The 144,179-nt window shown below is 44.7% G+C and overlaps 1 protein-coding gene and 1 pseudogene across 1 annotated transcript; one reads left to right on the forward strand and one right to left on the reverse strand.

Moving 5' to 3' along the window:
* The first annotated feature begins 29,417 nt into the window (after positions 1 to 29,417).
* On the forward strand, positions 29,418 to 110,373 carry POMGNT2 (protein O-linked mannose N-acetylglucosaminyltransferase 2 (beta 1,4-)). Its single transcript, XM_066630973.1, has 5 exons — positions 29,418 to 29,618; positions 41,220 to 41,296; positions 41,449 to 41,573; positions 87,552 to 88,053; positions 107,049 to 110,373. The coding sequence occupies exon 5, from the start codon at positions 107,141 to 107,143 to the stop codon at positions 108,875 to 108,877; it is 1,737 nt and encodes a 578-aa protein (XP_066487070.1). The 5' UTR covers positions 29,418 to 29,618; positions 41,220 to 41,296; positions 41,449 to 41,573; positions 87,552 to 88,053; positions 107,049 to 107,140; the 3' UTR covers positions 108,878 to 110,373.
* A 31,597-nt stretch (positions 110,374 to 141,970) lies between these two features.
* LOC136655080 (5S ribosomal RNA) lies at positions 141,971 to 142,087 on the reverse strand (annotated as a pseudogene).
* Between the last annotated feature and the right edge of the window lie 2,092 nt (positions 142,088 to 144,179).

A 144,179-nucleotide genomic window follows, 5' to 3' on the forward strand; every position in this document is an offset into this window, starting at 1 on the left:
GCGAGGATGGTGGAGGTGTTTCTGGGTGGGGGGAACAAGATATGGATTATACCCAGGAGAGGGGCGGGATGGATTGAGGCCTCCTCTGCCATATCCTTACACCCTTCCCAGGCCAGGCAGCATTACATGGGGCTTCCCGGATTTGTGCCAGTTAAATAGCTGGCACAGATCCAAGAAGCCCCATAGGAGTAGCTGGGGCATTACTCAGGGTAAGGGGGAATATATCCCTTTGCCCCAAGGAGACCTCCAGCCATCCCCTAACCCAGTTATTTTCAACCTTTTTCAACTCATGGCACACTGGCAAGGCACTAAAAAGGTTAAGGCACACCATCAGCTTTTTGACAATTGACAAGGCACACTGTGCTGTCAATGGGGGCTCACATCCCCCAATGGGGATAATGGGGTCATTGATAAATGACCCTCCCCCAAATTCCTGCAGCACACCTGGGGACCATACGTGGCACACCAGTGTGCCACGGCACAGTGGTTGAAAATGGCTGCCCTAACCTGTGCTGGACACAGCACAGGCCATGTAGACTGGCTGTGCCAGAGCAGGTTAGGATTGAGCTGTCAAAGAGTTTTGCTAGTATGTAACTGTTTTCCTGTATGTTATGAACCTATGGGCAGAGCAGCCCATGGACAAATTAAATCAACATGTTTGTGTGTGTGTGTGTGTGTGTGTGTGTGTGTGTGTGTGGCTCAAACGTATAAGAGGGGCCACCTGACAATGATGGCCCTGAAATTTCAGTACTAGTGGTAGTGCCCAATACATCATCACGGGGCAGGAGAGAGTACCCGGGGGGGGGCAGGTAGGCCAGTAGGGGCTCTGCCCCAGGTTCCCTAGCAAGCTGGCACCAGCACCGAGTCTATGTATAATAAGCCATTTTGAATGCCTGAGAGGCAGATAAAGTGGGGTATAAATTTGTAAACAAATATGATGAATGTAATATATTAACCCAACCAGTCTCAACAGAAGCCATATGTCATTCGTCCCGTCCCCCCCGGGGAGCCCTAACATATTTGAAGGGGGTCACAGACTGAGAACTGTGAGAAGAGGATTTACTTTTTATCTGTTTGTGTTGTATCATTGTTTGACAGGGGGGGGGGCCCCCACTGGAAACTGAGACAAGCTCCTAAGGGTTCATAGCCCCAGAAAGGTTGAGAATGGCTGTTCTAACCCGTCTACACAATATTGCAGGGCCAAACTTGTATTAATGCATGTACTGATTTTGTTTTTTGTTTAGTATGCAGCTGTGGGGGAGGCAATTTGTATTGAGCCTTGTCTGCAGCCCTGATACTAATCAGCTTCTTGGAACCCAATCCTATGGGCCTGCTGTGCAGCCTGCTTTATGGTGGTTATAAAAGGCCTCACACCATTCTACTCATCCAAGTCACCGCTGCAAGGGGTGAATGACCACGGGCACGTTCCCAAGGACTCTGAAGACACCCTGGTGCCAGTAGGTCAGTGCAGAGAGTGGGCCAAACAGGGCAGGGAAGGGGAAGACCAGTGAGGAGACTGGGGAGGGGGGTATGTGTCAAGAATGGGATGATACAGCTGATATCCTATTGTTACGTGAAAATCTCCTTTTCCCTTCCAAGTTGTGATTTTGTATGTATTATGGACTAAAACTCATGCAGGTCAAACCTCAGAATACAGGACACCCTTCCCCCAGTCCAAGGCCCTGGTAGAAGTCACAAGTTTGCACAACCTCTAGCAATGCAGGGATGCCTCCTGATTCAATCACTGTTATGCAAAACAAGCATGCACCTCCGAGGAAGAAGTCTATTGTTCTATTGTTGTAGCTTTATCACTCTTAAGCTCCTTATGCAAAATGCCTCCCCCCCCCCAGGTCAGTCACGGCTTATACCCAGTCATCCTTTTTTTTTTTACATACTCCACGTGTACCATTGTGTGTATACTGAGCATGTGCACAGCTCTGGGATACATCCGGTCATTCCAAATCAGCTTCCAGGTCAGCCAAGCCCCTTTTAAGAGAGAACTCCGCCACATGGCTCTCTCTCTGGCTGCCCCCTCCAAGGCAAAGGTCCTCCATGGGACTCTCCCCTCCCCAACTGCTCCCCAGGACAGGTAATTATCCTGCGTTTCTGAAATTCTTTCCCTTCTTCCCCATCTATTCCTCCCTACTTCCCCCATCTTTAGTTAGCAAACTGGGTTTAGCAGGTTAAGGGACCCCTAAAATCCTTCCCTACAACCTATCCGTTTCTGATTCCTTCTCGGATGCACCAAATACATAGCACATGCAACCACCATAAAAACTAGGCACATTTTTCAAGTACTAGAACCAAGAAATGTGTATTATGTTTACCTTTGTGTGTTTTGTAATAAAAATATAATCTTTGATTGAAAGTTATCTTTCTCCCCGTCTCCTCTTTAAGCTATACAAGGGAATTTCTCTGCATTACGCTGTTTTGTTATCCAGCCTGCGATCCTAAAAGTTTCCAAAAGGGTAATAATATAATTCCCCTAAATAAAACAGCCCTTTTTGGTAACACTATCTCCTATCGGCCTCAATCCACCTTCTCAGGTCCACTCGACCCTGAGCCAGTAAAATTGCTAGCACAGGTCTGAGTAGACTCAGTGAGGCAGTTAAGCCTTATCCCCAGGTAAGGAAACAAATGTTCCCTTACTCAGAGGAAACCACTGGGACCCCCCCCCCCCCGCAGCCCACAGGATGCAGCATGCTCTCTGGTGGTGCAGTTGTGTCTATAGGGGAGAAGTTAGGTACAATTAGGCTGTTGGAATTGCTATGGAGAGAAAAATATATAGGCTGTCATGTGGCTAATTGTAGTTGAGAGGGCAGATTTGCCTTTGAGTCATGGGGTAGGAATAAAGGCTTTGATCCCTCCTTTCCTAGAGCCATGGGTTGAATCCAACTCAGCCCCCCCCCCCGCTTGTATCACTGTAGCCATGCTGGACCACAGCAGCTGGCTGATCCAGCCATGGAGGCTGACACAGTCAGCTGGATTGTCAGGATGCCCTAGCCCTCAGGAGAGTTTGAGGTTCCCGAGGCAGATGGAGAAACTACAGCAGCAGCAACATGACAGTCGCAAAAGAAAAAAACATTGTGAAAAGTATCCATTAACCTCCTGTATCATGGGTAGTTTGGCTCTTAAGCACACTTATAGAAGTGCTGTGAAAATGCTCAACAGGGTAGAAATGAGCTGAGGGTGAGGCAGCAAACATTGACAGTTGCTAACTATATTCAATGAATATGCACGTCTTATTTTTCTCACTTCACTGTTATCCTGGCCACAATTGGAGGGGGGGGGGGGAATTAAACATTGGATGAAGTTTATATTCTATAAAGAAAATGTATGCAACATTGCTGGATCTATTTATTTCAAGGGTTGCATTCTTTCATTAAAAAAAAAAAAGTCTGGAGCGGATTACACTGCTTCGCTTCAAGTGTGCCCAGTATTTGGAGTAGGGGGATATGGACGCGGCAGATCTGGAGAAATGGGGTTTTAACATAATTAAATATCCCAGGACTTGATGGGAGGGAGTGACAGATGTGTGGCTTGACTCTCAGATCTGCTGAGGCAGCATGTCCACAGGCCCAAATGAAAATCATCTGTCAAATTCATCAGCCACTTTTTCACTAGGTACAGCAGAAAAATAACTTGAAAACAGGATCAATTTTTTAATGCAGTGGTAAGCGTTTGCTTAGTGAGGCTCTCTCATTTTAAAAATATCCTCATGCTCTCCAAGGCGGAGAGATGCCCCTTATTCCATGGGCAATGCGAAATAGGTTACGCAAGGTACTGTAACAGCTTTGTCATTTGTAATGAAGAATCGATAGCATCAGGGTAATATTTGTGTTCCGTAGCAGCTCTGAGCACTGCCTCAAAGTCTCAGGCCAAGACGCTACTCTGATCCACAAGATAAATCTTGCCTCCGATAATGTCATCCCTGTGGGCCCACCGAAAAGCATCCACCGACTTCAGTGGCTTTAGATCATGGCTTAAATGCATTATCTTTCATTGACATAAGGCAGGCTATTACGGATGAGAGGTGTAATCTTCTGGGAACATGAGCCCAATTTAAATGAATGGAACTCGCCTAAGAGCAGCGGGAGTTCTCTGAAGCCTAGGAGACGGTACTGGAGGCTGCAGATGTGTTTCCGAAAACAGTATCTTGCCCTTTGAAAAAGGTAGCAAACATGTTCGGCAATTACATCATCCCAATATTTTTAGGATGGCGTTAAAGGTTGTCCGATTTGTTCTTCCTGGTCACAGCTTTAGAGGGAAAGTTGGGAGGGCTGGAGTGGTCTGTGCAAAATTCGTACCCTTGCCCTGGGTATACCCTTGCCCATACCTACTGCCCTGGGTGATCAGAAGTCCAGGGGTACAGCATTCTCTGAGTTCTTGGACAAGAACCTGTGGAAGACTCTGTAATATTTGCTTTGTGGACAGATATGCACATTTGCATGGTGTTATGTGCTACACTCCTGCAAGTTGCATGAAATCAGGTCCCTTGCTGGCAGCTTTGCACCTCCACAAGGGCCTCAACTCTTGGTGGCTCTCCCCCCTTAGCCTCCAATGCACTCTCTTCCAGATCAAATCCTAACTTTCTCTGCTAGCATACACTGCCTTTTTTGCACTCACTCAGGCTACAATCCTGTCCACACTTACCTGGGAGTAAGCTCCATTGACTATAATGTGATTTACTTCTGAATGTAAGGATTGGGCTCTCAAATAGGGGGGAAGGAGGGGAGGGAACATCATATACCTTAGTGCAGAGATTTTTAACCAGTGTGCCACAGGAGTTTGGGGGAGGGTCATTTATTAGTAGTGCCATTGGGGGATGTGAGCCCCCCCCCCACTACCAACATGGTGTGCCTTGTCAACTGTCAAAAAATGGATGGTGTGCCTTGACACTTTTAGCGCCTTGTCAGTGTGCCATGAGATGAAAAATCATTGCCTTAGCCCGTCCTCCCAGGAACTTAGAAGGGCTTTAGTACTTACCCCATTATGATTCTGATCCAGATTGCAGCCCCCCACCACACTATTTTTAACAGAGAAAAGGCTTCAACTGAAACTGTGGGGATAGAAGCTGTTACTGGGATTGGAACTACGGTAGGGGCAAGTATTAAGCCCTCCTACCTCCATACTGAAGTTTCAACCCATTTCATCCACTATTTGCTAAGACAAGCAAACCCAGAAGCATAACATGCATATTTAGGGGCATGCCTAGTTTGACCCTAACTGAGGTTACTTCTTGGGGCCTTAAATCCCTCTGTTCAGGCCTCTTCGTTCTATTTTGTTTCTTGGTAGAGAATAGACTTTGGCCTTGGTTTACTGATAAAAGCACTTTATAGATTACAGGAGCATATTGCATAAATGCCATTATTAACTGACTAAATTACAGCTGCTAACACACCTCTGTACAATCAGTAAAATGCTACAGGCAAATCCTGTTGGTCCAAATCTATTTGCTACAACAAACTATTTGCTAAAATGAGTTTTATCAGTCTATGACAGGGGCATCCAAAGTTTTTGTTAGGAGGGCCACATCAGCTCTCTGACACTATGTCGGGGGCCGGGGGAAAAAAGAATTAATTTACATTTAAAATTTGAATAAATTTACATAAGTTTACATACATGAATATATTAAAGACTAACTTATATGAATGAATGAAGCTCTTGCAAAGCAAGGCTGGCCTTTCCTTTGCTGCCGCTACTGCATCACAGATGTGAAACAGCAAGAAGTGGAGGGAGCCCTCATCTCACAGCTCATGTGAGAGGTCAAACAGTCGCCCTCACGCTGTGAGCAGTTGTGTTGGGCCAGTGCGGGCTCCAACAAATCTCTGGAGGGCCAGAGGCTCATTGAAGACTGCGGGCTTCCTGAGGGCTGGATTGAGAGGCCTTGAGGGCTGCATGTGGCCCCAGGGCCGGGGTTTGGGCACCCCTGGTCTATGAGGAAATGTCAGGAGTCCCTCTCCACTCTCCATGGTTAGGGCTGGGAGCCCTCAACCTGATGTGTGGCCAGCTGACCTGGGTGCAGAGCAGTCTGTTGGGTAGGGCAACTGGGGTGGCTGCCCTGGGCCCTGTACTTTCATGACCAATATATGTCCATAATGGCGGGAATTGAGTTGCCCTGGTCCACACTTTGCTCACACCCTTCTAGGGATGACTCTGCTTTGTGGTGAGTTACCAGGCTTCCATCTGGAGGGTCTTTTGCAGCAATAAGAGGTCACATATTTTAGGCTGACCATTTGGCTCTCTTAAACATGATGACCCATTAAGGGCTCCTGTTTGAACCAAGTGGTCTAGGACCTTGCCTGCGAAAAAGTTTGTTCCTGATTTGTCTTCTGGCTCCATCCTGACTGCTTCCCACAACTCCACAGGAGGACAGTCTGGAAATGTTGAGGATTATGGTTTTGAGGCAGCACTCTCAAAGCCTGAGGCATATTTAAGGAGGAGTTAATTTACGAAGAACTGCTCGGTTAAGTGTGCATTGGCAGAAGCTCAAGGGGAGACTACAGGCTTGCATGTACGATGATCCAGATTGAATCCATGGCCTCTCCCCTTAAAGGGTCTCAGGTAGCAAGTGCTCGCAAAAAGCACCCTGCAGAACTTGGAGACTACTCTGCTGCTAGTCAGAGAATAATAAGAAAATAGATAAACCCATGCCTGGTTTATTGTACCTGCTGTTTAGTTTATTATATTCCTTTACTTTTTCACTGTATTAATTGGTGCTAAAGTTTTCTTAGCCACCTTAGAGCCCAAACCTATGCATGTCTACTCAGAAGTAAATTCCTTTCTAGTCAGTAGGGCTTACTTCCAAGTAAGTGTGGATAGGATTGCAGCCTGCATCAGCTCTTCAGTAGATTAAAGAGGCGGGATATATATATTTATATTTAAAATGTAATCCAAAATTGCTTGTGATGTTGGAATATCAAATGGGCTGCCGTCCAACTGTGGGATAAATGTGGCTTGAGCTTCAAAGTCTTTTATGGATTTCCCTGTTTTCTAACATTCACTTTAGACAAAATGCTGGTAAGTCATAAACTTTTGTTTTGGAATCACCTAATAAGAAATAGCTCTACTTATCCACATTAACAAAACTGTTGCCTTCTTAACAAAACTACAATGAATTATCCGTGTAATTTCTATAAATATTAACTGTTACCAACTTGTAAATCTATTAAATTATAATACTTACACATATCTTCTCTTTCCTCTGCGAGGAAAAGTCATCCAATGGTGAGGAGCGATTGCATCCACTGAAGAGATTATAGCCACTGCTCAATAAGATCCGCTGGGAAATTGCCATCTCCACTGTAAATTCCTCAGAGGAAGACCGTGACAAAAATGTAACATTCCTTTTGTTTGCAGAAAGCCAGGAGAGATATAAACTTCTTCCACAGACACGATCCTTCTCAGTGTTTAATATATTCCATGAACCTGGGCCTCAAATTTGGGGGACTATTTTGGGGGACAAAGACTTGATATGATTTTTGGTTAGCTTTGGTTGCCTAGAGATGGCAAATTGGTGATAGCCTTACATATCTCCAATATGTAATACTGGAGTAAATACTGGAGTAAATACTATTACAGACAAGCAAATAGGCCTGTGTGTGATGTATGCATGTCAAATGCACAAATTCCTTTGCTTGAAAAATCTGTGACCAGTGCCGATAATATAAATGACCACAATAATTGCTCATAAAAATATTAGATTTTTGTCTGTTTGCTTGCTTTGTTTTTGGTCTTTGTTTTGATTTGCCATTTAATCTGGAATATATCCAAGGGTGGACCTTTTAAACCTTGCTGACAGTCTTGCCCTTCCCTACTGAAATCTCCCAATGAAATCTGAAATGGTCACACTGCTCTCAGCTCCAGAAAACAATGCTGAACAACTAGAATTCTATGAAGATATTTCTGTGATTCCCAGAATCTTGGCTAGGTCTCAATTTGCAGATTATAACCAGCCCATCATAGGCGATGATGATGATGATGATGATGATAATGACTTTCATTGTACATAGCCCACATACAATGAGAGGACAGGTCCCTGCCTTGAGGAGCATACAGTCTAGATATTGACGCAACAGAGGAAAAGGAAGGGAATGGAGGAAAGTCAGCGGTAAGCAGAGGAAAAATGTATGTGATCATTTAAATTACATTTTCTTATGCTTCGTTGCAGAAGGGAATGAAGACGAAAGTGTTAGTTGTATTACTTCCATTTATTGGTATCTACATGTCCATTAATCCTGGATGAATGTGGTTGCTATCTGTATTGTTTGCCCTAACTTTGCTTTGCCTTAAAGCCTTGAAATTTTCTTCCTAATTTCAGGAGGCACACTGGGACCACATTTGCAAACCACTTCTGCAAACCACTGATGTGCAGTTTCTAATTTTGCCTTGATAATACGAGTGGGACTTATTTGTATGACTCCTGTAAGCAGAAGGGTGGCCGCAGACCAAGAGACATGGAACATCTGCTTCTTTAAAAGGGCTTTGGGGCTGGGCAAAGTTCAGCAGGTGCCGTTCCTTCCATTGTGGCCACATGGTGATAAGAGAAGTTCCATCTATGGAATGGCGGTCTTCTTGGGAGTTTTCCTAGAGGGAGAAGCAACAAAAAGAATGGCCAAAAAGATCAAAAATAACTGAAGGTCAAGGCAGAGTAAAGATGGGTGAGTTAACTGGTGTGCAATTATGCTCATTCAAGATTAATAGGGATGCAAATAAAAGTAAATGGGCTACATGACCTTGTAGCATTAAAGCCTTTCCTTTTTCAGAAGGCTTCTTATCATGCCAGGACCTTATTTTATACCTCTGGTTGTTTTACTTGCTACTGCCGCTGTTTTATCTTGTTGCTACATTTCATTATTTTTTAAATAACATTATCATTTTCATAACAGTGCCCAGCTTTCGTGTAGCATGTTCTGAGTGTGCAAGGTGTTTTGCTTGGATTATCTTGACGTCATGCTTGTCAGAACCCTGTAAGGTAAGTAGTACCCCCATGTTGCAGTTGGGCTAAGTGGCCTGCTTCAGGCCCACCTAATGAGTTTGTGGCAGAGGTGAGATTGAACCTGGCGAGTCCTGATTCAGAGCTCGGTTTCTTGGGACCCAATCCTATCCTCTATACACACGCCTGCTGCTAATGCAGCCACCTCAAAAAGTCTTGCGCTGCATCCTGTGCAGTGAGGGTAGGGAGGAGACTCACAGCCCAATCCTAAACTGCCTGTTGCGCCCGGACTGCCACAGCACCGAAACAGATGCCGCAGCATCCTACACACAACAGGACAGCTGCCAGCAGCCCGACACAGGGGCTCTGGATGAAGAGGATCACCTCTCCCAGCATGCCTCCTCCCCTCCCTCTCCCTGCCTCCCCCTACCCTGGAACGCCTCCTCCCCCCACACCTCCACCTACCTCTCTGCCTCCCTTCGGTTCGGGTGACTGCCAAGCAGCAGAGTGAGCTAGCACTGGCACTGACTTGTGCTGAGGGCCGCGAATGTGCTTTATGGCACATTTGTGACACTCACCGCCAGTGGAGCGCCAGCAGTGCGAGCTCAGGATTGGGCTCTCAAAGGCTTACAGGCTTACTCACCTCCCAGTAAGCCCTGGGGCTCCCTATTGGCATACACCACCACTTTAGGTGGCGTATATCTGCAATGAGAAAAGGGGTTGGGAGCTCCTCAACTGAGGGGATACGATCTGGTGGTACCACGGCAGCCAGATCCACCCTTCCTGCCATTTCCCCATACCTGGTACAGCAGGCACAGTGGAGTCTGGCAGTGGAGCTACTGTACTGCCACCTCTTTGGGCAGCCACTGCTCCACATGACAGCCCAATCCTGCACAGGATGGAGCTGTTCGGCACTGTGCTACACCAGCCCTCTTGTTTACCACTTTGTGGTTAAAAAATGAAAAAGAGAGCTATGCATTTATAAAATAAATATTAGGATTAGCTTCATCATACAGTCTGTTCAATAAATATTACTAGTGAATAAGACAATGCATATTATCACCGATCATCTAATCCAAGATCAGAAATTTGCGTTGAGTAAAGAATGGAGAGAGAAAAAGCAACCTCCAGGTTTTTTTTTCTTCCCATGAATACATTCAGCAGGAAAAAATGGAAAAGAAAAATGGAAAAACAAGCCCTCTCCATTATGCCAATATCTGCAGGCTGCATTGTTCTGTTTGCCTACAGGATATAATCCTCCTCTAATTTCATTATTCGGCTTTCAATTATTCAGGGTTGTGCTATGAGCTCAGGACTTAGCTTTAGGTTGCCTTTCAGACTGCTGCCACTTTCTGCAGTGTCAGACTAGAATCTCGTTCTCCAAGAGGGAATGGCTGTTTGCATTGAAGCCACATGTGCATTCATGTAATTCCGTTTTGTGGGGCATTCATGTGCAGGGCTTACAGTGTGCTGGAACAGGACCATCTGCTTCTCGCAATCTCTTCCGCCCATGTTAGAAGCACACCATGTGTCTGCCTGGTGTGGTTTGCCATGGAGCAAGCAACTGAAGTTGCCTGTCCGCACATGTGATTCCCAGTTGCCATGGTTTTTCTAGTTAGTCTACCTTCTTTGCTGTTTGTAAATCTCTAGTGAGAAATTGTGTGGCTAGCAATCACGTCTTCTGGTTAAAGCATTTGTCCTGTTTGTCATTTGACACCATTTGAACAAGGATGGTGTATTGGGGAGTGGGAAGGGAAATAATAAGGAGACTAAGGACACAATAGCCTCTAACCACAGGTATGTATTATCATTTTTAAGGCTGAGTAGGTGAGAGGGCTCCTCCACCCTTCCTTCCAAGTTCCTTCCAAGCTGAAGGAGTAAACAGTTGTTCTGCTCTGAAGAGGTGTAGAACAGATCGCTGTTGTTGTCCCATCCATCTCAAGGTCCATAGTTTGCCAAAGAACAGGCCAGTGGCCAACATCTGGTCTCGTCACTCTCTTCAGTTGGCTTATTCCTCCACCCTCTACATGACATCATATTCACAGCATAATGGTCACAGGCACTAAAGTCTTTGCCAAATTTGCTGTAAAAGCCAGGGTTGTGATTATCAACATGAAAATGACTGTGATTCCTCAATGTGAAATGAGAGCGCATCTGTGAAGACTGCCTTCTTCACAGGTGAAATTCCAAGTCTCTTCATGGGTGAAATTCCATGTCTGGGGGGACGTGAGAAGTCCATGCAGATGGGTAGGAAGACTGCCAAGTGGAAGTTGGCTTTCAGACACACTACTTAGTCTTTTGACACATGCCAAAAGACTCAATGCCTATACAAGGCCCCATCCAACAAAAATCAGGCCCCAGGAATTGCTGAGCAAGTTGCAGATTTTTATTTATTTACTATATTTCTATCCTGCCTTTCTTCCTGAAGGGACCCAAGGCTGTTTACAACATAGCTTGGAATACAAAAACATAAATCACAATCAAAACAAATTAAAGCACTAAAACCATCACAATTGGTTGGATAAAAAAGATGTTTTTATCTTAAAAACAGCTACCAGACATTGATACAATAAAAAAGACCATCAGCAGCAATTTTATAAAACCCCAAGCCTGTCAAAACCAGATGTTGAAAAGATGTTAAGAGATGTTAAAAAGGCCGAGAACTCAGAAGGCTATCTAAAAAGAAATGTTTTTAGGCCCCACTGGAACATTTCCAGGGAGGGAGAGGTTTATAGCTCAATGGAGAGGAAGTTTCATAATATTGGGGCCACTACTGAGAAGGCCCTCTTTCTTGCTGCTGCCCCTCATACCTCCCTGAGCGGCAGCACTTGTAAGAGGGCCTTCTCTGATGACTTGAGGGGCAAGCCGGACTATATGGAAATAGGCAGTCTCTTAGATACTCTGACCCCAAGCCATAAAAGGCTTTACAGGTCAAAGCCAGCACCTTGAAAATGAAAAGATTAAAACAAAAACGGAGTTGCATGGTAACTCTGTTTTCATATCTCCATATGCAACTACAGTCCCTGCGCAACTCAATATTTTCTTATATGCAGCTTGTGCAGTAGCTTCTTGATTTGTTCGCCCCACCTGCCAATGAGCTTTCATTCAGACACCTGCCGTAATGCCTGTGCCTTTGGGAGAAAATTATTGGCTGTTGGGAGTGGGAGGAAGAAGAGGGGGAACTGTCTGCCGTGTATATCGCTTTCGGCACTGCAGTGAGCCATGGGAGTGAGAACCATGAGGGTTCCTTGGGCCTACATGCCCTGATGAGCTTCAGCTCATGGTGTTGCAAGGTCTAGAACAGGGGTGTCAAACTCATTTCATACAGAGGGCCAAAGTCAGCATTCAGGGCACCTGCTGAGGGCAGGAAGTGATGTCATTAACCAGAAAGTGACATCATTAAGCAGCTGATAGCCAGAAATCAGCACTTAGTTCTCATTAACTGCAAATGACAGAAGAGAAAAAAAGCAAATCTTGATCATATTTCAAGATATGGGAGAGCCCAGTTTTCATGTGGGCTGCTGTTTCAGCAGTAACACCTCAGTGCTGCTCAGCAGCTGAGAGCCCAAGGGCCTAATAAAAAGCTTCCAGAGGCCGCATCCGGCCCCCAGGCCTTATGTTTGACACCCCTGGTCTAGAAAAACCTGATTGGATAATATGATAAGATGGTAGCCAAACCATTGTACTGTATTATATCAAGGGAGTATTATTGATCCATTTCTTTTGGGGGGTAGCACATTGTTACATAAACAATGGGTAATGCTACAAACCAGCATGGTTTTCAGAATGGGAACATTTAATGTTTCACTACAGATAACCCTGGGCAGATGTGTACATTATATGAGCCTAAAATCACCTCTGAGGCACGTTGAACTATGACTGCTATCAAGCTCCTAGTAGTATATTAGTTTCCATTAGATGAGTCACAGTGGGCTTCCCTCATAAGGCAGCCTTTGAGGTGTTTCCGTCCTCTTACCACTTACTACCGTCAACTCTCCAAGGTCCTCCAACATCATTAGGAACTCTCTAAGGTCCTGATTTTATTCTCATCAATGACAACAGCAGGGCTCCCTGTGACTTCAGGCGGAGCAAGATCTGGCTGGAGATGAGGAGGGCTGGCGACAGCACCATCTGGAGTCTGTCAGCGTTGCTCCTTTCATCAACCAAACGGGCTCATTAGAGAGCAATGTGGAAGGTTGCTCCACAGCTAGGGGGCTGAACAAGCTGTTTTTTATATTGCATCATGCAGGCTGTGAAGAAGCTGTACCTCCAAAGAAATTCCACTCAGGACAGCTGTCTTGCTTCCATTTCCTTGAGTCTTTTTGAGGTGGAAATGCTTACCTGTCATGTGGTGAGTGGCAGTCACTGAAGGATTTGGGGACAGGCCACTTCTGCTTCTGTCGTGGACCATTTGTCATACACAGATAAGTGAGGCAAATGTACTTCCCCTTAAACACGTTTATTTGGAAATCAGTCCTATTGATTTGAACCAGAGCCAATCTCCACATAGATAATGCAGTTCAACTCATTTCCAGGTGACGGTGCTTAGGCTCATATCTGAAGTATGTGGGCCACACATAGTAAACAAGTGAGTAAATGCTTCAAACACACCACATGCATAACCATTCAAGTCTTACCTGTGACCTGTTTCAAGTACCCTCACTGGTATGCAGGTGGCATAGTGAGTCCATGAGAGTCCTGAGAATCAGGTCTTCCAACACTTTATAGGAAGGCCAATCACACAGAGGCTCTGGTCCACAGGTAGCTCCAAGGCTAGACCAGACACAGCAAATAAGGCAGGTGAAGAACTGCTGTCACATGCATGGGGACTCTGGCCATTTGTGCTGTTGGCCCTGAAGTGCACAATGGTGGCAACACTGCATTGCATAGACTGGCAGGGCATAGGATTGTGCTGTAACTTTTATAATTGATTTCAATGATAAATGGGACATATGATTTCAGTGGGGCATGTGAATGTGGATCTGACCCATGCTTTTTCCCTTGATTTCCACTAAGCTCTTGTATCTTTCTTTCTATTCATTAATATTTTACAACAATAGACTGGCTGCTGATTTGTTTTGGGGTACAATTAAGGGGCTAGTTTTGACTTTTAAGGCCCTCTACAGTTTGAGACTGGGGTACTTCCATAAAATCCATATAATCCGTCTGTTGATATCTTCAGAGGAGGGCTTTTTTCAGCAATTTTGCCATTGAAGGATGTGAGGAGGATGGCAGTGAGGAACATGACCTTCTCTGTGATACCACCTCTGCTATGGAACTCCCTCCCCTTGGAGTTAAGAACTTCTCCCTCTTTGGAGACCTTTCGATAGGGCCTTGGGGACATTTTTATTTAGGATACCCTTTGATGGCAAATGCTGACTTTCAGGCATGACTTTCAGACTCTTGGACACAGTCTGATTGAGAATTTAACTACTTGGCTAGTGCTGATCTATTGGGTGTTTTTTTTTTAAACTGTTTTTATTGATTTATTATTGTTGTTTTATCACTTTCTCACATATAAGACTTTGGTACCCCTTAGTGGAATAGATGCTAGCCCCAAATTACCAAGTTGGCTAAGCCTACATGGCATTACTGGTTACAGATTGTGGTAATTCAACCAGACATTTCCAGCAGAGACTTATGAGACCTTCTTTTTCAATTGTGTTTCAAATTTTTGGGAGGAGAGGGGATCTTAATTTTAGAGCATTTTTACCTAGAAAACATTAGCAAGCAGGATTCTGCCTTGAGGGATTTTCACCCTGGGACTTCAATTTGAGTGTGCACACAGAGCTTCTTCTGTCCCTTTATGCAGATGCATAAAAATACAATACTAAAAATACAGATGACACCGGTATGTGTTGATAATGGTAAATGATTTATGCTCGCAGGGGTGTACATTTACAGGAGGAGGCCTTTCGGAATCTCACGTTGGAAATTTACTCCTGCTGAATGAAAAATGCTGCTATTAAAGAAAGCTATTTTCTTTCAGCTGCAGGCGACTTAATTAAACAATAAGATTTGACAGATACATATGTGGTCTGTTTGCATCAGCACATATAGGCAGAGATTAACACTCCCAAATGTATGCATTAGCTCTCATTTCAGCGACTCAGTACTACATGTTACTGGAGGGCTGTGTGTGTGTATGAGAGAGTGAGAGTGGAAAGCTCCATGAGCTTATTTTAGTTTCCTAAACGAATACCCCCAAAGTCAACAATCACTCCACATGGCTCTAATTTTCAAAATTGTACTGTTTTGTTTTAAAGATGATGAATCTGAAATCATTGAAACGCTTCCCCTCCCCCATCTTTGGTTTCAAGAATCAAGCCAGAAATCAGGATAAAAAAGAAGAGCAACAAGACAGAACTTCATATTCTCAAAGCAGCAGAAGATGTTACCAATATCTTCTGCTAGGCTGACTGTCAACTGAAGTCATTTCAGAGCTTTTTACCTCTCAAAAGAAGAGTTCCATTGTCCGGAGGCTGAAACCTCCTCCTCTGCTCAAACGTTTCTCTCCTAGGTGGCTATATGCTGCCTTCTCCCAATCAGAAAATCATAGGTGGTCATCTCTGCCTTGGACCTGTGTGTTCCAAGATTGTGCTGGACACTGGATCAACATAATCTACACACCTTAGATTTCCAAAATGTTGAAATACCTTGTACGTGAACTGAATCAGTTACACACCTTGTAGGGGCTGATTCAAGTCTGCTTGAAAAGCTTCCAGAACTCTGCCTTTTAACTTTTACAAGCAGTAGGCTATTGGGGAGCCTGCAACATGCCACCATTGGTTTCCCGTCCTTCTTTGCTTACTATGTACCCTAATGAAGAATCCTGTAGGATTCCAAAACTTGCTGCACCTCAGCACTTTCAGGGTTGGTCCTAATCAAGGAATTCCCCTATTAAGGATTGTAGCTTTTTCTTCTAAGGGAACAACTTGGCTACTTATGCTTTTATCTTTATTTTCAGTAGAAGAAAGGGAAGAATTGAAAAACATAAAAGATGTCATTCAGACAAAAAAAATGATCACGAAGAATAAAGGATTTGGTTATTCCTGTGCTTCTTTTTATATACCACTGTATATTCACTGCACATTATTTATAAGTTCTTCTGTTTCAGATAATGGAAGATCTGAGGTCTTTTGTTAAGGCAATTTTTCTTTGGACTCCAGATGCTAGGAACAGACTCCATCCTGTTATATTCGGAAATGTAAATCCTCTAAAATCTGTGCGCCATAAGGATGAATAATTTAGTCGGAGATGAGGAAAGTCTGTCTGGTTGTTTGAACAGTTGTTATTATTACCAACATATCTACGTTCACAGACATTTATTGTAGCACCCATTGTTTTGCTCCATGGTGAGCAGTTAACCACTGGAAGTCAGGTCTTTCTGACTAAGGACCTCATAATTTATAGACAAAGACAGCTGATCCACTCTTGAGTCACTGGAAATCACCTGTGTTGCGTTGGTTTCCGCTAAAGTCTTGTACCTTTCGATTCATTAATATTTTGGAATAGCATTATGCTGGCTGTCGGTTTGTTTCTAGTGCTAGTTTTGACTTGGAAAGCCCTCCACAGTTTGGGACCAGGGTACTTGAGGGACCACCTTCTTCCACATAATGCATCCCATTCTCTGACATAATCAAATGGGGCTCTTTTAGCAATGCCACCATTGATTGAGGTGGGGGGGGGGGTGGCAGTGAGGAATAGTGCCTTTTCTGGCACATCTGTTATGGAACTCCCTCTCCTTAGAGTTAAGAACTGCTCCCTCTTTAAAGACCTTTTGGTTGGCCCTTGGGACATTTTGGATGTCTTTTGGCAGCAAATGCTGACTTTTGAACATGACTCTCAGACTCCTGGACTTGATCTAACTGGAATGTTTGAATGCATGAAGGAACTGATCAGAATGGTAGATCAACCAAGTAGTAGAGCACATGCTTTGCATGCAGAATGTCCTGGGTTCAATCCCTGGTATCTCCAGGTAGAGTAAGAGGAAATCCTTGTCTGAAATACTGGAGAACGGCTGCTGTCAATCAGTATTGGCAATACTAAACTATATGGATCAATGAACTGATTCAGTAAAAGGCAGCTTCTTATGTCCTAGCCTTTACAGGATAAGGGCATTCTTGGTGTCTTGAAGATATCCACATCAATGGCAACATGTGCCTGTGAAGCAGTTGGCTTGCTTGACTTGGTCAAATTTTAATATGCTCGCTTGTGAACTATCTGTCTTCTCTGCTTTCTATTAACTTAAATGTTGAACAGTTTCCAACAAGTGAGACTTTGCAGAAGGCTTCTGGAAACATCTGGAGATGGTATAGAATCATACAGAAGCGCAATGGTGCTTTGGTGGTTGAGGGGTGCCCTGTGCTGGCCCCCCTGATGGTTCGCTGGGTCACCATCCCAGTGGATGGGTTATAGTGGTCCGAAGCACTTGGTGGTGGCTACATTCATCTGGACTGCTGAGGGGGCAGGACAGCAATGGTGTGGAATGCTTTGTGGCCCACACTGCACTGTTTGCAGCACTAGCCCATGATATTTTGCTACCTTAAACAGAGGATTATATAGTGGCCTTTCCCCTACTTCTCTTGAATGAAGGAACTTTGAATCATTTTTCCATTAAAATCCACATCCCCAATTCCTTTCTTTCTAATCACTTCTCTTACCTTCTTTATCAGTACAGAAAAAGGAAAAGGAGTTTGGTGGCAGGCCTGCCAAGGGTGGACTACCATGTCGTCACTGAGAACTGGTCCATAATCTGCTGCTTGAAACAGCTCGCTCAACCTGTCTCATGATAGGGCCAGCCTTGCCACATCTTAATGACTGGGCAATATGCCTATCCCATCACTGCCTCACAACCATATAGCAAGGGGATAAGCACACTGCACTGTTATTAAAAAAAGAAAATGATGGTGGCCACAACCACCACCACCACAAAGCACTCAGAATCACACTTTGGATTGCTACCACTGTCTAAGTTTTTAACCAAGTTAAGCACTGGACAGGGTCTCAGGGCTGGACCCTGTGCCTTCCCGATGTTCCCGACTCGGCTGATGCCCCTCAATTTACATCTTTTGAAATTACATTTCTACAGCCTGTGTTTATTTTGACTTTTGGTTCAACCATGGACAAATCTTCCATTGCTACAATCTTTTAAAAATGCCTATCTGTTGATATTAGGATCTCTTCTTTACGTATGTCCAAAGTACACAATTGTAATGTCTAAAATATTAGTATGCCATGACTTGCAAAATAAGATGAAATAGAAAACACCAAAAGCTTTTCCCTCAGTGGTAACACTGAAGGCAGGACTGAATGAAGAAGAAGCTCATGAGATGCTCTATTGATAGTCTATTGAAGAAACGTTCTTGAATACAGATATTTTTTTGTAAGACAGTAACTTGGTTAGTAAGAAAGGTCTGGTCAATGATAACACAGTACAGTACTATATATGGTCAATGATGTTGCCTTAGGCAGTACTCTTCTTCAGAAATAGTACTGTGTTATGATAAAATAGCTCAGAATAGAATCACCAGCCATGGTTACATGTAGGAACCTTCTAATTAGTAGACGCTGAAAACAAGCCACAGGAGTTGCAATCTCCATTAAGCCCTGCCAATGGACTTTGTAGGCATGTTTGGCTGACCACAATTGGAGACAGAATGCTAGACCAGTGGTCCTCAACCTTTTTTCATGCCAAATAAATAAATAAATAAATAAATAAATAAGAGTGGGGACCCACAGTCAATCCTGACCCCCTCCTGGAGCTCTATCCGTCCTCCCCGCCCCTGTTGCTACCCCCACTCCCTGCCCCCTTTCCACCCTCCCAGCACTGTTCACTGTAGCCAAACAGTCTTGTTAGAGAGAGCAGAAAATGTTACCTTGGAGCCTGGCACTAGTGAAAGCTATTTTATCACTATTGCTAAGACCCTGAGCAGGACTGGGACACAATCTCCTGGTACCCAAAGAGGGAGACCAGATGTCTCCCTCTTTACCTTGCGGTGTTGTAGTCCAGTGCTCTTCAACCTTTTTTCATTCTCACAACCCCACAACTGAGACTTTATGACCCTATTGGGGTCTTGACCCCAAGGCTGAAGAATACTGTGCTAGACTAAACAAATATTTGAACAGTCCTAGAAAGTCAACAGTTACATTTGTATGTATCATACAAATACATACATTTAGTTGTAGTTGATCAGCCTGTCGGTTGAGACCTGCAGTTTTTATTCAGCTCTTACATAGAGGAAAGCAGTCATTAGAAACAAAACAAAACCATAAGTTGTCCCTTAAAGAGAAAGAAACTCTTATATGATGTGCAGAGTAAACCATTTCCAAGTCTGTTTAACTACCACAGCTCTTACTCAAAGAATCTATAAATCTATGCAGTGGCTTGCCATCTCTAATAAAGAAGTGCCAATATTGTCACAAAATTATAATTCCCAAAGTTCTTTGGATAAAGCCATTGCAGTAAAAAGTTGTACAATTTTATTGTAGATATGTCCCAGATTTCTCCGGATAATACTTGGCCATTGCCCAGTGTTCACCATCTTGGTGAGTGTTGACAGAATACGTCCCATGGAAGTTCATTAGTTCTGGACCAACCTAGTATTCATTACTGAATCACTGAACATAGGCTGGTCAGCAAGCTCCACCCCTACTATGAATATGTATCTCTCACTGGGCAACATACAGTGTGTCTAGATGTGTCCATGCATAGGCTCAAATTGTGGTTTGGGATTGTGCTTGTGCCCCTGATCACAAGTACAAGCCTGTGCATTTACATTTTGCATGTGCATAGTCAGACTATGGCAGACTATTGAATGAGCATAGGTTGGGGCTTGCCAGCACATTCCCATTTTCCCCTATTCACAGTAGGCACAATGAACATATGAAATGTATTGTCATCTTAATCAAAATGTGAATAAATTTCTAGTTCTAATGGAAGTTATCAACTCCACATTAATATTGAAAACTATTGGTGCTGGTGACAAAACTCCCATCAGTTTTAATGCAACTGGGATTTCTGTGCTCAAGGCTTATGCGGAAACATTTTTTGTGGGTTTTTTATTTTATTTTTTCACCCTGGCTCACACACGCTATTAATCACAGTCTGATCCGACTAAGAGACATTGCTGCCTGTCTAGTCCGAATGACTTAGTGTCACTCACCACCACCACGAATGGGAAGATTTAGCAACAGGGCATGTAAGACACATATTCACATTTCAAAAAGAATAATTCCACGAGGGAAGCCGCCGAAGCTTCTTTAATGCTGCCAAGTTCATCTGTGGCCTTGGTGCTTAAAATTGTTTGCGCATCTTCCACTTTACATTCTGAATCAAAGATATTCTTGGCAGAAACATAGGCTTTCAGGGTAAATTTAGGAGATAGAAACAGGAGAATGTGGTATTTTCCTGATGAAATGTCACAAACGTTTTGCATTCAACTTCTCACAAAATAAGGATCAGCCAGCAAATGTCAGCACAATATATATGTAATACACTTTTCTTTACTGCAGCCTGTTGTTTTTGTCAGTTTTTGTCCATCTCCCTGTCAATTGAATGTAAAGAAATGACATTCCGCTGATCGCAGGAGGCAGGAAGATTATAAGGATTGAGAATGTATGGCAGCAAACGAAGATTGAGTGGGAACAGTTGGAGGATTCTGTATGAATTGCTTACTGGGAGCCTTCCACTCATGCAGCCCCAGTAGTTTAAGAGTAGGAGACAATGCCTAGCTCATAAAGAATTACTATCTTATTAGGGAACTATTCCTTAAGGCAGGGGTGTCCAAAGTTTTTGGCAGGAGGGCCACATCGTCTCTCTGACACTGTGTCGGGGGCCAGGGGAAAAAAGAATTAATTTACATTTAAAATTTGAATACATTTACATACACTAGTTGGCAACCTTCAGTCTCGAAAGACTATGGTATCGCGCTCTGAAAGGTGGTTCTGGAACAGCGTCTAGTGTGGCTGAAAAGGCCGATTTGGGAGTGACAATCCCTTCCACACTGGGAGCAAGTGCAGTCTGTCCCTGGCCTGTCTCCCTGGCTATGGGCCTTCCTTCTTTGCCTCTTAGCCTCAGACTGTTGGCCAAGTGTCTCTTCAAACTGGGAAAGGCCATGTTGCACAGCCTGCCTCCAAGCGGGCCGCTCAGAGGCCAGGGTTTCCCACTTGTTGAGGTCCACTCCTAAGGCCTTCAGATCCCTCTTGCAGATGTCCTTGTATCGCAGCTGTGGTCTACCTGTAGGGCGCTTTCCTTGCACGAGTTCTCCATATAGGAGATCCTTTGGGATCCGGCCATCATCCATTCTCACAACATGACCGAGCCAACGCAGGCGTCTCTGTTTCAGTAGTGCATACATGCTAGGGATTCCAGCACGTTCCAGGACTGTGTTGTTTGAAACTTTGTCCTGCCAGGTGATGCCGAGAATACGTCGGAGGCAGCGCATGTGGAAAGCATTCAGTTTCCTCTCCTGTTGTGAGTGAAGAGTCCATGACTCGCTGCAGTACAGAAGTGTACTCAGGACGCAAGCTCTGTAGACCTGGATCTTGGTATGTTCCGTCAGCTTCTTGTTGGACCAGACTACATAAGTTTACATAAATGAATATATTAAAGATGAACTTATATGAATGAATGAAGGTCTTGCAATAGCTCAAGGCCCATAAAAGGCCTTGCACAAAGCAAGGCTGGCCTTTCCTTTGCTGCTGCTGCTGCATCACAGACGTGAAACAACAAGCAGTGGAGGGAGCCCTCATCCCACAGCTCACTTGAGAGGTCAAACAGTTGCCCTCATGCTGAGAGCAGTTGCGTCGGGCCAGTGTGGGCTCCAACAAATCTCCGGAGGGCCAGAGACTCATTCAGAGGCAAATCTCCAGAGGGCCGGAGGGCCAGAGGTGCAAGTGGCCCTAGGGCCGGGGTTTGGGCACCCCTACCCTAAGGTATAAATTGGGATTTAAAATAACTCAGGGCGCAACCCTAAGCCCTTATGTCAGTGCTGGAAAGCACTGACATAAGGGCAATTCTGCTCTGAGGTAAGGGAACAAACACTCCCTTACTTTGAGGAGATCTCCATGAGTGACACCCAACTGCAGGATGCAGCACATGTCCCATTGGCACTGCAATGCCAGTGCTGAAAAACACTGACATAAGGGGTTAGGACTGCACCCTCAGTGGGATTTGGCAATATTCCCTTCCTAGTGGTATGAGACAGGATTAAAGCATTACTCCCTTGGATTGCACTGGTGAACTTGTTTACGCTGCTACACTTTTAATTAACCTATGGTTTTCTTCCCCTGCTGAGAGTTTGCAATGGTCAGACCACCCATGGCTTACCTAATGTTGCATGGAACCAGTCTTAACTACCAGACGGGAGGGACAGAGGCTCTCTGCAAGCTGAGCTGGGTTGTTGACGTAAGCTTGGAGGACTTCTTTTCAATTGCCTTTATGTAGCAAGAGATGCATGGGGAGATTGATGACTGGTTTCATGACTCTAGAAGGCATTCCACCTATGTTCATTCCCATGAACTGTCCAAGTGGTGTATACTAGGGCAATGTGGGGGTGACACATGTTATAGTGCAGACAAGGTGGGTGTCCCTTAAAGATGTGCCACATTGCCACTGGATTGGGATGAACATCTAATGCAGATTTGAGCAATTATTCTAATTTCTGGTAGCACTGCATCTCTTAAAGTCCCACAGTGTCCTGAGCTGGATTTTCAGATGGGTGACAATGACAGGGTCCATGCAATCACAGACAATTTCAGTGGTTTTGTGCCATAGGGACACTACAATCACTGCTCAGCTGGAACACAAACAGTCATTTTCTGAGAATCAGACTTGGTGGAAACCTATTCTTGTTTACAGTAGAAAGTGGATTTTTACAGTGTTGATTGGTCAGTCATCACTCATACCAGTCATGGATGGTCAATCACCACTCGTACCAGTTATTGATAGAACTGGTGCTTTATTTTTTTTTTAAAGTAATAACACATAACACTGCTTTCTACACTTCTTATTTTTGCTTTTTAAAAAATCTGCAAAAAAAAACACACCCTTTCTCTAACCCCTCTATGTATTCTCTAACACCTCCAGATGAATGTGGCTGCATCTACTGACACTATACCACCTACCTAGTACACCTTTAAAGTGATTATAATTTTTAATTTATAAAATAATTTATAAATGCGCATTTTGGTTTGGTGCACAGAAAATGTATTCTATTAGTAGGTCTCTTTGCTTAATAGGTTATTCAAGTGAAATGTGCTCCCCCTGAAAGCAGCCATTATGAAGCAGAAATATTTCCTATTATCTCATTACTCTTGAGTTCGCTGTACATTTTCCTCGTGGCTGCCTTGAAAACATACCTCGGCTTGTCCAATTTTTGAAGGTTAGCTACCATAAAAATGCTGAATGGTTAAACAGAAGCAAGCAACTTATCTCTGTGTTTCCTTTTTTGTAGATCTGGATATGAATGGCTTTTAGAAGAAAGGTATTCTTCTCAGTTGGTTCTTTAATGACCCAATCCTGTCCTCCATCATGCTATCACATGCAGCCGTGCCAAACAGCATGCACTCTGGATGATATGCATTGGGGTGACAAGAAGGCCAATGAAGGTAGGTTTGCTGCTCTATGCTCTTTTTACCTATTTTTTATCTGACTACTGTTTTTATGATATGTGTTAATATGTTTTTATTTGTTTTAAATTATGTTTTTAATCTGTTTTAACCTGTTGTAAGCCGCCTGGAGTCCCTTTGGGGAGAAAGGCGGGGTAAAAATAAAGTTATTATTATTATTATTATTATTAGGTTGGCCAGCCTAAATGTGCATAAATTATAAATTTATAATTTATAAAAATGTGCCCTTGGAATCAAAGCCACATAAAACTGCTTTCAGCACTTCTAACTATGGAAAACACTGAAATCCGTGATAAAGTGAAACTGTTTTCACCCATCTCTTGCTGTGAAGCAGTGTCTCTGTTGCCTACAAAGCAACCCTATGCATTTTCACTTGGAAGTAAATCTGATTGAGGGCCCAATCCTGAGCTACTTGTGCCAGCTCACTGCCGGCGCGCACTGTCACAAACGTGCTGTAAGGCACGTTTGTGAGCTCTAACGCCAGGTGAGCGCCCATGCTAGCCCAGCGCTCTTCGGCAGTGGGCTGCTACCAGGCAGGCACCCGGCCTCCGGTGCTCGGCGGTCACACAGACCACCGAGCAATGGAGAGGAAAGCGGGGGTGGGGGAAGGCGGGGAGGAGGTATTCCGGGGAGGGGGGAGGCAGGCAGACGGCGGGGAGAGGGAGTGGGGGAAGCATATCAGGGAGGTGGGAGGCAGGGAGAGGGTGGGGGGAGGTGTGATGGGCGAGCAGGGAGGGAGGGAGGCAGGACCAGCGGAGCGACGCTCGACCGGATCCAGAGCCTTTGCATCAGGCTCAGTGCCTGGCATGAAGGCTCTTACCTCACCGATGACTTCGGCAGTGAATCAAGTAGCCCCATTGTGGGCCTACTCCCTTTACCTGGAGGAAGGGGACAAAAGTCCCCTTCTTCTGAAGTGCCACTCCCAGCTGCTGTGAGAGTGCAGGATGTGGCGGCAACAGTTTTCGGTGCTGCTGCAGCCGCGTGCCATGGGAGCTCAGGATTGAACTCTGATTTCAGTGGGACTTACTCCCAGGCAAGTGTGCATAGGACTGCAGCGTTAAGAACTTGAAAGCTTGCTTAAGACTGCTATCAGTATTGGTCTTATTTAAATGCGTTACCAGAATGTGGCGTTGGGATTCGTTTTTCCTCTCATGGAACAATGAGACTGCCCACCATTTTTTTCAAGAGCAATAAACCTGTATGCTGGGTATGACTCTCTTTCAATTCATAGCTGCACAAATTCACTGTTTCAGTTAAGACAGATTCTCTTAGACTTTTGCACAAGAGCCAGTGAACTTGCAAGAGTGATACTCTTGGAAGAACGAAATTTTTTCGACATCTGATGACACCGGAGTCATCGTTTTCCATGCCTGTACGAACCTTTTCCTCCATCTCCCTCATCTTGTCCAACGTATGTCTGTGGATGTCCTACAGTTTCCTTGGGTGTCCCACACTTATCCTGATGTCCCACATGTGCCTCGGTAGTGTGAACTTTTCTCGACATCTGATGACTCTGGTGTCGTTTTCCACGCCTGTACAACATTTTCCCTCGATCTCCCTCATCTTTTCCCACGTATGTCTGTGGATATCCTACAGTTTCCTTTGGTATCCCGCACATCTCCTGCATGTCCCACATGTGCCTTGGGAGAACAATTTTTTTTTGACATCTGATGACCCCAGGGTCATCATTTTCCACCCCTGTATAACATTATTCCTCGATCACCCTCAAATTGTCCAAAGTATCTCTGTGGATGTCCTACAGTTTCCTTGGGTGTCCTGCACTTCTGCATGCAGAAGCACAATATATTCATATAGCATTGCCACACCCAGGTTTCTACTCTTATGGGGAGTCTGCTCTGCAGGTAACTGTATTTTCTCCTTGGGAGAGTGATACTCAGTAGTAAACTCTATGTTATGTTGCAGCATAAAATGCCCTCAGGACAGGAGCAATTTGCATTGAAAAAAATATTGTAGCGTTTAACCTGTCCCTTACCAGTCATTCTGACCCTAAAATTGGCCTCCCACCCCCCACTCCCAGTGTTCCTGATCCATGTTATACAGCCTAATCCTTTCCTTCTTCCCTCCTCTGGTGCAGCTGCACCAAAAAGGCATGCACTGTAATTAAATCCTCTTACACCTCTGTAAACCTTCTACCCTGCAATGGGTCCCCTTGGACCTATGCCAGAAATTTTGCTGGTGCAATTCTGAGGTGAGAAAGAGGGCAGGGAGACTGCTGATGGAGAGGATAGGATCTGGCACATACCATTGCCACTCCATTCACCCCTCTCCTATTGCATCTCCTCCCTGCTCCTGTTCTGTCCTCCACCCCTCTCGCCTCTCTTATCTGCTCCAGTGGTGGCCTTTCCACCTTATCTGCCTTCTGGTTAGTAGTCTGAGAACTGCCAGGATCCCAAGAGCAGCTTGTATCAGGATTCTATCTCTGATTTTTCAGACTTCCCCTTCCTCTCCTCAGACCAACTACAGAGCTGGTGTAGGTCCAAAGAGAGCCATAGACTACTAGAAGGCTTACCAACCTACCCTCATTGGCCTTCTTGTCACCCCTCTGCATATCATTCAGAGCGCATGCTGTTTGGCATGGCTGCATGTGATAGCATGGTGGAGAATAGGATCGGGTCGTTAAAGACTTAACTAAGAAGAATACTTTTCTTTCAAAAACCACTCATACCCAGATCTACAAAAAAAGGAAACACAGAGATAAGTTGCTTGCTTCTGTTTAACCATTCAGCATTTTTATGGTTGCTAACCTTCAAAAATTGGACAAGCCGAGGTATGTTTTCAAGGCAGCCACGAGGAAAATGTACAGCGAACTCAAGAGTAATGAGATAATAGGAAATATTTCTGCTTCATAATGGCTGCTTTCAGGGGGAGCACATTTCACTTGAATAACCTATTAAGCAAAGAGACCTACTAATAGAATACATTTTCTGTGCACTAAACCAAAACGCGCATTGTACAAAAATTCATTAAGCCCTTTCTGGTAGTCGACTGATAAAATTAATTCCTGTGTTGGCCAGCTGCTGCTTCCATTGATGACTCCAAATCACATAACAATGATAAAACCATCAGAATTGCCTTGCAGGATCAACCTAGAGATTTATATATTTATACAAGTTATACATTTTATTTCCAAAAGCGACCAGCCAGAAGCATAATGAAGGTGATTGCTAATATTGCTCCTGCTAACTGGGCCAAGAGGGTTCTTTTAGTAGCCATAGAGGTCCTCTTATGTTTAGTAGGGAGAGACCAGTGGTCATCATTACTTCCCTCCTGGTGGCTGTTTGCTGTTGTCTTTTGTTAGATTATGGGCCCTTTTGGGAAGGGAATCAACTTTTCATTTATTTGGTTATGTAAACCACTCTCTGAACTTTTCTTGGAAAGCAATATAGAAATATTTTATTAACATTAACAATAATAATATTCTTGCCTTATTGGAGTCTTATAATCAGATGACTATTTCATATTTGCTTTTTTCCCTTTCCCCCCATGAGACTATAAACGCAGGCCTCCTTACCCACCAGATGTATCCCAGGGCCTCAACAGGGCTCAAGGAAAGCAAGGTGTTGGTAGCCTACCACTTAAAAGCTCAGGCTGGAAGCCATGCAAGATAAGTTGGAGCCCACATAATGGATGTGCTTCACCACCCGGGCACCCACCTTTTGTATGTCTAGTGAGAAACACTGATGGCATGACACAAAAAGAGGGGGAAGAAATCACACCAGCTATTCCACAAAGCTGCTCTCTAACCATCTAGGCATAGCAGGCAAAAAGGACCTCATTCAGCATTTAATATCTTGCTCCACAACAAACAGGCACACCGGGCTGGGGGGGCTGTAGTACATCAACCTGTCAGTTGGAGCATTGCATGGACCAATCACTGGGCCAGTACATGACTCAAGGTGGCTACTATAGCAGCCCACCCAGATCGCCACATCCACACACATTCCATGCCCTTTGCTTCATTGCTGACACCTGCCAGCAATCAGTATGCTGCCTCTCCCAAGGAGAGGATAAGGTAATGTTCCAGGCCACCATGATCTTGCCCTCTCCATGGCACAACCGTATTTAGCAATATCTCCACAAACATGGCACCACTCTCTCCACAAATCCTCAAGTATGCATCTCAAGCCAGAGAACAGGTATAGCTGATGCTGTTGTCTATGCCTTGTTATGCTATCTGTGATTCTTCTTGCTCTTCACAGGTAGCCGTCCCACAGGTGAGGACCCTAAGGGTTGCCTACAGCCTGCCTGCTTGCTTGCTTGCTTGCAGTGACTGTGAGTCCAGCTGCTGCTTGTCAAGGCTGCTGATCTACTCCTTCCAGTCAGGTCCCTGGGGTTTTGCAGATTCCATTGCAGACAGTGAACCAACTCGTGCAGCCAGACCAGGCCTGGGGGTTGAAAGCAGCTCCCAGAAGCAATTGATCTGGCCCTGGTGATAATTGGGCTTTCCCAGCTTGATAATTGGGCCCTCTCATATCTTGAAACTATGAATTAGATTTGCACGTTTTCTCTTCTGTCATTCGCAGCTAATAAGTTTCTATCTGAGAACAGAGTGCTTATTTCTGGCCATCATTTGCTTAATGATATCACTTGCTGCTTGATGATGTCACTCCAACCGTCAGCAGGCGCCATGAATGAGAACTTCGGCTCTCTGTATGAAACGGGTTTGACAGCCCTGAGCTAGACTCTACTGGCACCTATGACTGGCTGTCTGTTAGACAACTTGCAATGGCACAGCAGGTCTGCCGGGAGGAAATGGTTGGCCAACCCACTTGTGCGTTTTCTCTTTCTGATGCGGGTCTATCACTGATACAGTTCAATAAAAACCTGGACCCGACTTCTTGTTACTTCATTAGCCAAAAAGCACACCTTCTTCTCCTCTTGTTGTTTCTGACCTCAGCCGGACTCAGGGTGGGACTCTGCAGGAGGAGCCCCTGCACTCCCAGAGTCCACAGTATCTTCCATTCATGATTTTTTGGGGCAACAAGGGGGCTGCTCCTCAGTGATCATGAGCCTGTTTTCTACTGCCATGGTATATGTGGGCAGTGGCAGAGGGTCAGGAGGGGCAACATACTGTTATGCTGGGGGAGGAGGGATGTCAGAAGTTGGATGTGTGGGCCCTCAGCATGGACCCACTCCTAGTGACCGTAGCATAGCAAGTGAGGGGCAGTTCGAGTCAGGTGATGTGACCTGGGGGGTGACAGGCACAACACCCAAGCCCATTTGGTGTTTCGTGGCGGGTGGGTCTTCCTGCCCCCAAGGCTACAAATGGCCAGAAATGGCCATCCTGGAAGCAATTTGGCAGTGCAATGACATGATGATGTCATTGCATCACCACTGAACCACTTCTGGGCGCTGTGCATTGCTCCAGGTGAGTACAGGTGCTGTTGCACAGCACAGAGGAGGGGGTAACATCTGCCCTGGGCAGTGCCTCACTGGTGACGCCTCTAGCCAGTGCTTGTCATGGTTGACCTCTAATGTCACCCATACATATGAGAAAGTCCAGGTCAGCACCAAAAGCAAAATTTAACATTAACCCCTTCCTTTTTAGATTTCTGTAAACTATGTGATTCAATTGTCCAAGAAAAAAAGCTTGTAGTTTGGTGAGTATCTTCTCTGTTTGGGACTGTGGTTTGTTTTTTGAACATGTTTTCATTGTGATATTTGTCTCCCATCCAGATGTAAAACTCATTCTTGTCCCCCGGGTGTCATTGTATAGAGTGGGGTGGGGACAGTGCATTTCCAAGCCATTCTTTGGCATGGTAAGGACTGAGGGGTGGGTGCTGTACAGCTTAAACCAAACTATTGAAGGGGGGGTGGAGAAATACTATAATGTGCATTTCAACCCCATCCACATGTATATGTTAACAGTACAAGCCAAGAGGGAACTTGCAGAAAACAGATGAGTTTGTCCTGAACGCTTGCCGACAAATGTCATAAATTCCAAGGTAATTCCAAGCTCAGTTGAGAGGAGTTCACTCTGTTTGTGCTAAGTGGAGGACAAAGCTGAGGAGCCTTGCAACCAGCAGAGCAGGTGAGACTTGATTTGTTCCGGGGCTGCCAATTGCTGATCGTTGAAAGTCTGAGTCCTTCCATGGCTGAAGTGGTGGAAAATGTTAAGAGCCGCAGATATGCAGCTGAATGGAACAGCTGCCGGCTTTATGCACGGAGAGGTTTTAACGTTCCCCTATAAAAAGGTGAAACGCAGACCCCCTTTGAAGTTGGGGCACTTTGGCAACTGGCCTCTGTGGAATTAACGCAACCGCTTTGCAAAGGGAGCCGAAACCTTGAAACGCTGGGGTTGCTCAATGCTTTCCTTCTCGATGAAGGAAATTCAGAGCTGTCAGTTGCCTGAGAATGGAACTGTTGATTCTGTATGTGTGCCAAGAAAGCAGCGGATAATTTATTCAATCTTCAGAGAACCCAGAGCATTCCAAGATAAAAATATCTTGAACCGGGCCTTTCGGTTGCAGGGAACAATTTATTTTCCAGTCTTGTATTAAGGTTCGGGTGAACATGGTTGCATTTAGGCAGAGAGGAGGGGGCACTGATAGAATTAAAGTCTAGCTGAGGAGGCTATACCAATTTGCTACAATTTTGTGAAAAGACCAGAATGTTATACTCTTGCTTCTTCTTCTTCTTCTTCTTTTGCTATGATACACTATCATAAAAGCATTGAACAAGCAAAAAACAAGCAAAACCAGACCCCTAGTTGAAAAAGTCCACATTTTTCAAATATAAGGACTGGAGTTTCAGCAGAATTGAAACTGAGCAACAATGTATACATTTAAACTCTGATATAAGAATGCTTTCCCTGGACTGGAACATCTCAGACCAGTGGTTCTCACACATTTAGCACTGTGACCCACTTTTTAGAATAAAAATCTTGTCAGGACCCACTGGAAGTGATGTCATGACCGGAAGTGACATAATCAAGCAGGAAAATTTTTAACGATCCTAGGCTGCAATTCTACCTACACTTACCCAGGAGTAAGCCCCATTAACTATCACGTTAAAAGCATATACATAGTAGCCTGTTAAAAGTACAGATCTCCCCAAATGCAGTCACATCCCATGGTAGCATCAAGTCTGCAATATTAAAAATAAAATATTGAAATGAATGGGGACCCACCTGAAATTGGCTCACAACCCACCTAGTGGGTCCCGACCCACAGTTTGAGAAACACTGTCTCAGACTGTACTCCTCTGTGGATAAAACTCTATCCATATAGAAAGCAATCTTGTCATGAAGGCGAAGGTGACCTCTTCTCCTTAGGCAGTGCTGGATTTAGGCATGAGCTAAACAAGCTTTAGCTAGGGCCTCACAATCTGCAGGAGCCTCAAAAGAATTTCAGAATGGGAGGGGCTTTTAAAATTTTATGCATGCTGAACACACACACTGTGTGCATGCTTGCGTGTGTATTTAAGCATCCCTCCATATCCATGAGGGTTCTATTCTTGGCCTCAATCCATGGTTAAAGAAACCATGGTTAAAGAAACCATGGATATGGGGGAACCCTTAATACAGGAAGAGTTTCTCGCTTAACACAGGAATTTTGACATGCAGGTAAGAAGCCTGCACATTAGAGGGAGACTAACCAAACATTAACAGGAAGCAGGACATATATTAAAATTAATTTCAGGCCATTTGCGAACTGGTGCTGGTTTTACTTCTTTACCACTTGGCTTCACACCCTCCTTCCGATGAGGCTCTGCCCTGGAACTCATTTTTTCAAGCCTTGTTGATCTTGTGACATCACCAGACCGCACCTCCTAACTTTCAGGTTTCGGGATGCATCCGACCTGGCAAAGTTTTCTCCTTGATATGCTAGTTTTCTGTGTGCAGGTGTGTTGTTGTTGGAGCGCTCAGACCTATGACTTGAAGTACAGAACTGTTTGCATTGGGTTAGTTACTGCTTTTAACAGAATCTGGCTTTGGTTTATTTTTTGGTGATTTATTAGCTCTATTTATTGGCGTTATTCTTGTTTTGTTTAGATTTGGGATTTTGTTATATTTTGTCAGATTATTTTATGATGTTGTTAGCCACAGTGAATACCTCCCTACTGGGAGAGGAAAGGCAGGATATAAATACTTTAAAGAAATAGGAAGTCAAAGGTACCCCTCTGTTGACCATGAAAGGCCACAAGGACAACTTCATAACATTTATAAAAGGCTGCACAAGTTCAAAGGCCTGACAACAGCAGAGGATGATGATACATGCCCCAGTTCCCTTCTCCTCCTGAAGAGTGCTCTGGAGCCTGTAACATACAGTTCAAAGCAGCTCACACTGGACTTGATCCCAGCCTCAAGCTCCAGAGTCTCTGGGAATCATGTAAGATTTGTTTGATACTATTTCCATTGTTATTAGGACTATACCATAAAGGCAGTGGTTCCCAAATGTACCTTTGTCATAGTCGCCTCCTTCCCCAATGCCCTGTTGTGTTGGCGTCTTGCTGCAGATCTTGCCAATCTCGGCAATCCCAGTCTGCAAAGATGGCAGCATCTGGGGCAGCCAGGAGGAAAGGGCTGTGAGTGACATCCTGTAGTACCCCTGTGAGTGTGTCATAGTGCCCTAGGGTCCTGCAGCGTGCAGTTTGGGAACCACTACCTTAAAGGGGACACTGTGCGCTGGTTACTGCCAGTGATTCTTGAGTAGAGGTTCACTTGAAGTGATTTCTTTAGTATTTCATGAAGATTTGGACCACAATCTAACATGGCATTTACAACATGGCAGCCCCCTGATTTCAGTAGACTGGCAGTGCAATTCTATGCATATCTACTCAGAAGTAAGCCTCAATGAGTTTAATGAAACTCATTCCAATCTAAGTGTGTATAGGATTGCAGCCTTTGTTTCATTAACTTTTGGTGCATTGTGCCCTTGATCTACTCTAACCAGTTCTTTGCCATTCCTTCTGTACTATCCATCTCAGTGAATAGTGGACCATTTCTTCATATTTCTTTTTGGTGTGTGGTTGAAATTAAAAATAGCATATTAATCTTAGCATCATTCTGATGGCAATATTCAGGAAACCTTTTCAATATTTGCCATCAACATTTTTTTCAGAGCAGAAGTTCTGAGTGCTGGCCAAGTCAGGTTCGAGAAGACAGTGTTCTATAGGATTTTTAAAAACTCCTTCGGCACGGTCATTTAATAATGAAGCTAGATTTAATATCCTGGTAATCCAAAAATGATATTGCGAGAAAATGAGATAGATTCTTAAAAAAGCGAAATAACAAATGATCTCTTATGTCTTATTCAGAAGTACAGCCTATATTTAACACTTTGAATGAAGGATCATTAGCTCAGTTCAGTCATTCATTAATGTGAATGCATGGGTAAGGTATGGGAATTGGGGATGTACTGCCCCCCTAACCTTCATTCATTCACAGTATTTTTGGCACAGTGACCCTCCCATGTTCACCAGGAAATGCATAGGCTTCCCATGAGCAATATATAACCTAGACAAATTGAGGTTATGGACTGCATGTAGAGAGCCCAAGACCCCAATCCTATTCAACTGGTGTGCTGGCAGAGCATGCGTTCTCCCAGCGCACCAGGACTTCGTGCTGTTGCAAAAGCACTGTAAAGTGCTTTGTGATGGTGCAAAGAATAGATGTGCTGGAGGGAAGGCCAGAGTCTGCCTGTCTGTGCCAGCAGCCAGTGCAATGCCCACGGTAGCAAGTGAATCTTTTGCAGAGGCGGGGAAGGGCAGGGGAGAGGGTAGAACAGTGCAGGGGGAGAGCTGCAATGCGGGTGGGGTGAGCAGTTCCCATATTCATTTCTACTAAAAAGTAATGTTTGCACACAGCTAAAATGAGCTTTCAACCAAGTATGATATTGACCCTAAAAAGGATTTTCTGTGGAGCTCTGTTCTTCAGTGCTGGAGAGACAATCCTGGATGGGGAATTCTTACTGACCCTCTGAAACAGTTTACAGTGATGAAGTCTCACTGCTTGTGAGAATGGAAGCGCGCTTTCAACCCACAGGGACTTTCAAAGCTGGAACATGCCAAGCTGTTTTGTGAGGTCAGGGCAGGGTGGCAGAACAGCATGGTCAGCAGAGGCTGGTGGTGTTGGCAATCGAAAGCAGATCATGGATTAGGTCTGGTTGGTGCTTTAGGTGCTGCATTCCTTGAGGACATTTGTTCCAGGTTCATGCTGATTGCAGAAAGAGGCAGGCGGATAAGAGGCTGAACTTGGCACCTGTCAGCCCTTGCAACAGAGAGAGCCAGTGTCTCATAGGCCGTGGTGCTGGTAAAGCTTATATCTAATCCCGCACTGAGTAGAGCTGGTCCTGATTCAAGAATTCCTAGGTGTCTAATTTCAGTTGTTGTTTGCAATCTTTGACCTGCTGATAGTTCTTGAGAGGGTACAGGACCTTTGACAATTCATACCAGAAGCAGTTCTTATCAGGATCTTTGCACAATAGCCAGTAGATGCCCTTTGCACCACCCTCTGGATAAATCTCAAGCCACTTGATGCCTGTCTACTTGAACAAAACACAACACAAAACAGAAGCACAAGAGTTTGCCCCACAGTTCAGGCAGTCATAAGGATTGATGTATCTTTTTCCCATAAAAGAGAAAGGCTGAGGTTTCTGGCTCAGCAGCATTTTATCCCTTATGCAGCGGTTCCCAAAGTTTGTTAGCATCAGGACCCACCTAAAAAAAAGTTTCACTTTACCAGCCTCTCAAGCCTCGGCGGCGATAATGGTGATTGAGCAGCAGTGCTTCCCACCAGCAGCAGGTTGCTTAACTCTTGATGCACGTAGTCTAATCTACCCTGTCAGTTTCACGAACAACCAAAACTGGGGTCATGACCCACTGGTGGGCCACGGACCCACAGTTTGGGAACTTCTGCACTGGTGCATATAAACTTTAGCCTTATTCCAGATCATGCTGGGTAGCCCTTATTTTTCCACCTTGCAGCTTTGCCGAACTTCACAGGATTTCGCCGAACTTGACGGTCAACGCTGAAAATATGATTCACATGTTTACAGCGGCATGAGATGTTGGTGGGGTAATACCTGGATCCATGGCATTTTTGGAATGAAACATGGGCCGGCTTCAGACATGATGGAAAACCATGGTTTCCCATTGCAAGATTGAGCCCAGGCTGGCACACATCCCCTCCCCCCTCTCCTTCCTTTGCATGTAGGAGGAGGAAAGTAAAAGCATGTGCTTCTTTCACTTTGAGAACAAGGCACAGTTCTGTACAACCAAAGAACTGCAGTTTGTTAGCTTGGATCCACAAACCAGGGTAGGTTTGATATTCTGATTTGTTATAACTCTGGTTAGTTAACAAACTGCAGGTTCCCACATTCTCCAGGGACAATTTCCAGCAAGATCCGCTTTTGAATGTACAGCGGATGTATTGCACATTAATCTGGGTATTCCAAATTATTTTAGGACTGGATTTTGAGGAGCTTTGCTGTCTCCAGCCTACACACTGCTATTCATATTGTCTTTCCAGCAGATGACGAAGCCAAATGAAAGATCTGAAACTGAGGCCCTCGAGTTGATTTGTCCATGAGTGGCAAAATGACATGGGAAATGGCAGAGGATAAACTGTTTCCTGCCTGGGTTTCTTGCAGTGCCGTTGTAGTCTGTCAAATTAGTCCTTGTTCAGTCTCCAGCTCTATATTTATCATCAGCAAAGATTAAGTCCTCAGCTACTTGCGAGTTATGCCTTCTGGTCCTTAGCTACCACCCGCCAACAAGACTTAGAATGTTTGTTTTGGAATAAAAAAAATATTTAGAGCAGAATGTCAAGAGACAAAAATGTTGATAGACAATATTCTGCATTCCTGTTTGGATAATGAAAAACACGACAGTGTCCCTATTTCCCAGGATGTTCTCTTTATCATAAAGTTGGTCTGATTGTCAGGGCTGCATTATTTGACTCTTTATGCTTTGCTGGTTGGCAACCTTCAGTCTCGAAAGACTATGGTATAAGCCTACAGGACCCGGTATTCCCAGGCAGTCTCCCATCCAAGTACTAACCAGGCCTGACCTTGCTTAGCTTCCAAGATCAGACAAGATCAGGCATATGCAAGGTAACAGTTGCTTATGCTTTGCTATAATGATGATGTTGTTGATGAAGATGATGGAGCCAGAGCATCATCTATATGGCAAAGGAGGCAGGATTGGCCCTGGCAAAGGAGGCAGTTGCCACAGGTGATGGATTGGCAGGGGGTACTCACCACCTCCTTCTGCCAGTTCTCTTCCTCCCATCCCCTGGACTCTAAAGAAAGAGGGGAGCAGAGCATAAGAGGAAGTGTAGAAAACAAGAGGTAGGGGCAGGAGGTGTGATCCTGAGGTTGAGCCATTGCCTTTCCCGAAAAAGCTAAGTAGGATCAGCCCAGGGTTTCATCTTGGGTGAGAGTCTACAAGCAAGGGGCAACATCTTGGGAACTCGCCTGGGGTATGTTTTGCAGTTGCCTGTGGAAGCTAGGAAAACACAAAATTATACATTCTTGAATCTGGCACAATGCAGGCCCCTGGACTTGGCTCCACTCCACCTGAGCCCTTTGACGGGGGCCGGAGCTGCACTGCAGTCCCCTTCAGGGGGCTTTCTGTAGCCTGGAGAGGCAGCACATGTTCACTCGCTGCTTCTGCAGGCTTCAGAATGGCCCGGAGAGACCAAAAAACTCCACTTCCATTTTCCCTTAGAGTAGTTTAGAACATTAGAGCAGTGGTTCTGAAAGTGGTGGGTCGTGACCCAGCATTGGTACCAAAATGGGTCACTTTACCCTTAAGGGAAGTGACCCATAAATGGGTGTCCCAACTGCACCACAGCGATCGTGGTGCTGTGGGCACCCAGGCACATTTCAACATACCTGGTGGGACTACGAAGCCTCCTGGAGGCTTGCAGACCCCTCCACAAGCCTTACTTCTGCTGCAGTGGGCTCTGATCTGCAACCAGAGCCCACTTCCAGTTTCAGAAACTCCACGCTCCCGAGCTCCAACCACAAATGGAAGTGGGCTCCGAATGCAGATTGGAGCCCACTACAGTGGAGGGGAGGCCCGTGGAGGGAGCTGCGAACCTCCTGGACCATCTGGGAGGTTGCACAGTTCCCCAAGGTATGATGAAATGCACCTGGGTGCCTGTGGAGCAGCAATCACTATGGCGCCATTGGGACATTCCCCCCCATCCCAGTTCCCGCCCCCATCAAGACTTACCAGTTGTTCTCAGACTCCTGGAGAGTTTGAGAACCACTGCATTAGAGCATTGAAGATACTAAAGTTCATTCCTCTGTACTTCTGACACAAGTGCCAGGAGCAGGATCAGTCCACCCTTGTGACAAGGTGAAATGGGTGCTGCAAGCAACAGATGGATACAGACAGCCCCCTGTGCCCACTGGCCATCTATTCAGCTTCCTCACTGTGTCCCCCTCATTCCTCATGTGTCTCCACCATCCTCATTCTGCTGCTTTGTTTTGAAACAGAGTGGCAGAGCAGGACTCGGAACAAAAAAGCCGGGAGGAGCACCATTTTCAGAAGAAGATGTGACCTCTGTAGGCCACCAGTCTACCATTTCCAAAGGGGGGGGACCCTTTTTTAAAAGTGGTGTGCTGTTTCTCCTATTAACTGTCTTCATGTCCTATTCTGCCTAATAAAGTTTTTAAACAGAGCAGCAGAACAAGACAGAGGAACATGGTATGGAAGGGATGGTGGGTATGGAAGGGCAAGCAGGGTGACTAGGATCCAGTGCCACTGCAAAAACAGTGGCAGGAGAGCTGAAGGAGGAGAGAGGAGAAGGTGATCATCTTCAACGTCAGCTGTTCCCACCACCATTGCCTCTCTATCCTTCTTCTCTGCCTTCAGTTGCAGGATGGTGTAGTGGTTCAGGAATTGAAGATTGAGGTTCAAATCCCTACTCAGCCATGAATCTTCCTGGGTGATTTTAGGCCAGTCCCTATCTCTGGGCCTCTCCTACCTTGCAGGGTTGTTGTGAGGACAGAAAGAGGGAGAGGAACTATTGAACACCACTCTGAGCTCCTTGAAGGAAGGGTAGTATAAAAATGTGGAAAATAAATAAATAGCTTATTCTTAAGCAATGGTGAAGGAGGCAGCAGCTGGGAGGGTCAGAGATTGCACACAATAGTATACACCAAGAAAAAACTGGGATGTGGAATCTGAGGACTGGCGCAGGTGCTGGTCTGGCTTAGACTGAACCTGGCAAAGGAGCTCTTGAGCCAGCTCTGAAAGAAGGCCATTTCATGCCACAAAGTCCTTTTAGTCTGGAATTGCTTGTGACTGTGGTTAACATGTGACAGAGTAAGATGGTTTGTTTTAAAGTGCATTTGTGCATTCAACAAGTGTGAAGTCTTACATTTTAATTACTAGTTCAGGAAAGATAAAAACCAAGTGAAGCATCGCTCGTGAACATGACCTTAGAAAATCCTTTGAGAGGTTCTTCCCAGCAAGCTGGGTTTCTTAATTAAGGTGGTTTTGCCGGAATTTCAACCTAAGCCTGAAACCTTTCATTGGACTTAGGATATCAATTCAGGCAACTAAATAAACAAGTGAAACACACACTTTGATTGAATGAAAATGATTTTGTGTTCTCTTAGGACATGTCAAGAATATCAATTTAAATCCATTTCATTTAACTACGTTGGTTCCAAAGAATGACATGATGGGATTGTTCTCAGAGGGATTATGGATCTTTAAAAAGAAATTCACACAGCCTCACAAAATTAAAAGTGCTAGTTTTGGGGAGAAGCCATGACAGTTTAAGCAGTTTCACATTCCAGGTATAGGTATAGGGTTGACATATCACCTATACAAAGGTAAGTTCTGAACTGGAGTCAGTACCATACAGTACAAATTTTGCCATTAGATTGCTCCATCAATCAAGCGAGACTAGAGATCTCTTTTTTCCCCCTCTAATTTTCTTTGGTAGTGATTTTCTCTGACTTATTTGTAACAACATTGAAGGGAAAAAAAAAATTTTTTAATTGTGATCATCCTGTAATTCACTCCCCATAATTGTATCAAATTGTGGGAAATATAGTTAGGTGGCATTGTTTGTGTGTTACATTTAAAAAAAACACATGCAATTCATTCATCATCCATCAGGAGTGACTCTATAGGAGTAAATAAATACATACAAGAATTATTGATTCCTAACCATTATAATTATACTTAGTAGTCACTCAATTAATGTCTCAACATCTAAAACAGGGATGGCCACCCTGCAGCATGCATGCCACCAGTGGCGTAGCGTGGTGGGTCCACAGGGGTAGTTGTCCTGGGTGCAAAATTCTTAGAAGCGCAAAATTTCAAAAGGAAAAAAGTAGTAATACTTTTAGGTGAGTCCTGATAAGCTGGTGGCAGCCATCTTGGAAGATGGTACATTCACTGGGCAGTGCCATCTTGGAAGCTGGCAAAAGACCAGTTTTCACATTACAGTAATGTTAGAAGCTTCTTGAAAACTTCGCTCTGCCCAGGAATAAAAGAATGGAAGGAAGTAAACAACACAGACCTGCTGTACCAAGTCTATTCCCCCCAAGCTCCAAACAAACACCAGAGCCTGAATGTTTGCTCTCTGGCCACACAGTTCCCCTTGCTTGCACTGCAGCTGCCCATATGAAGTTATACTAGCATTAAATTCATTTTATGTTTCATCAGTTTTCAGTCTCTTGAGTTTTGCCTTCCTCCAATGTTCCGGTGTTCAAGCCTAGCTTCAGACATTTATAACTTTGAAACTTATTGTCCTTCATTTAAAGGTATCACCCATTTCACCCCAAACTCTTGGAGGGGGGCTGCAATCTTTCAAAATAAATGTATAAAAAATGAACAAAGGAATAAGAAATATACCAAACAAATATATGGTACACAGCATAGTAGAGTGCATGTTTATTCAAACGCAAGTCCTGCCGTATACAATAGGACACATTCCCAGGTAAATTTGTATAGGAACATAGCCTGAGAGTTCAATCCTATCCAACTTTCCTGCACCAAAGCAGCCATAAAGCAGCCCTGAGATAAGTGCTTTCCTTGAGGAGGCTTTGTGACTGCCCCCCCCCACAGTACACTCCCCTATTTTTCTGGGGCTCCTGCATATTGTGAAGACCTAAGCTGTAGCTTGTTTCGCTTATGTCTACATCCAGCATCAGTTTCCAGTCTCCCTGAGTTGGCCTGCAGACTCCAGGAATAAGCATCTGCCTCCAGGAGACTACTGAGAGTAATCCTGGAGATTTTACCAGGACCCCAGTGGCTAAACGGCATCACAGTACACGATGTTGGGAATATCCAGGAATAGCTTCAGTCAGAGTTGGCAAGCCTAGTGTAGTCTCCCTGGCGTCGCACTGCAGGTACGGAAAAAGACAGACAGACGCTTTGAAGTGTGTGCCTGCAGCTCCTTTTGAGACATTTAATTTCAAGGCAGAAGAAGGTCTTTCAAACCACTTCCACCACACTCAAAATGTTGGCCTGTTTTCACTTGAAAGTCCGGGAGTCTAGGCGCATACGAGAAAGAGACTCTATTTTTAATGCATTTGGGCCTATATAGCCCAGCGGCAAATTAAATGCTGATTTAGACTATAGACAGCAGCAATGCTATTGTCTGCTATTCGACAGCATGGCCACAAAGTCCCTAGGCAGGCTTAAATGGCTCCAAACCCAAATCCGCACAATGTCATGCATAGAGATTTGTGGTGGTACCTTTTCCTTCTGTTGGGGAATGAAGCACCTCACAACCCTGAGACAGGCTATTTCTATGTCAGGAATTCAAGAGCAGCAGGAGAAATGGCAGCAAGAGAACAAGTACAGAGGCATCGCTAAGGGGTGTGGGGGGAAGGGCCACACCAGCTGACGCGCATGGGAGAGGGTGACGCCACTACTAGCTAAAAATTTTAAATCTTGGTATTTTCGAATAACACCATCAATCAATGTGTAGTTTCCTGAAGAATGCAATTAAACAAACTGTGTTGAAATATTTCTATTTTATCAAAAGTTATAGCCCAAAAACCAGGGGGCGGAGAGATGGTGCATCACTATACCCACAGCATAGGATGTTGCCTTGCCCACTGCATGGAAAGAGTTTCAGTTCAGTTCAGTTCAGTAAGACCTTTATTGGCATAAAATACAGAGAAAGAATAGAACAAGACAGGAATGTACAAAGACAACACAACATAAGCAAAAACATCAGTCACTGCCCAGAGTCCCAGGGCTCTGCCTGGCTATTACCCCAGATAAAAAGGAAGCAACATTATCCAGAGTCTCAGGATCAGGAGTGGAAAGGAGAGACTGAAGCATGGTTGAATCCTCCCAGCCCTGCATCCTAGCTAGCAATGGACCTAGAAATTTCTTGCGTGACACAATATGTAGCGGGCAATAAAAAAAGGTATGCATTAAAGTCTCAACGCAATCCCTTCCACACTTGCATTTCCTCTCTAAGTAGGGGATACCGCTGAACCTGCCCGTTAACAAGGCTGATGAAAGAGCGTTACACCTTGCCAGTGTAAACGCTCTCCGGGCCTGTGGGCACACCAGGTGGTAAAAGAAGGAGGCCGGTTTCCCAAAACTGACTGGAATATGAAGATGGAGTGGAGAACATGTGGTTCTGGTGGCACTAAACAGCTCTTGTTGTTCAATATCTAGAATTCTTCCTTTGACAATTCTGTAGGAAAGAGTTTCATCATATATGTGATGCACTGGGCCTCCCGCACTGGTGATGCAAACTGTAGTGATGACACTGGACAGGTGAGTGAGCTTCACCCTTAAACACTTCCCACCTTTCTCTCAGGGACAGAGTAGCAAATATTGCTTCACCCCTCCACTCCCCTTTCTCTTTCCCATTCCTTCCCCTTTCCTTTCTGGGCTGTGCCTTCCTTCCTTCCTTCCTTCCACTCCAGAAGGAGCAGAGTGGAGTTAATGATCTGCAGATGAGATGAAAAAAGGAAGTTGTGTACCTGGGATTGGGAGAAGAGAGGAAGAAGTATGTGCCAGGGAAAGGAGAGACAGAGGTGGTGATGGACAGGTGAGCAGAGAGGCCAGCTGGATGAGGCCTGTGGTGGCTGCTGGGGGGGGGCATCCATCTCCGGTCATGTCCACTTCTTGAGGTGACCACCAGGCCTCATTCTCCCCTTGCAAGAAGGGAACCCACCTCTGTGATCCGTCACTACCAGTGCCGCTTTCTGTGCCTGTCTCAAGAAACTGGCTGCAGAGTTCCATAGCATTCAAAGCGCCTTGAAAAAGTGAGCATGAAAGGTATAGATGGCCTGATCCTATCCAGTAGTTATACTGCCAGAACCTGTGTTCTGGTGGCATAACATGCTTTCGGGCTGTTGCAAATGCGACAGTACTGGAGAGCGCAGCCTGGCCACTGCCAGAAGTGGCAAGTGGCCGGGTCTGCATGATGATGGACCAGCGATGCTTGCCTCCGCAGGTATGTCATGTAGAGGGTTGGAGGGAGGCAAGAGGGGGTGAAATGGGGCAAGGGGTGGGTGGAACAAACAGGGGCTAGGGCAGGGAGGAGGGTGGAATGGGTCCACGAAGGAGCTGTGTTTGTCAGCAGGGTGCCCACCAACTCTTAGCCCCTTTCCCAGGCCTGATCCACCTTCATGGGTGTTGCACCAGTGATATTGCTGGCATTGGTCTGAGTTGACCCACTGGGCCAGCAGGAACTTACCCGTGGGAAGTAAGGGTAATGTTCCCTTACCTTGAGGAGGCCTCCGGAGTCAGAAACTGCCCCCCCCCAGGATTCAGCAGACGCCATGCTGGCGCCACTGCACCGCTGTGTGGGAAGCTAGGTAGGATTGGGCTGAGAGATACTGTGCATCAGTACCTGCCCTTGGACAGCCTAGTGTGTGACCTTGACTGCTGTGTAAAGCTCTTTTGCTATAACAGAATTAAGAAACAAATCTATTTAAGAATGCTTCTGTCCTGAATCCTGTGGCAGCAGAAGGTCAAGCCCTTTGCCTTATACTTCCACATTCAATCAAATGTTGTGACCAGGCGACCTGATTGCAGCGATAGCTATTCCCAGCTCAGGGAATGCTGGCCTGCCTCATTCACATGGCTCTCTGGAGCCGCTCCATCCATGACTTGCATATCTCCCGAGCTGAGCATACTTGTCTATCGAGAGTTCCTGGAAGGCTTCTGCAGCTCTGGAACACGTCCTCGTAACATTTGTTTTCTCTGTGGGCTAATATTTTCCATGAAGTGCATCCAGTGAATCTCTAGACCAGGAGAGACTTAGCTGCTGACTAGTTTAATGTCTTGGAGCAACTGCAATTTGCACTCGCCTCCCATCTGTGAAGGGGGGTGGGACCCAAGCTCCCCTGTTCAAGCAGGACTTTTCTGCATCTCCCAGAACAATATCATAAAACTGAAAGGTTTTTCTTGCCTGTTTCAAAATGACTTGGTTCATTTGGGGGCAGATGATGCTGATATCTACTTCCTTTCCTCTTGCAGGGTACAATTTTAGCTCCACAGCCTCAGAACATTAAAAACTAGTGTCACTCCTTCGGCTTCCATAGAACATAGCAATTTGCACCTTCTGAGAATTGAGCGCTTAATCATCTGTACAGGCTTTAATAGTGTGAATAGCAAAGTATCCATCATTATGACAGGCACGGTGGCGAGAAGGACTGCTGCGAAAAATAAAAATGTGATTAGTCCTCATGAGTGCGCTATTTTATTTCTGGCTGACTCGCTAGTTTGACACCCAGTGTTGTTATAAACAATGAAATGGGCCTGGGTGCTAGATAAGCAGGTCAAAGGCACAAATCCCTTTGCTTAAAAAAATGAGTGGCATTGTGACTAACTCTACTTCAGTTATTGAGAGCTTTATGACCCAATCCTATCCTTCCCCCCCACACACACACAGGTGCAGCCAAACTAAAAAGGCCCCCACTTTATCCAGCATGGGGTTGGAGCAGGAGGCTTCAGCAGCCTCTGTAAGACCCTTGCCCTGCAATGGGTCTCCTCAGACCTGCACCAGCAATTTCCCCGGAGCAAGTCCAAGGAGAGGAAGAGGGCAGGAATATTTTGTGTAGTTTCTTTCAATCTGATATTTTTCATGCTGAATTGTGGTAGTATCTTTGAATATCCACATTTAGGGCAAAGACCAAGGAAGCAGGAGAAAGTATTGAGTGCAAATGAAGATGTGTAGGGGGAGTTTTTTTTTCCAGCGGCACCTTTTGCAGGTACCACTTTTGCAACCAGAGACGGCAGCTGTGCACAAGAGCCAGTGGCTTGCCTCACAGTTCTGGTTTCATTTTGCACCCTCCCTCCCCAAACCATTCCTCTATCAAAGTGCAAAGCAACTACACAATCATATCTAGCCCATCAGGGCATTAGTGCCCCAACCATTTTCATTTCCAGCAGGGTCAAGCCTGCCAGAGGAGTGATCACCAGTGGTAATCATCATCCTGGCAGTGAGGCCACAGACCACCTGCCACACTGTCAAGTACCACTAGTTTAAAAACACTGTTCGATTGTATGTACGTGAGATGAACACTTTCCAGTGGTAAGCTAAAGAGAGAGTAAATGTCACATGCAATTGTGGACAGCGTATCATTCTGGACTTAGCAGCAAATTGCTGAAAGACGGATTTGGATCTGTGCCACCCAATCATCCTTTCCGCTCATTGCTGGAAAGGCAGCTTGGAAAATTCCACTCTTCTAAAGCAGCCCCTTCCAAAAGTACACAATAATGTTGGGGTGGTGGGGTGGTGGTGAGAACCTATTAGGAGCATTCAGTAATCTCAGATCTTCATTCTGCCTGTGACTTTGGGGGCTTTTACAGTAGGACGGCCCTTTTAGATTTCATTGAAGAAGCAAAGAGATGGGGGCAGGAGTGATCTAGCAAGGTTCAAAACTCCATTTAGGGATACATTCCACATTAAGGGCCCAATCCTGTCTAGTGCTGGTGCAGCTGTGCCAGTGGGGTGTGTGCTGCATACTGCAGTGAAGGGGCAGTCACTGAGGCATCCTCAGGGTATGGGAACATTTGTTCTCTTGACTTGGGGCTGTATTGCAGCTGCACCAGTGCGGAGAACCAGCAGCATGATGTAGTAGTTATAGTGTCAGAGCAGGATCAAGAAGACCCGAGTTCGAATCTCAATTCAGCCATGAAGCTCATCCTGGGCCTGTCATTCACTGTCAGCCAAGCATACATTGTAGTCAGCTGTGAGGGTAAAATGGAGAGGGGAGGTCAATGTTAGCCGCTCTACTAGCCGTTGCGCAGACTTTGGGAATCATTGTGTGGTGAGGGAATAGCACTCTGCACGTGCTCCTTTGTATATTATTATTATTACACCACATGCTCTAGCCCTAGAGAGGTGAGGCACAAACGAATATCTTCAGATGAAAGGGTGTTTCGATCAGGGCCCATCTACCTGTGCTTCAGCAAGGCTGTGTGCGTCATGCACCTGTCATTATGAGAATGGGAAAGCAGTCAATGAAGCCAAAAGGCACAAGTCAGCTTTTTCCAAACTGATTACGGAAATGCTGCTTTGCGCAACTTGCCAGAAAATATCAATGAGGTGAAGAGCTTAGCAGGATTCAATAAAGGATTGGACATTTGCATGGATATTAACTACAATCAGCATTACAATATTAGGTTTTTTTTTAAGGAAGTAAGGCTGCAGGAATATAAATCTTCATGTTTCAAACTGTGCAACGTGATCTAATTAATAAGGACTTATAGCTGCCTCGGGAAAAAATTGATCCCTTCACTGCCTGAAGTGTTTTTCTGGATTTTGTTTTCTTCTAGTCTAGACAGCCCTGCACAGAAAAAAGAACTGACCTTGACCTTAAACTCTGGAGCTAGACCATTCATGAGGCTGGTTGATGCAGTCCCTGGTGGAGAAGGGTCCTAGATAGGTGGCAGTCTCAGGCAGAGGCATACTAGGGTTAGTGTCATCCAGTGCGGTAACTCATGGTGTCACCCCCTGGATCTCCTTCCGAACCAGCCTGTTTCAGTCCAAGCCCCACTGTGTGCAGGAGCCCTTTGAGGTGAGGAAGGGTGCTATACACCCTCCACTTGCATGCTGTTCTTGGCTTTCATGGTTTTATCTCCCTCCTGATGGTGTCACCCAATGTGGTCCATTCCCCTTGCACCTCCCTCATAATGCCACTGATCTCAGGCCATTTTTGAACCACCACTAGGCTTCACTCCTCTGGAGGGAGGGTCCCACTCATTTATTAATCAGCATCACCTTGATACCAGACTCCACCTTCCACCCCCACTTCAAGGGTTCGAAGTCCTGTGATATCATCATGCCCAACCTCAGAAAACTCAGGTTTTTGGATACATCCAGCCTGGCAACCTAGATCATGTTAATTGTGTTTTTCACATTTGTTGGGGGGGGGGGCGAGAGAAAGGAGGGATAAAAACATTTTAAAATAAAATAAATAATAGTTGTTTCTTTTTAAAGTATGAACAGATGACAAAGCATTTGAAGACAGCTGAGGCTTCAGTAGCCTCATTAGTTAGCCTGATTCTTGAGACAGCATCTCAGCAGACTTGCATTGATGGAACAAGGTCTTATATTTTTACACTGAGCCCATGAACATGTGTGTTCTGGATACACTTGATACACTTGCAAAGCCCTTGCTATGCTTCTCCTGGCTGCTGGCTGCAGGAAAATAGAGGAGTAATTTGAAGATGGTGTTCTGAGATGACACCTTTCCAAAATAATACTTCTGGCTACCAGATACTGTACTTTCCGTTTCATTTATATTTGCCCTTGTAATAATCATAATAACCACCGAAAATATTGATTATATGACCCTGCCTGATGCTCAACCATTTAGCCAAGTATTGTCAGCTCTGACCCGCTAGGGTAGCCAGGTCAGATGTATCTAAGGGATGTGGTTTGGGAGCTGATCGAAGACCTGGAAGGTCTTCATTTCATGCTCAGCCATGAAACTGCTTAGGTGACCTTGGGCCAATCACTATTTCTCAGCCTCACCTACCTCACAGGATTGTTGTGAGAACAAAAGGAGGGGAGGAACTATGTACACCATCCCGAGCTCCTTGGAGGAAGGGCGGTCTTTAAAAAACGTGAAAAACAAATAAATAAAATCCTAACATTTTTGAGGCTGGGAGTCAAGGTAGGGTCTGATGATGTCATAAGACTGCCAACCTTTGAAAAATGAGGGGGAAAAATAGCACTAGGGTCTGATGATGGCCCTCAAATGCCCTGAGATTCACCTTTGCTGCCTGACCTGCAAGGAGGGAAAAAAACTGGAGAAACATTTTTGGCAAACTAGCAACCTCATGATGACAGCAGCTTTCCAAGGTTTCAGGTAAAGCATTTCTTGGCCCAGCCGTCTGATAGCCTTTTACACTGGAGAAGTCAGGGATTTAGAGCCCCAATCCTGAGCTTGGTATGGTGGCTCACCACCAGCATACGCTGTTGCAAATGTGCCATAAGCTAAGCTCTACCTAATCGAGAGCCTCCATGTCGGGCTTGCCACTGACACGGAGGCTCTTGATTCTTCATTGAGCTTTGGGTTGGCATAGATTCAAGTAGCTCCAATGCAGGGCTATTCACTTTACCCAGGGGAAGGGGATGAAAGCCCCCTTCTCCCAAGGAGCTGCTGGTGGCTGCCTGTAGTGTGCTGGATGCAGCGGCAGCCATTTTGGCACCCCGTGCGCTGCAGCCCTGTGCGCTGGGCAGCTCAGGATTGGGCTGTTAGCCTGGGATCCTAATGATCCACTTCATCATACAGGAAAGGCTAATGTGATCAAATCTTTTAACGCATTCTGAGTCTACACTGCCCTTGGTTCTTTGTTGTATGAAATCTAAAGGAGAGCTGAATGGAATTTCCGGTGGTTTCAGTCCCCCTACCTCCCCCCACCCCGGAATGCCTCCTCCCCACCTCCCCCCACACCCTCACTCGCTTCTCCACTGCCAGGCAGTCCGGCAGCAAGCGTGGGCTTGCACTGGGCTAGCTCCAGTGCTGGGGCCAGGGTAAGGGCTCACAAACATGCCTTAGGGCACGTTTATAACAGTATGTGCCGGCCATGAGCTGGTGCGCACTGTTCGGGATGGGGCCGTCACATCCCTGAAGGAGCAATTGGGAAGGAATTCTGCAAGCAGATCTTCAGTGGATTTTCTCAACTTCCTGTTTCTCTTGTGAATATGATCACTTGCTTGCTTGCAGGTGTTATCTGTGAGTGACTTAGAATAGCTCAACCAGGCAAGGTTCAGAATGTCCTGCATCTGCTGCTGACCCGTGATGGATTGCACAGTGGAAAAAGAACAGTGTTATGCCTGTTGTCAAAGAAAGTTCAAGGGGGCTCTTGTTCTTCCGCTGATTTTGTTCTTAATCCAGTGCCACTGCCACTGTTCCCTAATAATGAATCCAAAGCTTTTCATTCACCAACAGCAGAGGGTGAACTCACATAGATTTTTGGGTTATACATGAGGAACTGCATCTTGTGCAGAGATGCATATATTGCCACTTGGGGCATCCAAAGTGTGTGTATATAGAAACAGAGAATAAGTGCAGGTGAACCATGACTGTGAATAGAGGGTGAATGTAAATTAATGGAGCCAGGATCCTTCCAATCACAGCACTCCAGCCTGGTTTTCTTGTACTTTCTTCCTTCAGAAACACACTCATTTACTTCTCAATCTGTAATTAAAAAGAGGAGAAAAATGACTGCAGAACTAAAGCCAGACCAGAGGAAGACATTTAACACAAACTACCCCTGGGCTGAAGGGATGACAGGAGATTAAAGAATCCTACTTTATGTATTGAACTCTGTGGGTTGGTACAAAAGTAATGCCTCCTATACATTTTTTTTTTTTAATTTCAAATTTGTTGACGCATAATGTTATAATTTTGACTGGATGGTCACTAGAGGTGTTTAGTTTCACCGTACGGAGTAGTACTGTGATGTGTCATGTGAATGCAGCGCATGAGTAGTTCAAAACGGTGGATGTTATAGTTGGGGGGGGCCCTATTTGTGGATCCTATATCTGTGGATTCACTTATCCGCGGGTGTGGGAGGGCCCCGGGCCCCCACCCTCCACCCTCCAGGGATGAGGGGAGCTGTGCTCCCCTTGCCCCCAGAGGGTCTTTTGAACCCAGCAGAGGTCACGCAGGTCTGCCCATGGTCTCTACTGGGTTTGGAATGACTGAAAACCGGAAAAATGCTACTTCTGGTTTCTCCATGAAAACCAGAAGTAATGTTTTTAATGTCTCTTATAAGGCATAGGGAAGCCTGAGGAAGCCCCAGAAGGCCAGCCCATCAGAAGAACCAGGCTCAGGTTTCTACAGGGGAGTCCACCTCAGGGACTCATGAGGCTCAGGCCTGGCCAGTGTCCTCTGCAGTTGCTTCTCCTGAACTTCCTAACCATGTTAGCTCCTCCTCCTTGTGTTCTTGCCATAAAAATAAGCACCATAAAGAATAATCCTGTGCATACTGTTTTGTCTCCTAGGCTGAGGCAATGTGAAGGTGTGGTCCCAAGGACCTGGAGGTAACTGAAGTATCTTGTTTTTTTCCCTTTCCCAGCCCCAACCACCAGTGAGGATGAAAGTATCTTCCTTTCGTCTTCCATCACAGAGAAATCCTGATGATGGCCTTTGAAGCTCAGCTCCTCATATTGCAGCTGGCACTGCAGGGCAGCCATCTCTTATGAGTGGATAGAAATTGCTTCTCACTACATACATTGCTTACATCACAGTAGAGTAAAAAAAAAATACTTTATGAGTTCAAACCCAGGCCTGGGCTCAATCTTTTCACCTGGAGCACTATTCTGATAGGCCCAGCAAAGTGGAAAAGCAATGCCTTGAGGTCACTCTGCAGGGCAGCATAAATCTTCCTAACTTGACAGCTCATAATACTGCTAAAGACATGGAGAGTCTATTTTGTTCTCTGTCCAGGGAGAAAGTGGCTGCATGGGAGCCCTCTCTGGCTACTGGGGTGCTTTATAGATGATTACCAAGTCAATCCATTCAGTGCTGTGTGCCAAGTACACCATCTTAATAATTAGAAAAAAGTACCATGCGGCTAGTGGTTTTGCCAGAACAATCAGAATTTCTTTGTAGTAGTTGCTATTCTATCCCTTTTGCTGCGTATACAGATTTTCTGCCCTGTCACACTGCAAACAGGATTGTGTTCCTCATCTGCTAAACAGTTATTATTATTTTTAATATTTATATACCGCTTTTAGGTGACCCTAGTGGCATAGCTAAAGCATCTGGGACTTGGGGGCACAAAATTTTTTTAACATGTCCCCCATACTCCCATAACAGCCTTTCATATATACGATGTCTTGAGGTGGTGCCTTAGAGGCCTCTGAAAGGCACTTCTAGTTTTCACCGAAATGTTTTTCAGAGACCTCTAAGATGCCCTCTTAAGGGGTGGTACGTGGGGCAGTGTACCCCCTCCCCTCCCCTTTAGCTTTGCCACTGGGTGACCATTATAGATGTAGAGTACCATAAGGCAAGCTATTTTTGCAATGCAGCCTGAGATCTCTCTTAGCAAACAAGCCAATTTATTAAGGCCAATTTAGTAACAATTGCAACACTGCTTCTTTAAACAAAACAAAAATGGCGCATGACTGCATGTATTTTGTTGTCTTTTGTGTTGTTCTTTGCAACATAGATGCAGTGGAATCTGGTCTGTTTAGACCGGGGGTCGGCAACCTGCGGCTCCTGAGCTGCAAGCGGCTCTTTCACCCATCTGCTGCGGCTCCGTGCAGGGCCAACCCGCCCCGGCAGCCTCAGCACCCGCGGGGAGCGACCCCCTTTCCCCCTGGGACGGGTTGGCCCCACGCCCGCAATGCGGCTGCTGCTTACCAGCCTGAGCGCGCACACGAGCAGCTCGGACACCTCCTGCCTGCCCCACGCCTCGCCTCCCCTCCCCGGCCAAGATGGACAGGATACACTGCTCAACCTCTTTTCCCCTCAGAGTCGTGTCCCGCCCGTGGCATGTGCTGCACAGTAAAGCCTTTGAAGCCCCCTCCACACCGCAGGGGCGAGAGGGGAACGCCTCCTGACGAGGCAGCGCGAGGGAAGGTGGCACTGCATGAACTGCCATGGCTGCCTTCCCACACACCCTGGCTGACCACCCTTTCTCGCTCCCTCCACGGCTCTTCCCAGCATGCCTTGGACGGGAGCTGCAGCGTTGGCTGCTGCGTGCTGTGTGTTGGCAGCGCCACGCTTGACAGCTCCTCATAAAACGGCTCCTTCAGGAGCCTCCCCCCACCATTTGCTTTGGCGCAGGGCTCAGTCTCCCCTCTGCCTTCAGACGTCTCACATGCGCCCCTCCCTGCCTTTCCCCTTCCAACGTCTCCCTCCCCCCGCCTGTCTACAGAGAGGGACGGCGTGGGCGGGATGAAGAGGAGGGTGCTGGAGCAGCTCCCGCCCAAAGAGCCCCAGCCGCCCCCGAGGGCGAGCCCCCTCGCCGCTGTGTGTCCCCTCCCACCCGAGCCGCAGCGCCAGCCGCCTGCCCGTGTGGCAGAGTTTTACACCCTGACCCCCCTTCCCACAAGCAGCCTTGACCCCCAAGCAGCCCTGACCCCTTCCCACAAGCAGCCCGACCCCTTCCCACAAGCAGCCCTGACCCCAAGCAGCCCTGACCCCTTCCCACAAGCAGCCCTGACCCCCTCTCCCATGCAACCCTGACCCCCCTCCCCTAAGCAGTCCTGACCCTGTCCCATGTGCACCCATGGGTGTCTGGATAATTGATGGGAATACTGGGGGGGGGGGCTACTGGACATGCAAGTGCAAATGAGGACACCAATCAAACAGCATTATGGAAATATCTTCAATAACGCTTTGTCAGGTATTTAATATTTTTTCATTAATATTTTAAAACTCTTTCTTAAAAAGTTTTTTTATACATAGCATAAAGGTAAAAAAAAAACTATATATGCAGTGTTATCTTAATTTTAGATGTCAAAAGGGTTTTGTGGCTCCCGAGGTTTTCTTTGCTCCGGAAAATGGGTCCAAATGGCTCTTTGAGTGTTTAAGGTTGCCGACCCCTCGTTTAGACAGTCACTGTTGCACAATGACTAGGGCTACTTGATCATTCCTGCATCTGGCAACGTGGCGGTCCTCCTTGAGGAAGGATTAAAAAGGATAAAAGCACTGTAGCTCTTTATTATTGTGTTTGCTGAATGTCTAATCTATGAATAGCATCTCTGAATACCATGCTTCACTCTGAGAAACCCCGTTGTTTTGTTCTCCGTTTATTTGCATTATGACACAATGTCTCTGCTATTTGTCTTAGCCAAGCACCTGTAAAAGTCAGTTATTAAAATGAGTAAACCTGGGATCCGACAGCTCGTATGCTGGAATTCATTAGGTGAGGAGAGGACAGGCGAGGACGCTGGCAAAAAAGCATGAAAATATTTTGTAAAAGGATTCCTTTTGTGCCACAGACATGATTTATGAGAAAACAACGCCCAGGACATGCCCAGAGCCTTGATAACATCAGTGAAGAGTTTTATTGGGGGTTTGTTGTCATCTTCTTTTGGGAACACACATTCTGTCCTTCTTAATATATTGTAACCGAGCACAGCAAATAGCTTTGAGCCCTTGATGACCAATCAGGGTCTGAACTAGAAAAAGACAGAAGAGAACTGGGGTTGGGGGGGGGGGATAGATGTAATATTTTAATAAAGGTGGGGCATGGAAGAGTCCTCATGTGTTCCGTATGAACTTGCAGTTGTCCCAGGGTGAACAACCTTTTGTTGTCCCAGGGTGAACTCTGGAAAAAAAAAACACCAAAGTTTTGCACATTTCAGCACAGTTCAGTTTGAACCAGATCAAAGACGACTCTGAAGAGCACTGATTGGCTGATGCCAGTCATGTCACCTGCACGCTTCCCCTCATTCTGTGTTCACATATTTCTTTCACAACATACATGGTAGAAACATACATATATATGCCACTGACTGATGGCAGAAACATGGCTTAATTTTGGTAGGTTTGTGGGCATAAGGAAAGTAACAAAGCCGAGGTTATGCTACAAGTGGTGGAACCCCAACTTGGGAAATACTTATGCTTCTCTTTTATTTACTTACTTACTTACAATCTTATCCACACTTTCCTGGGAATAAGTTCCATTGACTATAATGGGATTTACTTCTGAGTAGACATGCATAGGATTGGGCACTTACATACGTAAAGATTTTTACCAGGGGTCTCCAAACTTTTTGGCCAGAGGGCCGCATCAGATATCTAGCATGGTGTTGAGGGCCAGAAAAAAAATTTAAATATAAAATTTATTTAAATAAATTAGAGATGGAACTTAGATGAGTGAATAAATGAATGAATGGGCTCATTCATTCAACCTCTCTGGCCCTCAGAACACCCTCCAGGCACAATCAGAACACAGTTCTGGTCATGTTCAGTTGAGTGGCCAGAGGCTTTCAGGGGACATGAGGTTGGCTGCGGGCCGGAAAGAGGCTTGCTATGGGCTGCATCTGGCCCCCGGTCTGGGGTTTGAAGACCCCTGATTTATACCATGGCTTTCCAACATTACTCAATGTAGCTTACAAAACCAGGCATAAAATAGATAAAACTGGCAACAAAATCTACAGTAAAAAACAGTAACAAACCCAATAAAACCATCCAAAAAAATACACAGCTTATCATAAAAGGTTTTCCCAGCAAATATAAAACTAGAAACAAGCAACCACATAAAACCTCCAATAAGTAAATAGCAGCATAAAAGTCAAAATAGCGTATCCAAGAGGCCAGTAAAGCTGTCAATAAATCAATACCCAACACCACCTACTTACCTTAACCCTAATCCACGCAGCCACCCAAAAAACCTCCTAAGATAAAGAAGTCTTTAACCCTTGCCTGAATGTCTCTAAAGAGGGTTAGTTCTTAAGTCATAAGGGAAGGGTTCCTGTGCCACCACAGAGAAGGCCCTACTTCTTGCCACACTTGCTAACTTCCATCAATTGTGTCACTTATAGCAGAGCCACTTAGACACCAGTTACTTCTGGTGATACTGGTTATGATGTCATCACGAGTTACTTTCCAATTGGGAGGCCAGGTGCAACATGACAAGCATGGAGCAGACGGCAGGGCTTTTAAGAGCACAAAAAAAGCACATGCTGGAGATCTACCCACCGAACCAAACTTCCTACCACTGCTTGTTGCATTGTGTTGCAAGTCTTGCTGCCAACTGGCAGGGGTCTGGGGGTACCATGCGTAGCATTGGACACCACCTCAAGTACCACTGGTGGTACAAGTATCACTGGTTGAGAAACACTGGCTTAGAGGTTGGGCTGAAATATATGGAAAACCCTGAAGTACGTTTGTCCAGGTTCTAAAGAGCTTTTCAAATTGAATTGTGCATGGAAATGAACTGGCAGTCAGTGCAGCTAATGGGACAACAACCCAATAGACTCAAAGCACTAAACCCATTGATCACATGGGTTGCCTCATTCTGCACTAATTGCAGTTCAAGGGAAGCCCCATGGAAGGTATATTATAGTAATCTGTTACCAAGGCATGGACCACTATGGTCAGGTCTGAGTGACACAGGTACAGCCACAGCAAGTGCACCCACTGAAGCTGGGCAAACGCACCCTGGCTACCACCACCACCTGGTGATGCAGGAGCAGCTGTGGATCCAGGAGGACTCCCACACTGTGCACCTCTTTCTGCAGAGGGAGTGCAACCCCATTCAGAACAGATTGATAGTCTAGCACTACTTCCTGGATTTCCAGAGCAGGAGGATCTCTGTTTTGTCTGGATTTAATTCCAGCTTATTAACCCACATTCAGTTCCCAGTCACCTCCAGGCAGTGCTCCAAAACAACCTCCTCAGCATTTGGTGAAAAGGAGAGAGAGCTGAGTGTCATCAGCATACTGATGGCAGCCCACTCCAAATCCCCAGATGACCTCTCTCAGTTTCGTGTAGATCTTAACCAGCATGTGGGACAGGATAGACCCCTGCAGTCCCCCACTGACAAAAGATCAGGGTGCTGAAGAGGCACAACCTCTTGGACTTGTTAGCAAAGAAGGCTGAACCACTGCAAAACAGTGTTTCCAAGCACCTACTTAGCCAACCAATCCAGAGGGACACCATGGTCGATGGCATCTAAAACTGCTGAAGAGTCCAGCAGGACCCCCCAGGATGTCCCCCTGCATCCAGCAGGACAGGGATGCACCCTCTCATCCAGTCCCTGGCGCAGGTAATCCACTAGAGCAATGTTTCTCAAACTGTGGGTCGGAACCCACTAGGTGGGTTGCAAGCCAATTTCAGGTGGGTCCCCATTCATTTCAATATTTTATTTTTAATATATTAGACTTGAGGCTACCATGCTATGTGTCTGCATTTGGGGAAATGTTACAGATCTGTACTTTTAACAAGCTACTATGTATAATCTTTTAACAATGTTAGTCAATGGGACTTACTCTTGGGTAAGTGTGGGTAGGATCGCAGTCTAGGATTGTTCCTGCTTGGTGATGGAATGTTCCTGCTTGATGATGTCACTTCTGGTCATGACATCACTTCCGGTAGGTCCTGACAGATTCTCATCCTAAAAAGTGGGTCCCGGTGCTAAATGTGTGAGAACCACTGCACTAGAGTGACCAAGGCTGTCTCTATCCCAAAGCCTGACTTGAAGCTGGACTGAAAGGAATCCAGTTAATCCCCATCATTCAGGACTCTATTCACCCTGTATTTTCTTCATGTCTTGGCAAATATAAATTGACTTAATTCCATTGCATAAAGAGTTCATCTTCTAAAGCCTAAAGGGGTATGAACTTTTCCTCAATGCATCCATCAGAAGATGCTAAGCCAGGCTGATCACTCTGGGGGGAAATAAAACCCTTCCACCTGATTGGCTCAATTCAGTGTTGTATACATTCCTAGGCAAAGCTCACCAAAGCTGTTCTTTTGGATCAGGGGCTTGCCAGATGCTTGCCTGAATGAGGAAATTTTACCTTGATCCACATCCTGCCCCAAACCTCACCCCTCCAAATCTTTACTTCCAGATGCTTCCTTAGAAATGACTGTTAGATAAAATGTCAGCAGAACAAAACATCTCCTGCTGCTCTCTCTGCAGATGCTCAGAGACCATAGATGGTGCAGATGAGATTGACTGGAGAAGAAGTGAAGCAGAAAGTACCATGATGATGGGCTGAGTAGTTCATGGGAAAGGCCTTTTTTCTGAGAACTACATGCTGGGGACAGAATGCAGGGGAGAGCTGTTACTCTTGGGACAGAAGTGCCTGGGAATTCTGGACTGGATGAATGTTTGGTCCCTACAGGGCAGTTCTTGGGCATTGAGGGAATGGAGGGTTGGTAAAGCTGATCTGTATTAATGATACTGCAAACTGTAAGGTTTGAGTATTTTGAAAATGGAAAAGAAATTATATGACATAGACCAGGGGTCTCCAAACCCCAACCCAGGGGCCAGATGTGGCCCACGGCAAGCCTCTACCTGACCCGCAGCCAGCCTCTTGTCCCCTGAAAGCCTCTGGCGCACTTGGCCAAACATAACTGGAACTATGTTCAGATTGCGTCTGGAGAGTGTTCAAGATCTCGGTTCTAGAACCCTAAAGCCCTCAAGGCCTCTCTGCTTAGTAGTACTGCCACCACCCTGTATGTGCCAGTGCCTCAGTCCAGGGACACTGAGATCCTCTAGGCTTAATTCTATTCCTTGCAGGCACTGAGCTCTTTCTCCAATTAAAGCTTCAGTCCTCAAGTTGCTAGACCTCAATGAGCACTTGGCAGCTTGCTGAACGGCTAGGCAGGATTCTGAACCTTTGTCCCCAACAGGCAATGAAACAACTTAGTAAAAGAGATTTTAGTTTATTAAGTACATAAGGTTACATAAAGTTACAGTAAGGCAGCAAATGCTAGCAACATAAACATCTAGGAAACATATCACCAATAAAAAACTAAAGCCAGCTGGCTATCTCTATTAATCCCTATCTCTCACCTGGGTCAGCTTCTCTTGTAGATCTTTTAGCTCCAGTGAGGCCAGGTGCCCATAGTGGACAATTGGAGCTCACAAGCGTGCAGGATGTTGCAACCAAAAAACGCTGTCCAAGAAGGAACACAACCACACTCCCTGGGCACTCATTCTTATACTTCTTATGCTAATAGTCCTGAGGTCTATTCATATGTACTATTTAGACTGTCCAATCAGAAATTTTGAGGACAGAACCTTCCCGAAGTTGGCCTGGTTGCTAGCCCTCCTAGTTCTTACCCCTCCCAGCTGTGGATCCATAGCTGCACTCCATCACGTTTGATCAGGCGCCTCTCTGTCTACTAAGGTGTTAAACATTCCAATGGGTTGTAATTCTTGTCTGTCCTTTCTGGCCAGCAAAGGAAGACAACAATCTTTTTGTTTATTTACTCACATTCTTGCAGCTAGGAACTGCTAGCAATTTCTCATTTACACTGCCTTAGCGTGGTTCAGGCTTCTACTGCCAACCTAGGCCTAACATGTACATATTCATGACACCCCCCCACCCCCACTGATCTGCTGCCTGAAGCTACTGTCTTAATCAATCTCATGGATGGGTCAGCTCTGAAGGCACAGGAACTGGGAATTTGAGGGAGAGCTGCTCAGTGGTGTGATTTGGTGCCTGAAGGGGATCCAAACTGGGGTGCCATTCCCTAAAATTGCACTCCCATCCTTTCAAACCTTTCCTTCGTCTTTATTTTCTTTATCTAGGACAGGAAGGGGAAAAGCAAAGTGTGTCTTCCTTTGTCTGCAAGCCATTAGTTACTGTGTGGGTGCACATGCACATGTACGTATGTGCATGGATTTATGTGCTTCCCATTAGAACTGGCTCACAGTCTGATGTGGTCTGCTCCACGTTGGTGCTGGTTCTTCTGCTGCTCAGGATGAGGCACAAGACATAATGTGCATAAAAATATGTGTTATATCATGTTTTTGGCGCATGAATATTACTCCCATGTATAATTTTGATGTTGTCCGTACAACGATCGTGTAAGCCTGTAAGGTAAGAATTATTATCCCCATAATGCAGTTGTGAGACGGGCAGCCCAATTCTAACTGGCGCTGGAACAGGGAAGCCAACTGGCCTGCCCACATGCAATGCAAGGTTGGTGCTGTCCGCAATTCCGCCCGGGGAAAGGGGAATTCATTCTCCTTAGCCTGGGTAATACCGCAGCAATTCCAATGAGGCTACTAAAGAGGTGGCGCAGATCTGAGCAGCCCAGGGCTGCTCAAGGTCACCCAGGACCTGGGTTAGGATCCAGGACTGGTGCCGAATCCTGGCCCCATCCCCCTCTCTGCCTTGGTCTTCCCACAAACCCGCCTGTCACCCACCTTCCCCCCCTACACCAGAATACCTCCTTCCCACCCTCCCCAAGCCCCTGAACCGGTCTGCCTTGGCCAGTGTGGCCTTACCCTTCTGCTGGATGAGCTGGGCTCATGTCAGCCTCCAAAAGAAGCCACACGACACTGTGCTGGCCTCCCTCCTCACACAGTGGCGCAAAAGTGCCTTATGGTGCTTTTACAACACCTATGGGCTGGCACAAGGAACTTGTGCTGGCCCATCTAGGGGTTGGGATTGTGCCCTGAAGCAGAATGGCTTGTCTACAGCCACCTAGGATTTCATGACACAGCTAAGATTCAAATCAGCATGTACACCATCGCTGAGCTACAGCTGCAACTTATTAAAGCTATCCAATTAGAACAATCAATACAAATCATGCAATTAAACCCATTAGAATCACCTATGCTCTATGAGTTAGACCATCATTCACTTTAAAGGGGTAGGGGACTGCAAAAGACCTTTCATCTTTGCGTATAATATTCACTGAAACCTGAAGGAAGTGAGTGCGTGGATCATCATATTGTAAAGATCCATTTTCCTTGAAAATTCTAAACCAATTTGAGTCCTGGTTCATGGCACATCTGTGAAGCTTATGAAGCACCATATTTCTTCACAGTCAAAACAGTGGTTCCCAACATGTGGGCCACAACCTCATTTTTGATGGTTGTCAAAGGGTAATGGAAAGATCAGATAACGAATTGCCTCCAGCCCTGAGGCTATTGAAAAATCAGATACTGTACCAGATAATTATCCTGCAAAGAGCTCAGCTCCTGCAGTTTGCAAGATAGTTGCTAACTGCCCTGCAAGGAGCTAAGCTCCTGAGGTTTGCAAGCATGTGTAAATATAGAGAGATAGTTTGAGGGTCTCTTTTGAATCATTAGAATGAATGAATGAATGAATTTTTTCTAGACCTCCTTTTTTAAAAGTCTGATAAACCTAGGTGGGTCCCAAAAGAGTGTTGTTTTAAAAAGTGGGTCCTGGTGCTAAAAAGTTTGGGAACCACTGATCTAAAATCATGGGAGTGTCTGTTTCAGACAGTGTGCTAGGAGAAACTAGAAAGAATTTTCATCCGAACCTGTTTCATCCGGCCTGCCTTTGAAGACTGCACTTTACAGGGCAAAGAATCCTTAAAACATCTTTCAAAGCTTAACCAGGAGGAATATATGCACTGAAATATATTTCACTAGTTAGAAAATAAAACACAACATACAAAGCCTGTCAAAAACACAGACATAATGTCAGAGATCAATCTGATAATGTTGTTTACTTTGAAGCTGTCAGGTATCTTTTCCCCCTATCTGAAGTTTTGGCAGGACTGTCTTCCGTCCGGACTCATTAAAGAGCCTGAAGGGCAGTGCGGTGTCAGATTATAGATGCACTTTACAATATTTTCCCCAAACATTTCTTCCAGTTAAGCAACTACAGTAAAGCAGATTACTGTGGTCAGGGGCTAACTGAACTGTTCAACCCGTGCAGTGTTCCTATCACCAGTAACAGTTTAAAAGCAATTGTTCTCCACTCCTGTTGCCTTACCTGCTGCTATGTAGTTCATTCAAGTGTATTCCAAGCTGCAATCCTATCCACACTTACATGGGAGAAAGCCCCATTGGCTATAATGGGCCAAATTTACTTCTGAGTAGACATGCATAGGATTGCACTCCTGTAAGATTAAGTAGGCTAGACTATACATAGCTTTAGTGAAATCATGTAGTAGTCTATGTCATTTATTGGTAACATTTTAAACCATTTATTAATAACTTAATCCCCCTTCCCCCCTTGGTCAATGCAGCTGCTCCAATGGAATGTGCTCGGTATCCTGCGAGGGGGAAGTCCAAGATAGGATTGGGCCTATTTGACAGCAAAAGACAAAGCCAAAAGAGCTTCTGCTTGGGCTTCTTCCAAAGTTGCGGTGCTACAGCAGGAAAGGTCCTGTCTTTATGTTTTGGGATAAATGCAGCCATTAGTCCAATGATTGAAATGAGGTGAGCAACTGGAATGTTCTGAAGAGCATTGCAGGTGGAATCCACACTTTGCTGCAAGCAAGAGCGCCAGAACCAAATCGAATACCAAGACTAGAGCTGGTTATTTCAAAATTTGGGGTCAGGGAGTTCATATTTGCTGCGGAGCCCATAAATCCTCTTAGCGGCCTTGCCAGTAGAATAAGAAGGAGGGATTTGCTCATAACCATTTATGGAAACTCCCATTTCATTTCATGAGTATTACACCAAAGGGTGAATACTTTCAGGATTTTCAGTGCTATGGGAAATCAGGGAGAGGTTTTCTTTTCAAAGGTGCAACTGACAACCCACTGATTTTTCCATTGACTTCTGCTAGAGCTTAGATATTGACTAACCATCTCTGTGTGGTGGTTGCTGTTGTTTTAAATATCGCCTCCAAGCATTGAAATTGGAAGGCATCATGCAACATTATCAGCGATGGCAAGTGGCTTGGGCACATGCTGCTGTCTAGTTTTACCTCTCTTGAAAGAAAGAATTCATTAAGGTTAATATTCTGTCTAGTCTCTATCCTGCAATACAGCTCAACCAAAATACTCTCATTGCATATAGTCTCCCCCCCCCCCACCACCACCTCTGCCCCATTTTTCTTTTATTCTTGGCTTTGTCCCTTCAGATCTTTATGGTACATCAATTTTTCCATTGCTCTGATTATGTAATGCCGGATCGAGTAACCTCGAGAGGCCATCAGTTATGTTTCCGAAATGACTAGGGGGAGTATTGCTTTCAGAATGATGCAAAAAGCTCTATATCCCTCCAGCGACCTCGTCCCCACTCTTTGGTATCTCACAGCTGGGGAATAAAGGATTCTGTTTGAGTGTCCTATGTAGATTTAATATCAACACCTGACCAAACAAGATCACATAAAAATAAGTTCTTTTAGGCATCCTAGTTTACTTATTCACAGTTTGGCATGGCCTACTTGACTTTTTTTTTTCTTCAGAACCTGAGAATGGAATATTTAAATGTTCATTCAGTGTTAAGTGGCTATGTAAATAGCTCCCTGGCACAGATCTAGATTTAGGAGAGCATGGGGAAAGCATGATCAAGGGTTGATCTTTGCATCTTTTCTCTTTTAGTTAACTTCTAAAATAGCTCCCATCCTTTGAAATACAGGATTAAACATTATAGTTATAGCCTTGCCTCTCCAGGCTAGCTTGCCTGCAATTGTTGCTGCCATCACTGTTATCCCTTGATGCTTTCAGTAGGATGACCAATCAAGCTGGATTTGGGGAGATGGCATAGTTCAGTGGTAGTGCACCTGCTTTGCAGTATCCTCCCTGGTCAAATCCCTGGCATCTCTACCCCAAAGGAACTCAGTTGCAGGTGCTGGTACAGACCTCCACCTTGGAAAAATGCAGGGACAGCTGCTCTCTCCCTCCTAAATATGACACCACTTTAAGTTACCCCTTATCCCTCAGTTAGCAGGGATAATGATAATCCCTGCTAACTGACCAGGGATGATAATTGGGCAGAATAACAAGAGGATGTGGAAGACAGACCTTGAGACCAGCTTTGCTTGTACACAGACGGCCACTGTGCACATTACTTTTGATGACTTTCTTTACTGTTGAGAGTCATCTATTTGCATGAGAGGTGCCAATGTATGTACTGAGAACTCATGGATCTCAGCCTTGCGTTTTCTAATGTATCCAGATTAGAGTTCTGCACTCTTAGTTTACACATGACACAACTCCTGCAAGTAGATTATTCCTAAGAGAGAAGAAAGTGGCCCAGAGCTAGCCCGAGGACCAAACTAGATGTGACCCTAAATGCATGCATAGATGCTATCAAAAAAAGGCAGCCATCTGCTTAGCTCCTCCAGTTTAACATATGTTAGATCATATCCCTATCCTAAGTTGCATCATGATGTTCCGTTTTTCCCTGCCTCCTGCCAGTGGCACTACTGATGACAATCAGGGAGATCTTATACACGGTGAAATCAGGACATGGAACTTTCTATAAGGTGTTATGTGGGGGAAGCTAGACATCCGGTTCTGGATCAGATCATGTCTAATTGGGCCCATGTTCCAACAAACCGCTATAATCGCTATGAAGGAAGACACTGTTCTCAGGGTAGAGGAGCTATAGTCCAGCGGTGCTATTAATTATCATGCATGATCTCTGTCCTCTTGTTGGGAAGACTGGGGACAGGTCCCTTCTCTTCCTGATGTGCAGCATCCTCTGGGTATGCAGTGTGCTTTCTTATATTAATGGGAAAAGAAAGAGTTTGTGCCAAATGGGCCCATGGGAAGTTTATGCTTTAGCTACAGCTTGACAAGGTGTCACTTATGCTGCTACAGTGTGAGCCCGTCCCTATGAATGAAATGTGGGATTTATTCTATGCCCTTTTAAGGCCAAACCTCATTGACGAAACTGTAACAGGGTCAAGCTCCCTGGATGTTGCCATTTAAATAGAAATAAAATTTTTACAGCAGCGTAATGAGTTCTGTGTACAACAACCAACCTTTCTCTGGAACTACCTTCTGTGTTTCCACAGGAATGCGTGGCCTTCTGAGTGGCTAGGACTTCTTGGACACGGTGACTGATGAATTAATTAATGGCTCACATTAGAAAGGCTGATCCTCTTTGATTTAAAAAAAATACAAAAAACCTGCATCAATTTTCTCTGTTAGTTAAGAGTCCAGGAATATTCCTGTTGGGAAAATAAATGATATACTGCCCTCTGCCAGAACCTGGGTGGAACTACCCTGGTGAAGATTTTCTCTTTGTTTATAACCTGCTTGAATCTGTTTAATGACTAATCTTTTTTACAAAAAATAATCCATCTGTCAACACCCACTGATCACTCATATATTAATGAACATTGAATTGATGAGATGTCAGACTGATCTGTTTGCCAGATCGCAGTTGAGCTTCAATATAATCTAATCTCAAGAAAAAACAAAAATTTTAAGAACTAGGGTGCCAATCAGGTTCAGTCCAAAATTCACCAGGGTCATGGTGACCTGGGCAGAAACTTTTCATCTATCTAGTGGCAAGTGTTATACTAAATTAATATGCATTGCATTAAGCATCTTTGATTTATAGCTTCATGTCTTACTTCCAGTGGCTTGATCCCAGTTTATAGTTCCATAGCGTTTGGCTCATTTAAATAAACTACCCAGTGGGGGATATTAGAGACTCCATCAAGCAAGTCTCAGATATAGATATGTGTTTCAGATTTCCATACTCAGTATTTGACAACCACTTGCTGACTTTGGATCCATTCCTGATCTTGACACCCCAAATGTAGAGATAATAATCAAACTCCATAATTATCTCATCTGGCAATATAGGAACAAGATTAGGTTTAAGAGATGTTATGCACTTATCAATAAGTTGATCTAGTCCCGATTACATACTAAGGGCCCAATCCTGAGCTCTGCATGCTGGCTTACTGCTGGTGTGCACTGTTGCAAATGTGTCATAAGGCATGTTTGCGAGGTTTCACTCTGGCCCAGCATCAGAGCTAGCCCAGTGCTAGTCTGCACTGGGCTAGCACCAGTGGAAAGCTGGCACTCCACAGTTACCCAAACTGCTGGGTGGCAGAAAGGTAGGTGGGAGAATGGGGGGAGGTGGGGAGGAGGTGTTCCAGGGCAGGGGGAGATGGGGCGAGGGTGGGGAAAGGAGGTGTGCCAGGGGAGGGAGCGACCCAACACATAACTCTTTTATTCTGCGGCAGCTCCAGAGCTGCCATAGAATCAAGTAGCCCCATTGCACGGCTACTTCCTTTACTTGGGGGAAGGGAACAAACAATCCCACCCCCTCTTTGGCCAAATTTTCCCACTCCTGCCCTTGTCACCAATCATATAGAGGCCCTATGGCAGCCGACCTCCTGATCCACTACCACAAGTCTTCAGCCATGCTGATGGTCAAATGGCCTCTGGAGAGGAAAGTAAAAAATATTTTCACTTATGCCTCCCAGCCACTTGACCATCATTTCTCTCCTCCCCCCCCCCCACCCAACAGCACGCAGCACACACTCCATCAGCATGGCTGCATAGCCTAAAATGGAGGGGGATAGGATTAGGTCGTTAATGTCATCAGTATTATCAAATTCATTCAACGGTGTTTTAAAATGTGACTTGGTCATTTCTTGGTTATATTATTTGTCCAGTTTGTTCAATGACACTGCAAATAATTCCAGGAATTATAAACTTCCCTCTCTTTTATTCTGTCACTGTTGGAAGTCACAGATTGCTGGTGCTCTACTTTGGACTTCACATTGAACATCACAGTCATGGTTCACACTAGTAGCTAATGACTTCCTCTTTTTAAGGAATAATTGAAGCCTATCTCTGATCATTCTTCCACTTCATCTCTTACATTCCTATATTTTGGCCATGAGAAATTAAGCTGAAGAGTAACTGTACCCTCCTTGTGTTTAGCTTTCTGTCCGCCACTCTTTTTGCCCAAAGCGCCTGCAGTTCAAGAAGTGAAAAATCTCATGCTGTTTCAGTTCAGAATCCAGTGTTGGATTATAAAACTGGAGTACTTTATTCTTCCGTACCCCATCTGCCTTAGAATGACAAAATAACTAGTGATGGGCAGAAGGTCTGGTCTAGAGGGTAGAGCCTCCGTCTGCCTGAAGATAACATCCACAAGGTCGCCAGTTCGAGGCCACCGGCACCATGCGACCTTGAAGCAGCTGACAAGCTGAAGCCGAGCTATTCCATCTGCTCTGAGCGTGGGAGGATGGAGGCCAGAATGTGAAGCCAGATCGGAACGAAACACCTTGAATGTAGTGGTTCTTGAAAGAAAGAAAGAACCTTCTTTCAAATTGTAAAAATTCCTATTTAATAAGGGATTAAATAAAAGCCTACCTATGTAAACCGCCTTGAATAAAGTCTTGAATAAATACCAAGAAAGGCGGTGTATAAATACGTGTTGTTGTTGTTGTTGTTGTTGTTGTTGTTGTTGTTGTTATTATTATTATTATTATTATTATTGAGCGAAGCCTCCTATCCCCAACCTAGAAAAAAGCTTGCAGCCCAATCTTTCCTGCCACTGATGTAGCTGGTCCAAAAGGGCTTGCATGGCATCCTGCGGGGGAAGGGGGGGAGGGCAGATTGGGAGAGGTAAAGGAAAATATTCCCTGCCCATAAATCTCCTGTTCACCAGTGGGTCTTTTTGGACCTGTGCCAGCTCTTTAACTGGCACAAGTCTGCGGAGAGAAAGGGGGCGTTTCTGGAAGCAAGGAAGGGGATAGCATTTAGTGCAAGTCAGCCTGCCTTGGAGATCTTAACTGGGCCCCATGCTTGGAATTCCAGTCAAGACCCCAAACAGACTGATTAGCCTTACCTACCTGTGTTAACATCCAGCTCTACAGTAGCCAAGTGAAGGCCAGACCAGCCAAATTTCTATTCGGAAGAAACCAGGCTGATAGCTTCCAGATGATCGTTTGAATGGATGATCATCTATTTTGTGGTTGTGTGCTACTACATAATCCTTGTGCTGATTGCTTCTACATCTACTACTAACTTGTGTGGTGCTGAATCTAGCAGTGGTGGCAACCTTCAAAAGTCTCTCAGTGGTGGCAGAAACCTGAAATTACTCTGCTCCAGAGCACACCACATGAAGGCCTTGGGAAACATAGTTTTCCAAAAACGTAGTTTTCCCAAGGGCTAGTGCTGATGCTACAGACAACTCCTGTCCTCTTATGCTACAGTCACTCAGGAGGATGGGACACCTCCTGTTACCATCACCATTGGTGGAGATAGCAGCCAAGCTGAGTAAGCATGGAAGAGAGAAGGAATTGAATATTTTTCTGGCTTGGATTAAAATCCAAGCTGCAGATCAGCAGGGCTGTCATGCTCACCTTGTATTTGAGATGAGCTTTATAATCCCTAAAGATCTGTGTTCCTAAAGATTTGTGTTCCAGAAAATACAAGCTTCAGCAACTTCATTAAAAATAACCAAGAAGAGACAGTGAAATGGAACCTGTTTCTTCTCAACCAGCACCAAGAGAATTGCTTATGACGTTTGCACCAATCATTCTTATATAAACTAATCAGATTATATGAGCGCAGTAAAAATTCAGTGCAACAATTGAGGGTAGAGAGCTTGCCAGACAGATTTGTCATGGTCTCAATACAGTATTTAGTGATGATGGATGAGGGAGAATTCAGTTTTCATGCTGGTCTGGCAAAGTGGACCGTAGATGAGGGGAGAGTGGGCAATAAAGCAAATTTGTTGGATATGTAGTCACAGAAGGGACAACACTCACAAAGGTTTAGCAATTTTGCTTTTCAGGGTATAACTGCCAAGTAAATGGTGTCGAAAGCTATACACCAATCCCCAAATGAGTTTAATTTTTGCCATTAAGAATAAATGCAGCTAAAGAAGCAACTGATTTATCTCAATGTCCAATGAGCCACTCAAATTACAGGAACGCAAATTGCCAGAGAAAATCTGCAGTAGTAATGAAGTGAACGCAGTAATTAAAAATGTGTCCCAAGATATCCAAGACGTGACATCCCCACCAGGCAGAGGAGCGGGCTTTGTGCTGTATTTAATTTTACCACCATCTCCCCCATTCCAAGTAAATGGCATCTCCAGAGTTGCCATGGTTACAGATGCACTGAAAAGGAAAGCTGTGATGAGTCTCATTGTATGTTGACCTTGTGGTGTTTGGAGAACAATTATTTAGTAAATTTTGTAATCAAAAGGGTGTAAAATGCCTTTTTTTAATGTACCAAAAAAGAAATGTGTTAGAAAAGGTTGTGTACACAGTAATTAATTTCTAAAATGGTATGCTATGACTTAAGTTTTAATAGATACCTTACCCTGAGCTCTAGAAGTCCCAATCCTTATTCTCTGTTGTGCCAAGAATAAAAGGCTTATTACATATGCTGAAGCATATAGAGGACAGATATACAGTGTAGCTAACAATGAGCTTCAATATACAGAGACACTATACCTTGGATTGCCAAATGCAGCCATCTCCATTATGCTGTACATTATGATGTCCTCTCTGGGGACATCTGGCTGGCCATTATTGGAAGAAGAGTACTGGGCTAGAAACGCCTTTGTTATGATCCAGTGAAGTAATTCTTACATTTAAGAATAACTATTATTACGTTTGAACTAGGATCACAAATAGTGACCTATTATGTTGTTACAGGGTCATCTCCATTTTTTGAATAGGATCCAGCTGTGGTTAGCCAGATAACCACAATTGGCTAACCTGGAAACAAAATTGGCTGACTAGAACCCAATCTAGAAAGAACACGGCCGTTTGCCTTCCCCACCCCAGTTTGTTCGCCTTCCCCACCCCAGTCATGTCATATTGTCTGTCAGTCATTGTCATCAACGGACTAGTAGATCCTTATCTCTAACTCAGGGGTGTCAAACATAAGGCCCACAGGCTGGATGTGGCCCTTGGAAGCAATTTCTCTGGACCCCATTATAATTGGCTCCCTTATATCTTGAAATTATGAACAAGATTTGCACATTTTCTCTTCTGTCATTTGCAGCCATTGAGTTTCTATGTGAGAACAAAGTGCTCATTTCTGGCTATCATCAGCTTAATGATGTCATTTCCTGCTTAATGATGTCACTTTTGGCCCTCAGCAGCACCTTGAATGATATTTGGCCCACTATATGAAATGAGTGATACTCCTGCTCTAACTTGTATCCTGAGAAAGGAAGGCAACCATATTTCATTTAAACCAGAAGAAATCAGCACAAGGATTATGCAGTAGCACACAACCACAAAACAGGTGATCATCCATTCAAATGATCATCTAGAAGCTATCAGCCTGGTTCCTTCCAAAGAGAAATTTGGCTGGTCTGGCCTTCACTTGGCTATTGTAGAGTTGGAGGTTAACATAGGTGGGTAAGGTTAATCAGTCTGTTTGAGGTCTTGACTGGAATTCCAAGCATGGGGCCCAGTTAAGATCTCCAAGTCAGGGTGACTTGAGAGAACAGTGATGTAATAGTTGTTGGACCACCACTGTGAAGCTTGTTGTGGAACATATGGCCAATTCAGACACAAAGTGAGCAACCAATTGTGAAATAAAAAGCATGGAACATGAATGTCCCTACTGGGAGCAGCCACGATCTTTTGAGAAAGGGGGATTTCAGAGGTGTATCTTATGAGCTACAGTATATACATATGTTCTAGCTAGAGAGATGTCTGCTCAGTGGGTGAACTGATTAGTGCTGAATTTTCCTCTGCTATTACTGAAAAGTTCACCTGCATTTGTCTTCTTGTTTTGCCTCTCTTTATGCAATGATCCATTGGCTGATCTGTTTTGATGTCAAAATGGGCTGCTGTTACTCTTGGAAATGAGTCAGCTGTCTGGCAGGTGGATGGTCCCAGTTATCCTTGCCCTTTTGACTGTCGTTGGTTTGGCTGCTTTGATGTCACAGATGATCTTTAATATCTTTGATCAGGCCTACCTCTGCTTGTGAGCAATGGGAAATCATTTGATTCTGAGTTCAAAAAGCAGTGGACAACAGTGAGCTAAATTTGAAAGTCCATAAGCCATTGCCTTTCAAATGTCTCCTTGAGGGGAAAGATCAGCTGATTGGTCTGAGACCTTTAACTGGAAACAGGCAGGCAATGCCAGCTAAGACTTCATCTGATAGCAGCCTCACCCTCTGATGGCAGGGGTTGCAGTGGGCACTGGGAAAAGCACACAATAGAAGAGGAAGAGCCCAATCCTACCTAACACCCTGTGTGGCAATCCAGTGGTGCCAATGTAGTGTCCACTGCATCCCACTGAGGTATTTTGGTCTCTGGAGGCCTTCTTGAGGTAAGGGGACATTTGTTCCCTTCCCCTGGCATAAGCCCTCACTGCCCCATGGGTCAACTTGGACTTGTGCCAGTGTTATCACTGCTGCAAGTCCACACGGACCCGTGAAACCAGATGGGCCCAGGAAGGGGGTTTTGATTCAGTGTGTTTCACTGCCACCGAACCTTCCCCCTTCCTGGGCCTTATCTGCCCTCTTTCTCACCCCTGTCACTCCCCCACCTCACCTCCCTTCAACCCTGTATGCAGTCTTACCTATGGTGCAGGCATCTTTGGTTTGTCACCCTGGGGACCCGGCCACTCACAGTTAGCCCGTGCCCTCTGGAACATCACTTTTGTGACAGCCAGAAAAGCATGTGATGTGTGGGGATTGGATCAGGCCATAACTAATGTGGAGGTTTCATGCTATTGTCTCTGTTTTTGTGCTGTTGGGTGCTATGCCACCAGTGCTGTTTTGGCTAATTGTTTGGACTAGCAGTAACTGATACATTCCATGTGGATCAGATGGAACAATCAGTAGCAGCACCAAAATGGTAATCCATTTATTTGATAATCCAAATAAATGAAGCATCAGCGAGTAGGGTGTGATTTTCATGATTGGGGATGTTACACTGTGGCAGCAGGAAGGAGCATAGTGGGGGTTAAGAGACTCTGCATCCTGGGCAGGAGGTCTGGTCTAGAGGGTAGAGCCTCCGTCTGCCTGAAGATAACATCCACAAGGTCGCCAGTTCGAGGCCACCGGCACCGTGCGACCTTGAAGCAGCTGACAAGCTGAAGCCGAGCTATTCCATCTGCTCTGAGTGTGGGAGGATGGAGGCCAGAACGTGAAGCCAGATCAGAATGAAACACCTGAATGTAGTGGTTCTTGAAAAAAAGAACCTTCTTTCAATTGTAAAAATCCCTATTTAATAGGGATTTAATAAAGCCTGCCTATGTAAACCGCCTTGAATAAAGTCTTGAATAAAGACCAAGAAAGGCGGTATATAAATACCTGTTGTTGTTGTTGCAAGGAACAGTTCATGACATAGGGACTGTGCTAATAACACATTTTTGCCAGACAAACAAAAATGTATAACCACAGCCTTCCTTAAATTGGCTAAAATATGGAGCATGTCACCAGTCCCAATATAAAAAATGGACACATTAGCTTACTGCAATTTGTGTGTGTGTGTGCGGGCAAAGATCAGTGCTAGCTAATGAACGCCATTGCTAGCTGATACCACTGCGACACTGTCGAGCGTTGCTCAGCATTGCTGCCTGCACTATCAAAATCTAATGCACTCTTATTTTTGTAGCCGTGGAAATCAAGATGCTGTTATCTGTTTGTGAAAGTGATCTCATCTGCTTAGGGCGTGATTTTCTGGAAACTGCCTGTTCTATTAATTATGTGTAACTGCACTCTTCGAGTTGATGCTTCTTCGTAGCGTTCTGACTAACGGCTTTCCAAGTGCTATTCGGTTTCTCGTGAGCTGTGTTTGAATCACGGATTTACATGGGAACTGTGCAGGTAACAGTAGGGGGCATCATTGCCTATAATAATTTGGCTTTTTCAGTGCTTTGTAGTTCTGGCATTAACAAAAGCATGCAAGACGCATGCATAGGGCCTGATTCTGAAATCCCTGTACATGTAACTAACTTAAGTGCTGTAAATGGAATGTTGATTGCTTGCATGAGGAAGGACTTAAAAAACTGAGGATCTGTTGTTGAACCATGATGGATGAATGAACCTATGCAATGTTATGTGATATTTGATATAAAAAAAAAATTTTATCTTATAAATGAGACGTTTCCTCTTAAAATTAGAGGACTCCTGAAGGCATCTTGCCTCAGTGACATAGCTAGAGGGGGTGCAAAGCACTAACTTTTGCAGAGAGCTTCACTGCAGCGTGCAAGCAGCTCCTCCCCCTCCCCTTTGGAGGCATTCCAGGTGGGGGGGAGCAAAACGGAGGCATATGCCCAGAATGGCTCCAAAGGGGAGAAGGAGGGGCCACTTTCATGCTGCGGTGAGGCTCCCTCCAAGACTTAGTACTTTGCACCCCCTCTAGCTATGCCACTGTCTTGCCTGCTAACATTTTGCCTCTGTATTTTGAAAACTAAAAATTATTTTTAAGATCAAAGACTTATATCCTCATTTGATATGACCAGTGCCACTCTGAGTGTGACACCAGGGATGGAGTACTCATGCACTTCTATCTGAGCTCTCTCATTGTGGAAAATGCGCTGCCAGCTCACAGCTCATATATCCAGCGTTGAGTGACCCTTTTGTGTTGTGAGGTCTCGGTTCATATTTGAAAGTAAATGCCGTTGAAATGAATATGATTTGCTTTGCATACGATATCTAGGAGGAAAGAGGTCTTTTGAATTATCTTAAAGGGGAGTCCAATAAAAGAAAAATGGACCTTGGCTTTGTTTCAAAAGTAGAGTAACTTTGGAACAGGACAGACACGGTTACATGGAAGAAGGTGGATCAGGTCCAGGAGGGCAGGCATGATTGGCAGCAGCACATACTGAATCCAAACCGCCTTACCAGACCTGATCTGCCTGCATGGATTAACACAGACTTGTGCCAGCTATAGAGTTGGCGCAGATCCGAGTTGACCTATAGCAGCTGCTGGAGCTTACCCTGCATTAAGGGGCAAGTGCCTCTTTAACCCAAGGAAACCTCCAGCAGCCAAAACTCCCACACAGGATACAGCGGAGGCTGCACTGCCACCATTGCATCTCCAAGCAGGGAGTTTGGTAGAATTGGACTGGAAGCATCCTTTAATGCAAACTTAGAGGCTAAAAATATAAATCACAAACAGGCACAATATACCACAATGTAATATTACATTGTGTAGTATGGAAGAAAAATCATATTAAAAAGACCTTCATAAAACTCCAGATTTCATAAATTCCTATCAGATCCTTCTGTATGCTCATAGCCCTTGAACAAACAAAAAGTCTCACTCTGCCATGTATTTAACCACCAAACCAGGGCCTGGCTTGGGCTCTAATAGTGCAATCCTAGGCTTGTCTACTCAAAAGTAAGTCAAACTGAGTTCAATAGGACTTACTCCTAGGTAAGTGTGTATTGGAGTGCTACCTTACAGAGCAATTAATCATGAAGACTGAAAAGCCCTTTCAAGCATCTTTTGTGTTTGTCTTTTTATAGCCTACAATTATTCAGGATGTAGCAATATTTTATTTTTCCATGGTGTTTGGCTGCCCACTTACCTGCGCTGATGCACTGAAATCTGTCACAAGGAATCCAGAGCCAACTGTTAAAAAATGGGCATCAGGAGCCCTTCATTCTTTTCAAATGTGGAATGCAGACTGCCAATTAGGAACTCCTTCATCCAATTGTTTACCCACATTTTCAAGTCTGATGTTGCACATCTAATACCAAGTTGATTTGTCTATCACGAAAGCCAGCCAGATCTCCCAAGGCCCAGCATAGCTTTGAAAACAATGGCATCTTTTTCAGTTTCCTGAATAAGGACAGACAACAGTTTCCTACTGGTGGCCACATAAATACCGTAACTTTGACATAACTTTGTCTTTAGGGTTTTGCAATTTATCAAAAACAAAAAAGGAATGAAAATAATGTCAGGAAATTCAAAGACATGAACACCTCCCCCACTTAATTTATCACATGACATAATGGTGTCAACACTTCTACTAGTAGATGTAGCCATCAGAGGTGGCTACGTTGTTTACAATTACAATTGATGTTGAATGCACTTGTCAATCAGCCAGAGCTCCGCCAGCATATTATCAAGTTGAGTGTCCATAATTTTTTTCTTTTTTGCAATTCACCTAATATTTTACTGTCTCAGAGGAAATGGACAGCACAATCCTATGCATGTTTACTCAAAGTAAATCTCACTGGATTCTGTGGGACTTACTCCGTATGTAGGTATAGGATTGCAACCTAAGGTATTTTGATATGAAATTCCTGAAATATGAAATATTGCTTGGCCTTATGGTGGTTGAAGGGGGGGGGGTCCCTGGACCTAGTACTCTGTTTTCTTCCCCCAACTCACCCTTATTCCAGAATGAAACAATAGTAAACACTATCACCATGAAGCCTAAAATCATATGGGGGGGGGGATTGCCTTGGAGATCCTCCTTTTCAGTTGTATCATTGAAGTCTCAGATTTCCAGAGGTTTCCCCAGGAATTAGTGCAGTAGCATAGGGCTAGCAGTCATAAGGATGAGACAAGATGGTGTCCACTGAGTCAAACAGACCAGGCAGGTTAAATATGAGGTCAAATATTGAAACAGAGGTCATAGACGCAAAAGGGACAATACGCAGGCATATGCAAAAAAAGGCACAATTCTTACAATGTAATGGTAAATAGGTAAAAAGGCAAGCCTTGTTAATAAATAGACATGATTTCCTAGACAAATAGCCCAGTCCTATCCTGGGCTGGCCCACCCTCCGCTGCATGCTATGGGCTGGCTGGGGGACCAGCAATGATGGAGCAGTAGGTAAAAAACTTCTTCACTCACCTACTCTGCCATGGCCCAATCTCCAGTTGCCCTACTTGGAGTTTTTTGGCTGATATCTGCCCCAGCCTGTCCTCAACATGTCCCTGACCAGGTCCCACCCCTGCCAATACTCCCCTGGAATGCCCCCTTTGCCAACCAACCTGCTCCAGCACGGGACTTGGCACTCTGCTGGCATGCATGTGGGGCTGCCAGCCATTTCCACTGGTGGACCCGGCCATGCACTGCCACAGTGGGCTGGTGTGCTGAAGGAATGCAAGTTCCATCAGTGCAAGGCCCAGATAGGATTGGGCCATCAGTCCTTGATTTTTCTTACTCCATTCTAAGCATCCTGTCCATCATGGCAGCTCCTCCACAGAAAGGTGGGCTGGATTCCAACAATGCACTGGTCACTTGATCAGAGTCAAGACAATCTTTTGGCTACCCTTGTCTTGTCTGTCCTTGTTGGATGATGTCGCCATTCTGTCTCACTGGTTAAATCATAGTCACTTGGACATCCTTATTATACTTATAACCCTTGTCCAATAGGTAGGAGTACTCAGACTTCTTCCAGCTCTGGCAGAAGGGACATGCTAAACCGATGCTTTCTGAGATGAAGAAGCATAACCCTAGAGAACAGACCATGGGCTAGCCCCTAATGTTGACAATCATTAGCCCATTTGGAGACAGAGCTGTGCCCCCCTCTTTTGAAGCTGTATTTGGAATGTCATGCCACTTCAATATCGTTTAGATGTTGTAAGATTCACCTTTATATATGACCTTTTTAATTGATTTATTTACTTTGCACATATGCATAAGAGGAAACTTGTTTTTTGACTGGAGACTTATCTATGCACCACTTCTATACCACTCTGCAGGTGTTCCTTTGATACAATCTTTTTTTAATAACACAGAGCGGGAGACTGTGGAGATCTGTGAAAAGACAGGAGGAGACTCAGTTGGAGCTTGAAACATTGTGCGTGTGTGATACCGTCTTCCTCTCGTGTTATAAGAGATGAATCATTATTTTTAAAGAAAACCAGGGTGCAGTTATCAGAATTTGCTAGCAGTCATTGTCTGGAGACCAGACAAGATGACATTTATATCTGACAGTGCAATCCTGTCACCTACCAAGATCAGGGACAGGACTGCATGTAAAGTCTCTTGCACTGGTGTACTAAGATTGGCATTGCATTGTTCTTATGCAGTTCAGAGACAGTCTTTAATCTGGAGCCCCCATCCCCTCTTAATCAACAGGCTATTCAAAGTTGGGTATTCTGACAGACAGATCTTACCCCATCTATTTTTGTTGTTTCCTCTGTATTATCCTTCTCACTTTGTCCATTCATCAACCACTGATTGCATTAAACTACCAGTCCCTGTCCCCCTCATCTTTGTGTTTCCTAACCCTGTGTTCCTTATGGGTGGAACTTTCTCCTGTTAAATCTTCAGCTGGTCTTTGTCTCTCTCTAAGACATTAACAACTCATCATTTCTCTCTTCCATTTCCCTCTTGTTGTACTCTTTGAGTTCTTCTTATTCCTATTTTTGTACACTTTGACTATTTTTTAATTCATTGTTTTTAAGCTTGTGCAGTTTTTTCTTTCCTTCCAACTCCCCCCTCTCTACTTGTGTGTGTGTGTGTGTGTGTGTGTGTGTGTGTGTGAGAGAGAGAGAGAGAGAGAGAGAGAGAGAGAGAGAGAGAGAGAGAGAGAGACATTGTGAGGCTGAGCACAGGGATGATTACTATTTTTGTATAGCGCCAAGTACACATTAGGTGGTTTTATAAATAATGATGATCCAGTAGAAAAGGAGTAGAGTCCTTATCTTCCATTATGATTCCACATTAGCCAGTAAAATCCAGATGTTGAAGGACGTTCATATTGTATAATTATTGTCCTCAGTGATGAGGACAAAATTCTGTTTGGATTGCATCTCATATAGCCAGATTTTTGAGGTAGCGGATGAGAGGAATTATTGCCACAGGAAAAGATGATGATGGTGATTTATATATTGCTTTTCAACAAAACAAAATAAAACTTACAAGAACATTGACACAGCAGAATAAATAACTAAACAGTTTCTCAATTCATAAAGGCCCACAGTGCAATCCTAGCTAAAAGGTCCGCTGGTGTGGCAGTTCCTGCACCAGGCTAGAGTTTCGCAAATGTGCTGTAAAGCATATTTGCAAAGACTCTAGAGCAGGGGTCTCCAAACCCCGGCCCGGGGGCCAGATGCGGCCCGCAGCCAACCTCTTGTCTCCTGAAAGCCTCTGGCCCACTCAGGTGAACATGACCAGAACTGTGCTCTGATTGTATCTGGAGGGTGTTCTGAAGGCCAGAGAGGTTGAATGAATGAGTCCATTCATTCATTTATTCACTTATCTAAGTTCCATCTCTAATTTATTTATTTAAATTTTATATTAAATTTTTTTTTCTGGCCCTCCACACCATGCCAGATATTTGATGCGGCCCTCTGGCCAAAAACTTTGGAAACCCCTGGACTAGAGTAAGCAGTGCCAGCAAGAAAGCCTGCACCATCCTGCTGATGCTGCATCCAAGCCCTTGGCTGACAGTGGAGGTAAGAGAAACCCCAAGCAGTGCAGTAGCTTGGGGAGGGTGGGAGGAGAGTGGAATGGAAGCAGGGAGAAGGCATTTCTGGGTGGGGGAAGGTGGAACAGGGGTGGGATGGGCCCAGGAAGGGGTGTGATCAGTGAAGGAGGCCTTCATCATAGCCTAACCCCCTTCCCGGGCCTGAAAGACGTACACGGAACTGCCCAGATTTGTGCCAGCAATTTAGCTGGCACAGATTCAAGCAGTCCCATTGGGTAGACTGGAGTATTACTCAGGATAAGGGAAAAAATGTCCACTTCCCCAAGGAGACCTCCAGCCTCCTCCTAACCGGCACTGGATACAGCGCAGGCCATGTTCCCCAACTGTGCCAGCACAGGTTAGGGTTGGGCTGCCCCACTCTGAAAAAGATTTTTCTTTTTCAGAACCTTTACAACCACAGCATCAGCCACTGAAAAAGATGTTATACTTGAGTGAAGGGGGACATTTACTTTCCCCTGCAAAATAGAGCAGCAAGTGGGCTAGACTCCTGAATGGATGTAGTACTTTAACCCACCAGCACCACAGGTGCATACATTTCATCTTTGTTGTGTATATGCAATGTTGGGCAGAAATGGCTTAAGTTAAAAGTCTGACTGATCAATGGAGATGGAGAGGCAATTCAGCAACTACTTTTGAGGCCTCTGTTTACAGAAGAAAACCTGAGAAAGGTTCATGGTGTCAGATGACGCTGCAGCTATTCATGTTAGACGAAGGTAAAGGAGGGGAGAATACATTCAAATTTAGGTGGGGATAAAATGTTTGGGTTCCAAATGTAAAAGGTTCATCCCATTCACCATATATGAATATTAAGGAAAACCACTATAAAATTTTGGATCAGTCGTATTTGACATAGTCTAAGCCAAATTCTGTATGTGAAGATATGGATGGCAGGTGTAGGAGATTAAGGACCAAATCCTATCCAATTTTCCAGGGCCGGTGCAGCATTGCCAATGGGGCATGTGCTACATCCTTTGGTGGGGAGGCAGTCCCAGAGGCCTCCTCAAGGTAAGGGAACATTTGTTTCCTTACCTTGGGACTGCATTGCGGCTACACCGGTGCTGGAAAGTTGGATAGGATTGGGCCCTTAAATAGCATACAGAAAGTCTAACTGATTTTCTTCACAGGTGTTGGAAATGTAACTTTATTTTGAAAGAAGTCGCATTACGCTCTTTCATTGATGATCCTGCCGTATTTACCTCTAGATCTAGTGATAGTGGTTGGGTCATGTAAATGAACAAATTAGAAAAAAGAGAATTAGTGTGGGTATTTTTGACAGCTTCAATTTTTGGTGGCTAAATATAGAGGGACACAGCTGCTTCAATGCTTGTGGATTTGTTAACTAAAGTGTGGGAAACAGTACAGATGATAAAATTGCAGAATACATGCAAAGGAGATAATTTTTTAAGTAGAAAGATGATTTTTTTTTAAAAAACTGGTTTTTCATTACTTTCATGAAAGAGAGATACAATTTAGATATGAATGTATATAAGTTTTTCTATGAATATTTGATGGTCTTTATTTTTCTGTCTTAGATGATTGGTGGATTCTTAAATCAAAACTATAAAATAAGCTTTGTTAATCCTTTCTCTAAATAACTAGTTTGTGGTTTTATCTTAATGCACTTTTGCATTAAATGCATGATATTTGATATACTGTATTTTTCCCCTTTTTAGTATTCTTTTTAATGTATTGTTATTTAACACACAGGCAGTCCAATCTTATTGAGGAATTTATGGTGTCGTTAATATCATATGCTGTGGGGCCACTGGCACAAATGACTGGAGGACCCACGCGTGTGCTAGAATTGGGGCATTAATGTATTTGTTTTCATTTTTATAATAATTAAAATAATAATAATTAGGCTGCTGAAATGAAGAAAGCATGAGGGAAAACCTGGAATGGATTCTTGTGTGAGAGGATTATGAGTTCATTTGTGCTATTGGAAACATGCTAGAATCTCTGATCTGTAGTAGATGCAGATTTGAACTCTTATATGCAGGGCATCCCAGTCTATGGCTCATGAGACACTGTATGTAATTGGCTCTATTCCCTGAGCTACCCTTTTGCATCTGCTTTGCTCTCCTTCAGCTATGATTTGACACCTGGCTCTGGTTCTAGAGAAGAAGAAGAAAAAACCAACATTAAAGTCTGTCCAATGCCAATTTCATTTTTAAGATATATTTCTTCATAGGCCCTTGTAATTATTTCATATTAGATCTAGTCCTCCTGAGCTTTTTCAAAGTACTTTGCAGCTGTCTGTCTTTTCTCTCTCACATGACACCAGAACCAGGGGACATCAAATAAAATTGAGTGTTGGGAGAGTTAGGACAGACAAACGAAGTTATTTCTCTACCCAGCATGTAATTGGTCTGTGGAACCCCCTGCCACAGGAAGTGGTGATGGTATCTCGCCTAGATGCCTTTAAGAGGGAATCTGACAAATTTCGGGAGGAAAAGTCCATCATGGGTTACAAGTCGTACAAGTTCCTGATTTTAGAAGTAGGCTACCTCAGATTGCCAGATGCAGAGGAGGGCACCAGGCCGCAGGTTGTGTCTTGTTGTCTTGTGTTCTCCCTGAAGCACTTGGTGCGCCACTGTGAGATACAGGAAGTTGGACTAGATGGGCCTTTGGCCTGATCCAGTGGGGCTCTTCTTATGCCATGTTCTTATGAAAGGTAGCATATAAACACTTTAAATAAAATACATAATAATAATGTGAGACAGGGTCCTGAGAGTAAAAACAAAAACAAAAATGTTGTTATTTTTGTAAATAAGCAGATTGATGGCAAAACCACCAGAAATCTCTCCAGTGCTCTCTCCTTTGAAGGAAACAGACCATGAAAATGCTACCTGATTTCTCACCTCTCAGGACTGAGAAAAGAGTGAGAGACAGAAGATGGGAAGATGTATCATTACTACGAAAATACCTTCATTTAATAGTGTGCTTTGGGAGGTAGAAAGTCTTGGCACTCAGCAAGTTTTATCCTGATACTGCTGTAGTAAGTCATTCTCAGTTCAGGGTAGAATTCCTACAAAAACTCCCAAGCCAGAAGAGGTCAAAATCATCTTTGTGAGCTGAGAGCCCAATCCTGTGGTTGTCAGTACAGAGCCATGCCACCAACCACAGTCGCAAACGTGCCATAAAGCACATCTGCAGGGCTCACCACCGGGCTCCCGCCGGTGCTGGGCTAGCACGGGGCGGTTGCCTGGCTACCGTGGCTTGGCGGTCTCCTGCACTGCCGAGCTGCAGAATGGGAGACGGGGGCGTGGACAGGGCGGGGAGGAGGTGTTCCGGGGAGGGGGGAGGCCAGTGGGGGCAGAGAGAGGGCAGAGGGAGGCGTACCAGGTGACGGGTGGGAGGCGTGGCGAGGGAGGGAGCTGTGCTCTGCAGGATCCAAGGCGCTCGTGCAGGGCTGCGCGCCCTACACGAGCACCTTTTCCTTACCTAAAGTGAGTAGCCCCATTGTGGGGCTGCTTACCTTACTCAGGGGAAGGGGATGAACCTCCCCTTCTCCCGAGGTGCAGGATTCGGCGGCAGCCCTCCTTGGTGCCGCTGAGCCCGGGCACCCCACGCGGCTCAGGATTGGGCTGTCAGTTTCCATAAATGCAATCTGGCTCCTAGCAGTTCATCTCTGAGGAATTCAGCTGGGTAGTAGCTAGAAACTTCAATATGGGTGAGGAAAAAAAAAATTTAATGGTGAGAAGTTGGCAGACAATCCGTGCTAAAATCCTGCTGTGTCTGAGAAGCCTATGAAGCGAATAAATGAACTTTCAACCAAGCTTAGAGTGTCTGGAAAGAACACAGCACAGGCAGGTTGGTGTATATAATTTCTAACGCAGAAGGGAGGTCTTCTGGAGATCCATCATCTCACTCCACAGAGCTGCAAATATATTACAGAAGTAAAGGCAAATCCATCCTGCACATAATCCTATCTATATATAGATAGCAGGTTTATTCTGATATAATAGCACAGTGTTTCTCAAACTGTGGGTCGGACCCACTAGCTGGGTCACAAGCCAATTTCAGGTGGGTCTCCATTCATTTCAGCGTGTATTTTATTTTTAATATATTAGAGTTGATGCTACCATTGTATGTAACTGCATTTGGGGAAAAGTTACAGATCTGTACTTTTAACAGGCAAATATGCTTATGCTTTTAACAATGATAGTCAAAAGGGCTTACTCCTGGGTAAGTGTGGATAGGATTGCAGACTTTTAGATGTTTGGGGAATTTTTTTCTAAACAGAGCAACAGCTGCTTGGGAGTGTAGGAGGTTCTTTATTTTAATTTTTAAAAAACTTTTACTTATGGTAAACTTTTAATTTTCTTACTTAATTTTTGTCATAAAGGAGTGTTAAAAATTTTTCCTGCTTGATGACATCACTTCCAGTCATGACATCACTTCCAGATTAATGACATCACTTCCGAAAAATAATCTACAGCGTGGCCACAGGCAGCCCAATCCTGAAGCTCACGGCTCTGCTGGGTGCAGCAGAGCCAAAACTGCTACCGCTGCATCCAGGGGCACTGGCGAGGCCACAAGAGGTCTCCTGGGAGGAAGTGGTCTTTTCCCCGCAATGGGGCATCTCAAGTCAGCACAGAGCTCTGCTCTGCTGGTCTTTCCTCCCTTCTGCCTCAGTTCCTCCCCCCACTCTGCCCTCCCCCATCCCATTCCACCCACTTCCGGTCTCTCCCTACCCCGAAGCTACTCACTGCCAGCCGGCACTGCTGGAGTGCCAGCTGGCTCTCCACGTGGCACTGAGTCTCAGTGCAGACTGGCATTGTCCCAGCATCAGCAGCCCCTCTTCTCCAGGTGCTGTAGATGTGCCTTATGGCATGTTTAAGACACCCAGCTCTGGCACTGGAGCTCAGCGCTGGTGCTGAGGAGTTCAGGACTGGGCCCTAAGTACCCATGCAGGAGATTGTGTGGATTTGAGATTGAAGTCATTTCAGCCTGCATAGGAAAGTTGTGGCCACCCTGTAGAAAGTCACTTAGAAGATGATCTGACAAACAGACTGCACCTAGATGACTGTACATCTTGTGATCAATAGCAACAGATGAACAAAGTGGCGTTGCTTGGCTGTCTTTTGAAATATTAGCAAGTATGAAAAATCAGGAAAGTGTGAAAATCTGGCCACTACATAAATTATCAGAAGCATTTGTGTCAATTATAGACCATGCTGTAAGGAGGAGATGGGGGATAATCAAGAGACTATATTAGCAATGAGACGATATTAGCATTATGTGCATATTCATACCAATCATTTCTGTTCTGGGTAAGAGAGAATTAGTGTCATTATTCATCATTTGCAGAATTTTAAGTCATCAAGTGATTTAGATTATGTGGCTTTGATAGCACTTTCCCCCCCCCCCCTTTTGCAATCTGTTAATTTAGCAAGATGAGAACCATGACAGATTTGGTGAAAGGAGTGAGCTTTGCAATTGCATTTCAGCTGCTAAATGGTCTCTGAATTGACCCACAAGTAGAGATGACCTGCACTATTTGAATGGCCTGTCAAATATTGGATCTCAGCAAGTTACCCAGACACTCTTCTTGAAAATGATTCAGGGTGCAATCCTAACCGGCAGTTATGCCGGCATAGGTGGCCCTGGAGGGTCGCAAATGTGCCATAAAGCACATTTGTGCCTCCGTAAGCAGGAGCCGTGTCGGTGCATTCAGATGCGCTGATGTGCGGAGGGTCGCAGAAGCCTCTGCTGCGGCTCCCACACTGCCGCTTGTGTTGGCACGAGCGCACCAACATAAGCAGCAAAGGTAGGCGTGGAGGGGCGTGGGGAGGGGGCAGGAGGAGGCGTTACTGGGTGGGGGGAGGGCAGGGAAGGGCAGGCCTGGGTTGGCCGTGCGGGCAGCCGGGGGCGGGGCTGGGACCCGGTGGTTATGCCAGATCCCAACCCCCATCTCTGGGGCGAGCAGAGTGGCTTCTAGCCGCTCCGCTCTCCTCGGACTTGCGCTACCTCCGGAGGTGGTGCAGGTCTGAGGAGACTCATAAGGGCGTGCAGCCCTTACCCAGGGGTAAGGGGAAGAGCGTCCCCTTGCCCCTGGCTGAGCCGCTGCTCACTGCAAACCCGCATTGGATGCAGCGCAAGCCTCCTGGCTTGCCTGCTCCAGTGCAGGTTTGGATTGCGCCCTCAGTTACTCAACTGTTCAGCCCAATACTATGGTGGCCTTAGACGGGATACTCACAGTCCAAGGATGCTGCCTGACATCTGAGCAGTGAGAGGTTCTGGGATGCATCCAACCTGATGACCTTACTAGGTAGGACTGGGAAAGACCCCTGCCTGAAACCCTGGAAAGCTGATGCCAATCAGCACAGAAAATACTGAGCTAAATGGACCAATGGTCTGTAAAAAGCAGCTTCATCTGCTCATCAAAACAGCTGTCCAACTGAAATGGTGGTCATTCCTTAGATCAATGGACTCTTAGTCTTCAGGCCTTTAGCAAACATCTGCCTTCTGCCATACAGTAATCTGTCAATGCGGTTTCATTTGGAAGGGTCATCTTTCAAACTTGTTCTCTATTAGAAGACTAGAGAATTATGCCCATATATAGTATCTAAACATACAAGCTGAGGGGATGGGTGGGGAGGGAATGCTCAGCTATTAAAAACTTAGTTTTCCCCAGACGAGCAGCAACTTATCAGGGCCAAACACTTCAGCAGTTAAAGCCTTACATTAATTTACTGGAAAGATGTTTAACAATCTTGTCACCCTGGGAATATCTAATTATGCATACAAATACTAGCTTAATATGAAAGAAGGTTCCAAGCCTTTGATTGTTATTCTTTTATGGGGGCAAAAGACACTGGATACCCTTTGATTTAATGATGCCATAAATCCCTCCCTGTTATGAAGCCAATACTGTCCACTAAGATGTGCCAAGAGACTGTGAAATGTGAAATTTAACACAAGGATATTTGAAGAGGTTGTGTGCTTGGGCAGGAGATGATATGTGGGGCCTGATTATTTGTGCTGGGGGTAGGCAGGAAGGCAGAAGAGACAAGAGGATTCACCCCATTTTTTGACCTGCTTCCCTCCCCCTCATGGAGGGACGTTAAGTTCGTACTTGAAACACTTGGCTTTGTGTGCACCTGCTTCCCAGTTTCCATCTTTATGTCAGGATGGGAAAGACCCTAGTTTGAAAACTTGGGAGACTTGCTACTGGTTTGTGCAATTTATTATTATAGATTACGGCCCATTGATCTGACTGGGTATAAGATAAAGTTATAGCACCAATGTGTGAATCACGATGCTGTGTCAAAGGCATAAGGCAGTGCTTCTTAAACTGTGGGTTGGGACCCACTGGATGGGTCACAAGCCTATTTCAGGTGGGTCCCCATTCATTTCAATATTTTATTTTTGATATATTAGACTTGATGCTACCATGGTATGTGACTGTATTTGGGGAAATGTTCCAGACCTGACTTTTAACAAGCTACTATGTATATTCTTTTAACAATGATAGTAAATGGGACTTACTCCTGGGTAAGTGTGGGTAGGATTGTAGCCTAGGATTGTTAAAACAATTCCTGCTTGATTATGTCACTTCTGGTCATGACATCACTTCTGGTGGGTCCTGACAGATTCTCTTTCTGAAAAGTGGGACTCTGTGCTAAACATGTGAGAGCCACTGGCATAGGGTGTATTGTGTATTTCAGGTTACTTCAGCTTCTTGGCCCAGTCCTATGGTGGCATAAACAGTTTTACAGCTTTTGCAAACATGACAGCGCCAGCAAGTGTGGCCTGGCCACTGCCACAAGCAGTGAGCAGCAGGGTCTGCATAATGACGGACAGTGGATGTTCACTGCTGCTGGTAAGATCACACAGTTGGGAGGGGGAGGGGTGGAAGATGGAGAGACGATGGGGTGGGCAGAAGGGCAGATTGGACCTGGCAAGGGGGTGGGTTTGGCTCCTGCCAAATCCTAAGCCCCTTCCCGGGCTCAATTTGCCTTCACTGGTTGATGTGATGTTGATGGAAGGTGACAGAATAGACAGAATAACCAGGGTGACAGCAACCTGGGTGTCAGACAGACACCTGGACAGACAGCCAGGGTGGTGTAGTGGTTTGGGAGGTGGACTTAGACCTGGATGATCTGGGTTCAAATCCCTCCTCAGCCACAAAGCTTTCTGGGTGACCTTGGGCCAGTCACTTTCTCTCAGCCTCACCTACCTCACAGGGTTGTTGTGAGGACAAGAAAGAAGGGAGGAGCAGCTGTGTAAACCGCCCTGAGCTCTTTGGAGGAAGGGCGGTATAAAAATGTGAAAAAAAATAATAATAATAAAAAATATGCCATTCAAGTAAATAGCTTAAAAGCCACACTGCTAAAGCATGGAAACACAGAGAATAGTACAACAATATCATTGGCACAAGTCTGAGTTGACCCATGGTGCCAGTCATGTTCTGTACCCCCGAAGAGGCCTCAACATGCTGAAACTCCCCAGCAGATTACATTTGGTGCTATCACACCACCATGCAGGGAGTTAGGTAGGACTGGGCTGCCGATGTGTTTTACTTTCATGCATAGTGATGGCTCCGCAGAGCATGAATATGGTTGTGTGTGTGTGTGTGTGTGTGTGTGTGTGTGTGGCTCATGACCATGTTTTCATCTCTCAGGTACCATAAATGTGCAGGGAATGACTAACAAAACAGCTGCCAAACACAGATCAGCAATTAGTTTCTATGAAGAGGGTTATGGGGCTCAACAAAGTGGGGGTGGGAAGTTGAATGTGGGCTGAAGGCTGGCTGGTTACTGTGAGCTATAAAAAGAAACTCCAGTATACAAGAAGTGCTCTTCAAATATCCAGCTTCCCCAATTTAATCCTGAATATATACAAGAGCTGCTGTGATTTTGTTCCTGTGCTCCAATTGAATTGCCCCAATTGAAGCCTCCCGGTGTGATATGCAAGCCAGTCCCCTTCATCCCAGGCTTATGGGATCCTTGCTGCATTGCTGCACAGCAATAAAGGAAACATACTTGCAGATACTTAGCTATTACTTTAGCAATTATATTACTACTGTTATATTATGATTACTATATTGCTATTATATTGTTACTGTTATATATTAGTATTATCATAGTATGATTACTATATTATTATATTACTATTTATATATTATTATATTAATATCACTATATTATTATATTATTACTATTAATATTATATATTATTATATTATTACTATTACTACTTATAAATATATATACAGTAGAACCTCCAAAGTTGACCACCTCTCTATAATGACCAGCCCCGTAAGTTGCATCTTGACCACTTCGACCATTGTATTAATTTAGCCTCCATAAGTTGCCCACTGAACGCGATACTGTGGGCCTGTGTTTTGTCTGGTTTGTCCCATCTTGGAAAAGCAAGAAGCCATGCGACAATCCCTCCCCTACACCTGCTAGCACTTGTATGAAAAGGTTTTTATAGGTGGGCACACTGCACATAGCCAACAGACCTGCATCGGCTGCCGATTGTACCTGGACATGTACCAAGTTGTGAGGGACATGAGGTTGCTTGTGCATAGTGAAGCCACTGTCCTTTCACTTTGTTTCCCATCACCAGTGCATTACTTTACACTTATATTGAAACACAGCTGCTATTTTGCTGCCTGTTCTCCAGGTTTGGAGAGATCCTTCTGGAGCACTTCACAATCCCTTCTGGTCATCCACAAACTTGACCACCTCCCTGCTTATCCCTGTTTCCAGGTCATTTATGAAGATGTTGAAAAGCACCAGTCCCAGGATAGATCCTTGAGGCACGCCACTTTCCAACTCTCTCCACTTTTTTTGTCAATTGCCAATTGACACCCACTCTCTGTTACCTGCTCCTCAAGCAGTTCCCAATCCATGAAAGGACCTGTCCTCTTATTCCCTGACTCTGGAGTTTTCTCAACAGCTTTTAGTGAGGGACTATATCAAACACCTTCTGGCATTTAGTGAACATGAGAAGACCCAGTGGAGGCCAGGTAGCCCAAGTAAAAAAGTGTTTTTAGCTGTTGGGGCTATGTAACATGCTACATCCTATGGGCTGGCAAGGGATAGCATTGGTCTACCTGTCTGCTATGAAACAAAGTATTTTTTTTTAAACTTACAATTTTTTTTAAGCTTATGAATTTTCAGGGTTTTTTAAAAACTGATTATAGGCTGTTTATTCTCTTGATATAGATATAGATATTATAAATAGTAAACATCACAAGAGGATCAATTCTCATTGATATTTGCAATAAGACTTTTTAAAAATCCAATCTACGTAAATAATAACTTGGCCTTGCATTTGTTGTCCTGGGGGCTAAACATAATAATATTTAAATCACTTTTTTTCCATATGCTGACCACCTCCCTATGTTGACCAATCTCCTTCAGTCCCTTGGGTGGTCAACTTAAAGAGGTTCTACTGTATATACACAGTATATATAATTTATATATACTGTATGTATGTATGTATGTATGTATTACACACACACAGTATATATAGTACTTATATATACTCACCCCAGCAGTGTCTTTTCTAGTGGCTGTCTGCTGGTATTCTTTTGCATCTTTTTAGATTGTGAGCCCTGTTGGGACAGGGAGCCATTAGATATTGGATTTTCTCTGTAAACCGCTTTGTGAACTTTTTGTTGAAAAGCAGTATATAAATACTGTTGTTGTATTGTTGTTGTTGTTGTTGTTATATATACTATATTGACTTTGTGTACCTTGGCTCAACGATCTCCGACACTTTTTCTCGATACTGAGTTAAACAAACGCATCGGTAAAGCAGCTACCACGTTTTCCAGACTCACAAAGAAAGTCTGGTCCAACAAGAAGCTGACGGAACATACCAAGATCCAGGTCTACAGAGCTTGCGTCCTGAGTACACTTCTGTACTGCAGCGAGTCATGGACTCTTTGCTCACAACAGGAGAGGAAAATGAACGCTTTCCACATGCGCTGCCTCCGACGCATCCTCGGCATCTCCTGGCAGGACAAAGTTCCAAACAATACAGTCCTGGAACGTGCTGGAATCCCTAGCATGTATGCACTGCTGAAACAGAGATGCCTGCGTTGGCTCGGTCATGTCGTGAGAATGGATGATGGCCGGATCCCAAAGGATCTCCTCTATGGAGAACTCGTGCAAGGAAAGCGCCCTACAGGTAGACCACAGCTGCGATACAAGGACATCTGCAAGAGGGATCTGAAGGCCTTAGGAGTGGACCTCAACCAGTGAGAAACCCTGGCCTCTGAGCGGCCCGCTTGGAGGAAGGCTGTGTAGCATGGCCTTTCCCAGTTTGAAGAGACACTTGGCCAACAGTCTGAGGCAAAGAGGCAAAGAAGGAAGGCCCATGGCCAGGGAGACAGACCAGGGACAGACTGCACTTGCTCCCAGTGTGGAAGGGATTGTCACTCCCAAATCAGCCTTTTCAGCCACACTAGACGCTGTGCCAGAACCACCATTCAGAGCGCGATACCATAGTCTTCCGGGACTGAAGGTTGCCAACGGTGTATACTATATTATATATATATATATATACACACACAGAATATATACTTTATATATATTATGGTATATATACTTTATAGATATACTTATAAAGTATATATACTTTATATACACTGTATATGTGTGTATGTGTATATATATATATATATATATATATATATATAGTGAATATATATTATATATATATATATATTATATATTATATTTTATATTATATAAATTTAATATATATAGAATATATATATTATATTTTATATTATATATATATATATATATAATATTTTATATTTAATAAAATATATTAAATTTTAATATAGCTAAATTATATTACTTCTTCTTGCCTTTTGTGTCAGGGAGCCTCGTGTGCCTTCGTTTCAAGTGAAGCCCTGACACATACTAAGACAGCACGAGCGATGTCGCCTTCTGGTCCCTTGGGAACTCCCTGCCACTAGAAAGCAGGGATGCGCAATCTGGATGAGGAACTTGGAAAAACTACAGCCCCCAGCATGCACCTTTGGTGAGCAGTTCAGGGGCTGGCTGAAAGGCTGGCCCGACCATGCCGGGACTGAGCATGAGCAGGCGCGCGCGTGTGTCCTGTTTGGGAGCCTGCTGGACCCCAAAGACCGGCCGTGGACGCGGGAGCGAGCGGAGCTGCTGCTTGTCGGTGAGGACGGCTGGGAAGGGGAGCCTCTGCCTGCCTGGCACCCAAGGCTGCCTCCGCCTGGCAAAGTTGTGCGCTTGCACCGGGGAGCGGAGAGCCCTGCTGCTGAAACTGCAGTCGGGAGAGGAGGAGCGGCGGCGGCGGCTGCAAGGACTGCTGCAGTGTCCTAGGAGCCCCAGCAACACCAGCAGCAGGTGAGGGGGTCCTGGCCAGCAGAGGGTGCTGCAGAAACTTGGGGCGGGACGAGACTTGTTCACTGGACTGATATGATGTTGAAGGGCACCAGGCTGCACTGTCCATCCTTAGCATCCTCCCTGATGTGCCAAGGAACCCTCCCCTCCTTCTTGCAAAGCCCTTGTGGTGCTGATGGCATGAGCAGGCGGTGACTGCAAAGGCGCGATTGGAGAGCTGTCTGCCTCTGAGAGCTGTGCTCTTGCAGTCTCTGCTCATGCTGCTGGAGCTAGAGAGGAGCTGTGTGCTGGTGCTGGTGTCGGGGGCACCCCTGAGTAGGGTCAATCCAGGAACAACCACCTCTGCCAGTGTGGGCTGTGAAGAAGTGTCAGGAGGCTGGCGGTTTGGAATCGGCTTTGATTAACGTTTTAAACACTGAGATTTTCCTTTTTAAAAAGCAAGCCCACCACCACCACCACAGGGTGCTCTGTAAAATTTGGAAAATGCCAGTTTTCAAGCACTGCTTCTGGAAAGTGGAAAGGGTTGCCTGATGGAACCCTGTCCCCTGGGATCTGTAGGAATCCTCCTGAATTTAATTGAAACTGACGTGCTGTTCCCCTCGGCAAGTGCTGTCCTAGCCTTTTAGTATAACATCCCAGGGTTAAATGAGACGAAAGAAGTCTACAACTCTCCAAATTGCAGTGTTCGCAGCAGACAGCACAAGGTTTAAATAGCACCAACTCTCTCCCTAGATATATGCACACTCCATAGCTAGCCATGGGATCTCAGATTTTACGCTTCCTCATTTTTCTTCTTTAGCATTGTGTTCTCCAAGTTGACTTCTCGAGCTTATGATCAGACACCTGCCCCGCTGGCTCGGTGTCTGGCTTCAGTCTGCGTACAATCTGTTTAGAGCAGCAAGGTATGCCTCACATGGATGTGAATCAGTCGATGTCTCGTCATTGGAAGACTCCGTAGCCTGAAGCATAAACTGCCGCCATTGACAGTATCATGGCTGAGGTGATGTGAGGCGACATGCAAGCTCTGTCTGTGTTTTGATCCCCGGTGGTGGTATTTTTTTGTTTTTTTAAAATCATCACTTAGATTTGCAGCTGCAGAGGGATGTATACGTATAACTGAATTCACCCTTGAAATCGAGAAGAGAGCTTCCCAAGAGTCATCACAGACTCATGTGCTATATTGAGAGAGATTCTTGTTGTTTTCATCTGCGCATCTCAGATAGGCCATAAACTTCCTTATGGAGAGGCTGTTGTGCTGGTTTCTCCTACTTGTCCCAGGCCACTGAGGAAGCCGCTAATTGCAAACCTCAGTTGAGCTCCCAGATTGGCTGTGTGAATTAGCCTTAACCCGCCCCATGCAGTTGCCTCTACTTGGAGTTGTGCAGCTCCAATCGCTTGAAAAATAGTGGTGTGTAACCTGGTTCAATTAACTCATTTGTTGTGAATTAAAGCAAGAGGTCAGAAGAAGCTAGATCTAATTTGCAAAATATTTTGTTACTGTTTTCCTTTGGAGTCAGGCAGCTGTATTTGCCAGTGTTGAACCAACTGACTATTTTGGGGTCTGTCTAAAGACAGTCCAGTTTCCCTCAGTGCTGATTATGGGCAAATTGCACGAATGTTTGCTACAGTATTTATATTCTGGCTTTTGCACCAAAAGCTCTTTGAGGTTGCTAATGGTATTTTAAAAGAAATACAACCATTTAAAAACAACTAAAATAATACCAAAAAGCAGCTAAGCTAAATCAGCAAGCAGAGGGAAGAGAGACTCAACCCAGCAAATAAGGGAGAGAAATACCCTCTGCATTTGGAGAGTTCCAAGTGCCCTATGAAGTGATACAGTCTTTGCTTGTTCCTGGAAGGCAAAAAGAGAAGATGAACTCCTTGCAGAGAGTTCTGGAGCTTTGGCATTGCCGTAGGACGGGCTCTGTTTAAGGTGCTTCCTCCACTGTACCTCAAACAGCTGGGGAACCCAAGGGGAAGAAACACCTTCCTCTTGTTAACTCAGAGATTGTTAACCCAGAACAATGGGGTATCTCCGTGCACTGCATCTCTGTGCTTGGGTTAGGATGGGCAATGGAGTGCCCCTCTGTCTTTCCTCAGGCATCTGTGTCTAACAGCCCAATCCTGTACTTACTTTGCACTGGCAACACTCCTCCTTCACTGGCACTGTTGTAAAGCAGTCAGTACCGGTTATAAAAAGTGCTTCAGCAGCGCACTCCTCAGCATACTGCTTCCTGCTCAAATCTTTGGCTCTGCCACCACCTGCCAGAGCAGGTATGTCAACAGTAGAGGAGGGGGAGGGTGGAATACAGGTGGGGAGGGGCAGGTTCAGCTGCAGCTGCTGAGTCCTCACCCCCTTTCTGGACTGAACCCACAGCACATGTTCATGTGGACCTATGCCAGCTGTTTAGCTAGTGCCAGCCTGAGTAGATCCCCCCCTTTCACCACAGAGGCCTATCCTTGAGTAAAGGAACAAAAAAGTACCTCAACTCCCCCCCCCCTTGCAGGATGCAGCGGTAGCCATTTTGGCACCCTAAGGATTGGGCTCTAAGATACGCGGCTGGGAAAATGATCTTTAGTACAAATGGCTTCTTTTAAAAGGTATTAATGGTCATCTGCGGTATTTGCAGTAGCCTAAACAACAGATGTTAAATTGATTATATTGATCCCTTTTCACCAACCAAGGTCAGAAAACAACAAACAATAAAAGGAGCAGGAGCAGTGAATTATATAAACATTTTGTTGGTTTGAATTAACGAAATAAAAATGAATCTGGGTTAATCATTACTATTTGCATGGCAAGATCCCTGTTGCTACTTGTGGGCCAGATTCTCTGTTCTGACTGCAGTCTGCTAGATGCAAACATGAATATTTGGTAGTGGTTAATGTCAAAGCTCTTGAAAAGCTCACTCTGTGCTTGGGTGGGGTTGTCCAGTTTGTGAACATCCTGCTTGGGCAGCAGAAACCAGCAATGCTGTGTGTACTGCACATGGGGTCGCTGAGCAGGTTAGAACTGTTAGTGCCTAAGTCTTGGAAACAAGTTGTGTTCTTAATCCAACTGATAATTGGCAGTTTCAAAGTCGGCGAAAACATCTCTGAAACAAAGATGGGGCCTCTTTCATACTAAAAGCCAGAATTAAGTCCAGTGGGAGCACAGGAACAGAGGCATTTTAATCACAGTCTCTACATCTCAGCACAAACAGAGAGAAATGTATGGTGTTGAGTGTTTGTGTGTGTGTGTGTGTGTGTGTGTGTGTGTGTGTTAGTGTCGTGTCCTCTGACTGTTCTCAGGTGTGTGAACTGGTACCAATATACAGATACATGTGTTTAGATGTAGTCCAGCCCTTTCTTCTGGTGAAATAGGCGACAGAGCAGGATGACCAAGTTTTTAGTCCATACATGCAAAGTAACCCTATACAGACATTGCCCCACATGTAACATTGCCCCACATGTAACATTCTGGTACCTGTTGGGTGTAGGGAGAGGACACCAGCAAACCCCACCCTTGTTGATGACACATGTGAAGTCCACTACTGTCCTCCCCATGAAGTGCATTTGTTGCTGCAGACAAACATTGATTGTGGGTAGGGCAGGGTTTGCAAGTGCTATCTCCTTGTGCCCCCGTGCATACATGGTCTTGGAGGGGGGTAACATCTTGATAGGACTACAACCTGTGTGAAAAGGATGCACGTACAGGTGTACGTGCATGGGAATTTGATACAACACCAGGAACCCGAGTGTGTGGAAAATCCTATGTGGATAAAGGTCTATTTCACACGTTCTGTTAAACATGCTCCCTCTTCTGTGCACTCAGCACTTGTGTAGGTAGAAGAATGGTGTGAGAGAATATTTATAAAGATGTGAAATAATACGTTTTAATACATTATAATTTAAAATTTTAATTTAAAAGAGAGAGGAGATATTTGCAACCCTTTTTACTCAGAAGTAGACCCACTGCTTTCCATGGGTGTTATTCTTAAGTCATAGTGCACTGAATTGTAGCCTTGGAAGGAGGATCCCATCCTGGTGTTTCCAAAAACAGACCTGCTTTGCAAGCATTTGCCAAGCAGAACCAGAACCAGGCTGCAGCAGAAGGAAGGAGAATAGAAGGTTAACTTTGGCTGGAATGTCCCAGGAAAATTACTATAGCAACTAACAAGGTGCCTGCCTGAGCTGAGCAGAGAAAGAAACTTTTCAGAGTTGAAAGGCTCTGACCTCTGACTGACCCGGAGATAAGGTAAGCGAGAATTGGAGCTTAATTACTTGGCAAAAATTTCACTATGCTATGTGAGCTATACCTGAGTATCTACAGTAATTTAAACAATTAAAATTAAATCTAATCCTGTGGAGAAGGGTTAGAGTAGGTACAGAGCACAGTTCTCATACAGAAACACAAGGAAGTTCAAATGATCCTATTTTATAAGAAAAAAAAGCACTTGCTGTTCAGTCACGTTTGTCTTCCTTTGAAGGCATTTTACTGACATGCTTTCCTTTAATGTTCTTCTGTGGTGTGTACATTTGCAGTGGAGGTTTGAGGAGATTAGGATTGTCTTGCAGCGTCAGGGTGGAAAGGGAGAGACAGAGTGCCATGCATCAAATCTACTCAAGCATCCTGGAAGCTGCCATCCTGTTGTTTTGCTGTCCTCGTGCTGACTGAGGCAGTGCGAGAAGAATGAGAACTGTGCTGATGTGAGAAGAAGCTTGATGCTCAGATCAAATCATGCAGGGGCTTGAAGTTAAGACACACAGCCTGTGCGTTTTCCTCCCCAAATTGTCTGCAAAGAAAAAGAAAACTGCTTTCTTTTTCCCTCTGGCTAGTCTTTTGCAGGAGAACAGTCGCTCCTTTCCCAGTCTTGTCCTGGGTTCTGCACCTCCCATCAATAACAGTGAAAAGAATTTTTTGCATGCCAGAGAGTCCCTGGCCACAGGTGAGGAGGCTACCAGGTTTGTTGGAGCCTAGTTCAGTATCAGCTGGCTGTTCCAGGGCAACAATAGTTTGCTACCCCAACTATGTCCCTTGTTCTATCTGATGACTGTTGCTTTTCCCTGAACCATTGGGAGGAGGCGAGTGCATTGGTCAGGGATAAGTGGTGAAAGTGGCATTAATGGAAAGCTTTCTGTCTTTTATACCCAATTTGGACGGGTATGTTCACTTTTGCTACCATTTCATGTACCGCTTTGCTTGCTTGCTTCCATGTGATGATCTCCCTGTCTCCCAACCTGCGAGGCAGCATTTCATCATGCTATAAATAATTTCTGACTCCCCCTTCAAGAGATCTTTGCAACTGGCTTCCTCTTTACTCTCGGCTATATAATATTTCAGCTGAGAAGTAGATGGTTGGTGACAGCTGAACTCTTTTTAACCTAGGCAAAAACGCTGAGCATTAATTTAGCTCTTAATGCTAATTGTCTCGGGGAGATGCTGAGGGCTTTTTTCATAATAACAATATCAGGTACTTGTTTCAGCACAGTAAATCTTTTTGATTTTGAAATGGAGGTTAAAAATCTCACTGTAGTTTAATTTTCATCTTTTTTTTTTAATCCCTTGATTTGATTTTTTTCGCCCAGACGGATTGGAAAAGTGTTAAGGGCTTCTTAAGTCCTACGCTTCAGGAGGATTGTTAAATAGATGCTTCAACTCAAAATAATGGGATTTGCAAAGACCCAGTTAAGCCATATCTACCCAACGTTGCATATACGCAACAGGGACCAAATGTGCACACCTGTGGGCCAGGCAAAAATGGGTTAAGGAAATGGGGCAGAGAAAGATGTCCAAAATGTGTCACCATAGAAGAAATACTCCCTTTTCTCTTACACATAGGAAGGAATGTTTTTTTCAAGATGGAGTTTGGTGTCTGCAGTTTTGTTTTTTCAATTTTAGCTACTTTGCTTGTATTAAAAGTCATATTTTTAACATTTTTTTAATAAAACCCGCTGACCAGTTAATCAGGGTAAATCTTTTTAGTCTTGCAGATTAATCAACTTAGGGCCAAATCCTATCCAATTTTCCAGTGCCAGTGCAGCTGTGCCAATGGGGCATGCACTGCATCCTGTAGTGGGGAGGCAATCGCAGAGGCCTCCTCAAGGTATGGGAACATTTATTCCCATAACTTGAGCCTACATTGTGGCTGCACCGGTGCTGGAATGTTGGAGAGGATTGGGTCCTTAATCAGTAGTTTCCAAACTCACCTGGGTCACGACGCCCCTGCAGCCTCTTGTTCCGCCATATTGGATCTCATGAGATCCACGATGGCAGCACCCAAATCCAAATCTTGGATTTTGCAAGATCCAACATGGCAGCGCCTAGAAGAACAGATAGCAGGGGCCACTGGGGACATCCCGATGCACACTTTGGAAACCCCTGAACTAAATATTGCAACCCTAAGAAAGAACTTGACCCTTTCTATCAAAAGTCCTGATTCTTGCAGTCAGGTCCCTTAGGGTTCTGTTCTTGGTCCCTTGCTCTCTACATGTTGTCCCTAGCTAATCTTATCAAATCTCATTACTTTCAGTACCACTGATATACTGACAATACCCAGCTCTACCTCTCTACTCTAGGGTATTCTACTCCTCTCAGTCCAACATCTCAGTGTTGAACATTTCAGCCTGGAGCTTCATCCTCATCTCAAGCTCAGTATGTCCAAGACTGAACTTCTCTTCCTCCTCAAAAGCCTTCTTGCCCCCATATCCCTTCGTGGAACCATCTATCCTGCAGAGCAAGCACAAAGTCTTGGCTGTGCCCCTTGACTTTTCTCTTTTCTTTGGTCTCCATATTCAGTCCATTGTCAAATTGTGGTGTTTCTCCTTTCCCAATATGCAAGAATCTGGCCCTTCCAGTCTGTCCCCTCGCCAAAAACAGTAGCTGATTCTTTGGTAATCTCTTGCCTTCATAAATCTGTCCAATCCCCTGTTAAAGCATCTGGGTCAGGTGCCATCACAACATCCTGTGACAAGGAGCTCCATAGATTAAATATGCACTAGGTAAAGAAATATTTATTAATATCTTGGAATTATGTCTTTTGCTTGGAATAACTCCAAGCTTGACTTCTGTGTGGTCAACAATAGGGAGTCTGGCATTTTGGTACCTCTTTTTAGTTTTTGCCCCAGCCTGTGATCCAGGTGGAAATTCTCAGTTTGGTGATCTCAGAATATACTAGGATTGTTTTAGCAGGTAAACTTTCATGGGAAACCAATATTGATTCCACCTTTTGACTCTCTCACATACAAGGTACATCTCAGCTGCTGCTCTGACACCAAGTATCTATTGCTGCCCACACAGTGGGGAAGCCAAAGAGCCTTTTAATTGCATCTTAGAGAAAGCAACTGAAATAAAGTAAGGAAGGTCTTTGGAATCAGAGGCCAAATAGAGGCCAGATTATTATTATTATTATTATTATTATTATTATTATTATTATTATTATTAACAGTATTTATATACCGCTTTTCAACTAGAAGTTCACAAAGCGGTTTACAGAGAAAAATCAAATAACTAAATGGCTTCCTGTCCCAAAAGGGCTCACAATCTAAAAGATTAAGCTTCATGCTACAAATTGCCTATCCCTACTTGATATAATCCAAATTATGGGTAGTACTTTTTCTATAGTACCTATATTCTGGATGATTTTCTCCAGTGTAGAGAGGATTCCCCAAAGTCCTTACGACCTAACTTGCTTTAATGCATTTTTGCATTTAATGCAGCCTGGCCCATTTTTATTGCACTTCTAAAAAAATCTGTGTTGTGTGGCATAGTATAGTTGCAACTATTAATGAACAAAAATAGGTTATACAGCAAGCCTTTGATGATGGGGCCAAGGATCTTCTGTACAAGTCAGATTTATTAGGTGAAACACAATTCTGCCTTGACTTTTTGCATTTGGTCATCTGATTTTGTTCGTGGAATGAGAGGCTGGTGGCTTGACTGCATAAGAAAATCAAATCTGGAGAAGTGAAGAAGGGAGCTTTTCTCTTAGCACAAACAACCTACAGCAATGTTATTGATGTTCTGCTGTGTTCTCCAAATCGCTTCAGGTAATATGTCCCCCTTGACTTTGTCAGTTTCATCTGTGCTTTCATCCCGCAGGCTTTAATGATGAATAAAGCTAAGCAAATGGAACAAGAAGCCTTCTAAATAGGTTTGGCTTTATGTTTCCAATCCTGCTAAATAACATGCTTATAGCCATCCTTCGCTGCAATTTTTGGCTATCAAAAGGTGTGAAAGGGCCCTCCTTGCTAACTGTGTGACTATAAATTGTTGCACATGGGCAACTGGTAGGCTCCAGGATGCTAACTCCAAGGCTGTTTTGGCCTTGTTTTGTCATTTGCAACAGTTCCCTCTAAAGAGAAGAAAAATGTCTGGTAATTTGCATCACCTTCTTCCTCTTGCCTGTGGACCTCTGGCTGTTGCAGCTACATTTGAAACAGAGCCCCTGTTTTATTATGTCTACGTGCAGGCCCCTGACTTGGTGTGGTGTAGTGGAGTGTTCTTCAACCTTCTTTCGTGCCACCACCTGAGCAACTAAATAAATCAATAAAGTATGAGACTTGCAACCCATCGTTGATCCCACCTTCCTCCCAGGACCGTATCTACCCACCTTCCACCCCATTGCCACCCACTTCCCACCCCCTGTGCCCTCCCAGCACTGTTCACTGTAGCCAAATATTCTTTTGAGAGAGAGCAGAAAAAGTGATTGTGATGCCTGGCACAAGTGAAAACTATTTTAGCACAAATTGCTAGGAACCTGAGCAGGACTGGGTTACAATCTCCTGGAACCTGAAGGGGAAACCAGGTGCCTCCTCTTTTACTCAGTGGTCTTCAACCTTTTGCATTCCCATACGTTGCCACGACCCCAAAACAGAGCTTCACAGCTCTATTAGGGTGCGGACACCAAGGCTGAAGAGTAGTGGTGCAGTGGTTTAAGAGACTGAGGCCCAAATCCTAACCAACTTTCCAGGGCTGACATAGCTGTGCCAGTGAGGCATGTGCCGCATCCTGCAGTTGGGTGGCAGTCATGGAGGCCTCGTCAAGGTAAGGGAATGTTTGTTCCCTTCCCTCGGAGCTGCATTGCCCTTACTTCAGTGCTGGAAAGTTGATTAGGATGCTGCCCTAAATGTCAGAGGAAACATTGGGGTATTGATAGTCAGTCAACTTGTTTTTTTATATTGCTTTGGCTTATAGCAGGTTCTAGAAATGGTGAGTAGTGCTCATTAATGGCCCATCTAATAAATAAATTATCTCTTGCTTTAATCTAGAGTGACTACATCTTTTATAAAAAAAGTGAAGATCCTTTATTGCTCAGGCTGCAAATGTGAGCCCTTATAAATTTATGGCTAGTTACTTCCTTCCCCATTGAAAAACATCAAAGTAATTCATTTTGCTTTTGCTTTTATGTGTCTCAGAATTACAGTCTGCAGAGTGTGGCAAGGTAACTTGGAAGCTGACGAGCACAAGCACATGTATGTGGCTTTTATTATATTTACTGACCCTAAGTATATTGTTCTGTATTTAGAAATATGTAGTCCAGAGAAAGTCAATCGGCTGAAAGCTTTAAGCACAGTTTGCTAGCAATGTTTATTCATTTCAATTGGGATTATGTCCCTTGGCTACACTTGTCTTCCAAATATTTAATACTGACTTAATTTTGGGCATGTGAGCACAGTAGTGTTGAAGATCCAAACAGTCTCAGTCTTCATAGATAGTGAGTGATTAAATGGTGTGTGTCTGTGTGTGTCTGTGAAAGAGAGCAAGAGAGCGCTTTCCATTTCTTTCTGAGCGTTTTCGTATATAGAGGCATGACATGTTGGAATGTGCATACCTGAACGGCCCAGTGAATTATGTGCTAAGGCTTCAGGCACAAAGTAGGTTTCTAGTCCTCATGTTTATAGAGAAAATCTTCACAATTCTCTGCCAGTGAGGGTTGTTGCCTTCTTAGTCTGAGGGGTCTCCAACAAGATGGGGACACTTTTGCTCAATAAATCTGCAATTCCTAGTCATTTGTTGCATAGGAGCCTGATGTTTTCTGTTAGACTGTACTTTCCTGACAGAGAGATCTCACTGAGAAAATGTGAGTCTACTTCTACCTAGCCTACCTAGTGCCCTAATGGGTTCTTTGTGGAGTCAGTAACTGTGGGTTGTGATTTTTTTGTGACTCTTATTGAATGGTTTCTGTGTGTCCATGTGGCAAACATGAGCCAGGCTACATCCTCTGCAGTCTTTGATCACTTTTTTAAGCTGTTCTGAGGGTGATCATGTCTCTGTCTTTGCCCCTCCCCTTCAAACAAAGAGTTTGGGAACTGCTGCATAAGCCTTTGGTAGCATCTTTGTGGATGCAAATGCCAATGCAAATGCAAGCCATCTAGGTAGCTTCTTAGCCAGTAGCACATTTTTAATATCATGGCTATATATATTGAGGGAAAGATACAGCATTGTAATTTTGTGTTTAATAATTACACTTTTCAACTCATACAAAACTGTAGACATTATCTGTCAATGCAACTTACTCGCTCCATCTCCTTTGGTCACAAATGAAGGCACAAATCCTTCAGTAAAAATCTTTTGGGATGTCATGGCAAGGATGAAAACTTATCATATTTTTAAGGCAAAGGAGTGTTTGTTTATAATTGTGCAACATTGTGCAAATTGATAACCATAGTCCCTAAAGAGTACAGTAGGCACTTTTTAAATCGCCTTTTAGAGAGGGGAATAGCTTAGCTCTGTGGCAGAAACTTCAACATCCGCGGGAGTGAATCGCTAAAGAACAATATTGGGTTCATTTTACAATATTTTCACAATAGAATGGTGTCTCCAGAATTGGATTACCCTAGTAAAGCAGGGGTCTGCTGCTCTTCAGATTCAGAATTAGCAACACAATTTCAAGATTTCCTGTTCAGTGTATAGTATTTTATGAGTTTTGTGGTCAGGTCGTTTTTTACCTGAAAAGGCTAGAATGTTTGTCAATAATCCTGCTCTCCTCATAGCTAAGAATTTTAGCTACTTTCAGTTTCTGCTTGATGAAGAGCTCTGCATAACCCCCAAAACTTGCGCACTCTTAGAGAGACCAATGTAAGGTAGTGCCATAAAGGAGCCTTACCTCTTTTGTATTTTAACTGAGGCTCTTCTGACGCTTACAGGTTGAGGAGCAAAGAATTTAGTAAACAGCATTGTTCACCCAGCTGTTCATGATTGCAGACGTCAAAAGGGTGATAAATATTTCATGCTTAAGGGATGTTTCTTGGATTCCAAAATGTTAGTGTGTTTTCTTGACATGCTGCTGTTTGGGATGCTGGCATTGCGCAATGAAAATTTAATATTCGCCACCCTCGGAGATTTCAATTGGATTAAGTGTGACCTGCCTCGTTAATTGCAAAGCAGCCAGGTTGCTGCTACAATTCCTTGCAGGAGGTCAGTGGCTCTGCACATTTAACTGTGCAAGAGGTCAGCTATGAACCAGATATTGACCAAAAAAGCAAACCACTCATGAAGTCGACCATTATTAAAGAATCATGACATGAAATGTCTCAGCATGGGTGTTTTTGCTTTTTCTTTACTTTTAGTGGTGCAATTGGAAGAAATGCAAACACCAGATGTACTTGATTTTCTATTAATTTGCTTTACTTTCAGCATAGTGTCATTGGTGTGTATTTTAATCTCCTAGGACCAAATCCTATCCAGTTTTCCAGTGCTGATGCAGCAGCAGTGCAACCTCAAGGTAAGAGAACAAGTGTTCCCTTACCTTGAGGAGTCCTCTGTGACTGCCCCCTCCCCACAGGATGCAACACATGCCCTGTTGGCATGCCTGCATCAGTGGTGGAAAGTTGGATAGGATTGGGCCTTCAGTCAGGTAATATAAGGAGCAGGATTGCAGACGAGATATAGATATTGAAATCAGTCTCTTTTGACTTGTCAAACACTGGCAGGTACGTGGAAGCCTCTTTGTTACCAGTGTGCATTACAGTGGCCCCTTCTTATCTACACGTTCATCACCTGTGGATTTGACTCAATGCAGGTGCCGACTCCTCGTCTGAAGGGCCTCAAGGACTCCAGCATGTGTGTCTCGAGGTCCTGCCTATGGATTTCATTGTCTGCGGATATCAGTATCTGTAGGGGGTCCAGGAATGGATCCCCGCAGATATTGAGGGCCCACTGTATTTCATTGCATGACGTATCTGCCCGTTCTAGAGCCAAAGTAGATTCCAGGTGGGGGAAGGCTCAGCAATACGACCTAAGAAGCAATGCATCCCTCTCCTACATCTATTGACTGAAGGCCCAATCCTATCCAATTTTCCAGTGTTGGTGCAGTTGTGCCAGTGGGGTGTGTGCTGCATCCTGTGGTAAAGGGGCAGTCACCGGGGCCTTCTAAAGGTATGGGAACATTTGTTCCCATACCATAGGTCTGCATTGTGGCAACACTGGAGCTGGAAAGTTGGATAGAATTGGAATTTTATTTGGCATCAGGGATCAGCAGTACTCCTCTCAGCATTGGACAACTGGTACTGCCAAGCTTCCCACCGTGTGAAGCTGCTGAGGGACAACATTTTTCCACCATGGTGTTACTGGGGAGGAAAATTAGAGTAGGTCGCACATTGGTAATGGGCTTTGCTGGAGTGTAGGAACCTCAGCAGCTGCTTGAGGATAGAACCTGAATTAATGTAGCTGAGAAGTTCAGGCCTTACTGTGTGAGAAACCTGTATTTTGTAGGGAAGTCCAATGTTCAGAGCCATTATGTGGCTTTGTTTTCCTGGGGCTGTATCACTCAGAATGCAGGTGGAAGACTTTTTGCATTGCTACCTCCACCACATCCAAAAGGTTCAATCTCTGACCTCTCCAGGAGGGTCTAGGAAAGAGTTCTGTCTAAAACTCTGGAGGGCAGATGCAGTTAAACTTTGATCACTGAGCTAGGTAGGCCCCCCATGGGCTGATAGGGGAAAGGCAATTTTATTTGTTCCTATTGGGCCTCCCACAGATGCTATGGAGTCCAGATTGAATCCTTGGTGAGGACAAAGGATTAAAGCTCCCTGCCACACTCTCAAACTAGCCTCCCCCATGCGCCCCCTGCAATTAAAGAAAAGCTAAGCAGGGCCAAACTGCTTGTGACTGCCTTAAGCCACTTCTGCCCAACATTGCTTATATGCAACAGGGACCAAATGTGGGCTGGGCAAAAATGGGTTAATCACCATAAGGCCAAGCACTTTGTTATGGTCACATGCAGTTTGGCCCTGACAACTAGACCAATGATGTAATTTGGCCTGGTCCATCCTTGCAGTCGAATCCTGAGGTGGTAGACTGGACAGTATCACTGCAGACAGTGAGTAGGGATGCCACTTTATACAGTCCTGCAGCTAGTAAAACTTGAGCACATAAGGGGAAGAAAGTTCTACCCCACTTGCCTGCTGTGCAGCTGTTCTGATCGCAGAATATTTTTGTTTGTAGGGATGCATTCAAAATTGTGTTTTCCCTACTTTTGGTCCATATGTTGTACAGTCCTTTCTTCCACCTCTTTTTGCTGCATGTCTAGTCCCAGCAGTTTTTTTTCCTCCAATGTTACTTTTTGATCTCCTGTCCAAAGCTGTAATAGTCTGGTGCTCTTGGACCAGGATCAAAGTAACTTGCTCCTGAGCAAGTGTATATAAGATTACAGCCTAGGGAAATGGATTTTCAGCTGTTTTCTCTCTTCCTCATCATTAGGACTATTTTTCTAGTGTGTGTGTGTTAGAGAAAGAGACTATTTTTAATTGTCTGAAAGTATAACTAGTTTCTTGTCTGTCTCCCAGATGCACTCTAGGTCTGTAAAATGGCACCAGGCTATTTGTTTCAATCTCGCTGCCCTTTGTGGGTTTTCAGGAACATTGCAGCAAATCATCCTGTGTGCAAGGCTGACCTCTGGGAGGCTAGCAAATTGGGGTGAGCCAGCTGGAGCAATAGGACACCGCTGACAGATGTAGGGTGATCAGAGGAGTGGGAAGGGGGAGGAAGCAGTTTGGGTTTGCATATGAAACACAAACTCCTGCTCTGACAGCTTTTTACACTGGGGAAGGAGAAAAACAGAACTGCCAAGCACCTCTCCTTGCAAGAGAGCCTTTTTCAATGCTTCTTCTCCACCCACCCCCGACTCTTGCATGGGCATCAAATTTCCCTTGCTGGAGTGACATCAGGTGTGCATTCAGACATGTCCTGAAACCCTAATCTGCCAGTTACATAGAGTAAAATGAGGTGGCAGTGGCTGCAAGTTAATAAGCTGCCGTGGTGAGTGCTAATTGCAATCATGGATCTATTAGTTATGCTGATCACACCTACAGCTCTTCAGTTCCACGCAGCATACACTCTGCTTGCATGCAGTGTTTGTGTGGCTCCCATGCAACATGATGGTCTTTGGGGTGCATGTGTGTGGTACACAACTACTAATTGGGCAGCTGTGATCTAGATCAGTGGTTCCCAACCTTTAGGAGCTGAGGGACCATTAAGGAAAAATTTTGAGATGGTGGGGACCACATGCAACCCCACCCTCGCACACAAAAAAACCAATTAAATTTGTAATACACAAGAAGATTATTTAATAATTAATGTGATGGTTGTGCTTGCATTTGCTTCACTAGCTGTGAAAGTCTTGGGTTTACATGGTACACATAATAATTCCCTCCCCAACTCAGATGTTTTCACACCCACCCAATTCAATCCAGTCTCTTTTCCCCCACACCAGACCACATTACGCACAGCCCTTGCCTCTTTTAAGTGTGGAAAAACACCTCAAAAAGGGAGAGGGTAAGCACAAGGGGATTATAGACAAGTCATGCAAGGTAGTTAAATGAGCCAACAAAAAGCGCACACATCCCTCCACAGTTCCTTTTGTTACACAACCCTGGCCCTGCTCCCCCCCACTTGTGAGTCCAGAGTCCTTAGTTCAACACAATTTAGCCAGGTGGGTCCTGAAGGAGAAAAGACGTGTGAAGGAAGCGTCAGCTCAGAGAGACATCTCAGAATGGCTGCTGCATGTCTCAGGAAGAAAAGTCCTTTTGGTGTGCACTGCAAGGTCTTTAGGGGGGAAAAGCCTCTCTTCACTTCCTGTTCTAATTGCTGTCATGCTCTAGCTCTGGACTACTTTGGTTGGAGCTAAGAGAGTGTGAGCAAGCCTATAGGTAGGCTGCAGCCACAAAACAGCAGCTGCCTACTCTGCCATTAGTCTGTGGAACTCCTTGCCCCAGGATGTGATGATGGTGTCTAGACTAGATGCCTTTAAAAGGGGATTGGAGAAATTTCTGGAGAAGTTCATCATAGCCACGGTGTGACTAACAGCCCCATTCTAGGCATGTCTACTCAGAAGTAAGTCCCATTATAGTCAATGGGGCTTACTCCAAGGTAAGCATGCATAGGATTGCAATCTGAGGAGATAGGGAACTGGCCGAGGGTGGAGTGGGGGAGGGCTCCCCATGGACAAAGCTCCTGCTGCTCTCTGAGGAGGAAGAGTCAGGGGTTGCACCTGCTGTACTTGGCTACGGTGGTGCCTGTTCTGCAACTTCTGGGATTGCTCTCCCCAGGTGAGCAGCTTGCAGTAAGACAGCAGAGGTGCTGCCTGTTTCCCACTCCAAAAGAGGTGCCAAAACCTGGTTGCCTGGATCCCTTGCTCCACCCCTGGGCGTTAGAAGAGCACATCCAGGGGGCCCAATCCTGCCAACTGGGGAGGGGGTATCAGGGCTGGGGGTTGAGCATACTGTTTCTTCCCTGGCCAGCTGGAGTCCGGACTCCCAGGGAAATCACATCCAGAGAAACCCACTCCCAGGGAACCCCCTCCCAGCCAGCCAGCCATGCCTTTGGGAGCCTGTTCCTCCTCCTCCTTATTACTTCCATTCCTCCCCTCCTCAAGCCCCCCCACCTCCTCCTTCTCTTCTGGCGGTGGCCTCCCCCCCTCCTCCGCCCGTCTGCCCAAGAGACTTTCCAGGCTGGCTGCAGTCCTGATTTGACTCCTGAAAAACCAGGCTGCGAGGGCTGCCCTCAAGGCACAGGGTCAAGGAATGGAGGCAGTGGGCGGCAGGGCACCTCTCCTCCGCATGCAGCTGAGCCAGGAGGCTGCACAAACACGCGCACCTTACAAGGCGCCTGCGCTTCACTTTTTCACTTGTCTGGGCACTCACTGACAAGGAGGGAAGGGGGTGGAGGGGGGAGGCAGGAGACGGAGAAAGGCTATGCTCTGATTGGCTCTGAGCTGCTCTGATTGGCTGCTGGTGCTGCAGAGGCTTTTTTCTTCCTGGTAGGGCATTTTTTTTTCTTTTTCCACCAGAGAGGTCGCAAACCACCTGGGAGGGCGCTGCGGACCACCAATGGTCCGCGGACCACGGGTTGGGAACCCTAGCTCTAGATTGAAGAATTGCAACAACGATGGGGTTTAGTAACTTTATTTTTTTGTGTTTAAATGTTTGTTCTTTGCAGGAGGGTTTTACCCAGCATATAGAGTTGATTTGTTGACATGTTCTTAATATGTATCAGTGTTGTGTGAAGATCCTGTTTTGGGACCTTGGGGAGAAATTCTAGCACAGGAAACAGTTCCAGATTCCAGCACAAAAAATGAGCAACGCTGGGTTCTCAGGTTAATGCTGATTTTGCAACCCTGAGAGTTTGCACCACTGTAAGTCCTTGCGGGGGCAGGAGGGGAGGCAGCGGGGGCGGGGGGAAGGCAGCGACATGAGCCCCAGGATCACACCATTCAGGAGGGTTGCAGGGACTGGGTTGCACTCACCAGTCCCTGCAGCAGCCTGTCGGGGGTGTGGGGAGCTTTGCGCGAGCGTCTTCAGGGCTCCCCAGCTAGTTAGAAGTGAAAGTGGAGCGATCACGCTCCACTTCCGGTTTTGCAGAAGTGGAGCTCCACTTTCACTTCTCATGACCTGGGGAGACCTGCAGATGCTCGCGCAAGGCTCTCCACACCTCCGACAGGCTGCTGCAGGGACTGGTGAGTGCAACCCAGTCCCTGCAGCCCTCCTGAGCAGCGCGATGTTGGGGATCACGTTGCTGCCTCCCCCCTGCCCCCACCCCTTAAGGGGAAAGAGGCCAGGGCCCTCAGACTGGGGTGTCGCGACACCCCAGTCTGAAAACAACTGGCTTATAGAGTCACTTATTCCCTCACAGTATAGATTTTGCTTTGTCAGACCCGACTATCATTTGTGGAGTTCATTTTCCAATCTTTTTGTCCATTTAAAAAAAATTGCACTTGTTTGCTAGCATCCCTTCATACCACCCTTCATCCCACCATACAGGCATCCCTTCATACCTATGAATCCAGTATCAGCTGATTGATAGGCCAATCCTATGGATGTCTACTCAGAAGTAAGTCCCATTAGAGTCAATGGGGCTTACTCCCTTACTCCCAGGAAAGTGTGGATAGGATTGGGCTGTCAGTTATCCATGGTTCTCTGTCCCCCACATGCCCATTACCTTCATTTTTCTTCTTATTGGTAGTGTCAAACAAGCATGCTTCTTCCTTTTACAGAATGCTATAAGCAGGTAAGCTTATAGAACTGAGTTGTCAAACATAAGGACCATGGACCAGATTTGGCCCCGAGAAGCACCCAATTGGGGTCAATTGGCATGATAATTGGGCTCTCATATCTTGAAATTATAAAAAAGAGTTGAACACTTTTCTCTTCTGTCATTTGCAACTAATGAGTTTCTGTGTGAGAACAGAGTGCTTATTTCTGGCCATCATTGCTTAATGATGTCACTTCCTGCTTAATGATGTCACTTCTGGCCCTCAGCAGACTCCATGAGAGCTAACTTTGGCCCTCTGTTTGAAATGAGTTTGTCATCCCTGCTATAGAATGAGCAACAGACAGGCAGCCTGAACACTCAAATGACACCACCAGAACATTTACAGGATGTAGGATGTACACCTCTAGAATTTTGCAAAGGCAGAGCCAGTTCTTTAAAGTCATTGTGTTTCGTCGACTGAATTAATTAGCATATTGGCCAGGAATATGGTTAGCACTACAATCTGATCTGTTGTGAAATCCTGATAGATATACCAAAGTGTTGGGAGGTGGGAATTAGTGCTGTTTCTCCATTTTTCTAGACCAGGTAACTTTAGGATTGAGTTTTCTGGGTGTCATGGCTGGCATAGGCTTCTTTTGAATGCATATCGTTGATTCTTCATGTCCATCTCATTTTTGACTGCTGACAGTTTAGAAAAGCTTCTCCCCAGCTTTGAAGACAAAGGAGAGCCAGCCACCTGCCTGCAATCTTCACTTCTACTATGACACTTTTCTTATTCTTTTCCTTATTCTCTGTAGCTCATTGTCTCTTACGCTGCTGGCACAATGGATACTGGGATGATGATGTCATCTGAGCACCACTGTAGAATGTCCCTGTTCTGCTGAGTTGTCCAATTAGTGACCATCATTCAGGTTCATGCCCATAATTTGATGCTGTGGAACTGATGAGTTTCATCATGGTTTCCTTTGTACCACAAAGTGCTTCCAAGTGGAGACTCTTGTTACCATCCCCATCCTAGTCTTCATGTTGTTTGGTTAGTGATCTCCTCACTGAGGAAAGAAAAATTAGAATTTGAAGATTCCTTTTCTATTCATCAGTGTTCTTTTGGAAAGAGGTAAGAAGCTTAGATTTGACATTTGCCAAAGAAATTGCAGTGTGCCTATAAACACACTTTCCTCCCCCAGACATTCCCAGGGTGGTGAACTCAATAAGGTGAAGTTTTGAGAATAAAGCATAAATTTGAGGCAGTTTGTACATCTGTGCATTAGACTGCAACAGTGAGTGGCTTGTCGTTTCTGCTGAAAGAGTGGCACCACTAAAGTTAGAAAGGAGACTATTTTGTGCAGCTGTTCCTAAGGGTATTTTTAGATTTTTATCTGCATGATTTTTTCTACAGGAAAGCTGAACAACTTAGGAACCTAATTGAAAAGCGTGAAAATTGACAGTGATGGTATGAAACTTAACAGGGACGTTGTGATCATTTATACTTAATTGTGTTTGGGGTTTTTTTCTTTCTTTTTTTTTTTAGGTCTTTGCTTCCACCATGCTAAAGAGAACTAATGATGCCTCCCTCGTCCTTTGTGTTCACCACCTGCTGTCCTGCTAGGCCTCGAGTCCAGAATGAACATAGCGTCTGTGTTTAATGCCTTGCTAGTGTGTGTCCTTGCAGCTGTGTCGTGGAAATACATCAAGCTGCGAGAACACGTCTTTATGCTGGAAGAGGAGCTGGTCCTCACGCGGCAGTCCCAGGAGATCTTGCAGGTCCGCATTGACTACCATGCTGCTCTCCAGGCCCTGGTGGAAGATGGCACCAGAATGGTGTGCACGGGCAGGATGCACACTGACCGCATCTGCCGTTTCGAGTCTCTCTGTTACTCCACGGAGGCTGAGGAATTTGTCTTCTTCCACAGCAACTCTTCAGTCATGCTTCCCAACTTGGGCTCCCGAAGGTTCCAGCCTGCCCTGCTTGATCTCTCCTCGGTGGAGGACCACAACACACAATATTTTAACTTTGTAGAACTGCCAGCCGCAGCTTTGAAATTTATGCCCAAGCCGGTTTTTGTCCCCGACGTGGCACTGATTGTGAACAGATTCAACCCAGACAACTTGATGCACATTTTCCACGATGATCTCCTCCCCATCTTCTATACCATGCAGCAGTTCCCAGATTTGGACCTGGAGACTAGGCTGTTTTTCATGGAAGGGTGGGGCGAAGGGCTACACTTTGAGCTGTACAGACTCCTGAGCAGCAAACAACCACTCCTGAGGGAGCAGCTCAAAACCCTTGGGCGGCTCCTTTGCTTTACTAAGTCATATGTAGGACTGTCAAAAATCACAACATGGTATCAGTACGGCTTTGTTCAGCCTCAGGGGCCAAAGGCTAACATCCTGGTCTCTGGCAATGAGATTCGGCAATTCACAAAGTTCATGAGGGAGAAGCTGAATGTTACTTTGGAAGGAACACTCAGTGAAGAATATATTATAGTATTCAGTCGAACCATAAACAGACTAATCCTTAATGAAGCAGAACTTATCTTGGCACTTGCCCAGGAGTTTCAGATGAAAACCATTACAGTTTCCATAGAAGACCATACTTTTTCTGATATTGTACGCTTGATAAGCAATGCGTCTATGCTTGTCAGCATGCACGGAGCTCAGCTGGCACTGTCACTCTTCCTGCCAAGGGGAGCCACTGTTGTAGAACTCTTCCCTTATGCCATAAACCCTGAACATTACACACCTTACAAAACTTTGGCCACTCTTCCTGGTATGGACCTTCAGTACATTGCCTGGCAGAACATGGAGAAGGAGAACACGATGACCCACCCAGACAGACCCTGGGATCAAGGAGGAATTGCCCACTTAGACAAGGCAGAGCAAGACCGCATTATAAAAAGTAGTGAAGTTCCCCGCCATCTTTGTTGCCGAAATCCCGAGTGGCTGTTTCGTATCTACCAGGACACAAAAATTAACGTTGCTTCCCTTATCCAAGTGATCAGGAAAACTGTGAAATCTAAGCCTGGGCCCAAGAGGCAAAAGTGGACTAGTGGTCTCTACCCTGGCAAAGTCAGAGATGCCAAGTGTCAAGCCTCTGTCCAAGGTACCAGCGAAGCAAAGCTCTCTGTATCTTGGCAGATCCCTTGGAATCTGAAATACCTGAAAGTGAGGGAGGTGAAATACGAAGTGTGGATACAGGAGCAAGGTGAAAACACATACATGCCTTACATCTTGTCCCATCAGAATCATACATTTTCAGACAACATCAAGCCCTTCACGAACTATCTGGTGTGGATCCGCTGCATTTTCAACAAAAATCTTCTTGGACCCTTTGCAGATGTGCTGTTGTGCAGCACATAGCTGCCATCTGGTTTTTGGAATTGTTCCCCTGAAGGTGGCTTTAAATGAGATGAGCTAATCCCCTTGTCCAGTAGTTTTTAGAGGGTTGCAAAGAACTACGGACAGACCATGCTAGTGCCTAAGTGTCCATTTTTATTGCGTTCAGTGTAAATTTCCTTGGTTCTTAAAGTAGTCTACAGGCATGTGACTACATACAGAAAACAAAAGTGAAAAGTTGCTGTTGTATCCCAGTAGTAATTTGAGTCACTCTTTCTTGTGTGGTGAATATTTTAAACCCAGAGTTTAATTGTCACTGGATGGCCAAACTTCATATTCTCCACTGTTTCTGGTTTTCTTTTCCCCCTTCCAAAAAATATCTGTATACGGAGCAAAGTATTTGGTATCAGCATACTCATTAAATTGTTGAAAACATATTCAAGCACTTTCTTTTTCTTTCATATATCTACCTAAAAGAGAGATTTGTATAAGAACTGCTATACAGTGGCAGACTTCTCCAGCCCATGGAGCAAACGTCCAAGATGGTGCACCCCATGGGATATCTCTACCACCACCACCCACTTACCTGGAGCTCACGGAGCTTTGCACGAGTCCAGGACACATTGGGGAAGCTGACACTTTAAACTGTGCTACCAGAAAACTAGAAAGACAGTTTCTGACCCTGTCAGGAGCCTCAGATAGGCTTCTGCAGTGTCCTAAAGGCACACAAGGCTCTGCACCCAGGACATTTGCCTCACAGAATGAATGGGAGGTCTGCCACTTATTGCTATATCCCAGCAAATGTTTAAGCTTGTATGCATTTTTTTGTTAGTAGATAGATATGATTTTTTTTACATCTATTACAACATTATCCCTGTATCCAATAATGATGGATATACGTTGTGTCAAAAGGTGGTGTTCGATTCTCATCAAGTAATACAAATATCCAAAGAAACCTGAACCATGAAGGCTACATAAGGTGATGTTGATGATTGTGATTAATTCATATAGTGCCATCTGTGTACATGGTGGTTTACACCGAGTGAAAAAGGACCCTGCCCCAGGGGGTTACAGTCCAAGTATTGACACAAGAAAGCCAGCAGAGAAAGAGAAGGGGATGGGAACAGGGGTAAATGAGAAGCGTATGTTTCGGTTACACTTAAGCTTAATTACAGTAGGGAATGGGGATCAAGGCATGATACCAAAGAGTTCACAGAAAGGAAAGTGGTCATAGAGGACAAATGTGTGAAATTGCAGGGTGTGTAGCATTTTTGGATGATTTTTAGTAGGTACATGTTAACACGTTCAAAACTGAACTTTGTGGAAATGAGTGGCAATGTGATTTGTGCCAATTTTAAATCTCCAGTAATTGTTGAAAAGAGATGATGAATAAAAATTGTGTGGAGGAACAGGGCAGCATGGGTGCACCTGTTTTATGACACCTTTTGAGCTGGTCAAAACTGTTAATTTTGATAACACAGTTTATGATACATTTTTGAAAGGAGATAATGTGAATGGATCTCAGCTAGCATAAATGTGCACACAGCCTCCCTGGCCCTCCGAATGCCTTCTAAGGCCTCTGGGAGGCCTAGGATCACTTCTGGTTTTTCAAAAAAAACTGGAAGTAACATTTTGAGGTCTTAGAAGTCATTCAGAGGGCCGGGGAAGCCCTCCAGAAACATCCAATGGCCTTTTAAGGCCTTAAATGTCACTTTCAGTTTTTCTGGCCTTAGAGAGCCAGGGAGGCTGCATGCAGACCTCAGAATACCCTGTGGTTGGGAGCCCCTTGACGGCCAGAAGCTCACAGTGGGCCAGATGGAGGCTTAATATGGACCGGATCTGGTTCACGGGCTGGAGTTTGGAGACTGAAAATGGCAAGATAGTACTAATAGCTCTTGACAACCGATGCATAGGCAATAACCATGCCAGGTGTACATTTGTCCTCCCTGTGAAATGAAGGCTGCAATGTATGCTAATCTTTTAACAGAGTATTTTAGGTCCTGCAATGTTATGCAAGCTCAGTACAATTACTCAGAATAAACCACAGTAACATTATTTTAATTGGTGGTAAAAGATGCCTGAGCTCTATAAATATAGCAGCTTTATTTCTACATATTTTGATTCCTGTGCATTGTAAAGGCTAAGAATAAGGTATGAAAGAACATGATTTCTTCCCCCCCCCCCCCAGTGAATTTGGATTAGAAATGTGTTTTTTGAAATATATCCAGCACCATGGCTGACAGCCCATCTGGGACTACGAGAGGTATAGAGAGCAGTCCCATCTGTGTAAAGAATAAAAACAGCTTTTTGTGTATCCCCATCTTCAGAACTTATCCTGAATCCTACATGGAGCATATCCTTGGCTAATACAAACAGATCCAGCAACTGGAGAGAGAGCTGTAGAGAATATGAATGGTTCTTTCCATTTTCATAGAGCTTTCCATGATGATCTGCTGGGTTTTAAGGTGTTTGGGGATATCAGTTTTTTTTTTAAGTTACAAGATCTGCACATGAAAAAAGCATTTCTTATAATTTTGTGATTGTGCGTGTTTTAGAGAAGTGTGTTAAGGACAGTGGATGAGATGTGCCATATATTTTTTAATAAATACGTGACAGTGCAGGACTGAAGAAAGCCCTGCACCTTCCTCGGAGTGGAAGCTTGTTTTACTCATTGTTGATGAGCCAAAAACTGCCATTTTTTAATGCTACCTCATGTTTCTGCATACCTCATTGTACATAGAGTTTTAAGGCATGAAAATAAGATACAAGATACACATTACTCTGGAAAATGACTTCTCCTCAGTAGGGTAGTTGAAAAGAAATACCCATGCGGCAAGTATTGCTTCACGTTTGACCTTCAAAATTGTGGGCACTATGCAAAATAATCACATCAGAGAGCTGTTCCACATGCTTTTTAGGTGACATGGTAAAGTCTTCACCGTGTAACCCCATTTTGTGTGAGACATTGGGATAGTAAATGGGTCAGGTTTAATTTAGAGCAGTGGTTCTCATGCATTTCGCACCGGGAACCACTTTTTATAATGAGAATCTGTCAGGACCCACCGAAAGTGATGTCATGACCAGAAGTGACATCATCAAGCAGGAACATTTTTGACAATCCTAGGCTGCAGTCCTACCCATGCTTACTTGGGAGTAAGTCCCATTTTCTAACATTGTTAAAAGAATATACATAGTAGCTTGTTAAAAGTACAGGTCTGGAACATTTCCCCAAATGCAGTCACATACCATGCTAGCATCAAGTCTAATATATTAAAAATAAAATACATATGAAATGAAAGGGCACCCACCTGAAATTGGCTCGTGACCGACCTAGTGGCTCCCGACCCACAGTTTGAGAAACACTGATTTAGAGGTAAATGTGGCACTGACCCAAGTGCTTAGGGTTTTATTCTTTATCTCATATTCACTTTAAACCAAATATTGGCAAAACATAAACTTTTCCTGTTGGAATAACTGGATAAGAGTTCAGACTAATAATATGCCTTAATATGATTCTTGTAGTTATCATAGAATTATAACATATCTGTTTAAATACATTTTTCATGTCATTTCTGTGTCCCTGAACATCTTTCATCTTCATAAAGTAATGGTTAGAGATTAAATCCATTGACCAAGAAGGAAAGCACAGACTGCATTGGGGTGTCAAACATAAGGCCTGTGGAACTCATTCAGCCCACAGGAGCTCCTTATTGGACCTGCATGATAATTGGGTTCAGCAAGCACCACCATCAGCCGCTACCAGCTGCTAAGCTTCAAAATGATGCCTCAGCAGAAGTGGCACTGCTGAAAGGGCAGCCCGTGTGATAACTCTCCGTATCTTGAAAATATGATCAAGATTTGCATGGTTTCTCTTCCATCACTTTCAGCTGAATTCCTCAGTGACAAAAAAGTGCTTATTTCTAGTCATTACCTGCTTAATGACGTCACTTCTGGCCCTCAGCAGGCACCATAAATGCTATTTGGCCCTCTGTATAAAACAAGTTTGGCACCCCTGGTCTAGATTATAAAACCACAGAGAATCATTGCCATACATTACTCTGAGAGATTGTGTCAGATTGTAACATTCCTCTGCTTCGTGGACTCTCTTTCTGAGAGTCCAAATGGGTATAGACTTCAAAAAGGGACTTCTCAGCTTTGATGTTGTTCCCACAGAGATGTTCTTTCCAAGGGCTTAATGGGTGAAAGTAAAAACCATTGCATCCTTTAGGCGAATGGATTATACGTATGAATCGCTGTGTATTTAGGGACTGTCTGAAGCCTCTTCTCTAAAACCTCTTTTCGCTCCAACTGTCACTTTAGTAGCGTACTAACTAGACTCTCAGAACCTAACAAGCTGATTTGTGTTTTACAATATGATGACCTTAGAACTTCGTTTTACTATCATGTAGGAGGAAATGTTTGGGAAATGTATGAAAATCAACATGGTCACTTTTTTATTTTTCATGTAAACCTGTGCTTATAATGCTATGACTTGTGGACTAAGAGCCCAATACTGAGCTCTTTAGCACTGGTGGTATGAGTGCACTGCCTGCGCTGGGTGTCATAAGCATGCTGTAAAGCATGTTTATGGCACCCTTGTGTAGGGGCCACTGTTGCCAGCCTAGCACTAGTCAGGACTGAGCCCAGCACTGAACAGAGGCCGCCCAGAGCAAGGGAAGAGCTCTGGGCAGCGGTAAGGTTTGTTGGGGCAGGGTGGGAGGGTTCCATGGCAGGGGGAGGAACCAGGGCGGGAGGGGGTGGGCCTGGTGGAACCCTGCTCTGCTGGATCCAATGCTCCGTTTTGGGCTGAAAAGCTCAACACGGAGGTCCTCCAGTCTGCCAGTAAAATAGCTGGCACAGACTGGAGAAGACCCATTGCAGGGCCCGTGTTCTTACCCAAGGGAAAGGGATGAATATCTCCTTCCCCTGAGGAGACTCCATTGGCTGCAGCCATAGGATGCAGTAGTAGCTATTTTGGCACCTCTGGGCACCAAGCACCTTATCATTGGGTTGTAATTACTTGGAAAACCCAATGTCTGAATCACCCCAATATCTCAACATCAATGAGTGGAAGGAGAGAGAGAAGGTAGCTAAGGATGAAATGATGATACCAAGGGAATGGAGGTATCATAAGATTTCCTCAGAATACCCGAATGTGGCTTTACATGTTCACTGTGCATTTTCTCTGACTGGCTGTCTGGGTAAGGTTTTGCAGAACTGCCCAATATTTTTTCACAAACATTTTAGCCTTCCTGAAAACGACACAACATGTTCAGGACATAAAGCAAATGTGTGATTTGCTCATTGAATGGAAAAAGAATACTTCAAAGAATTGTAGGAGGATTGTTTGTTTTCCCCTCAACCAAACGGTTTTAATTGAATGTGATCCAAGACTCCGGCATACAAACAAGGGAAATAAGTCCACATTCCCCTTTGATTAAGTCATGTTGTTTGATGTTTATCCCGGGGTCAGTTTAGCACTTTGGCCACTAGGAAGCTTTGAATTCTGGAATCTATGCTAAGAACCTCAGAGGAGTAGCTGCAGTGATCTGTAATCTGCAACATCAAAGGAAGAGACCTGTGGCACCTTTAAGACTTACAGATTTACTGTGGACTAGAGTCTGTGATTGCCAAAGGACCAAGTATTTTCCACCAGAACAAGTTTCTTAATGTTTTGTATTGTTGCCCAACAGCAGTGTTTGATGGATCTTTCTGATTGGAAGGACCCATCCTTCTTATTGTGCACCATTCCCCCAGCTCAGTCTTGTATGACACTGGAAGGAATATGTGACTGTGTTCCAAATAGAAGTTTCTAGTGTAGGCCACAGTGTTTGACAAGTGTACTAAAAAGGGGTGTGTGGGGAAAATGATATTTTCCCAAGAGGGTGTGGATTGGGAGGTACCATTTTGAGTCATTTGAAATGACCATGGGCTGCTTAAAATGATACTGTCCACACTGCCCTTGAAAGCTCAGGGTGGTGTACATGGTTCCTCCCCATTAAAGCATGTGGAGAGGAGTGCGTGAATCCATCTCTTCTCCCTCCCCCCCCCCAGCATGCCATCTCACTGTTGAATAATTGCACAGAGTTGCATGTTGAGCCTGGATGGTGTAGTGGTTTGGGAATTCACCTTAGACCTGGAAGATCCAGGTTCAAATCCCTGCTCAGCCATGAAGCCTCCTGGGTGACCTTGAGCTAGTCATTCTCTCTCTCTCTCTCTCTCTCTCTCTCTCTGTCTCAGCCTCGCCTACCTCAAAGGGTTGTTGTGAGGAGAAAAGGTGGGGAGGAACCATGTACACCACCCTGAGTTCAGAGAATGTCCAAACCTGCTTTTCACTGTGCCATTTTAATGTGAGTATTTCAATTGTGCAGCTAGGGATGGTTCAGACATTCTCCCCCTCCCATGTGATTATGTGGCAATAGGACAGGATGCCAGATGAGGAGGAGCCATGTTTATGCACATGCACATAGTCTTCATACAATGGAAGAGCCAGCCCTATGCTAATTTTCTAGTTTAGCCCCTCCACCAGCTCTAACACTGCACTAATATCAGATTCCGTTCACAAAGCATCTGGAAAGGTGCAATTCTAACCTCTCCTTGATTTCCCTAGTGGCTGCAGCCACACTGCCCTGGAAAGCATCATCTCAAGCTTTTCTTGGCACTTGTGCTTTATTCCCAACACTTATTCATGTCCTGCAACATAAACCCCTTGTTCTCATTCTGTTCCTAAGCAAACATGGCAAATTTTCTTCCTCATCTTTCAAATATTTACTCTTCGATCATTGTCTACGTTTTATGGCTAAACCTGTCCTACTTGTCCTCAACATGACTAGAACCTGCAGCACTGTCTCAGGTCTTCTGAATCTCAATCCTGCCCAGCTCATCAATGTTTTTGTTGGTCATAGCAGCCAGAAATGAGCACAGTGAGTCAAATAAGTTCTTCATTTTGAACAGCAAGATACCATTATTACTTTCCAAGTCTGGGGTATGTAGAATCTCTTAAAGCAGTGATTCCCAAACTGTGAGCCATGGTTCCCTGGGGAGCCATGGAAACCAACCAGGGACACAGCAGAATCCTCACAAAAAAACCCTCCACCCTCTACAATGTATAGGATTGTAGACCTAATGGGGATTCCCAGCTGGTGGCCCAGTAGGTCAAGGGAGCCACCAGTTTAAAAGTTTGGGAACCACTGTCAATGTATAACTTTAGATGGAGCTGGCATCTCTTGGTGTCACAGCCAGGGTTAGAAAGCAAGATAACGAATGGGACCCTACCTACCCAGACTACCTTGTGTCAGAGCTGATCCAGCTGTGAGGCTGACTGAGGCAGTCACCTCAAGTGCTAGTTTGGTGCTGGATGCTTGCCGCTGCCCATCCACCCACTCTCCTTGATCCACTCCCTTGATTCAGAAAGGGAAGATATGAACAGAGTGGAAGAGGAAATATACGGTAGAGTTGTGGGTTAGAGCAGGAGTGCCCAAACCCCGGCCCTGGGGCCATGTGCGGCCCCCAAGGCCTTTCAGTGTGGCCCTCAGGGAGCCCCCAGTCTCCAATGAGCCTCTGGCCCTCCAGAGATTTATTGGAGCCCGCGCTGGCCCAAGGCAGCTGCTCTCAGCATGAGGGCAACTATTTGACCTCTCGCGTGAGCTGTGGGATGAGGGCTTCCACCACTGCTTGCTGTTTCATGTCTATGATGCAGTAGCGGCAGCAAAGGAAAGGCCAGCCTTGCTTTGTGCAAGGCCTTTTATTGACCTTGAGCTATTGCAAGACCTTCATTCGTTCAAACAAGTTCATCTTTAATAGTTTTATTTATGTAAACTTATGTAAATTTATTCAAATTATAAATGTAAATTCTTTTTCCCCCCCGGCCCCTGACACAGTGTCAGAGAGATGATGTGGCTCTCCTGCCAAAAACTTTGGACACCCCTGGGTTAGAGGATGCTCTAGCACAGCCATTTTCAACCACTGTGCCGTGGCACACTGGTGTGCCATGGATGGTCTGCAAGTGTGCCATGAGAATTTCGGGGAGAGTCATTTGTTAGTAGGGCCACTGGGGGATGAGAGCCCCTGCTGGCAATGGGTGTGCCTTGTCAATTGATAAAAAATCTGATGGTGTGCCTTGTCAGTGTGCTTTGAGGTGAAAAAGGTTGAAAATTGCTGCTCTAGCAGCTAGTCTAGCGCATCACTCTCCACTTTGCACTTCCTTTTCTGCTCCATTCCTAATTTTCTTTTCGAATCCAGGGAGTGGAGGTGGTAGCTTTTGTGACATACCACCAGGTAAGGGGGTGGCATTTAGCACACTACCTATGGTAAGTGGTGTTTGGTAAGTGGTGTTTGGCATTTAGCACACTACTATGGTAAGTGGACTCTGCCTCTTGTGGTCTCTGTTGAATTTGATAGCCTTGGGAAATGCAACAAAGGCTGCAGTACTAGGCACTTTCCTGAGAGTAAACCCTATTGAAGATAAGGGGGCTTACTTCTGAGTAGACAAATGTAGGCTTGCTCTCCAAATCATTTTGGCATTGATTTTATTGGATCTGCTTGGCACCTTCTGTAACATAGGAAAAAGTATTCTCTATGTATGATCAACTGTTTTATGCACAAGCATACAAGCCTGAAAAGTTCTGGAGCTCTTCAGAGGTGAACGGTTGAAGAAATGGAAGTAATTGGGAATTAGGAGAAGACCCCAAAGAGGCATTTCTTAAAAACCTACCTCTTGCTTCTGCCTGATTGATTTTGAATTCAATTTCATTGTACGCTGAGGACTGCAGCCGGGCAATTAATCTCAACTAGAGTCAGGCACAAAAATTCATGCCAGAAATATTTTCTCACCTGTCAAACCTACTGCTTCATGTTTCCACATTTTTGACATTTGGCTGGGAGTAGTGGTAATTTTTATCTCAAGGGATATCGGATTTATTTATCAACAGAATTTAATTATTTAGCTTTCATACCTCTGCAGCCTGAACACAAAGAAGTGGAGGGAAAGAAAACAGAACAGCGCAAACTGTATAATTTAAGGATGTATCAAAATACTGCTGAAGAAATTTGTCCACAGCAGAGCATTGATTTAGATTCAGTAAAGCCGTACTGAGGATATTTGTTTCCCATTCTTTGTATTCCCAAAGCAATATTGGATCGTAAATAAAAGCAGCAGTCAATGTAGCTCCCAATTTATGAGGAATAGGATCCAAGAAGAAGACATTGCTGATTTGGGTACAAAGCAGAGGCTTGTCCAGGCAAGAGATAAATTTGATTTAGATTAGAAGTCTGCAACAGGACCCAGAAGTGGATTGCAACCTACCTGTTGCTATTTTGTTTGGTGTCTCAGTTTGAACACATAGCACTGTTAAGTGTTTGGTTCCTGATCAAGTAGGCCAGAGTCAGAGGAACCATTTCAGGCGTCTGGGGTAGCAGTGATAATATAACAGTGATGACAGTGGCTAGCCTATGGAACCAGTGCACTCTGCATCCCCAAGATGCTCTAGGGCAGTGGTTCGCAAACTGTGGTTCTGTGGCCCACGAGTGGGTCACGACCCAATTTTTAGTGGGTCATGAAACTGACAATGCAGATTAGACCAGAGGTTCTCAAACAGGTGGGTTGCGACCCACCAGTTTGTGTAACGCTTCCCCCATCCCTTTAAGGGGCGGGGGAAGAGGTGGAAGGCAGTGACGTGATCCCCAGGATCGCATCGCTAAGGGGGGCGAGGGGGGGTGCTTTGCACTTACTTTAAGAAGGCAGGGCTGCAGACAGTTGCAGGAGGTGTGGGGAGCCCTGCGCAGCCCTGCACAGGGCTCCCCGAGGCTTGGAACTTTCACTAAAAGCGGCCGCAAAGCACCTCCTGGAAAACAAGTGCTTTGCGCCCACTTTTAGTGAAAGTTCCAAGCCTCAGGGAGTGCTGCGCAGGGCTCCCCACACCTCCTGCAACTGTCTGCAGGGCTCCCTGCACCTCCTGCAGCCCTGCCTTCTTGAAGTAAGTGCAAAACACCCCCCTCGCCCCCCCTTAGCTGCCCTAGCCCCTCCCTTGCAAGAACTTACTGAGGGAGTAAAGCTCCCTCAAAGTTTGAGATACACTAGATTAGACTACTTGCATCAAAGGTTAAACAACCTGCTACTTGGGGGGAGCATTGCTGTTCGATCACCATTGCAGCTACAAAGGCTTGAGTACCTGGTAAAATGAAACTTTCTTAAAGGTGAGTCCCAATGCTAACCAGTGGGAACCACTGCCCTATGGGTTAAGTTGAAGGCTCTAACCTAGATAGTTAAACCATTTTGTTGCACATATGCAACAAGGATCAAAGGACCTGCTGGCTGGGCAGAGAAGATTAGATGAATTCATGGAGGACAAGTCTATCATGGATGATGTTCAAAGTCTGCCTCTGAACATCAGTTGCAAGGGAGCAGTGGCACTACGACAATGCTGCCTTCATCTCCTGTTTGTGGGCTTCCAAAGGGCAGCTGGTTGATATGAAAAAGAAACCTTTAGCTTGATCCAGTAAGGCCCTTCTCATGTTCTTCATGTTAGTCCTGGTCAGTGACAACCAGTGTGTGTGTGTGCATTCAGACAAAGTGTGACACGATGAATGCTATGTCACTTTAACATCCATTGACCTATCCTGGGACTTCATCTCATTATCCAGAATATCTCATCTTTCTGTCCCATCTGCATGTGTTTAAAATAAAGTGGTATCATTTACTGGATGCAGAAATTCCATCTATGGGCCAAAAAAAGAGATTGACATAATGAATAAAGGATATTAATTCAATGGTTACTGTTCAGGGAAGCCTCCTTTTGTCTTCTGATGAGAATTTTTTTTTTTTATGAAGCGTCAATTCAATGAATAAACAAAATAGTCAGTTCTTTCTCTAGCTGCTCTGTAGCCTCAGACTATTTGATATCGTACTTTTTATTCTCAAATATGCCCTTTGATTCAAACCCAAGATTTCAGCATCAAAGTCTTTTATTAGTCATAAAGCTCCTTCCCCCCCCCCATTCTGAAAGCTCAGTGGAGACATTTTGCCCCCTTATCACAAATGCAACTTGACAATTCAGTCCCTCGTCTGCACCTTCAGATTCTGCAGAAAACAGTAATTGGGAGCGAGAAGTGTGAAAACTTGAGGGAAGGATTGCAGGGGAGGTTGCTTAAAATGAGTTGTGTTAAGAGCCACGTTCCCTTTGTGCTCTCTACCCCATGTAGTTAATTAAAATCTGGCTGGCTACAGTTGTTACTGCACTACTGAGGTGTGGGAATAGAGATTTCATGCAAAATTCATGATGGCTGCTCCCCTCCTTCGCCCTCTTCCCTTTCAAACCAGAGGAGGAGATGCAGGTTTTTGTCCTTGAGTTGCTGAATGAGTCACTTTTTGTGTCACGTTTGTTTGGGACATTAAGGCTGCAGCCCTGTGGATGTTGATGTGAGTGTCCATTCATCCCACTGAATGGAGACCACCTGCGCATTAGGCAGAATGATGTGATAAACTGAAGGGTAGAATTCCAGTTTGCAGGTGTGGGCTCATATTTTAGAATACTGCAAGCAAGCAAGCAAATAAATAAATTAAATAAATGTCCTGCATGTCATAACAACACATTAGAAGAAAGGTTTAGGGCAGACCTCTCCCTGATTTGCTAGTTTATATTAGTACATGAAGGATGTGGACATGGGTGAGGCTGGTGTGTCGTGCCTGATTTACTTCAGCGGCATGGTGGGTGATGGGGTAGGTGGGAATTGAGAGGGGAGTTAACCCTTTTAACACTAGTTTAGTGCTTTCCAAAACTTTTAGCACGGGGACCCACTTTTATAAATGACAATCCATCGCAACCCACCAGACCAAAAAAAAATCTAGAAATTATTATTATTGTATATAATATATATTATACATATATTATATATAATTATATCATCATCATCATCATCATCAGGATCATGTGCTCCTGAAGTTGCTAGAGCCCTTGCATATATTATGTGTGTGTAGACATTTGCTAGACTTTTCCCTAGAAATTGAGTTGAAGGACTGTTCCCTCAAACCTTTACAGTTATTCCAGTTACCCAGAGAGCTGAGCTGGAGAGCAAGATGTTCAGTTAGGGACTTCCAGGCCAGACAAAAGGCTGAAACTGGGTTCACATGTGATCTACGGCATGCCAGTTACTAGAAAAAAATCAGAAAATGTGACATTTTACTTTGGGGGTATGAAGATTACTACCGGCTAGCATTCCAGCTAATGATTTTCTTCTGCAACCCAGGTAAGGGTGCTTGCAAAGGTCTGTCTGTCCGTCTGTCTCTGTTTATTTGTTCATTTCATAAACTTTTCGCAACCCACCGAAAATCGGCTCTCAACCCAGTGATGGGTCCTAGCCCACAGTTTGAGAAATACTTCACTCATTTCATCAGCAGAAGGTACCTATAGGATTGGGCCCTAAGTGGGGTTTTTTGCATTTCTTTTCATGATCACAACTGTCTTTTTTGGGCAATCCACACAGATTTTTGTTCAGTTTTGTTTTCATTTCCTGGGTTCCCCAGGATGCCTGATTTCTTCTGACAGAACAATGGCTTTCCCTCCATAGATGACATTTAAACCCTTTGAAACTAGCTCATTTTGCCAGTGCTACCCCAATCATAGCAGCCTGACAGGTAGACATTCAGGTGTCAACGATTATCCCCATGTCATGAAGGAGTTCATCTGTTTAATGTCCAAGTTGTAAAGGCACTGGAGCAAGGGTAGTAAAGAAGCTGGCAACCCAATCATGAAATACTTGTGAGATGCATGTGTCTATAAGGAAAACTTAAAATCTCATTTTTTATAAAAAGCTGCTGGAAGACTTGATGCTCGTAGCCGGGATTCAGAAACCTCTGCAGAGCGACAGACTTAAATTAACAAGATGTTCAGCTTGGCATTGACTGTCAGCAGACACCCATCTGTGTGAGATAGACAGTTATTATACAAATTAGCTACCCTGTAACTTTTTTTCCACTCATCTTCTGTGACAGCTTATGGATGGCTGTTGGCAAAACTGAAAGGGGCAGCCTTGTTCAGCAAACCTGAAGATGAGTAACGTCTGCTGCTAGGCCATGCCATCTTAGGAAACAGGAGACTAGTATTGGGGGTTCTTTGTACTATCACTGTGGAAGATTGGACCATTTTTGTCCTCACGGCCCCTTCCCCATCCCTGAAAACATTATCTTCCTGCAGGCAGAGGCAATTGAGCAGCAAATGAGTGCTTTCACACTCCAAAGCTTCTGCATGAGTGATTCGCACATGCTGTAATGTAATCCAGCCCCATCGCACCGGTGGGGCTGTACACATCTGGTTCATGGAAATGCTTACTTTGCTCTGTTGGGCTCACCCAGCATCAGGACAGTGTGACTAGGTGAGGAGGAAAAGTGGAGGAAAAATCCATTACGGGTTACAAGCCATGATGTGTATGTGCAACCTCCTGATTTTAGAAATGGGCTATGTCAGATGCAAGGGAGGGCACCAGGTTGTAGGTCTCTTGCTATCTGGTGTGCTCCCTGGGGCATTTGGTGGGCTGCTGTGGGATACAGGACGCTGGACTAGATGGGCCTATGGCCTGCTCCAGCGGGGCTGTTCTTATGTTCTTATGAGCCACAATCACAGTCAGCAAAGCTTTTCAGTTGCATTCATGGGGCTGCCATTCACACCTGGTTTGGAGTTTTTAAAAATTTTTTATACATGTACTAGTTTGCTTTTGGGCAGAATCAGCTCACAAAGCAATTTGCAGGAACTAATAAAGAAATGCATTCTATTCACGAATGGATGATTATCAAGAGTATTGTCCTTACCATAGTAAGCCCTTGTTGGGATTCAGATTGTAGAAGGAGCCTCTCTGACCATGTGTGGTCAGACATCAGTCAGGCTTGAACGACATGTGAGCTGCCAGGTTAAACACAGCCCATCCATCATATATGTGGTATATCAATAGGGCAATACACTTCCTCTTCTTGCTGTATGGCTGATGTATTTAATAGTAGGGAAAAATAAGGATTCAAGCAGACCTTCGAGCTGGGCTACTGCACGTTTAGCCCGTTCCTAACTGGGACTTTCACTTCCAGAACACTTTTTTCCAGTGGCATAAGGTGCTATATGGTTGTTGCAAAAGGTGACAAGCCATTTGGCACGGCACGGCCACCACAGCAAGAGGCAAGAGGATGGGTCCAAGCACCAGCAGCCAAGGAAGCCTGCCAGCACCAATAAGTTGGACCAAGGGGTTGGAGGGCAGCAGGGAGTAGGTGGACAGGGGCGGGAAGGGGGGAATGGGGTGATGTGATAGGGAGGAGGGCAGATCAGGGCTCAGAAGGGGGTAGGATTGGCAGCAGCCACCCACACTAAGCCCCTTCCTGGCCTTGATCCCCTGACCTGGGTCCACATGAACATGTGTCAGCTATAGAGCTGGTGCAGGTCCAAGTAGACCCAGCGGGCCAGAACAGGTTTACCCTGGAGCAAGGGAATAAATGTTCCCTTGCCTCCAGATACCAAAACTCCTCTGCAGGATTCAGTGGGAGCCACATTGGTACTGCTATATCACCGTGCAGGAAGTTAAGTTGGATTGGGCTGTTTGTTACAAAACAGAAACTCTACCTCTCCACTCCTGCAGCTAGGCCGAAACTATAGGGATAGACAAGGTCCAAAAAGCATTAACTTTAAAGCACAACTACTTCATCGTGACCCCAGCATCTGCTGCCTAACTCTGGAAAGGAATACCACAAGGCAGTGAGTCAGCTTCCACAGCAGTTCCACTGTCCAGATTAATGTGCCCTTCGTCAGCACATTTTCTAAAGCTGCATTGGATAGTTTTCAAGCTTCCAAGGGTTGCGTTTGAGAGGGAGGCAGAGCCTTGGGGGCTACCATGGTGAATGGCAACTTGGGGAGCAGAGCCAGTGGCAAAATGGCAGCTTGTGCAATAACTTACTTTTTGGGGTTAATTTTACCCTGCTAACCCTGGGGTTAATTGTACCCCTGCTAATTGGGTAAGAGGCACTTTTTCAAGTGGGTGCTCCTTTTTTTAGCAGGGGGAGAGTAACTGGCCCACCTCACCCCAGCACTGTCTGTTCTAGTGGCTGTCTGCTGGTATTCATTTGCATCTTTTTAGATTGTGAGCCCTTTTGGGACAGGGAGTCATTTAGTTATTTGATTTTTCTCTGTAAACCGCTTTGTGAACTTTTAGTTGAAAAGCGGTATATAAATACTGTTAATAATAATAATTAATAATTATGCACATATACTCACAAGAGCACACAGAATAGTACACTCTGATCAATATTCGGCCCATGCCCCAAACAAAACTGCACTAGGAACCTGGATTACCATGAACTAAGGAGGACACAAGCCTCTTTTCTAGGCTGAAGAGGCCCAAACGTCGTAGCCTTTCCTCATAAAGAATGTGCCCCAGCCCAGTAATCATTGTAGTCGCTCTCTATTGCACCTTTTCCATTTCCACTATGTCTTTTTTGAGATGCAGCGACCAGAACTGGACACAATACTCCTGGTGTGGCCTTACCATTGATTTGTACAACGGCATTATAATATTAGCCGTTTTGTTCTCAATACCTTTTCTAATGATCCCAAGCATAGAATTGGTCTTCTTTACTGCCGCTGCACATTGGGTCGACACTTTCATCGACTTGTCCACCACCACCCCAAGATCTCTCTCCTGATCTGTCACAGACAGCTCAGAACCCATCAGCCTATATGTGAAGTTTTGATTTTTTGCCCCAATGTGCATGACTTTACACTGACTTACATTGAAGCACATCTACCATTTTGCTGCCCATTCTGCCAGTCTGGAGAGATCCTTCTGGAGCTCCTCACAATCACTTCTGGTCTTCACCACTCGGAAAAGTTTGGTGTTGTCTGCAAACTTAGCCACCTCACTGCTCACCCCTGTCTCCAGGTCATTTATGAAGAGGTTGAAGAGCACCGGTCCCAGGACAGATCCTTGGGGCACATCGCTTTTCACTTCTCTCCATTGTGAAAATTGCCCATTGACACCCACTCTCTAACCAGTTCTCAATCCATGAGAGGACCTGTCCTCTAATTCCCTGACTGTGGAGTTTTTTCAGTAGCCTTTGTTGAGGGACCATAAGAACATAAGAACTGTAAGAACATAAGACCATGTCAAATATATAATGTCTACTGGTTCTCCTGCATCCACATGCCTGCTGACCTTTTCAAAGAATTCTATAAGGTTCGTGAGGCAAGACTTACCCTTACAGAAGCCTTGCTGATTCTCCCTCAGCAAGGCCTGTTCATCTAGGTGTTTTGAGATTCTATCTTTGATGAGGCATTCCACCATCTTACCCGGTATAGATGTTAGACTGACCGGCCTATAGTTTCCTGGGTCCCCCCTCTTTCCCTTTTTAAAGATAGGCATGACATTTGCTATCCTCCAATCTTCTGGCACCGTGGCCGTTTTGAGGGACAAGTTGCATATCTTAGTCAAGAGATCAGCAACTTCATTCTTCAATTCCTTAATAACTCTTGGGTGGATGCCATCAGGGCCCAGTGACTTATTGATCTTTAATTTATCAATGAGGTCTGAAACATCTTCTCTTTTAACCTCTATCTGACTTAATTCCTCGGTCAGGAGGGGCCATTTGGGCAGCGGTATCTGCCCGAGGTCTTCTGCCGTGAAGATAGATGCAAACAACTCATTTAATTTCTCTGCCATCTCTAAGTCTCCTTTTATCTTCCCTTTCCCTCCCTCACCATCCAGAGGGCCAACTGCTTCTCTGGCGGGTTTCCTGCTTCTAACATATCTGAAGAAGTTTTTATTATTCCCCTTAATGTTGCTGGCCATGCATTCCTCATAGTCTCGCTTGGCCTCCCATATCACCTTCTTACATTTCTTTTGCCACAGTTTCTGTTCCTTTTTATTCTCCTCATTAGGGCAAGACTTCCATTTACAGAAGGAAGCTTCCTCGCCCTTTACAGCCTCTCTAACTTGGCTTGTTAGCCATGCGGGCACCCTCCTGGATTTAGAGGAACCCTTCTTTCTTTGCGGTATACTCTGCTGGGCCTCTATTACTGTTGTTTTAAGTAACAGTATTTCAAATTTGAATAAATTTACATAAATTTACATAAATGACTACATTGGAGACAGAACTTATAGGAATGAATAAATTTTACTCTCATTTATAATACACATGAGAACTGTAATACAGGCATATAGAACCACATGAGAACTATGAACTCTTTGCCACACATCTCTTGCACAGTGAAAGCATACAGACCAAACCAGAAACACATGGAGACACAAGTTGTTCAGAGGTAATGGGGGGAGGGGTAAAATAATGCCCAGGGAAAAGCAGAAAACACATGGAGACTATAAAAGACCTTGCTCTAACTTGGCCTGCAGCTTGCATTTGGTGGTCACAACTGGCAGTAATGACAGGCCAGAGGCTCACTGGAGACTGGTGGCTCCCTGCAGACCAGATTGTGGGACCCTGAGGACCACAAATGTCCCCTGGGCCAGGATTTGTCCTCCCCTGCTCTTAATGAACAACGTGTGTGATTAGTGCTGGATGGATACATCCTGAACAGGCAGGAATCAGATCACAAGTATTGCCCTGCATACTTGTCACAAAATGTCAAAACAAAGCACAGCAAAGAAAACCAAACTGCCTGGAGTACTTTTCTGCCGTTGACTTGTCTTTTTGACCAGGTGTCTTGCACAGACCAGCATCTGTATTCCTTTTCTCCTGCTAAGGATTTAAGTGCAGTCCCTGTTATATAATGGGTCCATGCGAATCAAGGAAGGCATAGAGATAACACGTTTATCCCAATACGTTTATTCCATCTTCAGAACAGGACCTGGCAATGAATCTGAATGAATCTGACACAAGGCTAACACCCCTGGCTTTTATACCATTTAGCTCCGCCCAGACTTCCCATGATTGGTGCAGTTGAAACATTAACTAGAGGGCCAACCAGATGGTAGGATTTCAATCCATCACCCAATTGGCCAGCCATAAGTCTGGGCCAATCAGTTATGCAGGATTTTGATCCTGCATAACTTGCATACATAACAGTCCCCAAGGTAATTCCAGCTGTTCCTCGTCCTTTGAGTATATTTGTGCATTTGGGATTAAAATGGCTATATTTATGAACACTGCAAAATGTGCTATTTGGCTGTTAGGAAACAGTTTTGATTTTTTGCCCCAATGTGCATGACTTTTCACTTACTGACATTGAAGCGCATCTGCCATTTTGCTGCCCATTCTGCCAGTCTGGAGAGATCCTTCTGGAGCTCCTCACAATCACTGTTGCCGGTGCAAAGGCTGGAAGTCCTCATTTCTCCAGAGATGCTGCACAAACTGACCACAGACAGGATCTTGCTGGCAGAGAGCATGGTATGGGGTGGATCGGGGGGGGGCAGGATGGGATAAATCATGGTGGCGCTAGCAGACACTGTATCCTAAGCTCCCATCCCACCCTGGACAGCAAAAGCGCTAGAGTGGCTTCAAGGAGTCCCATAGGGAACCAGAGGCCAAGGAAGTAATTAAAATTTGTCTTTACTTACCTCTCCCAGCCAGCTGGATCTCCTGCTGATGCAATGGATGCAACAGAAGCTGCATTGGAAGCCCTGCATTGTTTGTGTTGTCCCAGGAAAGGATTGGGCCATTAGAATTTTGCATATATACCCTACATTTTAACATTGTGAAAATTTCAGCATTTGAGAGCTACATATGTAGGGCATGCTGGTACGCATAGGTTCATGAACTATAAAATATACAGATGTCTTTATAGATGACAAGGAAAGTTGCCCTTCTCTTATTTTTAAGGGAAAGTTTTAAAAGAAATGGGTCATCCAATTCCATGGAAATTGATTTTTTTTCCCAAGTGGTGGACAAAATGGAAGAGGCTCGATTCTACTGATTGCTCTCTACCCTTCCCTACAGTACAGCTCTATGACATCAGTACAAAATGTGTGTACCCAATATCAGTCTGACTGATGCTACAAAATTCAGCCCTTATTTCCAGACATCACAGCCCCACAGAATACAATGCACATTTCAGAATCCCTCCCAAATGACAATCAGAGATGTGTCTGCTTTGCCCCTTATTTTGACACTTTTATCTGACAATCCTGTAGAGTGTGTATTTGAAAAAATTGTTCCCAGGGTTAGGGAAGAAGCAATCAGATTCAAAAAGCAGAAAACAGAAGGGGGAGAGCAGAATGTTTTTTTCTCCCCTGTGTAATCAGCAGCTTTCTTGTTACTAAGCTACTGTGACGGAAGAATACAAGTAATTTGGCCTTTGCAAATATTCTTGCACTCATGGAGCCACAATGTGTCACCAAATGTCTGTGATCAACTGAATCCAAAGGCTCCCTGTGTTTATGCCATTGCTCCTGCTGGGTTCTCGGTTCTCTTCCAAGATGGAAACAGAAAAAGCAGCAACTAACTCTGCTAATGGAATATTAGCTCTTGTAACCAACTCTGAAAACGGTTCCACTTTTTTCCCCCACATCTTCTGGATTGTTCTTTTGTTTCATTGTTTTGGGGCCTTCCAATCGATACTAAACTTCTAAGACACTTTGCTTTCCCTTCTTGCTGCCTCCTTCTGCAGAATCTCCTTTCCAAAAGAGCTCACCTGTGTCTGGTCATATTGTTCAACATGCATTTAGGAATATAGGGGGATCTTTTCTAGTATTGCCAGCACAGATTGAATCTGGGACTTTCATTGAACTATTGACCTTTTCACTAAGAGAATTTGGATTTCCGGTGTTTGCACAAACCCAGCCTTGATTAGTATGTTTTGAGTCACTATAAATAGTTTCTTCTAAATAGAAAGGGAGCTCATTCATCCTAAAATCAATATACTGTATACTGGAAGAAGGCGGTGGGATCGCCCAGCTAATCATGAAGGATCAAGCATTGGTCAGTGAGGACTTCTGTATGTATGAGTGCAGAGAAAGATGTTATTCATTGACACTCATGAATTTCACATCCTCCAGCTGAGTCTATTTTTTTTTCACTGTGTGTTTCCATTGCTCACATGGTGGGTAGTACAGTATTGGCCATCTTACCTGAAATGTATTTGGAGATTCAGAACATTTTACTGTTTTGCAAAACTTGTCCATTAAAAAAAAACAATTAACATGCAAAACCAAAACTTTTTTGGGGGTGGGGACTAGGCTGTATGGAAATATCCCCAAATTAATATTTTCCCAAGCCTTTGCTGAAGGAACACACCAAACCATACACAATGTCTGCAGAGTTGTTGATTCATCAGTGTTTCTTAAGGAGTGAGGTACTGTAGGCACACACTATAATTAGATCTGCAGCTGTAGTAGCAATAAGGCAAGTATCTGAAGAGACTTCTACTTCTTGTCAGTTCAACAGATTTATGGTGATGATTCTTACACTCAGCAATATCAAACTTGAAGAGTTAAGAGAAAAAGATGCAAAACCACCACCCACTCTTTAGGCATTCCAACATACAGTACTTTACACACAAGTGCATCAAAGTAGAGAATACTTCAATCTATAATTGATGATGCAGTAGTCTATAAGGCTTCAAGGAGAAACCAAACCAAATAAACATTTATTACTGGCATGAAGATTAAATCTATGACAGCAGTGACAGTTTTAAAACTATATCTAATAGGCTTGACCACTGTGTAAACCTTGTGAGGAGCTCTGGACTGTATTAGCTAGCAACCGATATAGCAGAGAAGAGAGATAGCCAGTATGGTTTGCTGCTACAGCCAAGTATAGCTAGTGCATTGGATCTGCTTACCAGCTAATCCTCACTTTCCTCTGTCACTTTAGGAAATGTTAATAGATAAATGGAGGAAAAAAAAAACAATTAGCAAGTCTACACTCCAAAAGGAACTCTTTTATTTAAAAAAAATCCCTTTATTGGTGAAAAATACAATAATAAATTGTCAGGCAAAATATCAAATGTAGAAAGAAAAATAAATAAATGAAATAGAAATAGGGGAAATAAAAATACTATTGAGAAATTTAAAAGATAAAAAGTGTGTGTGTGTGTGTGTGTGTGTGTGTGTGTGTGTGTGTGTGTGTGTGTGTGTGTGTGGGTAAATGTACTATTAACATAACCATGTTTAAAATGGATATTAGTATACATATGTTTATAAAGCAAGTTTCCAAACATCCAAAAACGTATCCATATGCAGTTGTCTTCTATACGCCATAGATTCCAATACTGACAGAGTTAAAAATCTCTTAAGTTCAATGAAAAATAGTGAGAGGGCACTTGTCTTTCCAACATTTCAGTATCAGTAAGGGCACCAAAAGTCAATTTCTATGGCTGTTTGGATTGCTTCCATCCAATAGGCAGATAATTAAGGAGAATATGCACATTACAAAAGGAATTGGGCTGCCTGGGTTGGGCTATTCGGGATTGGGCTGTCATGGAGGAGGGATTTGTGACACTGGGAAATTCTGCAAAATGGCTGCTGACAGAGCACAGATCACTCCTTTGGTGACCATACTGGAGCCCTGCAGTAAGAGGCAGCAGTGCTACCCAATTCATGCTGGACACCCCACTAGCCACCAGAGCAGGTAAGGCCATGGTAGGGGCAGGAATGGGGTGAAATGGGGCAGGGAGGGGGAGGAACAAGGGTGGGGAGGCTGGAGGAGGAAGTGGATTTGATGGCAATGGCTCCTGCCTGATCCTGTCCCTCCATCATCAGACTTGCACCAGCTAAAGAGCTGTGGCACAGGTCTGAGGAGAACCACTGTGGAGCAGGAGGCTTACAGAGGGGTAAAAGGATTTAAATCTCCTCCCCCCCCAAAAGCCTCCTGATCCACCACCACCCATTGCTGAATACAGCATACTCCTTTTTGGCACAGCTACACCAGCTGGGGGGAAGGAAGATAGGATTGGGCTCTCTGTTAGTGTCCAAAGCAGTCATTAAAATGCTGCTAACATCTCTGTGGTCGATGCCCTGTTCGTAATCAGATGGACTTCAAACTGCCACCAACACTCCATGGTGTGACAAGACAATCGTGTCTCTTGTTTGCAGTACTCCTGCAAATGAGGTCCACCTTGTTGGTGAATGCTACGTGGTGCCATCAATCAAATGTCTTGAACAAGAGAGGAGAAGAAAGCATGGCAATGGTTCATTATCTCTTCTTAAAATCTGGTCCAGCCTGAGATAGTTTTCCGCATCGCTGTCTTCATGTTCTTTCATGGAAGATATCCTAAATCTCTAACTGTGCTACAAAATGCAGTCTGCAAGTCAACATTTATTGTGATGTCTTATAAGATAAATTGCTCATATGTGAGAAAGGAGAAATTTACTGTCCAAGACTATTTGGGGGTGGGGGGAACACTAGTGTAGCTGCACCAATGGAGCACATGCTGCATCCTGCCAGGAGGATCTCCTCCATGTAAGGAAATATTTTCCCTTGCCTGGGGGTTGCTGCTGCACTGAGTCTACTCAGACCATGTAGCTGGTGCAAGTCCAAGTGAACCCAGGAAGGTGGAGTGAAGCCAAGAAGGGATAGGATGTTGGTGGTGTGGCTGCCAGTGATATAATCCCCTTCCTGGCCTTGATCTTTCCCTCCCAACCTTGGTCTCCTCCCCATTCCTCCCTATTGCCCCCACCCACCTACTCCCCACTGACTTACCAGCACCAAGGGTCATTGTGAGGCTACTCACCACTTGCGGCAACAGCCCAGCTGCGCAAAACAGTGTGTCCCCATTTGTGAAGGACCTTGTGCTGGCAGAATGCTAGTTCCATCAGCTCAGGGCCCTCACAGTATTGGTTGGTTGATTGGCAACCTTCAGTCTCGAAAGACTATGGTATAAGCCTACAGCACCACGTATTCCCAGGCGGTCTCCCTTCCAAGTACTAACCAGGCCTGACCCTGCTTAGTTTCCTAGTTCAGACGAGATCGGACATTGGGCTGTTATACAAAATGGAAGATGGTCCAGCCAGCAAATGCACAGAAAGAAGCGCCAGAATCATAGAACATATTCACTCCTTTTGCAGTCGGAAGAATGAAAATGCGCATGAAGTTATTAAGATAGATGATACTGGTATTTTCGTCATCCTGCTGTATGATATAAGTCTGGATAGTGATCTCAAATTTCAAATGGATGTGTGCCTTTCAGAGAATAATGCAGGAACATACATAGATGTGACATGCATGTCAGTCAAATTTACAGATTGACATGTGCAGCTCCCCTTGCTCTTGATATACTAACAGGATGAAACTATTCAAGCAGAGGTGAAAAACAAGTGGAAAATATGACCTCTGAAAATAATGGAAGGAAAAATGGACTACACAGAGGAGGCATTTGGACAGTAACCTGAAGCCATGGATACATTTGAGAGCTCTGTCTGTCTGTCTGTCTGTCTGTCTGTCTGTCTGTCTCTCTCTCTCTCTCTCTCTCTCTCCTAAATAGTATTTGGGTTTGTGCACAGTTTACCACAGCAATGAGATGCAACATGCATGACAAATCAATTTTGGCACAGCATTTGTCTTGCATCTCATTGCTGTAGTAAACTGTGCACAAACCCACAACAATATTACTGCAGTCAGGCGACAACAGGCAGACCCTTGAGGATGGACAATGTGGGATGGTATAGCCGATATGTGAAGTTGTGCTCCATTATTTAACTGAACGATTAATGGAATGTAACAACAATCCAGACAGTTACTGCAATGAGACAATGCACGAGACAGATTTGCCTAACACAGAGGTGTCAAACTTATAGCGCATGAACCAGATGAGGCCCCTGGAAGCAATTTATTGGCCCCCGATATAATTGGGCTCACCAAGCTTTGAATTGGGCTCTCTCAGATCCTGAAAATATGAACAAGATATGCACATTTTCTCTTCTGTCATTTGCAGTTAATGAGTTTCTATGTGAGAACAAAGTGCTTATTTCTGGCCATCATCTGCTTAATGATGTCACTTCAGTTGCGTGCCTGCTATTGAACGCCCTGGAGCAAATGCCCCAGGTGCTGGCCACTGGGAACCCGCAGAAGCCTCTCTGAGGCTTCCGAAAGGGGGCAGAAACTGTGCTTCCAGTTCGCCAGAAGCACAGTTTATAGAGGTTTCGGGAGGTTTCGAAACCTCACAGAGGTTTCGGGAGGGGGTTGCGCGAGGCTCCATGAGCCTCTGGTGAGTGGGGGGGTGGACTTCTGCACGGAGGGGCAGCCTGCGGGGGCGCCATCACAGAGCTTTGCCCCAGGCGCAGGGCTGCAGAGGTCCTCGGCTATGTCACTTCCTGCTTAACGATGTCATTTCTAGCCCTCAGCAGGCACCATGAATAATAACTTCAGCTCTTTGAATGAAACAAGTTTGACATCCCTGGCCTAACATGTCAAATGATGATTGTTAATGATCCAGAATATTAATACATGAACAAAATATGCTTTATTCCTTATTAATAGTGTCAATGAAAGCCTTTGATACTTAATAATATGTTTCCAACACTTCATTACATATTTGTAAAATAAGATGGAATGACATGCATAATCTTTCCTACTAATTCTGACTTTCATTGTAAAAGTGCATTTCCCAGGAAAGAATATTGATTTGAACGAGTAAAACTATGCATGGTTACTCAGAAGTAAGTCATACAGTGTTCAGTGGGCTTACTCCCTGTATTGGAATCAGGGAAGAGATTTGCAAGGAGGTAGGATGTGGTGTCAGCAGAGGCCCTTTGCTCTGGTAAATCTGGGGAACAGAGAGTTATGGCCTGGGCTTTCAGCAGAGGGTGTGCTACACAGCAGCAGCCACTAGAGGAAGCCAGGTCATACAGGGATAAAAGAAGCACCTGGAGCAGTGAGAGTCTGTGGGTTGTGGTTGGAGAGAGAGGATGGATGGAAGGGCGGGCAGCGGGCAGGTGGACAGACAGATTTGCTAGCTAAATGGACTGACTTTTTGGCTAACCGACCTGTTAATTCCCAGACTGACTCGTTATCAAACTGACTTTCTGGTTAACTGACTTGCTAGCTGTTAACTCATGAACTGACCCTCTGCTCTGCTAACGGACCAATGGACCGGCTAACGACTTACTGCACTTTTGAACTGATTAACTGGCAACCTGGCCAATGGACTGGTGTTTGCATGATGAACTGGTGGACTGACTAGTGGATTAACTGACTACCCAACCAATTAATGAGCTGATTGCCTGGACTGATATTGCTAGATGGTGGAGAGCTGAGGGAGTGCTACTGCACCTGGAAGGACTGCTGCCTCAGGACCTAGGAGGAGGGGCCCTGCAGGCCCACAGGCAAGCTACCTTTTTCACTGGTGCTGGGGTACAGTGGTAGTGTTTGCTAGAGCTGGCCATGCTCTAGAGCTGGGGAACTAATTAGCCACAAAGTAGGCATAGGTTCTCTAGGCCAAGGCTAGAACAGGAATTCGGCAAGACACTCCCAGGTACACACCCTTACCAGGAAGCAGCCCACTGTAAACTGAATGGGACTTACTTCTGAGGAGACATGCAGAAAATTGGTCTGTAAGAGTTGCGCAGTTGAGTTCTACACACTTTTTAATGTAGTGTATGATGCAGTTGCCCAACTTTTTGAACCCAGGCACACAGATAAATGGGCCTGGTTTCTGATCTATAAGTACAGGGCCCCTTCACTGCAGGATAAAATTGGTCACGTGTGCTTTGTAACTCATTGCTTTAGAAAGCAAAGTCTGTCACTGCCTCTTCCAGAGATAGTAAGAGAGTAAGTCCCACTTACTATCATTGTTAAAAGAATATACATAGTAGCTTGTTAAAAGTAGAGGTCTGTAACATTTCCCCAAATGCAGTCACACAGCATGGTAGCATCAAGTCTAATAGATGAAAAATAAAATATTGAAATGAATGGGGATCCACCTGAAATTGGCTTGTGACCCACCTAGTGGGTCCTGACCCGCAGTTTGAGAAACACTGGTCCAGAGTATGCATCACATAAGGAACACATAAGAAACTTTATTAATTGCGATTAATTCTCACAGAGCAGTCAGCATTAATCTAGTCAGTGATTTAAACCCAGCTGGAGGTAATAGCGAATGTTTCTCTTTATAAGTGAATGGTACAATATGCAGTACAGTCTCTTTCTATTCATGCAAGGGGAGATCGTGCTCCCTGAAGATGTTTGTTCAGGAATAGACTTTATTAGTTTTCTGACATAACCAACAGAGTAGGTGATTTACTGCAAATGCTTTTAAACAAAACAGTGTCTCTTAAGGATTATAACAAGAAGAAAAATTCTAACCAAAGCAACTGGAATTACATTTTTTTTAATGGTGTCTTTCAGTTGGAAGACTGGATTCCTTTCTATTAAACAAGGGCGAGGGGAAAAAATGGTGATCCATAACTCCCTTTGCTTGAATTGACAATGGGCCTTGGTATGATTGTAATGATCTGCAGATTGCATACCCTCCCTGGTTATTGTCTTCAACAATTGCAGTGATAAAATCATTAAAAAAGAAAAGGAGTTCACATAGTTAGCGATAAAATTATGCTTCCGCTCCAAAAAATAAGAAAATAAAAATGAGGGAACTCTCCAATGCCTTGATAATGTGGCAACATTCTTGATACAATGTAGGAAGGAAAGGTTAAATCTAAAGGATGAGTTAGATGGATATCACTCAGTGGAGAATAAAATGTGGAGGAGAGTGCACAGCTGGAATCCTGGGATCCCAAAAAAGCTACTATAGAAGCAAATCTCATCTCCTGCGCGCAAGGCTTCTGAGAGCTGGCAATGGGCCCAGGGTAAAATGCCTGATTGACTTCACCTTCCTAAATTCGTTTTGTATTGTATAGTTTGTTTTGTCATAGTTTGTTTTTTGAACCAGGATCTCTGGAAATAGTGCTCCCGAGTTTAATGTTCCTAAAGGACCAGATTCCTCCATTTCAATGATCTCCCACTCTCTGATTCTTGCTTGTTGACACCAATGTAGACAATGCACAAGGCAGGATTGACAAAGAGGCAAAGAAATGCTTGGAGCCTGATCCTTAAAGTCTCAACTTCTTGGTTTGGGATGAGGTGGTATTCAGGGCTGGTATCCAAGACCAGGAAGGGTATAAGGTCTCAAATGAAACTCTAGAATTCTTCAACTCTTCAACTGTAGAGAGAAGAACAAGAACTCACCAGCTAACCACATCCCCTCTTCTCACTGTACTCAGCATTTGTTGGATGCTGCAAGCACTGAGCATGGGGAGAGTTTCTCTGCATTCTGGAATTCGGAACTGTCAGAGTTCTATAATGTACGGAAGGGGAGTGGCTACAGATCACAACATGGAGGGGGGCCACTCCCCCCACATATTCATTTGAATGCTTGATGAGTGTTATACTGGGAACAATCAATCAGCTCCTCCCAGTGACTTGTCCAGGGTCCTGAAAATCCTATATCTGACTGTCCTTGGTTTCTGAACTCCAGAACTTGGGCTGACTTGAACAGATTCTTGATCTGCGTGCATTCATTCATTCATTCATTCATTCATTCATTCATTCATTCATTCATATGTGTGTTTGTATCCTCAGCCTTCCACACTCTTGCCCTCTGGCTCTTGATCACAGATTGTACTTTTTCTTCCTCATTGATTCATTCCTGCTTTTCTTCATCAACCTCGGATACCTGACTGGACATCCTGCTCCAATAGAATTTGTCTCCCTGCAACTGAATAGGACCTAGGAATGTTTTGAGAAGTCTGAGGTTGCCAGGACTTTGCACAGAGAAATGGCCTTTAAGGTCTCTTGAAACATCTCAAGAAAAAAGTAGAACAAAACTCAATGCTCTCATCGCTATACCACACAGATGTTTGTCATGCTATATATCGTGTAGCCAAACCATGGGTTGGAAGCCGCCTGCAGCTCTTTGATATATAATGTGCGGCTTGTGGAAATATGTTGGCTGAGCAATTTTTTGCATCACAATTAATATAAAAGGTCAATAATTTTCAAGCTTTATAATTATTTACCATGTATGAACCAAGAGTGCACTGGATTAAAAGTTTAATGTTCATGGTGAGTAAATATATTTAAGAATAGAAATGCTTCTTAAATTTTGCAGCTTTCCAACATCTCTCTTGTGGTTCTCAAATATCTGATATTTACTGAATGTGGCTCTTATGTTTAGCAAGTTTGGCCACCTCTGCTATATATGTATAACTAGCCTGATGGTTTTTTTTTCAGAATATAATTGGGTTTTTGCAGCTCTGTGGATCCCATAGTTCAGTCAGAGGGTTTGGAAGGCATTGCATTTTTACAATATGGAGCACAGCCTATTCTCCTTGGAAACACATTTTTCCACATTGTCCTCAGGACCATTGTCACAGGCTCTTTTCAGTTGTATTCAGGGGCAGGCCCTGGCTCTTCTTTCTGTAAAACTCCTAAGCTACGATAAAATCTTAATGGATTTTTTCCCATCTTCTTTCATGGCACCTGGGGTGCTGGAGCGTAATGCAAACTGACAGACTCTACACTGTCTGAGGGCCTGTTCATGTTGGGGTATCTGTCTATCACTGTGTATTCAACTTCTCTGTCTGTGGCTGAACTCTGAAATAGCACTGCTCCTCTGGGTTAATCAATGTCACACTTTCCCACCGTTGCTAAAATTTAAATGCTTGCATAACAGAACTGCCAACTCTAGTTGGGGCATGTGAGGATGTTCTGCTACTAACCCTGTGAATGGTATTTGAATGGACAGAGTTGGTGAACAGATTTTATACCACCAGCACCACGATCCACTTGGCATCATTAAGATAACCTGGCCTCATTAATTGGTCTATTTCTGTCCAAGAATTTCAAGAACTGTAGACTGGAATCCAAAGAAAGGATATGCACATTGTCAGGATGAAATAAACCTTGTTCAGTCATTGACAGCTCAGTCCTAGGAGGCAGTCCAACTGCCGAAACTAGCATTCCAGTGGCGGTTGGTGCTTTATGGCATCATAAAAGATGCTCCAGAAATCACACAGAGCCATGCGCAGCAGGGAGGGCTCTTGTATCCTTCAGGGGAGGACGGTAATAGGGGCAGGGGGTGGGCATATCAGGCCTGGAAGTGGTGGGATCACTGCACCAGTGTGCACCATATCCTATCCCCCTTCCTGGGCCTGATCCCCCAACATGGATCAATGGAGACTTGCACGAGCAATATTGCTGGCACAGGTCCGAGCGGACCCATTAAAACTTCTGTGGCTTACCCAGGCAAGGTGTCAAATGTCCTCTTATCCCCAGGATACTTCCAGCAGCCAAAATTCCCCTGTGGGATGCAGCAGAGACTGCGTTGATTCAGCTGCATTGCCACGGGGGCTTTGGGCTGTTAAACTCATACAATTAATCAGCTTATAGTCTTTTATTTTGGTAACAGTCTACATGAACACATACTTGTGTTTTGAAGCTGTTGTAAACCTGGCATGAGAGGGGGGAAAACAAACTAGGGATACCCAAAGCAACACCATGTCATTTCCCACATCTCCTTACTGCACACTGTGACAGTCTTGCTGATACGCCTAATCTCCTGTTGATTAGAATGGGGAGTGGCAGAGCTGATGGGCCCAAGTGCAACCATGAAGCACATGGAGTCAGCACATGGACACACTCTGATAGAGGTGGGTGGGAGCACTCACTGCATTGACACCATCCGATAAGAGGCCCAGAAAGAAATATGAAGAAAACATCTGGCCCTTCTTGCACGACCCAATGACTCCAACCAGTGGGCTCATACAGCACTTGCCCATTCATCTCCAGATGTTCTGATTCTTCATAAGCACCTCCTGGTGTTGCATTATCATTCTAAAGACTGTCACATAGACTTGCTGCCTCCTAAAGGAGGTTTTGTGTGGTGTGTGTGAGATGCACATAATGGAAAACCTCTACCATGCTTGTCAGTGTGAGAATGTTGGAAAAAGGAGGCACATCTTGGAAGAAGGATTATCTGTGTTTCCACATTTCCCCTTTTTACCCATCATTTGCATCTCGTAAGCAGGGCTGAATACTTCACCTCAGTTTGCCCCTATGAGAATAAACCTTCCAGATTGTCAGCAGGACCTCTTTCCTCCCAGCTGTTGCTTGTCAACCTGCGCTGTGATTTTCACAAGGGGCTCTATTCCTCTATCTCCCAGAGCAATTACAGTCCTAATAACTCCTGGGAGCTTCACCGCAGTGCATATGTTGAAACACTGAGGGGCCAAGATTACTGATTCTGTCAGAAAGCACATCATTAACACCCCATATGGCTGCAGGAAGCTGTTCAGCCTACTGAACGACACAGCACCACCTGATGAGGAAGGCTTAGACTTGCTGAGAAGCCTTGAGCTATAGCTGAGTGCAGAAATATCAAAATAGTGACTTCGACGATATTGGGAGAACCATCTTGCACTTCTGGGACTAACATGAAAATCACCTAGGGTTAATTCAAAAAATGAACAAAACAAACAAAAAAAAAGCCCAGCAGATCCAGCAATAAACCTCGGTCTGGACTGTACCACCTCAGAATACAAGGGGAAAGTCTCAGACAGCCCTCTCCACTTGCCTACCTATTTGCCTCCTGGCTTGACTATCTCCCTGCTCAGAACCTAGGGATCTCTAGATCAGCAACACTGCCATATGCCTTACCTGAGCCTCCTCAATAACTACACTATATAGCTAGAGGTGGGAGAAAATAGTGTGTTTTTTTTGTGAATTTCAGTGTTTTCCAAGGGTAGAAGTGCAGAAAGCAGTGTTATATGTTTTTATTCAAACTTCACATTGTAAGTGTACTAGGTAGGTGATATAAGTGGTATAGTGTCAGTGGATGCAGTCACATTCATTATTCATGCACCTTCCCATTAAATAATAAAAACAGAACAGTTTTATTTTTTGCAGGTTTTGAGCTTTGTTTGTTTGCAAAAGTGAGAAGTCAGAGAGCGGTGTTATGTGTTGTAATTTCGTTATCACGGTTTTCTCCCACCTCTGGTTATAGCAGGTCTTCAGGCAACCCAAATTAATCAACTTCCTGTCCTTGAAAGGAAATATCCTTTTCTAACAACTCACTGCTCTCAGCTGTGATAGGCTTAACAACAGAGGAGGTGTGAACAAGTTGTGCTTGGAGAATGCAGAGCAATTAACGTTGTCCCATTATCACTGTACACACAGTGGTCCTGACACGGGGCTTCCAAAAGGTATGGAAAACTGCCAACTATTTATAGACAGCTAAGGAAAGACCGTAGCAATCGGTGGGAGGAATGAAGCAAAGGAGAGAAATCTGGGAGACAAAAAAATTAAAAACAAACCACCATGCCTGTCTCATCAGGAAGGAAAGATACAAAGAAGACTGGCTTGGCTAATAGGCCTCATCAGTTTGATGCATTACCATAATTTTACTGAGCTACCAAGAGCAGTATTGGGATTGTGAAGGTGCCACAGAACTACAATGCAGGCAGTGACTTGTCAGGCTCCCTCTGAAATGGTGTGAAGAGCAAATCAGTGTTTACCTGGAAAGAAAATGACCCAAGATGCTGAATGTGCACCCTGAATGTCTTACGTACAAAGTCCTTCGTGTTCACCAGCAATCCCAGTTTGGGTACAGTGGCCTCCACAATTGGCTTATCACCCAAGTTCCCCCATTCTTAATTTCTGCCCAGCTCACAGGTGTACACATTTGATCCCTGTTGCATATACGCAATGTTGGGCAGAAATGGCTTTTGGGGGGGGGGATTTGCAGTTACAACCTTTAGCCACAAGAGGCCACTGCTCTAATAGATGCATGGATGCTAAACAGTGATTCTTATTATATTTCCCCTAAAAAACTGTCCACACACTGATCCATCTCTGTTGCAATGCTGGGCTTGTTGCTTCTTAATTCATTGCTCCTTATACTCCTAGCGCTTTCACAGGCCTTGTTCATCTTTGTATCCTCTCTACAGTCAAAACATTGGAGAAGCCCTGCTGGATCAGACCAAAGGCCCACCTAGTCCAGCAGCCTGTTTCCCACCATGACCCATCAACAGTCTCTGGTAGCCCACAAGCAGGAGAGGTAGGCATGCTCTTCTCCCAGTGTTGCTCCCCTGCAATGGGTATTTGGAGACACACTGCCTCTCAACCTGGAAATAGCATACAGCCATCATGTGTGGTAGCCAGGTAGTACCTGCAAGGGCCATATCTTTCTCTTGCAATGTTCAGGAGGGGGGATTCAGATCTTTTTAATTGCACCAGATTGGAACACAGGCTGAGGAAGCACATATGGAGTCCTCTTCCCAAGAACACCCAGGAGTGTGAGAGCTGTTTCCAGAAGTGCGAATAACCAGACAAGTGCCTAGGGCCAATCAGATGGGCTTTGCTCATCTGATTAGCACCCTTCCTTCTGGTGAGGCACCAGTTATGCGGGAAAGTCTGTCTGCACCGCAATTAACCTCATTCAAGTCTTCACATAATCACATACATGCAGCATAAGATTGTGCCATGCTAAAGTGCCTCTCACATTGCTGGGTGTGCATGCGTGAAGAAGGCCTGAGCATATATTTTTGCCCTTCCTACTGAGTTGTCATAGCTGCGTCAACACCTGTGGGATTAGAGGTCAGAGATGCCAGAACTGAATTTTAGTTCTGGTTATTTGAGAAATGTAGCAATATATCCATCTCTCCTAAAGCAGGAGGTCTGGTCTAGAGGGTTGAGCCTCCATTTGCCTGAAGATAACATCTGAAGGTCGCCAGTTTGAGGCCACCGGCACCGTGCGACCTTTGAGCAGCTGACAAGCTGAGCTGAGCTATCCCATCTGCTCTGAGCGTGGGAGGATGGAGGCCAGAATGTGCGGCCAGATCATGAAAGAAACATCTTGAATGTTGTGGTTTCTTGAAAGATAGAAACCTTCTTTCAAATTGTAAAAATCCCTATGGGGATTTAAATTGCCTGCCTGTGTAAACCGCCTTGAATAAAGTCTAAGGAGAAATCTGAGGACCAAGAAAGGCGGTATAGAAATACCTGTATTATTTGTATTTTTATTAAAGTTTTTAGGATCAACTTTGTAGATCCAGGATCCATTTTTAGAATGACAAGGAGGCGGGGAGGAGCCATTTCAGGGTGGGGGGAGGGCGGGTTTCAGGTGTTCCTGGGGTCAGGTGGGTGGGGAGTGGGAGGTGGGGCCAGGATCCTATGGTTGGCAACCTTCAGTCTCGAAAGACTATGGTATAAGCCTACAGCACCCAGTATTCCCAGGCGGTCTCCCATCCAAGTACTAACCAGGCCTGATCCTGCTTAGCTTCCGAGATCAGATGAGATCAGGCATGTGCAGGGTAACAGTTGCTGGTTATGCCAGATCCTGATCCCATTCCCAGTAGGTGCGGAGTAGCCCCTGGCCGCTCTGTTCTGCTCAGTTCTGCGTCACCTCGTCAGGTGGTGCAGATTCAAGTAGACCCATTGGGGCAAGTTTTCCCCTTGCCTTAGGCTGCCCTGCTTCTGGCCCCAAATTTAAGCTGGATGCAGCACAGTCCGCTGGCCTGCCTGCTCCAGTGCAAGTTAGGATTGCGCTGCACATACATTAAAAGTTGACAATAAGTATGTTTTAAAAATTATTTAAAATAAAGAAGAATCTCTCTAACTTTCCCAAGCAATTTCTGATCTGTTTTTAAAAAAATTCCCCAGACATCCCAAAGGCTGCAATCCTATCCATTTTTACCCAGGAGTAAGCCCCACTGACTGACATTGTTAAAAGCGTATACATAGAATCTGTTCAAAGCACAGATCTGTAACATTTCCCCAAATGCAGTCACATACCATGGTAGCACCAAGTCTAATATATTAAAAATAAAATACATTGAAATGAACGGGGACCCACTTGAAATGGGCTTGCAACCCACCTGGTGGGTCCTGACCCATAGTTTGAGAAAACACTATGTTAATGTGTCATGGTGAGATGTGTGTGTAGGTCTCTTCCATTTTGCATCACCATGCTGGTGTCCATGGGAAGGCAATTTAGATACAAGCCTGAGTTGCATCACACAGCAGTCCCCCTTAGTCTGCACCTTGGACACAGGAAACTGATCAAGAAAGAACAAACCCAAGTGTGGATGTTCACTAGGAAAGAAAACTCACGTTCCTGAATTTGCAGGCTTGTCTCAGCAGCACATTTGGAAAATAACTTGGCAGCAGGCAATGGTCAAATTCTTTAGCATACAGGAAATTGATTCATTTTTAAATTGGGAGCAGAGACTTAGCAGGTGTTCTCTGTTCTTGGAATAAGAGCTGGTTCCCAAAAAAAAACATTAACAGGAACACAGTTTGCTGGATCAGTTTGTTCAGCTCACTGGCACGGCAGCTTTGTGTGTTCTGTATAGAGAGATGGGACTTGCTGGGCAGGTAAATATAAGAATATGCACTAAGGCAGTGATTTCCCAACCTTTATCATTTCATGGCACACTGAGGAGGCATTAAAATTGTCAAGGCACACCATCAGTTTTTTGACAATTAACAAGGCACATGACACTGCTGGTCAGGGGCTCACATCCCCCAATGGCCCTACTAATAAATGACCCTCCTTCAAACCCGTGGCACACCTGCAGACCTTCCATGGCACACCAGTGTGCCATGGCACAGTGGTTGAAAATCGCTGCACTAAGGACTCTCTGTCTCCTCCCTTCTGGTCTTTTCCTCACTGTCGATTTTAGACTGCAATCCTATGTACGCTATCCTGGGAGTAAGCCCCATTGAACACAATGGGTCTTACTTCTGAGTACACGTGCATAGAATTGTAATGTTAGACTGCAAGTTCCTTGGGGTCAGTGACCTATCCATATTGCTTGCGCAACTCTGTTATGGTTGTCACTTTGCCCAAAATGCCCTTGTTTCTTCATCTTTTTTTCTCCCTAAGGTGGTGGGCAGGCAGCGAAAGTGAATCTCAGACCATTTGGGGGCCGTTCCTGGGTTCCACCCCTTTACTGCTGAGTCCTGCCACTTTGCACTGGCCCTACGCTGGTCGATTATTCCCCATTTTCCCTAGGCCTAGAGGCAGTCTTATGACATCTCCAGGCCCTGATTCAGAAAGCTCAGGGTTTGGGATGCAAACCTCAAATTCTGTAAGGTGCCTCTCATGAGCACTCATGGGACAATGGAAAGAAAGAAAGAAAGAAAGAAAGAAAGAAAGAAAGAAAGAAAGAAAGAAAGAAAGAAAGAAAGAAAGAAATGACATAGTGTTAGGACAGTATGAAAACATATTATGTGCATGTATGCATGCATATACATCTATTGACTTATTAAAGTATTTCTATTCCACCTTTCTGATGGTAGTTTTTTTTTTCTTTTTAAATGCCAAGGTGAGGTACGGTACATCAATAAAACTGCCCATCCAATAATTATCTAAAACAAACAACTAGCAACAAATGTTAAAACTTGAGAAGACTCAGC

This window comes from Tiliqua scincoides, chromosome 5, assembly GCF_035046505.1.
Source record: "Tiliqua scincoides isolate rTilSci1 chromosome 5, rTilSci1.hap2, whole genome shotgun sequence".
Taxonomy (NCBI): domain Eukaryota; kingdom Metazoa; phylum Chordata; class Lepidosauria; order Squamata; family Scincidae; genus Tiliqua; species Tiliqua scincoides.

What these genes read in the sequence shown, in the direction of transcription:
- POMGNT2 (XM_066630973.1), top strand. Translation starts at nt 107,141, where the DNA reads ATGAACATAGCGTCTGTGTTTAATGCCTTGCTAGTGTGTGTCCTTGCA.